General features: G+C 38.3%; 4 gene segments (V, D, J or C); all 4 read left to right on the forward strand.

Annotated features, from left to right (window-relative positions):
* The first annotated feature begins 6,727 nt into the window (after nucleotides 1-6,727).
* LOC128099591 (immunoglobulin kappa variable 2-112-like) lies at nucleotides 6,728-7,557 on the forward strand. The segment is given in 2 exon segments: nucleotides 6,728-6,776; nucleotides 7,142-7,557. Coding segments are annotated over 2 exon segments (465 nt in total).
* Nucleotides 7,558-11,311: 3,754 nt separating this feature from the next.
* On the forward strand, nucleotides 11,312-73,028 carry LOC128099592 (immunoglobulin kappa variable 1D-33-like). The segment is given in 2 exon segments: nucleotides 11,312-11,366; nucleotides 72,706-73,028. Coding segments are annotated over 2 exon segments (378 nt in total).
* Nucleotides 73,029-90,230: 17,202 nt separating this feature from the next.
* On the forward strand, nucleotides 90,231-90,983 carry LOC128099593 (immunoglobulin kappa variable 2-112-like). The segment is given in 2 exon segments: nucleotides 90,231-90,279; nucleotides 90,631-90,983. Coding segments are annotated over 2 exon segments (402 nt in total).
* Nucleotides 90,984-122,567: 31,584 nt separating this feature from the next.
* LOC128099594 (immunoglobulin kappa variable 1-39-like) lies at nucleotides 122,568-123,062 on the forward strand. The segment is given in 2 exon segments: nucleotides 122,568-122,622; nucleotides 122,743-123,062. Coding segments are annotated over 2 exon segments (375 nt in total).
* Nucleotides 123,063-144,179: the final 21,117 nt, after the last annotated feature.

Consider the following 144,179-nt stretch of genomic DNA (forward strand, 5'->3'; position numbering starts at 1 on the left):
ATTCTGCTGTCCACAGGCATCAAAGGGGGAGAATTCTGTCCATCTTGGTTTGAACATTTCAGGATAAGTCATTAAACTTTCTCAAAAGCAAAAGCCTAGTGTCTAAATGTTTAGGGCAGTATCAGTCACAGCATGCTGAAATAAAATGGCTGTTATATGAATTTCAACATTGGAGTTGAAAAAAGACAAGATAAGGAAGTAAACTGGAGACAGAACAGAAACAAGTGACCTATTCAGTAGAACTGGAATGAATAAAAGGTAACACAAAACTGGATAGATCTCAAGGAAAATAAAGAGTTTGAAGACTTTGGTTGAAGGTAGTAAAGAGAACATAGAATGCACATGTGGGAGTCAGTTGTTCACACACTGAGTCTAAGACACACATTGGATTGCTGAAGCAGGTGAGTCAGTGATGAGTGATGAATCAGGAAAAAGCTGAGGTGTATTTCCAGTGGAGAATCCCAGAACTGCAAGTTATTTACTCCTGCAACTATTAGTTCAGGGACAGGTGACACATCACACATGAACTTGCCTCTAAAGTGACTATGGTTTCAAAAACCTTCACCTTCAGCCTCTAGCCACTCACTGATTTCCTCAGAAGAACTTTTATAATGTCCATGTGCAAAATGTATATTCTATAGGTGTACTATATTTTACCTTTAATATTGTAATACCACTGTATCAAGTAACTGTTTAGACATGCTTAAATCTATAGTTATCAACATTATGTTATTACCAAGTCCCAATAGCCTGTATTTTGGCCATATGACCAAAACCTGGATGGGTAGTGGGCTTCATATTCTAGGGTTATAGAAGTTTCCTCTGTGATTTACACAACTACAGTAAAATTACATGTAACAAACAGTTATCAAGCAAAAATTACAGTTACACTATCTAGTCCATTAATATTTGGCAAAATTAAAAAACAATATTCTATCATTTGAGAGAGACAATTAGTTACTTTAGAAAGGAGACTCTGCTTTTGTTTCCACAGAAAGCCAGAGGCTATGGATTTGTTCCAGATTAAGATACATCAGGTTTGACCAGCCAAGACCACCTGAAAGGTCTCCGATGACACCATGGCCCAGATGATCCAACATCCAGAACCGTTTCAAGGCAACTGGCTCAGACGATACAGCCTCACGGACTACTCCATAACCCTAAAATGTTCTTTGTGTCCCCATAAGATACAGCGCCCCCCTCCAACAGGAAGTAGTAAGAAAAGCTACGCCCAAATTCCCAAATATACCAAGCTGACTTTGAAGATGTGTAAAGGTTAAAACCTTCCTTTTTAAGAAAAGAAAAGTGCTGTGGGATGGTCTGTATGTTAAATGTGTTGCTGATTGGTCAATAAATAAATCACTGATTGGTCAGTGGCCAGGCAGGAAGTATAGGCGGGACAAGGAGGAAAATAGAGCTGGGAAGTGGAAGGCTGAGGCAGAGAGACACTGCCAGCCGCCATCAGGACAAGGAAGATGTAAAGTACCGGTAAGCCACAAGCCACGTGGCAAGGTATAGATTAATAAAAATGGATTAATTTAAGCTGTAAGAACAGTTAGCAAGAAGCCTGCCACGGCCATACAGTTTGTAACCAATATAAGTCTCTGTGTTTACTTGATCGGGTTTGAGCGGCTTGGGACTGGCAGGTGAGAGAGATTTGTCCTGACTGTGGGCCAGGCAGGAAAACTCTAGCAACACATCTATCCTGCTTTTGTGAGTCTAAAGTTTCATAACTAATTTATCTTTTATCATAACTAAGTAAAATTATAACTATCTAGTCTTCAAGTCCATCAAAGACCCAACAAGGATATAATATTACCTAAGTAAAGAGGATGTTCATTGCAAACAACTTCCACAATTCTAGAAATGACAGAGACATTTGGCTGCATGGACAGTCACCCAAAGTTCCTCTACAACATTGGGACATCCATCTTAAGCCTATAGGCCTAGAGTTTCTCAGTCGCTTCTCCCTGTGTTCTGTGAAATATCTGGCAGTCTCCTCTGTGAAGCAGCAAACTGAAGGACCATCTAGCCTTGTTTTGGCAAAATTCAGTGGTCATTTTCCTATGAGTCCTGTATGTCCAGTTTATACAACATCCTGTCAAGCAGTCCAGACAAGAGCAGTTTCTTGCCCAAATGGCTAACTTTTGCCATAAAGAAAGCAAACTCCATATGGAGTTTCTTCAATGTCCATCATCTTCTCTGAAGTAGATTGGTGCAGCCAGGAGCAAACTTGTCTCAATGTACAGAAAAGTCAAAGTTCTTAAAACATTTTAAATGCCATATTCTGTAGGTCTTTGAAGTGTTTGAAAATTACCTACCTAATTGAAATATATCTATGTATACCTAGATAACTAACATGACTATAAGTTTGATTATCATAGATGACTAATTATTGATTTGTATTTCTTAATTATACATTACAATTTTAAATGAGTTTCATAAACAGAATATCTTAAAGAAGAGTTTATATATACACACACAGTACAACAAAATTAACTTTAAATTTGTATCAATAAACCAAAATCCATACTAATATATAAAATATGTAAGATTAATAGTTGCTTTTTAGATTAAAGTAGATTCAATAATCTACCCTTTTATCCTATCATTTCTATATCATACCCTCCTTTCTTCTTTTAGAAGGAGATTGACTATGAACAACAAAAATTTGTAACCAACCCCTAAATAAAGACAAGCACACATAATCCACTTTTTTGGGGGCAAAGTGGGTGCAGTCCTTTAGGCTACTTCCTACTGACTGGGTACACTGTAAATCTAATGAGGATCCCGAGAAAATTCAAGAAAATGGTCAAGTCCTAGGAAGACCGTCTATAACTTTTGCTGATAGATACCATCTGTCAAGGTTTGGAGGTCTCACCTGATCAAATCTGATCCATCTTAACCTGGAACAAATCCACAGCTTCTTGTTTCCTATGGAAACAAAATCAGAGCCCCCTTTCCAAAACAACATATACTTAGACCCAAATTTTGAAGTCAAGATTATATATATATATATATATATATATATATATATATATATATATATATATATATGTATAGGTTTAACTCAGCAACCTTTACATGCAAATGTCTCACTCCAGTTAAAAATCCCAAAGACAACATAATCCAGACTCTCTGTGTAATTTTCATCTTTACGTGGCTTATTATATTTTTATATATTATTTTATTTTTAAGATTTTATTTTATTTTTATGACTATATCCTTTCTCTCTTCTCACTCAAGCCTATGTGTCTTTTTACACACAATGTAAGCCATTTAGAGTTTTGTTCCATCTGAATTTGTCTTATGTGAATATAATCCTTCTCTGACAAGGAGAAATTTTAAATTGTTAAGCTGCATGGTGACTTTGGCTGTTGATTCCACCCCCCTCAGCTTCCCAACATGGCGGAAGTACTTTTACCATTTACTGCTATGAGATCCATGCTCATCACTGAGTCTGGGAAGCAGTGGGTCTATGCCTTCATCCAAAAGCATGTAGCCCAGAAACCTTTTTGTGTGTGTGCTTGTACTAGCAAAAGCTAAATTCACCATGCAGTGTGCTGTGTACTGTGGCAAGAATCCACCCTGCTTTAGGTTAAGGCTACACATCTCGAATCCATCAAACTGTGGCTCAAGCCCCAATGACGAGTCATCTCTGTATCATGGCTTGCCTGAGAGACACAACTAGGAAGCTGATCCATTTTAGAACTCTTTATCAAACCTTTCTCAGGTTTTGGGAGGAAATTCTTGCTACCATGTTGAACACCAAAATGTAAATAGAAGTTTTCCTTTTCCTGTTTCCTGTCTATCCCTGAGGTTCCACAGTCACTTATAAAATAATCATTCAGAGGCTTATATTAATTACCAACTATATCACCTGTGGCAGGCTTCTTGCTAGCTAGCTGTTTTATCTTAAATTAACCCATTTTTATTAATCTATGTGTTTGCCATGTAGCCATGGCATTACTGGTATGGTGGCATCTTGTTGCTCCTTGGGTGGCTTGCTTGCATCTCCTCTACTCTCCTTTCTTCTCCTCTCTCCCTAGTTCAATTGTACTGCCTAACCTCATTCTGCCTCACTATTGACCAAACAGTTTTATCAACCAGTCAGAGCAACACATATTCACAGCATACAGAAAGATATCCCACAACATGAAAATTCCATGTTATTTTAATTTTTGAATGTGCACACAGGGCCATGAGCTAAGCAATATGGGATAGTCTGGATGACCCCTGACAGGTTACCTGGAACTGAAAACCAAGTCATTGTTTCATAACTTAGTTTCAACTTTAACCAATTTGATTTTTCAAAGTAAGTGGATATATTTTGAAAATAAATATATTTCTTCCTTCTACAGTTTTATACATTGTGTCTTTTCCAAAGCCATCATTTAGAAGTTTTCAAAAAGGCCTTTGTGGTAGTGTATTTCATATGGAAATGATATAGTTGCAATAGACCCATACAACATTATTTTGTGGTCAACAGTGTCGTTCTTACCTGCGCAAGTTCAATGAATGCAGAGTCCTCTGTTGAAAGTCTAGGGAGTAGTATAGGAATTTAGGACTAAGGATACCTAAATCAAGAAACTTCTATTGGCAAATGAGAGACTCTTGTCCAAAAATTGAGAAAGAAGATCACTAATCAGTGACTATGGATTTGAGAGAGGAAAGAACCTCTCATTTTATATGATGATTTACAAATGAAATGTGGTAGAACAACCTGCCCCTAAAACTGAGCATCTTCCATTGATCAACTATCAGGGCCCAGTTTTGAGATCCAGCCCCAACCTATCAAAGGTCCCTAAAGTGGGAAATGAGGAATTGAGAAATAATAGGAAGAAATACAGACATAGACAGAGAGAAAGAGATATGGAATAGCTCCAGGAGGGTCCTGGTTCAATATTCATCAGTCTCAAGTTTATTTCTAATGGGCTTTTTATGCACTAGCAAGGAGAGAGGCAAAAGACCTCCATATTTCAAGATGAAAGCACAAGGTACAACGAAGTGTAGACCATTCAAAACAACAGGTACCCATGATCTGTGGCAAAGCAGCTTGTTATTAGGTCTTGAAATATAAGACACCTGCTAACCATGCCTTTGCACCCTATTTTGCAACTTTGAGGAATAACATAAACTCTGATTCTCAAACCTGGAAACAAACCACAAGCTGGAATCTTTGTGGGCTCCCACAATCATCAAGTCATTAGAATGGGTTCTTCCTCATTTCACTGAGATGTAAAACTGTATTTTGTGATCTTCCCTTTTAACTCAATTCCAATATGTCAGGATCATTATACTTTTAAGGATTTTAAGAGAACAAAAAAGGGTTCTCCTTCATGTTCTTGAGTATGTATTTATGCAATGATAATTCCTAAGCTTCATCTGGGCATTGGGTTTGGATATTTATATAAGAGTTGATGCCATCTACTTACAGATGTTACCATATTTGTACATGAAAAGTTACAAGCAGCTCTCAACTGCATTTGTTCTTTTGTTTTATTTCAATACATTTTTTGTACCAAGGTGAATAAACATGTTTATGAAATGACACTGTCTTAATTGCCACAGGAAAAACTCCCAGTGAATTTTTTTCATAGAATAGTTTCAAGTGTGAGAAAATCACTTAGAAAAAATTCCAGTTCATTGTCTTGTTTGTTCATTCATATTGAGGAAGGATGGAGCAAAATGACAGTTGTATCCTCTTCAGTATATTCATATCTATCTTGAAGTGCTTTGAAATACATTTTTTACTTTTCCCCAATGCCCCCATGCCTGGTTCAAAGACTAAGTAAAAATTAATTGTAATTAGTGGTCCTGATATCTGATGGCAGCTCAAATTTAATCCTCTCATTGCCTCCTAAGGACTAACTCCCCCATTGCCTCCATGAATCTCCACCACTTTGGAGATTTTCCTTCCTCCTTTGTTATATGAAAAACCTTCACTATTGAACATTCTACACAGGAAAATCTTTATCTTATTCAAAGCTTCTTTTACATTTTCCAGTTATAATAATGATATGGCATGAGTTAAATGAAGTGCAGTATTTTCTGTATTAAGATATGCAGAGATAGAGACTAAATTGGAGGTATCCATTGAAGAAATTAAGATTACTGGTCTCTTTAGCTTTCTTTATCAGGTTCTGACAAAACTAAAACAAACAAACAAAATCAGATAGGCTTAGACAGCAAGATGCTATGCTGAAAACATTAGTAAAAACAAAGAATGTTGAAAAGATTGCTTTGGTTCTTTGGTGCTGTCTTGGCATGTTCTGGGCATTTAGACCATGTATGTCTCCATTCACTCAGATCCAAGCTTTCACAGTGGAGTCTATCTCTCCCCTGCTATAGGCATCAGAGACTGTATCCATTTTTCTGCAAACATAGGAGATATCTTTGGTCTCTCTCTCTCTTTTTTTTTTTAGACAGGCTTTCTCTGTGTAGCTTTGGCACCTTTCCTGGAACTCACTCTGTAGCCCAGGCTGGCCTCAAACTTACAGAGATCTGCCTGCCTCTGCCTCCTGGGTGCTGGGATTAAAGATGTGTGCCTTTACTCTTCACTCTTAAAACTAGTCTTTTCTGTCCCTTGGTTCTTTTCACACAGCTGTAGTAATCTCATGATTTGCATATTGCTCCTTAGGGAGGACCTCTCCTTTCAGGCTTAGGACAAAAGCTAGTCCCTCTTTCTGCCTTGGTTATTCAGGACTCTTCAAACCAAGTTATCAGAATGATGTGTGCTTCTCAGTTCCTAGGGCTGCTTGTGTTCTGGATCCCTGGTAAGGAGAAAGAAAGATGAAGAAGGAGATTGTGAGGGGAATGGGGATTTCATGGACTCCACTGATACATATACATGTCTGTCCATGTGTGAGATTGTCAGTATTATTCTCCAGGAATGTGCTTGTGAAGTTTAGTGGGTGAAAGGAGGAGGATCTGTGCTCTTGTGGCAATTCTGCCAAGTACCAATGAAGATGGTTCGGGTGATTTCTAAGGAGTCTCTATGCTCTCTCTACATAGGTATTTCATGTTAAAAAATTTAGAATATAAATAAAAGTAAAACACAGTAAGTAGAAAATACAGGAAGGAAAAATAATTTTATAGTATTAATTTGTTTGTACATAACCTTTCATTTCTGTTATTTCAGGAGCCAGTGGGGATATGGTGATGACCCAGCCTGCACTCTCCAATCCTGTCACTCTTGGAGAATCAACTTCCATCACCTGCAGGTCTAGTAAGAGTCTCCTACATAGCAATGGCAAAACTTACTTGAATTGGTACCTGCAGAGACCAGGCCAGTCTCCTCAGCTCCTGATCTATTGGATGTCTACTCTTGTCTCAGGAGTCCCAAGCAGGTTCAGTAGTAGTGGGTCAGGAACAGATTTCACTCTGAAAATCAGTAGAGTAGAGGCTGAGGATGTGGGTGTTTATTACTGTCAGCAACATCTAGAAGCTCCTCCCACAGTGGCAGAACCCTATACAAAAACCTCCCTGCTTGAAGTGATGAAGCTGTCTCATAAGTTCCTTGTTTTGGGTACAACATGGTTCAGTCAACATAGATGAAGATATACTTAAGAGACAATTGTTTTACTCTGATTTTCAGCTATTGCAACAATTAATCCCCCGGAGAGGGGGGTTACAGGAGAATGCATGCTGGGAGAAGGAGTGGAAGCAGCTTGGATTCTAAAAGTGCAGTCAGTTAGGGACAGTAGTAGACAGGACCACATCTTGAGCAGAACCACTTAGTATGCATATTTTTTTTGCAAATTTATAATCTTTAATCTCATTTCAGGACTTCACAAGGCTCATAGTTCGATGGGTATAATTGTCCCACTTTACAAAGTGGCCACATTGAATAAAATTTTCGTTTTATGATTTTTACTTTAAATTTTGCTTATTGAAGACAGGCTGATCAGTCAGTCTTGGGGCACAGTATATGATCCCACATTATGTAGCAACAGGAGATTCTCTGAGACTTTGTAAGAGGAAGTTGCTCAAAGATTCAAACTAAGGAGTAGCTGAGTCCTCAGAAAAGTGGTACTTACATATTTAACAAAGAATTATTATCTAAAATAAAGAACTAAAAGTACAACCAACCAATTAATCAACAAGAAATCTAATAACCCCATCCACAAATGGGCTAATGAAATAAACAGGCAATTCTCAAAAAATAAAATATAAATAAAATATAATAAACACCCTTTGTTCTTATGATCTTTCTGCCTCCTCTTCTGTAATGTTCCCTGAACCTTGCAAATGAGATACAATACAGTGCTATGGGATGGTCTGTATGTCAAGTGTGTTGCTGATTGGTCAATAAATAAATCACTGATTGGCCAGTGGCCAGGCAGGAAGTATAGGCGGGACAAGGAGGAGAATAAAGCTGGGAAGTGGAAGGCTGAGTCAGAGACACTGCCAGCCGCCACCATGACAAACAGCATGTGATGATGTCGGTAAGCCACAAGCCACATGGCAAGATTTATAGAAATGGATTAGTTTAAGATATAAGAACAGTTAGCAAGAAGCCTGGCACGACCATACAGTTTATAAGCAATATAAGTCTCTGTGTTTACTTGGTTGGGTCTGAGCAGCTGTGGGACTGGCAGGTGAGAGAGATTTGTCCTGACTGTGAGCCAGGCAGGAAAACTCTAGCTACAATACAGATTCCCTATCTGTGGTTGAGCATAGCACTATCACTTTTTCTCAGCACTTTCACCATTTGTGAGTCTCTGTCTCAGCCGCCATCCACTGTAAAAGGAATCATTTCTAATGAAGTCTGAAGGATGCACTAATATATGTCATTATTGCAATACACAGGTTTCATAGCTTTTAAGAATGTCCATTTTTCTTCACTCCTTTGCAGCTCATTCATCATTCTGTACAGGGAACTATATATCAGGGTCTCTCTTCTCTCTTGTAAATACTGATTTGATTGCTCTACATCCTTTTACAAATGTAGGTAGTGTCTATAGAATTTGCATCTCACCATAAGAATCTGGTTGGAAACTGTCTTAGTTTGTATACAATGTTTGTGATAAGCATCATGACCACAAGCAATTTACAGAACAGGTTTATTTTGACTTATAGGTCAAGGTTAGAATCCATGGTGGAGGAGAGAAGGCATGGTGGTTGGAGTAGCAGGTGAGAGCTCAATTCTTGAACTGCTTGTAGGAAGTAAAGAAAAAAATCAAATGATGTACAGCTTTGAGATTTCAAAGCTTACCCACAGTAACATACTTTTTTTTTCAGCAAGCCTACACCTCCAATATGTACAGTGAGAGCAACTGGGGCCAAGTATTCAAGCACTTGAATTACTGGGGTACATTCTCATTTAAACCACTACAGCAACCAAGAACAACGAAAATCACCATCACTGTTTTGAGGATCTTCAGTATACCTCTGATCAATATCTTGAAGAGAAGTGTCTCAAACCTGGCTCAGGGATTTTTTATTTGGCAACGTACAGCTTCTGGAATGAGCATAATGCCAGGTGTAGGCTAATTCTATTTAAACTCTTTTATTTTAGTAAGAATACGTATGAAAATTATCAAATAATTTCTTTTCCTCTTTCATGTCACTTGTGCACTATCTCCCCGACTTAGCATCTTCCTTTCCCTTCCCCACCGCAATGGTTTCTCAGATTCATCAGTGCTTCAAATTAAGCACACAGCTCTACAGTTTGCCTTACACAATACAATCTTTTCCAGCTATATATGTTTTCCTAGAAATTTTATGATTACTCTTTTCTTTGTATCCAAATAATGAAGTAGATTTTTTAACAATAAAGAAAAGGAGGTTATTGTGATTGCAGGAATGCAACTGAAGATAATCATATTAATTGAATTAAGTAGATATCAGAGCAGCAACTATCACATGATTAATCTCATTTGTTTCGTCATTATATATATATATATATATATATATATACATGTATACACACACATATATAATCACATGCATGCATTTGACACAAATTAGAGTATTTCTATATGAAATGAACTTTCGGGTTTTGGGTGTGGCAATATGGATTTGGAGTAGACTAAGATGAATAACTGAGGTTTAAGGCATTTATTATAACAATTATTCATGCTGTGGACAGACAAACCAAGGGAAATAGCATGGTGGAGTGTTGCAGGGAGAATTTAATTCCGAGCACCAGAGACAAGTATCATGGCAGGGCCTCTTTAGGGAATCAGAGTCCACATGAGAGAAGCGGGACCTATTTTTTAAAGACTGGGGAGGTTTACAGAAAGAGCACACAGCCAACCTCTGATTCCCAGGTAAAGAAGAGAGTGAGGACCAGCATGTGCCTGCTGCTAATACCTTAAGACCAGCATCATTTTATTTTATCTAATTTCCCTGGTGAGAGCTCCCACCTTCAACATCCCTGTAGAGCACCTGTCAGTATCCATGAGTGTTTAGAGAGCTCCTATAAAGCTGCCACTAGATTCAAACATCAACTTTCTGTAGAAATAAGACTCATGGGAATGGAGAGATAAGGGACTTCAGAGGAGATATAGTATGAAATTACCTCAAAGATAATAAGTGCATGCAAGAAAATTTAGCAAATTATCTTTAAATGCTATTTTATTCCTGTTGTCAAATTTTATACTACCTTCTATTTTTAGGCCTGTGTGTTCTTACAGTTATACACACACACACACACACAGTGGTGCACCAACCTTGCCGCGGGCACGCGTGTCCACACACACACACACACACACACACACACACACACACACACACATATATATATATATTTGGTTTTTGAGACAGGATTTCTCTGTGTAGTTTTGGTGCCTGTCCTTGATCTTGCTCTGTAGATCAGGCTGACATCGAACTCACAGAGATCTGCCTGGCGCTGCCTCCTGAGTGCTGGGATTAAAGGCATGTACCACCACTGCCAGGCTTGACACAGTATTTTTTTAATCCATAGGAATTATATAAATGAGTTAAAAATTTAATAGTCCCTCCTCTGTTATATATTCATTGATAGTCAGATATTTGTCTATATTACTGCTAATATATATTTGAAATATATTATTAAAAAAGAGCTTACGTACAGTAAAAAATTTCAAAAACCTCCAAAATTTAAAACTTAAAAAAAGAAATGCATTCTCCGAAGGTATATGTGTGGTCTGACCTCGGGCATCTGGGGACACAGGACTTGTGCTCAGTTACTGAGAAGAGCAAGTCTTGCAGCTGTGCCCACCCTAACTGGTTCCCAGTGATTTGCATGCACTCACTCCACAGCCTTGAGGACTTCTTCATATACCAGTCACACCCTGTACAGTTGTCACTGCAGTCAGGACTCGGCATGGACATGAGGGCCCCTGCTCAGCTCCTCGGGATCCTGCTGCTCTGGTTACCAGGTAAAAAATGACTATAGTGAGAATTTCACTGTTACACTGTGATTATTGTTGACTGAAATTTGGGGGAGGTCCTCTCTTATCATGCTTAACTATTTGGATGTTTATTATGTCTCCGTTCCTAGGTGCCAGATGTGACATCCAGATGACTCAGTCTCCATCTTCTCTGTCTGCATCTCTGGGAGACAGAGTCACCATCACTTGTCGAGCCAGTCAGGACATTTACAGTAATTTAAACTGGTACCAGCAGAAACCAGGGAAAGCTCCTAAACTCCTGATCTATTATACTAATAGATTGGCAGATGGGGTTCCGTCCAGGTTCAGTGGCAGTGGGTCTGGGACAGATTATTCTCTCTCCATCAGCAGCCTGGAGGCTGAAGACATTGCAACTTATTACTGTCTACAGAGTAGTAATCTTCCTCCCACAGTGATACAAGTCATAACATAAACCTCTATGGAAGCAGAAGTGAGAGGCTGCCACAGCTGATCCTCCTCATGAAACTGCTTCTCAGATGTCATGAGATTTTTAAAAAGAATCACAGAGAGACTTTTTTTTTTGCAGAAGAGGCTAAACAGTCCTCTCTGTACCCTAAACTATCTTCTTTCCTCTTCATTTTCAGACATCCAGAGTACCAATATCTTTTCTACGTTAATAGAGGACACAGTGGCTCCATGTGAGGAGTCTGCATTTTATCACCATCTGGAACTCTATAGAAGAGTAGAAGCTTCTGTGGACATTCCAAGCACACATTATTTATATGCAATGAATTTGATTCTAAGCACCAGCATTTAAATGGCAGGGAAATACTACTGAAAGAAGCTGACAGCAGACAGGATTCCTGGTTTTCTTTCAAAAGCTAGAGTACATTTGTCAGAGAAAGGAGAAGTTGCCTAACTGTGATCTTCTGTTATGCCTTGAAATTGCAGCTGTGGGTGTTGAAAACCTCAGCTGTCTGTAGCAGTTCACATAGGATTCTTCTGGCTCCTATGTACACTGTTCCACTTATAAGTACCAAACAAAATTAAACCACCCTCATGTGACTTTCAATCCCACTGTGTGAATTGCAATATAGATTTGTTTACATGAAATTATAGGGAATAAAGTTCTATTTTGAACATGCCTCCGAAAGTGGTATTATTGAAGAGTTGATATTCCATAGCACAATTAAATATCCAAGGAAAATGGAATTGGGAAAATAGCCAATAAGGGAAATCATTAATTAAAAATATTAGAAAACCACAAATTGTGGCAAATACCTAAATTGCTAGCATGGGAGGCAGATGCAGAGAGATCATTAATTTGATGACAGCTCATGTCTCATTGTCTCAAGAAAAACAAAACAAAACAAACAGACGAATCATTTGGGACAAGAAATGTCATACATTTATTTTCTAAAACTTTAAATATTTTAAACATTTTATTTGAGTCCCAATCACAAAATAGACGATTTATACAATAAATCAAGTTATTAAGCATGCATATTTAAAACATTATCTTTTTATTTTTCACATTTAAAATTGTATAGGCTAGCTCACTTTTGCTTTAATTAATTTGTACTTTTGTATTAAATTGTCCAGTACTTACCAGAGTTAAATACTACTCTTTGTATAATCTGGTATCATTGTTTCAATCCAGTAACTGTACTTCTAAGCCATGTGAAGTTAACGATATTGTCAAGTTTTATTCAATTAAAGTGACCAGCATGGGTTTGAGTATCAAGGAATTAACACATTATCCTCATTTGGTGAGGATACACCAGATGACTAACTCTGCTGAGTAGCTCTGACCCTCCATCACAGTCCTAGTGACCACTGTCAAATGAAGACCCAGGGGACAGGGAGTCACATTCACAGATAACTGTGAGGTATTAAAAGGGTGGATCTAGTTTTATTCCCCTAGATGGAGTTCTCTGCGAACTTAGACTCCTTTGATGTGGCTACATTAAACAGTGGCTTATAAAGGGGAGAGATTCTCATTCAAAGTTAACAAGAATCTAACAGAATTTTGTTTTCCTTATGTAGAAAAACGGTTAATAGGGAGTTTTCCTAAAAATCAAAAAGGAGAAAATATGAAACTGCTCCTGTTCATTCTTTCCTAGTTTTCTAAGAGACCCTTTCTCCTAAGAAGCTTATCCTACTAGTTGGATAAAGGAGCCATGTGATAACTCTGCTAGGGCTGCCTAGATGGTTTTCTATTGTGATCAACACTGTGACCAAAAGCATCTTGGGAAGGAAAGGAGGTCCATTTACAGTTGACATCACAGTCCATCATGAATGGAACTAAGGTCAGGAACTCATACAGATCATGAGCCAGGAGGCAGGAACTGAAGCAGAGGATGTGGAGGAGTGATGGTTACTGGGTTAATCGCCATGGTTTGCTCAGCTTGATTTACTACATCACTCAGGATCACCATTCCAGGGGTGACACTGTTGATATTGGGCTGAACATTTTCATATCCATGATTAATCAAGACAATACCCCACAGATTTGTCTACAGGTTAATCAGATAGAAGTATTTTCTCAATTGAAGTTCCCTCTTCCAGATGTCTCTAGATTGTATCAAGTTGATAAAAACAACTAGGACAAGGGTTTTCATCAGACTGTAATAACAGGCTATCCTGAATTCCATATTCCATTAATGAGGCATAAAACGTTACCTTTTCTCTTGCGTTTGCACAGAACTATCTCTATCTGTGAGAAAGACATTTTTCTTTAAAAAATATGTGTATTTGTTGGTGTGTTTTAACACTTGGAAACAATTTTCTCCTTTCAAAATATAGTACTAAAATCATTTCACTGATAGAAATGGTGAGATGTCTCAACAAATAAATGTTCTTGCCATCAAGGAAAACAACTTGAGTTTTCCCTTGTTCAACATGGTAGGTGAGGACTGACTACTTCAAGCTGTCCTCTTTCCTGCACCTGTGTGCCATGGAATGAACATGGCTGGCAGGGAACTTTTTGCTCTGATTTCTTGCTAATTTTGGCTATATTACCCAATAATCTCCTACCTGTTATATTCTTATTAAGAAATTTCAGTCTAGTAGGATTCCCTTCATTGTAAGTTAGCACTTTCTCTGTCTTTATCTATCTTTCTTTTCATGTCTTATTTTTTCCCCTGAGATTTGATCTTTTGGACAGGTGTTTTGCATTGAATTTATCTGAGTGCCTTTGAGCTTCCAGGACCTGGGTGTTCAGAAAGAACTTCATTAACTATGATTTCTGTATGTTCATCTTTCTCTCCTCTTTTCATAAAGCTCACAATAAAAATTTGTATTCATTTAATGGTGTCCTATAACTGCCTATGTTGTTCATTTTTATTTTGTTTTATTTTAATTTATTATATACTTGGGAATTTCAAAACATAATGAGTTTTTTATACTTTTATTTTTACTCCAAATATTCATCTTCCCACTAACACTAAAATTCTTATTCTCAACAAAACCTCTCCAACTGTTATTTTATTTTTAAAATTAGTGAGTTATTTTTCTTTGATTGCCTGAACATAAGGTGGGTCTTTTGTACTGGAACATAGCAGCTTGTCAAATGGCTACTGGCTGTAATAGCTATAATACTGAAGAGAATATGGTACCACCTTTCCTACAAGCCATTAACTGCTAATACCCTCTTAGTTGAAGAGTGGGAACTCATCAGGCTCTCCTCCATTCTTGATAAAATGTTGATGGATCCAATCTTGTGCAGGGAACCACAGCAGTGAGCTCATGAATACAATGATCATGTACAGAGTTCACTGTTTCACATAGTTCCTTGTGATCCTTTGGTTCTTACATTCTTCCTACATCCTGTTTGAGATGCTCCTTGAGCCTGAAGGTGTAAAATACATATCCCACTGAGGATAAGCATGAACACACCATAGTTATTCCAAGCACTTTCAGGAGCTGTGAGCCTCTTACATTAAGTACCACACACTACATAAAGGAGTTTTTCTGATGAAGACTGACAGCATCATCAATCTATAGGTACAAACATAACAACTGAGATAACAATTTGACTCTGTGCTATTTAGAAAAATACCAGTTGCAAGTTACCTCATAGGGCATGTAACTTCCTCAGCCATGGATTCTTGACCGGATTTGCAATATCAGACACTAGTTCTCTGACAGTGAGTGGGTCACAGCTCTAACCAGAAAGTTCCAGGTTAGCCCCATGATTGTGATTATTGTACCAGTTATCATCCTGCTAAACAGATACCCATTATTGTAGATTATGAAGTCCACAGTTTAGAATGACTTTTGATAACTTTTTCCCCATCAGAGCTTTGCAGAGCAACTTTCAGAACTGAACTAGATTCCAGAACTGAAGCTACCCAACCTGGATGAAACTTTCAGCTCAATTCCACCATCATTTTTCTCAATGTTCTATAACAAAAATGTTTGGTGTCTTTAGCAATAGTATTTATGATCTAGTTCTGGTGTGAAAGCAAGAAAATTGAGGATACCCTGTATTGTTTTGTGGTTTTAGGGCCTTTCACATAGTAAGAGTTCCTATACATGCTTTGTTTTATAATCTGTGATTTCTATAGGTGCATAGTTGTGGAATATTAGTTTTATGTTGTGGAGTATTGCTTTAATTGTGTAAATGCTTGTCACATTTGTTTATGCTGAATTTGTTAATGACATAAAGATGTGTTACATTTGTTTTTGCTGTATTTGTTACTAACCAAGATTTCTTACATTTGTTTTTGTTGCATTTGTTTAATTATGACAAAATGTGTTGCTGTTTCACCTTGCCTGTCTAAGGCACCTGATTGATAAAATAAAAAGCTAATGGCCAATAGCTAGTAATGAGAAAGATAGGCAGGGCTTGTGTGCGGAGAAAATAAATAGGAGGAAAAATCTAGGCTCAGGAGAAAGAATGAGTGAAGAGAACTAGGAAAAAGAGAAGGTCATGCCTGGAGTCAGAAGCACAGAGAGAGCAGGAAAGTAAGCTCTACAGAAAGAAGAAAAGGTAAAAATTCCCAAGACAAAAGGTAGATAAAGAGAAATATTAAAATAACAGTCATTATAATGCTGAGCATTCAAAACTAATAAGATGTTCCATTTCATGATTTGGCAGCTGGTTGGTGGTCCCAAAGAAAGAGCCTGTTACAACTACCATCAGAACTTTGTAGTTTTATTTTACTGAATTATAAATTCCATATTTTCAAATTAGTTCATAAATTGTGAGTGATAACTTAAAATAATAGCAAGAAAAAAATTAAAATTATGTGTGCTATATAGAATTTTAGAACATATGAAGCACTTTCACTTAAATGGTCACTCTCAAGTTGACTTGTGAATGTGTGTGTGTGTGTGTGTGTGTGTGTGTGTGTGTGTGTGTTGTGTGATACTGGGCTAAACCCAGAATTGTATGCATGGGAGACAAACACTCTACCACTAAGCTAAGGTTTTGGCCTTTGGAGTTTTAAATTTATAAATACAATTTACAATAGCTTAAATTGGTTAAGGAATAAATGAACTCTTGGTACCCTAAGACTGACAACCTCATACACTATGTGAAATAAGTGGATGTACATGGTAAAGAGTCTAAGAATGAGTCCTCCATGTGTCCATGGAGGGCATTGATTTCTTTTTTTTCCCTTTTATCTTTTTATTAAGAAATTTTTTCATTCATTTTACACACCATTCAAAGATCCCCCCCTTCTCTCTTCCAGCCCCCCTCAGGCCCCCCCTCTCAACCACCCTTCATACCCCCCACAAGAAGGCAAGGCCTCCCATGGGGAGGCATATCCAGTACAGGCAAATCCAAGTCCTTCCCCCTGCATCAAGGCTGCACAAGGTGTTCCATCATAGGTCGTGTGCTCCAAAAAGCCTGCTCATGCACCATGGATGGATTCTGATCCTATCCACAGGGGACCCCCAAGCAGATTCAGCTACACACCTGTCTTTCCATGCAGAGTACCTAGTCCAGTCCCATGTAGGCTCCATAGCCGCTGATTCAACTTTCATTAGTTTCCACTAGTTTGGTTTGGTTGTCTCTGCTGGTTTCCTCATCATGATCTTCATGCACTTGATCATAGAATCCCTCTTCTCTCTCTTTGACTGGACTCCTGCAGCTCTGCCAGTATTTGGCTGAGGATCTCTGCATTTGCTTCCCTTAGTCACTGGAGAAAGGCTCTGTGATGACAATTAGGGTATTCACCAATCTGATCACTGGTGTAAGTCAGTTGAGTTCAGTTACCCTCTCCACCATTTCTAGTAGTCCATGCTGGGGTCATCCTTGGGGATGCCTGGGAACTTCCCTAGCACCCAGTTTCTCTCTATCCTCATGATGTCTCCCTCTATCATGGTATCTCTTTCATTGCTTTCCCACTCCATCCCTGTTCTAGCTCGACCATCCCGATCCCTTATGTTCTCATCCCCTACCCCCTACCCTCCATTGCCCATTCTTCATCTCCAGTTTTGCGCATGGAGATCTCATCTATTTCCTGTTTCCAGGGTGACCCATGGTTCCCTGTTTGGTTCTTCTTTGTTAGCTAACTTCTTTGGAGTTGTGAGTTACAGTATGGTTATCCTTTGCTTTACATCTAGTATCCACTTAGGAGTGGGTACATACCATGTTTGTCTTTCTGAGTTTAGGTTACCTCACTCAGGATGATATTTTCTAGTTCCATCCATTTGCCTGAAATTTCATGATGTCATTGTTTTTCTCTGCTGAGTAGTACTCCATTGTGTATATGTGCCATATTTTCCTAATCCATTCTTCAGTTGAGGGGCATCTAGGTTGTTTCCAGGTTCTGGCTATTATGAATAATGCTGCTAAGAACATAGCTGAGCATGTGTCCCAGTGGTATGATTGAGCATTCCTTGGGTATATGCCCAAGAGTGGTATAGCTGGGACATTTGGAAGATTGATACCCAATTTTCTGAGAAACTGCCACACTGATTTTCAAAGTGGCTATATAAATTTGCACTCCCACCAACAGTGGAGGAGTGTTCCCCTTGCTCCACATCCTCTTCAACATAAGCTGTCTGCAGTGTTTTTTATCTTAGCCCTTCTGACACCTGTAAGATAGTATCTCAGAGTCATTTTGATTTGCATCTCCCTGATGACTAAAGATGCTGAGCAATTCCTTAAATGTCTTTTGGTCATTCGAAATTCTTCCTTTGAGAATTCTCTGTTTAGCTCTATAGCCCATTTTTTGAAATTGGATTGCTCATTATTTTGATGTCTAGTTTCTTGAGTTCTTCATATATTTTGGAGATCAGCCCTCTGTCAGATGTGGGGTTGGTAAAGATCTTTTCCCATTCTGTAGGCTGTCATTTTGTCTTATTTACTGTGTCCTTTGCCTTACAGAAGCTTCTCAGTTTCAGGAGGTCCCATTTCTTAATTGTTGCTCTTAGTGTCTGTGCTACTGGTGCTATATTTAGCAAATGGAAAGACCTCCCATGCTCATGGATACGTGGGATTAACATAGTAAAAATGGAAATCTTTCCCAAAGCAGTCTATAGATTCAATGGGATCCCCATAAAAATCCCAACAAAATTCTTCACAGACCTAGAAAGAACAATACTCAACTTCATTTGGAAAAACAGAAAACCCAGGATAGCTAAAAGAATCCTGTACAAGCAACCCACCTCTGGAGGCATCACCATCCCTGACCTCAAGCTCTAATATAGAGCTATAGTAATAAAACAGCTTGGCATTGGCATAAAAACCAACATGTGGGCCAGTGGAATCAAACTGAAGACACTGGCATTAACCCACATACCTATGAGCATCTGATTTTTGACAAAGAAGCCAAAACTGTACAATGGAATAAGAAAGCATCTTCAATAAATGGTGCTGGCATAACTGGACATCAACATGTAGAAGATTGCAAATAGATCCAAATCTATCGCCATGCACAAAACTCAGGTCCAAGTGGTTCAAAGACCTCAATATAAAACCAGTTACACTGAACCTGATAGAAGAGTAAGTAGGAAGTAGTCTTGAATGCACTGGCACTGGAGACCACTTCCTAAAAACAATACCAGTCATTGATTTCTTTTCTTGCATTTTATCTATAATTTTTTTTTGTGGCTGATGTTTACTTTTGAGATTGTAATTTATTTGCAACATTTCTCCCTTCCCTTTCTTCCCTCCAAACCTTTATGGTTGTGCTCTGTCAATTGCAAAGAGTGTTATTGAATTTGAGATCCCTGGGAGTAGTAAAACATAGACTCAATCCAATTATAATTAAAGGATGTGCTGATTGCTGTGAGCAGAACAATAATCTCTGAGCCAAATTGTAGATTTCCATGTGAAGAGGCTGAAGGAAAATTTTTTAAAGGAGAAAACCACAAGAAGACCTGGAGGATCTACGCAAGAAAGCCAAGAGCTGTTCCTCTCTGCCAAGATTATGTAGTCATGGTGACCTTAAAATAGTCTTCAGATGTCTACATAAGCAGGTTACAGAAGCCAAAAAGCAGTTAATCATATCATAGTAAGTAGATGTTCATGGATGCACAGTTTTGGGCAGGTGCACTGAGTCAGAGTTCCTGGGAACATATCTTCCAGGTACTGGAGGCAGAGATAGATGGATAGAGGGTGCCAAGATGGATGCCTAGCATAAAGTGGAGTTTCTTTAGCCATCACAAGAGAAGTTATCTTTAATTGGAAAAGACTCTGCAACAACTAATTTACTAAACTATCATAATGTTTATGCATTTTTACATATGCCCAGAGAGAAGTTTAGTCTTCACTTCAAGTAGACTTTAAATCACAAACACAATGCATGAAGAAACTGGCAATTTTATCTTCTTGAACTTTTTGTAGTGTATTTTCACAAGTTCTAAGTCAATTTTATAGTATTTTGTATTAAGTAGTTTATTTTGTCATAAAAATATAGTTATGTGGAGAAACAGTAAAACTGGTTTTTATATGGAGGCATTTATAGGACTTAAAAAGGCATATACTTAGTCATTCCATAGTTTGGTTACAAATAGTTACTTTCAAATGGTTAAATTTAACAAATTTAACAAAGACATAAATGAATACTTAGATGAAACTTTTTTTTGTTTTTCTGTGACAGGGTTTCTCTGTGTAACTTTAGAGCCTGTTCTGGAACTCACTCTGTAGACCAGGCTGGCCTTAAACTCACAGAGATCCGCCTGACTCTGCCTCTCAAGTGCTGGGATTAAAGGCATGCATCACCACTGCCCAGCAGATGAAACATTTTTAAGTCAGTTTTATTATCATGAACAAATCACTATAACCTGAGGAATTTATAAATTCTATTCCAAATTTATATCATCATTAACTCCCATCCTACATAAATGTGTATAACTTTTATTTTGGTCTTTTGAGACTTGGCACTTATGGTTTATGTCCTCATCTGTAATTTATTTTGAAGACAGAATATCATTTTATCATATAAAAAACTTCTCATGCAAATTTTCCCAGAATACCATCTTATATTTAATATATGTTTAACATTTAACAATCTTATATTTAATATATATATTTATTGTTTCTCTTTATTTTATTTCTCTTAACAAGAGTTAAGTCCAACCTGTATACTTGCTATACCAAATATCACCTCTTCATGTACTTTGGACTATTGACTTTTGTTGTAAGTTTAACAAACATTTATTGTTTAAAATTTTACAGCTTTTTAACCCTAACCTGTGATTTTTATAGATCTTGAGAAAGTTCACATTTTAGCAAGAGCCTCAGAGATAGTGATGACCTTGAGTGTGAACATACTTTGTAAGCAAGCACAAAAAGGGCTGGGGGAGTATTTAGAGAATGAAACTTCTGTAATTATATCTAGCCATATTGATAAATATATAAAATTTTTATTGATAAAAATTTTAATATCATAACAGACAAAAACATTTACATATTAATCTAATAGGGCAGGAGTGGTTTGAATTGGCTGAACATTAAGGTGAAAGATTCCAAAGAGACAAGACTTTTACAAGTTACACATCCCCATATAGATGTGACTTACAAAGGCTTCCAATACCTGCTGGCACTCCTTAGCTCTCAGGGAGCGCTGGGGAGGGAGTTAATAATATTTCTTGACATATTTGTATGAATTCTTACAAACTTGTTCAGATGTGCACACTCCAGACCTATGGAAAACAGCACCAAGACAACAGAGAGGGAGAACAAGGAATAGGAGACCATGGTAAATAAAGACCACATGAGAATAGGAAGAAGCAAAGTGCTAGAGAGGCCCACAGAAATCCACAAAGATACCCACACAACAGACTGCTGGCAATGGTTGAGAGACAGCCCGAACTGACCTACTCTGGTGATGGGATGGCCAAACACCCTAATTGTTGTGCTAGAAACCTCATCCAACTACTGAGGGATCTGGATGCAGAGATCCATGACTAGGCCCCGGGTGGATCTCTGGGAGTCCAATTAGCGAGAATGAAGAGGGTTTATATGAGCGAGAATTGTTGAGACCAAGGTTGGATAAAGCACAGGGACAAATAGCCAAATGAATGGAAACACATGAACTATGAACCAATGGCTGAGGGGTCCCCACTGGATCAGGACCTCTGAATGGATGAGACAGTTGATTGGCCTGATCTGTTTGGGAGGCATCCAGGCAGTGGGACCAGATCTTGTGCTCATTGCATGAGTTGGCTGTTTGAAACCTGGGGCCTATGCAGGATTGTTTGGCTCGGCCTGGGAGGAGGGGACTAGACCTACCTGGACTGAGTCTACCAGGTTGACCTCAGTCTGTGGGGAAGGCTTTGCCCTGGGGGAGATGGGAATGGGGGGGGGTTGGGAGGAAGGTGAGGGGGACGGGAGGGGGGAGAACAAGGGAATCCGTGGCTGATATGTAGAACTGAATTGTATTGCAAAATAAATTAATTAAAAAAAAAAAAAGAAAAAAAATCAAAAAAAAAAAAAAACTAAAAAAAAAAAAAACAACTACTGAGGAAAATGTAATAATCTTCCTGCCTGGTTTCATTTCATCCCTTAGTTGAATTCCTGGCATCCTTGAGAGTACCCTATGCACAATTTTCCATCTTACTTATATCTTGATGTTCTCCAGGGGTACTTCACCATATTGGGCATCATCTGTGAGAGTTTGGCCACATATCATTTCTGATTAATGCCTGGAAAACTGAAAGCAGGAAACCAGGGGACACAAGGAAACCTAACACAAAACACCAAATTGCACGAGAAGGCTTATTGTTAGTATTACAGCTCCTTTGATAACAGAGATATGAGATTACACTTCAGCGAGGAGCCTTGCTTCATAGGCCAGCATGTTCTGGTTATATGACAGTGGATCTCGCACAGATCTAAATCAGATCCTACTTATCTGTGTGGAAACTTAGTCTTCCACACACATGGTGGGTCTTGTCATTTTTCCTTCAGTGGATGGAGTTCTCATGCACCCACCATGTCAAGGATATTCACAAGATTATAGCAAGTCATACATGTAATTTTGTAGGCAAAAGAATTTATTTGTAGGCATAAAAAATTCTCCATTTTTCTCTTGCTTTGCAAAGCATATGCTAATTTCCTGTAAGGAACTTTTTTCTTCCTCTCAGGTTTTTAAAATTTATTTATTATTATTATTTTTAATACTACTACATATTATTACATAAATCATAATGGTCTTTTTTCAGATTACTATATTAAATGGCAGAGAACCACAATTTCTAACACTTGTTGTTAGTAATTCTAAACATAAAATTTGGTTAAAAGTGTTATGTGGCACATTTTACTGACCTGAAACCCATGCTGTTACTGAATAAAACATTGTATCTTCCGTACTTGTGTGAGTGTGTGATGTGCCTTTGTATAATTAGCTGCAATGGGCCCAAGGATGAAAGTCATGCCCCTCATGGATATTGACTATGTTTATATACCTCAGTATGTGGTGTCCCAGGTATTTTTGAGGGGTGGCAGGAACCTCTGATAATGTGTTCTCTGCACAGAACAAAATCTTCCAGTTAGAGTTTTTGCCTACCTAGTACTTCAGGAACATGGGCTGTACCAAGGTTCCTACAAGAACCAATGAAATTTTTAGTCATTTTGTTCTTCTTGGCCCTTCCCTACATTAGCCTGCAAATTTGTGTACTGTTTCCGCTGGAGGCTCATCTCCACAAGTCTGAGATGAAAGTTCATTTCTAATCTCCCCTCGACTGACTAGGACTCATTAGCTCAACTTCATAGTATTGGTTTCCATATCTTTTTCCTGAGTATTTCCTTAATACTTTGGATCCCCTATAAAAGTGGTTCTCTTATATTTTTGGTAGTGAGCCTAGCCTTTAACAGCTGAGCCATCTCTACAGCTCGACACATGGATAGCCCAGCAAAGGAGAAATAGAGGAGATCTACATGAGCAAACTGGAGGTGAGGTGGGGTAACAGAGGGCAAGGGATGGGAGATGAGAACATAGGAAAACCAGAGGTTCAAGCTTGAACAGGGACAGTGGGAGAGCAAGGAAAGAGATACCATGATAAATGAAGACATCATGGGAACAGGGAGAAACACAGTGCTAGGGAAGTTACCAGGAATCCACGAGGATGACCTCATCTTAGACTGCTGGCAATAGTCCAGAGGGTGCCTGAACTGGCCTACTGTGGTGATCAGATGGCTGAATACCCTAACTGTCATCATAGAACCCTCATCCAGTAACTGATGGAAGCAGATGCAGAGATCCATGGCTAGGTGCCAGACCGAGCTCCAGGAGTCCAATCTATGAGAGAGGGGAGGGATTCTATGAGCAAGGGACATCGGGGTCATGATGGGAGTCCCCATGGTACTTACTGGACTAGGCCTTTTAGATAGGCGAGACAGTTGTTTAGCTTGAACTGTTTAGGGGGCCACCAGGCATTGGGATCAGGACTGGCCCCTGGTGCATGAGCTGGCTTTTTGGAGCCTATGCCTCTGGTGGGACACTTTGCACAGCCTTGGTGCAGGGAGGAGGGGCATGGACCTGCCTCAACTGAATGTACCAAGCTCTGCTGAGTCCCCATGGGAGACATTGCCTTGGAGGAGGTAGGAATGGGGAGTGGGTTTTGGGGGGAAGCATAGGGGGCAGGAGGAGGGAGGAGAGGGGAATTTGTGGTTAGTATGTAAAATGAATAGAAAATCTCTTAATAATAACGAAGAAAGGGATTCTCAAATGTCCTAATGCTGTGACCCTTTAACACAGTTCCTTATGTTGTGGTGACCCTAAACCATAAAATCATTTAGTTGCTACTTTATCACTGTAATTTTGCTACTCTTATGAATCATAATGTAAATATATGATATGCAGGATATCTGATATGTGTCCCCCGCGGGTCTCATGAACCACAGGTTGAGAACCACTGTCCTATATAGAAGGAGGAAGATGAAGGTGACTGTGGAGAGTGAGTGGACTCTGAGACTCCATCACTGCTCATTTGTCATCTGTCAATATGTGAGATGGCTGCTGTTGTGCTACACATGGCCCTGTGGGCTTAGATAAGTGACTGAGAGAGACGTTAGAATGAACAAGGATTCATTATGATTTGTAAATATCTTTTTTTGTTGTTAATGAACTACATTTTAGAATATGTACTAAAGCTGTGAATACAATTAGCATGTGTCTTATTTAGGGCTTTTATTGCTGTGAAGAGCCACCATTACCAGGGCAACTCTTATAAAGAAAATATTTAATCAGGGTGGCTTGCTTAAAGTTTCAGAGGTTTAGTCCATTATCGTCATGGTGGGGAGCATGGCAGCATGCAGGCAGCTGTGGTGCTGACCACATCTTGATATGCTGGCCACAGGGAGCTGACTGACATACTCAGTAGTATCCTGAGCATAGGAAATCTCAAAGCCTGCCCTCACAGTGGCGTACTTCCTCCAACAAGGCTATATCCACTCCAACAAAGCTACATCTACTAATAGTTCTATGTCCTATGAGATCATGGGGGCCAATTACATTCAAACTACCACATTCCACTCCCTGGTCCCCATAAGCTTGAAACAATATCATAAGGCAAAATGCATTTAGTCCAACTTTAAAAGTCCCCATAGTCTATCACAGTCTCAACAATGTTTAAAAGTCCAAAGTGCAAAATCTCTTCTGAGATTCATGCAATCTCTTAACTGTAATTCCCTGTAAAATCAAAATGAAAAAACAGATCAAATACTTCCAACATATATCCAGCACAGGATATTCATTACCATTCTGAAACATAGGGAAGGAAGCTTAGTGAGGAAATACTAGACCAAAGCAAGACTGAATACTTGTGGAGCAAACTCCAAACTCTCAGCTTCATGTCTGATGCCAAAATACTCTTCAGATCTCCGACTCTGTTCAGCTTTGTTGACTGCAACATGCTTCTTTCTCTTGGGCTGATTCCCTGTTAGAAGCTCTTCTTGGCTGGTATCCCACAACTCTGGCATCTCTAACATTGTGGATTCTCTAAGGAAATCCAGGTGTCAACTTCAAATTTTCATGCAATGGCCCCTCTACCAGGCCTCCTTTTAGGGACACCTCTGATACATGCCTGGCTTCAGCATCTTTCTTTAGGTGTGGGGGTAAATTCCATAACCCCTTTCTTCCATGCTTGACTCTAAAGCCAGAAACACACGGCCAAAGCTGCCAAGTTCTGTTGCTTAATGGGGCTAGGACATGGTTCCCTTGTTCAGCTACATTCGCCAGCTTTCTGTCCTTCACTGCCTAAGCTTGGCTGTCCTGAAACTTGCTCTGTAGACCATGCTACCCTCAAACATGGAGATCCACCTTCCCAGTGGATCTTCTGCCTTCCCAGTGTTGGGATTTAAGGTGTGTCCACTACACCTGGCTCTAAGATATTCTTTGGAAACTTAACTGGCTGGGATCTTGCCCTGAGGTCAATACTTCTTTTAATCCTTTTCTTAATATGCTTATTTCCTTAAACACAGAACTTAGTTCCATTCTACTTTTTGGTGTTCCTTTTCTCCTTAAACTTTACATTTTGTAATTTACCCTGCTTAGCTTGCTCCTTTCATTATAACTCTTCATTAGAGTTACCTCTAGTAATCACACAGAGCCTCTACTAGACTGTCTTGAGAGTTCTTCTGCCAAGGAAATTAATCCAAAACACCAAAACTCTTCACTTTAGCCTCAGGCAGACTCCTCATATGAGGGAAAAAAGCAGTGACTTTCTTCACCAAAATACCATAAGACCAAGTCTCTAGGCCATGTACTAAAGTTCTTCTCTGAAACCTCTTGTTCCCCACAGTTCATCAAATCACATTCAGCACCACTGTCTTCCATGCTCCTACTAGTATGACCCATTAAGCAGTGCTTAGACCCACCCTCCTAGACTGCAACTGTTCCCTGAGACAGAGCCTGCCAGCACCCGATTGGACTAAGAGGTAAAAGTAAGTATTTATCCTAACACCTGAACACCCCAGGCCCTAGGCTTTGGGCCCAGGGGCACAACCCTGTGCCCCCATACCACCACCCATTGCAGTCCCAGTTATAGGCCAGTGGGCAGGAAGACCTTCTGCAGGCAGGTCATACTACCACCATCCCCCATCAGACCCTGTAACCCACAAGCCCCCTTTCTATGGCTTTCCAAATGCAAAGTGCCAGTGTCCAAATTTCTCAAAACACAAACATAGTCAGGGCTGTCACAGCAATAACCGAATACCTGGTACCAACTTCTGGCTTAGTTAGAGTTTTTATGGCTGTGAAGAGACACTATTTCTATGGAAACTGTTATAAAGAAAACATGTAACTCGGGTGGCTCGCTTACAGTTTCAGAGGTTCAGTTGATTATCATCATGGCGGGGAGCACAGCAGCGAGCATAGCAGCATGCAGACAGCCTAGGTGCTGGCTATATCTGATATGCAGGCCACAGGAAGTAGACTTATATACTTGGTCACATCCTGAGCATAGGAGACTTCAAAGCCCCCCTCCCCACAGTGACACACTTCTTCCAACAAGGCTATACTCACTTCAAGAAAACCACACCTCCTCATAGTTCCACTCCCTATGTGATTGGGGGGGGGGAGGGAATTACATTGAAATTACCACAGCATGAAATATATAATAATACGAAGTAATTTTAAAATATTTTTCTGTCTTTATATTAAATATCATTTTTCTCTTATTATACTTTTAGTATCCGTGTAAATACTGTGACAACACAGATGCTCACTCTGCTAGCTGATGCTAGAGAGGTTGTTTTCATATCCTCAAGTCAAGTCAGGCCTTCACACAGAGTAATGGAAACACACTATTTATTTAGCTACCTGCAGAAGCTGACACATCCCAACCACATTCAGTGGCAGTGAGTCAATAACGAATTTTACACTGCAAATCAGCTGAGTGGAGCTTGAATATTTTGAAGTGTATATTTGCATTCATACTCTATCTCTTTTTACTGAGGTGACACAACCTCCAAAAAATTCTTGCTACAGATGGCCCAGCTGCCTCATGTGCTCTTTGTCTTCGGGAACAGTACAGCAGGTTTCCCAAGTATGTGTAGGAGGATCATACAGAAACACTGAGAGGAGTAGATTAAACATGAGACTAGGAGACAAAAACAGCATTGACTTTACCTTAGGAAGCATCTGTCAACACCTACATTATTTCTTTATAGAAGAAGCAGCAACATGAAGAGTTTCTAAAGAATTAAATCTTCAACTGTTCATCATATATTCAAAGTTAGAAGAAAAGGATGACTTTATCCATGAAATGAGCAAAAGGACACTCTACTCAAAGGACTCTAGATTAATTATATCCAGTAGTCCCCGGGGGAAACACTTTCTCAGTAGCAAGTCTGCGTCTCCCAGGTCTGGTGGAGGGTCCCTGTAGACTATGAGACTTCCTGTTTTACTGAGCTGAGCAAACCCTGCAGCTGTCCCTAGGCCTGACATACTTTGCTGATTTGCATGTGCCCAGAGCATATCCCCCTAAACTGACAGATTCTTAGCTGGCTTGTCACACACCCTGCAGTAGTCAGTCCCACTCAGGACACAGCATGGCCATGAAGGTTGATGTTTAGGTGCTGGCAATTTGGCTACACTGGCTCTTAGGTATGTTTAAAAAATAGAGAATTTATTCAACTAACAGTAGTAAACAATTCCCTTCTAATAAAGGATGTTCTATTATAGCATTGTTAATTATGATTTTTTATTAAGAGATTATCTATTCATTTTATATATCAATCACGGATTCCCCTGTCCTCCCTCCTCCCACTCCCCAGCCTTCCCCCAACAACCCACCCCCCATTCCCACCTCCTCCAAGGATGGTCTCCCCTGGGGAGTCAGCAGAGCCTGGTACACTCAGATGAGGCAGGTCCAATCCCCTCCTCCCTGCTCCAAGTCTGTGCAAAGAGTATCACCATAGGCACTAGGTTCCAAAAAGCCAGCTCATGCACTAAGGACAGGTCCCAGCCTCACTGCCTGAGGGCCTCCTAAACAGTTAAAGCTAAACAACTGTCTCACTTATCTGGAGGGCCTAGTCCAGTACCATGGGGGTTGCTCAGCTTTTGGTTCACAGTTCATGTGTTTCCACTAGTTTGGCTAGTTGTCTCTGTGCTTCTTTCAATCATGGTCTTGGTATCTCTTGCTTATATGATCCCTCTTGTCTCTCATCCATTGGATTCCTGGAGCTCTGTCTGGTGCTTGGCCATGGATCTGCATCTGCTTCCATCAGTCACTGGATGAGGATTTTATAATGACAGTTAGGAGGTTCGGCCATCCGATCACCAGAGTAGGTCAGCTCAGGCACCCTCTTGACCATTGCCAGTACTCTTTAGTGGAGTCAACTTTGTGGATTCCTGGGGACCTTTCTAGCACTCTGCTTCTTCCTATTTCCATAGTGTCTTCACTTATCGTGGTATCTCTTTCCTTGTTCTCCCACTCTGTTCCTGATCCAGCTAGGACCTTCTGCTCCCCTAAGTTCTCTTTCCCCCAACTCTTGCCCTCCATTACCCCACCCCCACCCCCAGTTTGCTCATGTAGATCTCACCCATTTCTCCATCGATGGGAGATCCCTGTGTCTTTCTTAGGGTCTTCTTTACTAGCTAGCCTCCCTAGAACTGTGAGTAGCAGTCTGGTTATTCTCTGTTTTACATCTAGTATTCACTTATGCGTGAGTACATACCATGTTTGTCTTTCTGAGTCTGGGTTACCACACTCAGGATATTTTCTAGTTCCATCCATTTGCCTGCAAACCTCATGATGACATTGCTTTTCTCTGCTGAGTAGTACTCCATTGTATATATGTACCACTTTTCTTTATCCATTAAGAGAAAGTAGGAAGTAGTCTTGAACCCATTGGCACTGGAGATCACTTCCTAAATATAACACCAGTAGCACAGACACTGAGAGCAACAATTAAGAAATGGAACCTCTTGAAACTTAGAAGCTTTTGCAGGGCAAAGGACACCATCAATAAGACAAAACAACAGCCAACAGAATGGGAAAAGATCTTCATCAAGCCCACATCTTACAGAGGACTGATATCGAGAATACATAAAAAACTCAAGAAATTAGACATCAAAATACCTAACAGTCCAATTAAAAAAATGGGCTATGGAAATAAACAGAGAATTCTCAACAGAAGAAGCTCAAATGGCTGAAAGACATTTAAGGAATTGCTCAACATCCTTTGTCATCAGAGAAATACAAATCAAAACGACTCTGAGATACCATCTTACACCTGTCAGAATGGCTAAGATAAAAAACACTGAAGACAGCTTATGTTGGAGAGGATGTAGAGGAAGGGGAACACTTCTCCAATGTTGGTGGGAATTCAAACTGGTACAGTCACTTTGGAAATCAGTATGGCACTTTCTCAGAAAATTGGGAATCATTCTCCCTCAAGAGCAAGCTATACCACACTTTGGCATATACCCAAGGAATGCTCAATCATACCACAAGGACACATGCTCTACTATGTTCATAGCAGCATTATTTCTAATAGCCAGAACCTGAAAACAAACTAGATGCCCTTCACCTGAAGAATATGATATTTGTTTTATTTTTCTACTGTCAGGTACCAGATGTGACATTCAAGTGATTCAATATTCATTCTCCTTATTTGCATCTACAGGAGACAGAGTGACTATCACTTGCCTGGCAAGTGAGAGCTTTGGCAATGAGCTAAATTGTCACCAGCGGAAATCAGGTCAAGCTCTTACAACTTCCATCAATTTTTCAACTAGTTTGCCATCTGGTGTCACATAAAGATTTGGTGGCCAATATTCTTGTAGAAGTTTTACTCTAACCATCAGCAAAATGGAGCCTGAAGATGTTGGGACTTATTTTTGTCTACAGCACTATAGTAGCCATCATACAATGATATAAGCCATGACATAAACCACCCAGGGAAGTGGAAGTTGGAGGCTGTGCTGCCCCAGCTGTTCCCCCCTTGTTTGTCTATGTGCTCAGAATGGTTGTGTGTCAAGAAGTGGTTTTACTAGAATGCACCCAGATATCTGAATATTAACATTTTTCTCTGGTTCTCTGCCAACATTCACTGTGCATCTACCATAACAGATGGAATAAAGTGCCTAATCATGTGGTCCTTGGACAGGTTTGGAAGTCCAAGGGAGTTTGATGCTAAAGCTTCAAACTTCGTGAAGCACATCACAGGAGAAGCTCAATTCTCACCTCATATGTTTTACCACTGATGCTGATGAATGTTGAAAATCCTCTCCTTGACATAAAGTTTTGGGAAGGATCTTATTGAGTAACTGTACAGGAAACCAGAGAAAGATGAAATTTAACAAAAAATTCCCTTCCATAATTATTCTGAGGGCATTTCCACCGATGGCTCGATCTTGAGAGATCTATCCTAATTAATGGAGCAATCCTTTAAATATTTTATCATATTAAGGAATCATGGAGAGTTGGTAAAATGTAGAAGTCTTGTCCTGGTGGGAACATCTTTTTCTTACTTTGGGGGTGTATTCTTGGGAGCTGTATCTTGGTCTGACTAATTCCTGAGCTCAGTGCCTTTCATGTGTCCTGGATTTAATAGCACGAGTCACATGCTTATACCATCATGATGTTCTGCCTCATTGTGGAGGTTTGAAAGAAAATGACCCAAAAGGCAGTGGCACTATTAGGTGGTGTGGCCTTGTTAGAGTAGATGTGGTCTTGCTGGAGCAAATGTGTCACTGTGGAGGCAGATTTGAGGTATCATAATCTAAAACCATATGCAGTGAATTAGACTACTTCCTGTCGCCTGTGAATCAAGATGTAAGAACTCTCAGCTCCAGCACCATGTCTGCCTGCATGCTACTTTGCATTTCACCATGATGATAATAACTGAAACTCTGAACTGAATGTGAGTCACCATAATTAAATGTTTTGCTTTGTAAGAGTTGTCATGGCCATGGTGTCTCTTCACAGCAATAGGAAACCTAAACAAGATACCAATTAAGGTCCAGAATCAATAAAACCAACACATATTAAAATCTCTAAGATAGTGATATAAGCCATATTATTGAACACTTGTGGGTATGTTAATGTATAGTCCACCTGTTCCCCCTTAAATCCATTTCTCTCTGGAAAATGAACACTAACATTAGACTGTTAAAATAGTCTAATATCATATGAAATCAAAATACAGTTTGAGTATCTAAAATAATTTTGAGCATTAAAAAACAAATAAGCAAAACAACTACAGCAACAAAAGAGGAGACCCAGTCTACCTTACTTTTAAACATTGCAAGGCTGCATAACAGAAAGACATAGAGTAATGAATATACTAGATAGGCTAGAAGTAGGCTGTCTATTTTTTTTAATGATGAAGTTAAAAACAAAATTTGAGAAATGATCATCATTTTATTAATTTTAAATCTTCATTATATTTTAATGTATGGCTTCATGTGTGTGTGTGTGTGTGTGTGTGTGTGTGTGTGTGTGTGTGTACACTCATACCCCATGTATGCAAGAACCCACGAATTCCAGAAGAGGACACTGGATTCCCTGCAGCAGAGTAACAGGTAGTCATGAGCCACCAATGTGGGTTCTAGAAATCCAAAAACACGGGTCTTCTAGAAAAGTAACGTATACTTTTAACCACTAAGACATTTCTCCATCCCCATGTATTCACTTAAAATAAATTCATATTTACATTATTTTTTGTTGTGGACATCAGGGGACTTCTTGTTGGAGTCAGGTCTCTCCCTTAACTATGTTCCAGAGACCAAACTCAGATCCTCATGCTTGGCAAAAGTGTTGATACTGGCATCTTTATCCATGTAGAAATCCCTGGCTTGGGAAATATATATATATCTCCCACATTTAATATATATATATATATATATATATCAGAAAACCTGAGCATTTATAAGCAATTTACTAAAATAAATAAATAAATAAAAAATAAATCTCTCTCTCTTTCACACACACACACACACACACACACAAACACACACATTCCTTCCATCTTTCCTTTCCTTTTTCATGCAAGTCTTTTCTGTACTGCCTCTGAAAGCATCTCAGACATCTTTTTCCATCTCCAGTTCAAATGGAAAATATTCAGAGGAAGGAATTTGCTATTCTGACTCATCTCTTAATGATGAGCATTGAACATCTCTTTCTCTTTCAGCTGTACTACAATCAGTCAGAGAGTTCCCTAGAATGATTGTTTATTTGAAATGTCCAAACATCACCTGCCACAGAAGAATAACAGTTAGTTCCAGCAAAGCTTCTGTGCCTCAAAGATGCAGCCATTCTGTATGACCTTCCACGTTCATTTTTTTAACTGAAAATGGTAAATTTTTGGAAGTGTGATCAAAACTAGCATAAATTTTCAATCAGGGACATATTTAAGGGAAATAAATGGTCCAAGAAAATGGTGCCTGGCTATTCAGGGTTCCAAACTTAACTGAGACCCTTTCATGCACATACCACAGAAAAACTGGGGTAAATGAGTCAGGTGGTGGCAGCAGCTGAAAGGGACAGGTCAGCTGGAGGAGGATTACAAAACCCAGACCATTAACTTGAAGTAGAAAGTGTTCATTCAGCTTACAGTTTATCATTGAGTTGAGTCAGGGCAGGGACTCAATGTAGAAACCAGGATGCAGGAACTGAAGCAGAGACAATGGACTTCAATGTATGACTACTTATCCAGGAGTGGACACTGCCCACAATTGACTGAGCCCTCTCACATCAATTATTAATGAAGAACAAACTTGCTCACAACCCAATCTGATGGAGGTAATTCCTTAATCAAAGTACCCTCTTCTCAGATGTCTATGTTTGTGTCAAGATGACAAAATTCATCCAGTACACTTGGACACTTAAGTATGCTTATAAGGGTCTGCATATGAATGGATGAAATAACAAATATGTTCTTCCAGATTTTAGCCTCTTATTCTCAGGTTTCTAGAGACCATTTTACACATAATGCCGGAAAAATTATAAAAAGACAAAAAGAGGAGAGATGATGTATTGTTAGTAGATATAAGAAGTCCCAGGAAAAGGGTTGTGAACACTGGTGAAAATAAAAGAACAATTAACTAGCTGTAAGGACACAGATTTCAGAAAAGTTTGGTTATTCAGCTGATACTGCCATCATTTTGACCATATCTCCAGCAGGGGTCACCATGAACACATGTCTTTCCACTGAAGCATTTCACAGCTGAAGAGCCTGCCACAGGACTGTCTTTGAAGTTCAAGCTGGATCAGGACACATTTGCCCCAAAGTTGTGGACCTGTCAGCCTCCCTGTCCTAGTGAAAGCTGACCAATTCTAGACTAGGGGAGAAAGACCCCTCAAACGTTCTTAAAATTTACAACCCTTAAGGAGACACCAGGATTTCTAAGTCTGCCCTTTGCTCTACAGAGGGTCTTTTCTCTGTGGTCTTTGCTGTGTGTGAGATTCACTCCCAATGAAAACTTTTCATCACTGACTAATTGTATATTCTGTGTCTGAGATTTTCCCTTCTCCTACTTGTTTCACTTGAAATTTTTTCCTGCCTTTTAATTATTTAACTGTCAGAGAAATGAACTCTATCAAGAGTCCTAGACAAAAATCCATGCACAGTGCAGTGGTCATGATTTGGGGTTTGAAACAGAGAGTGGGCTGCATTCCCAAACTTTGGAAAGATCATCACAAAGAAAGAATGAAAAATTTAAAATGATTATTCTGTTACTTACCCAAAGTTGGGGAGTATGAAAATACAAAGTGCAAATACTAATAATGGAATAACTATCTCACTCTTCGCTAGTGGCCTGTATGTATTTGCCACCCAAGATCTAAAGTCTCTAGTTATGTGACTTGTAGACTTGGCTAAGAAGACCAAATGTGACTGAGCTGATAGCTCAGCTGCCAGGAACAACTCAATGGAAATTATCAATCTTCATCACAGTCCCTCCCTTCCATGTTGACGGAATAGCATTGGGTTTTCTTCTTCTAAATCTTACAGAGTCCTCTCATTGAACATCTTGTTAGGAGAACATAGAGTGCAAAAGGCAAGTGAATCATGTGCTTCAACCCATGAGGTCCTTTGATTTGTTATAAACTGTAGAAGTGTGTATAGAGTTTCTTGTCTTCCATCACTGAGGACTTATAGGATAAAAAGACAGATTTATCACTTTAGTCCCTATGGTTTAAGACCACACATTTGTTTGGAAATGTTATAACCACAATTGATATGCTTGGGGGCGGGTTTCATGAAACCACAAAGGACTGTGCTGTCCTTTTAGGATGTATTTACTTGCCCAGGTTGGTAGCTTGTCATCTTTCTGTGTGTTTTCTAGCCACTTGGCTTCTCTATGATTGACATGGAAAAAAGCACATGTGTGTCTGCCTCACTCAAATCATAATTGAAAACATCTTTTTAAAGCTGCTACAATTCTAAATTGGGAAAGGAAGAAGAAAAGGGTGGGTTAAAATGAAGGAAACTGTGATAATGTGTCAGCTGCTCCTGCCTGTCGATGTTTGTAATATAGAACTTTTTGTTACTAAGAGTATATTGTATTGGTTTCATTTTCATTTCGCTGCTCCCTGACTTTTTACACTAAGGTGTTTCATTTTTATCAGCTCACTGATTTTGCTTCATAACTGTCTGTGTACTTGTGATTTAAATAAAGCTCTAGTTTTGTGTCCAAAAAATAATTCTTAGGATGGAAATTAACACTTGATAGTACATTGTAATCACCATGCACATAGATTATGCTTCTGGTGGCTGTTCTTCATTGTTAATCTGACTATTATCTGGAATTAATGAAACTCCAAACTGCTGGGTATACCAATGAGTACTTTTTTTTTGATTGGATAATTTGAGGTGGGAAGACCCATGTTAAATCTGAGACACCCCTTCTTGTGGCAGCCTATATAAGAACACTGAGGAAGGAAGCTCCTGCTCTTTACCTGGTCTCCCTCACTCTTGCTGTTAAGTCCATTCCTTCACTAGTATTAAAGCCTACATCTTAGGGATTCTGGCATACACTGAAGACCAGCTGAGACATCCAGCCTCATGAACAGAACAAACAAGTATTGGATTCTCAGACTTTCTGTCAAAAGACAGCTATTGTTGGAGTTGGAGTAGCTGGACAAAAACCATAAGCCACTCTAAAAATATCATTTATATTCAAAGATATATATATATATATATATATATATATATATATATAGTGTAGTTGTAATATTTATATGTATTCCTTCTATCAATTCTGTTTCTCTAGAGAACTCTGATTAATACAGATTTTTGCACAAGAAGTGGTTCTAGAGCAACAGAAGTTTAAAGATTTTTATTTAGAAAATTTCCTTGATATATGGGAATTAATGAGGAATTAGTAAATTGCTATAAACACATATAGCAGCCACTTGGCCACAAATTTGACAACCTTTAATGAGGGGTGTGACCTTTATTTTAATTAATACAAATGTTTTTACTACCCAAAAGTTTCATTAAGGCAACAATACACAGTTTCTATATATGTATGTTTGTGTAATCAAGTCAGTTTAAAAAAATAGAATAATGCCATTAAATCAGTGGTTCTCAACTTTTCTAATAGTATGACCTTTTAATACAGTTCCTCAGGTTATGGTGACCTCCATACATGAAATTATTTTCATTGCTACCTCCTAACTGTTATTTTGCTTCTGTTATGAATTGTAATGGAAATCTGGTATGCAGGATGGTCGTAGGTGACCCTTATGAAAATATCATTTGATCTACAAAAGGGTCAAAATCCACAGGTTGAAGAAGACGGAATTAAATCTTGATCACTTTACAGATGTTAAGGCAGAGACCAACCTTACACCAAATGATTGGAAATGTCTACCTCAGCAAGGGAACAAGAACTTAGAGGAGGTTTAAGGAGCTGTATTTTAGGGGTTGTTTACTTTACCTAAGGAAATTCTTTAAGAAAACACATGTTGAAAATACATTTCACTTTATTTCCTAAAAGTACACAATTAAATACTCTAATAATTGAGATTCAGAATTATGATAATTTCTCAAGGTTATGGCTTCATGCTTTTGATATTTTGGTTACTTTCCCTGCTGCTGTGATAAAATTACATAAACAGCTAATGAGAGAGAAGCTTATTTGAGTTCATACTTGGAGCTTGCAGTCCTTCATGTCAGGAAAAAAATAGGAGCAGCAGCTGGAGGCAGCAGCAAGTTATGAAGGCTGGTGTTTAACTCACTTTCTCCTTTTCATTCAGTGCAGAACCCAAGCCACAGGATGAATCCTACCACATTTAAGTTGAGTTTTCACTCACAGGCAAGCCCTGCATGAGCAGTCCACATAATTCTTCACATATGTGTCCAGAGTTGTCTCCTGGGTGCTTCTAGATTCTGTCAAGTTAACTGTTTTTGGGTATATTTTACTCTCTGCTCTTTTTGCTCTTTACTCTTTGAGGGGCCCACGACCCAGCTCCACCCAAAAATACACAGAGATTTATTCTTGCTTATGAATGCCAGGCCTTAACTTCATTTGTTTCTAGGCAGCTTTCCTTAACTTAAATTATCCCATCTATCTTTTGTCTCTTGGCTTTTACCTTTCTCTAATCTATATACATTTCTTTCCTTCTTACTCCATGGCTGGCTGTGTAGCTGGGCCGCTGACCCCTGGTGTCCTTTCTCCTTCAGCACTCCTCGATCTTCTCTTCCCAGATTTCTCTTCCTATTTATTCTCTCTGCCTGCTAATCCTGCCTATCCTTTCTCCTTCCTAGCTATTGGCTGTTCCCTCTTTATAGGACCAATCATGTTTTAGACAAGCAAAGAAACACAGCTTTACAGAGTTAAACAAATGCAACATAAAAGAAGGCAACACATCTATATATCATTAAAAAAATGTTCCACAGCATAAACAAGTGTAACACATCTTCAATTAATATTCGACAACAGTCAGCAGTCAATATTAACTATCACAGATTGTCTTTTTTTTTTGTAATGTGAGGAATTATCTAGGCAAAATTTGATTTAAAAAAAAACAAATTTTGTGTCTTAATGTAGAAGATTTCTATTTGTTCATGTAGTTTGGACTCAGGGTTTTCTCATTACCCCAAGTTTTCATTGTTACTGTGGTTTCTGTCTCAAATCAAACTAATCAAAGATTGGAGATTAGCATGGTTGCCTTCAGTAGAACCAATCAGCTGAGCTCTGACAGCATGATACATTTTAAGCATGCATATATTTAATATGCATATTAGTTATGTTCTCTTGTCACGATGACAAAAGACACTGGTGAATGCAACTTAAAGAAGGAAAGGCTTAACTTAACTCAGCATGTAAGAAGGAAGACATACTGTCTATCATATTTTAGATTTTAGGGAGGAAGAGAAGGGCTTTGAGGGAGAAGGATGCAGAAATGGGTCATCCTTTAAGGCAAAGGTTTTATTAAGATTTTTTAACATTATAGACAGCACAGACACACACACACACACACACACACACACACAGAGAGAGAGAGAGAGAGAGAGAGAGAGAGAGAGAGGTGGGGGAGTTGGGAGAGATCGCTTCAGTTCTTTCAGGCAAAGCAGGGTACATACTCTTAAATGTAGGGAGAGGGATGTCCTACACCTCAGGACAGCAGTTCTGGTTAGTATGGCATCTATACTACATGTCTGCAATCAGGTGTCTCCCATTCCCAGAAGACAGAGGCAGAGGTGTTGACTATTTGTCAGAGCAGTTTATAGCTTGTCAATTCATTCCAGCAGCAGCACCCAAGAGGGTAGAGAGATTGCAGAAGAGTGTGGCATGATCTGTGAGGCAGAGGTAGCAAGAGGATCTAGTGCCTAACATTTCCAGCATTATAGTTTGTATTAAAAACAACTTTGCAAGAATGTATGGAAAATAGATAAGGAAAGGTCTTATGAGATTGGTAAGAATTGAAATTCATCTGGTTCCTTCTGACTTAATTGTGGTACAATTTGCTAGAGAGGATATAGTCCCATATCATCCTGTGATAGGTAGTCAGGCATTGGTTCTGATCAGAATTCTCATGATTGTGCAGTGGAATAATGTGACAGATCAAACACTAGATCATTTTGGGTCCTGTTAATTCCTTACACAGCCATTTATTGTCCAACTCTGTATGTGACCAAACATCCCTGTGACTATTAATTAATTGATTTTCAAAAATGTGAACTAATCCCTATCTTCCTGTAACCCAAAGCTAAGAATGTTATCATACAATATTTGGGGCCTGAATAGAAATTTTCTGCTTTGCTCTAACCTCACTACTTGATATTTCTCCCAGTAAATTTGACAAACACTCACCAAAAATATTTGGACTTACTATTTCCTTTGCTAAAATACTATATAGCCTTCATGAACTGTGGATTTTTGGATGTGCTAGTCCACATAGAGAGTAGATGGGAGACTGAATTTCTTCCATTCAGCAAGAAATTAAGTAAACCACATGATTCTACATGAAGACCACTAAGAAACACTACTCAGAAACAAAATCAGTAAAAAATTTTCTTTCTTATTCTAAATCATTGTCTAGAAGGAATGCTTAAGAAGTACTTTGATGTATTCATTACATATAAACACAATGAAGAAGTATGACAGAGTGTTACATTGTTCAAGTTTTTACATGGAATCTATATTCAGATTCTGTGTGATGAAATAATGTCTGCTGTGCCTCTTGCCTTGAAAAGGGCTGTGAGCTCTTCATCTGTAAACCTTTCTTGTTCTTTGTCCTTGAGTTCTCCTGGATTGTTATAGTTATAAGTCCAAAGAATAGACAGTTTTTTTTAACAAGTATTGAACTTCTAGAGTAATTATTCAGGTAACAAAATATTATACCATACTTCAATGAGCCTAGTCTATTCTGCTGTACAATATAACATATGAATGTAAACATCTGTGTTTGTGTGGGAGTGCTTTATTACTGTCTAGAATAGCTGAGAACCACACAGAGTGGCCATTATCCTCTCAGGGACTGTTGTGAGCATCCAAGCCTGTATTGCTGAGTCTGATGCTGTCTCAGGATGGAAGGGATAAATGCATCACATCCTTCCACAGAACAACATTCTTAACCTGAAGTCCTTCTCATTGTTGTAACAGTATAGACTGCACTGCTCTCCTCCAATCACGGGAGACATTTGACCATTTCCTAAAGAAAGTTTGCCTTAATTCACTTTGACTTTGTGTACTGCTGAATCCTGCAATGAATTGTCATGTTGGTTCTTAGTGAGTACATTTCTATCACATTCTCAGATAAAAGTTCTGTTCTCTTTGTAACCTCAGCTGCTACATGACATGCAGTGTCAAGACAGCTCCTGGGACTGCTGATGCTTTGGATCCCTGCTAAGTGAAATGAGAATCAATGGGTGTGTCATATTTCTTGACCCTGTGCTTTCAGTGAGTGTTCTGTTTACATTTGAAATATGTGGGGTTTACCTTTGGAATGAGTATGATCAGAATAGTTCTATTAAAGTGAAGGAGATTTCAGAAGAATGCAGGACACATGTTCTCAGGTATACTCTGGCAATCATAAATGGTGATAACTACCATAAAAGAAATCTAGAGTCCCTATTCCTTTGTAAACATATTTTTATATTGCATATTTTTAGAAGAGTAACTAAAAAGGCACAAAGGAATAAAATAATGAAAGGGAAATTATAAAAATATCCTGCTGTGTTTATATTTAACCCCATGTATTTTCTGCCTTTATAATTTTAGGATCCAGTAGTGGATGTTGTGCTAACCAAGTATCCATTGTTGCTGGCTATCGTCCTTGGAGAGCTAGCCTCCATCTCCTGCAGCATTGGTCATAGCCTGTTATTTAGTAGTGCAAACACCTGTCTGAGTTGGTACCTGAAGAGACTAAGCAGGTCTCCACAGCTCTTGATCTATAAGTTTTCCACCCAATTTTCTGAGGTCCTAAAAAGATATGGTGGAAGTAAGGCAGGGACAGATTTTATCCTCAAAATCAACAGGGCAGAGCCTGAGGATTTGCTGAATTATTACTGCTTTCAAGGTACACATCTTCCTCTAACGGTGGTATACTTTGAATGAAAATGTTTGTGCTTGGAAGAGTCAGCTGCCCTTACGTGTTTCTCTGGAGAGCAGCACATCAGATCCTCCAGGATCCTATAAGAGGTAAATATTGAGTCACTCTGGAGGACAAGTCACAGTCTCTGCATTTTCCAGGTTACCTTGCAGTTACCTTGTTTCTCTGTCAACAGATACACTGTTTACATGCCACAAGCAGCAGCACAGTACAGTGGTGCCAAGGGCAATTCAGAACAGCCAGACATGAAGGAAGGGTAGTAGACTGGTTAGTTTTCCTTTCTGTCCTAAACTTGTGCACATGCAACGATTAAAATCATCCATGAATACAGCCAAGTAAATAAGGATGTGGATGACTCATGGCACCTAAAACACATCATACAGCACACACACACACACACACACACACACACACACACACACACACACACACACTCACGCAGTTATGTATGCATGTGCACTCATATGTGTGAGGTAACATACACATGGAAGTCAGAGAACAAATGGATAGTAGTTCTTTCCTTCTATCTTATGGATACCAGAGTTCAAACTCAGGTTATCAAACTTGGAGATATTTACTCATTAAGCTTTTTTTTTTGCCACATATCAAACTCCTATATCACCTTCATAAGTTATTTTTTAATATAGTAACATTATTTTATTCTTGGAGATAGAGTATTTTGATCAGTAATTATGTACTGATGCAGCAGGAAAACTTTGTTGATAAAACTTCCCTCTTGAGGCAGAAAGATTAAAAGGGCCAGGGGTGGTAGGTGACTCTAAAGAAATAGCTTCATCCATTCACTACAGGGCTGATACACATATGAACTCACAAGGATTGTGATAGCACACACAACCTGCACAACTTTAAACCAGACAAAATCCTAGAAAGAATAAGGGGAAATGAACACAAAGTCCCATCCTTAACCAAGAAGCTATTAGCAATTGATAACTGGTGGCAAAGGGAAAGACAGTTTTCTCTAATATAGTGTCACAGTCTCCAATGTGATGTCACAATTGTATATTGTAAAAAAAAATCATTCATTTTATAAATCATATTAATTACTTCCAAGACTTCCCTATGTTCCCTTCATAAAGTTTTCTCAAAAAAAAAAACACTTTCCAGTCCACCATTTCCAACATGCATATTCTCTTAACTTCTTCTGTTCTTTAGTTTAAAAGTCACACAACACTGGATTCTCCTGTCCTCAAGCCATTAAAAGAGGAATCTTCTGTCCATCTTGTTTTTCACATTACCAGATAAACTTTTGTAAAATTGATCAAAGCAAAATGCTAGCATCAAAAGGTTTAGGACAACATCATTCACAACATGCTGAAATAAAATGTCTATTATGTGAATTCCAATGTTGAAATTGAGTGTCAGATTTGGACAGCATAGAAATGTGTGTCTTATTCAACATAATTTGAGTAAATAAAAGATAATAAAAAATTGGATCAATATCAAGGAAACAAAAGAGTATGAAGACTTTAGTTGAAGGTAGTAAAGAGAACATGAAGTGCCCACTTAGGAGTCAGTTGTTCACACACTCAGCCTGTGACTCATATTTGTTGCTGGAATGCTTCAGTGATGCATGGTGAACCAGATGTAAGCTGAGGTGTGTTTGCAGTGGAGAATCCCAGAGTTGCAGGTTATTTCCTGTTTTAACTGTAAGCTGGAGGACAAAAACAGAAAAGAAAACAACAAAAAAAACCCATGTGCACTCTATAGGTGTATTATATTTTATCTTTTTTAATAACGCAGTTTTACTATATCTATTAATTGTTTCGACATTCTTAAGTCTATAATTACCTATTATTGTGTTATTACTGAGTCCAATAGCGAATATGTTCATCTTCTCTGTGAGTGCCTTGCTTAGGAATAATGGCATACAACAAAAGCCTTAGTAGGTAGAACGATTCATAATCTAGGCTTATATACATTTTCTTTGTGATATTTACACAATTACGAAATTATCTCATGATACACTACACAGAATTCATTAATCAAGGTCTGACTGTATTCTGATATAGCTATAATTCATTGTGTGGTTTCCAAAATTTCTTTATACTCTCTTTGCCTATTCTGAATAATGCTGATGTGGACAGGGGAGTGCAACTTTCACACTATTTTCAGGCTCCAGTTCTCCTGAACTTGGAGTACCTTGGAGTGAAAATGGTCAGCCAAGTGGCAGGCATATCCTTGGGAACTTCATCAGGTCCCATGTTGTCTAGGTGCTGAACCTCATTTCCATGCCCAGTAACAATACAACAATTTATGATTTCTCCACAGATAATGTGTTTGTCATTTATTCTGTTATTAAATTAATAATTACTGTGAAGCAATATTTCATTATGTTATTGACTTTAATTCCTCATATATTGAATATAAATCTGTTAATACATTAGAATGACAATGAAGTTTATTTTTAATAGATTGACAGTAGTGGGCTCCACCACAATCATGTTCTGCTCTTGTTTCACATTTGGTTTCAGTCTGCAGTAATACAATTGTGTAGACCCAGTCTCTCCTCTCTGTCTATGGCTCCTGGAGATAGTGCTGCCATCATCTTCAGGCCAGTTAAGGCACAAGCTGAATCTGAATCAGGCTCCAAAATCCACACACAGATTTCTGTACAGTCTTTGTCTGAAATCCTCTCATGGTCAGTGGTAAAGAAACCACATCAGATTTCATATTCACCATAAGCACCTACATTCTAAAGACAGTGCACTTCATTACTATTATGGAATCCCCAGTATTTCTCACAACATATAATAACACTGAAATGCTAGCTCTAACCATTACAAAGACAAACAGGAAAATATCATGTTATTTTAATTCTTACATATGTATAGGTGTTCATTACCCAAGCTATATGGGTGAGTCTGGATCATCCATGACACACACAGGTAGAACTGAAACACAAGACACTGTTTCATACCTTTGTTGCAATTTTACACATAGTGATTTTTCAAAGAAAATAGATATATTTTGGAGATGGAGCTATTTCTTCCTTCTCTGGCTTTATATGTTGTGCCCTTTCAGAACCCATTAGCTAGAAGGATTCTAAGTGGTCTTTGTGGTAGAATATCTCATAGAGAAATCATGTGGTTATCATTGACACATGATACATTTTTTGTTTTGTGTTTTGGTTTTGTAGTGAATCCCGGCATTTTGGTCTTAGCAAGTTATAAGAGTGAGAAAACAGAATCATCTCTAGAAAGTCTCCAGAGTAGGACAGGACTTTAGGACTGAGGAGGCTGAGAATAAGAATCTTCAGCTGGACAGTGGTAGTACATGCCTTTAATTCTAGGACTGGGACGGTCTGGGAGGTGAAACACTGTGTTTGATGCCAGCCTTATCTACAGAGTAAGTTGCAGGATGGCCAGGGCTACACTAAGAAATCATGCCCTGAAAAAAAAAAAAAGAATCTTCACTTGCCCAATAAGAGATTCTTGGTCAGAAATTGAGAAATCACATCATTAAAAAATGACCATGGATTTGAGATCATCTTTTATTGCTACCAAGGTCTTAGAATGTGTCCTCCCCCATATCTTTGAGATGTAAAACTGAATTTTGAAATCTTCCCTTGTACCTCAGAATTTCCACATATTGGATCACTATCCTTTTAAAAGTTTTAAGAGAATGGCTTTCCTTCATGTTTTTGAGTACTTATACAATGATAATTCTCATGCTGTTTCTGAATGTTGGGCATACAGATTTATATCAGAATTAATGATATCTCTTACTGATGTCACCATATCTGTTCATGAAAAGTTAAATCAGTACTCAATTATTTTTGTTCTTTTTTCTTTACAGTGCATTTCGTACATAAGTAAATAAATGTGTTTATGAAATGACACTGTATATTAATTGCCACAGAGAGAAACTCTCACAGATTTTTTTTCCAACAGAAGATAGTTTCAAGTGGAAAAAATAACCTTGCAAACATCGGAGTTGAGTATCTTGACTGTTCACTCAGATGGTGAGGAAGGATGGGGCATGATGAGAGTTACAACCTCTTCAGTATGTTCTTGATCTGTCTTCATTTGCTTTGAAACATATTCTTTACATTCTTTCAATATTTCTTTTTTTCATTTGTAAGATTAAGTAAACAACTGTAATTAGTTGTCCTGCTATCTGGTGTATCTGGTGACTGTCCAAGGTCAATCCTCTCATTGCCTCTTAAAGACTGACTACTCCCTCCACAGTCTACGTGAACCTCACCACTGGATTTTCCTTCCTCCTTTGTTGCATGAGAAACATTTACTGTTCAATATTTTGCATAGGAAAATCTTTACCTTATTCAAAACTATTCTATTTCTTTTATAAAATTATTTCATATTTTCTAGTTATAAAAGTAAATATGACATGAGTTGAATGAAATGCAGTAATTTTGTCATTAATATGTGCAGTTAGTGTCTAAATTGGAGGTGTCCACCAGGTCTCTCCCTTCAGAGATTGGGGACCCTGTGGAAGAGGGGAAAGAAAGACGGTAGGAGTCAGAGGGGATGGAGGACAGTAAGAGAATATGGCCCACTGAATAAACTTGGCAGGACTAACATTGGTTCACAGAGACTGAAGCAGCAAGCATTGGAACTTCAGTGGGTTTGCACCAGGCCCTCTGCATTTGTGTTATGACTGTTAGCTTGGTGTTTTTGTGGAACTGTTAACAGTGGGAGTGAGTGTATCTCTGACCCTTTTGCCTGCTCTTGAGACTCTTTTCCTCCTACTGTATTGCCTTGTCCAGCCTCACTATGAGGGCTTTTGCCTTATCTTATTGTATTTTAGATGTCATGTCTTGGCTGTCTGCTCTTTTCTGGAAATGAAACAGAGAAGGTGTGGATCCTGGAGAGATCAGAAGTTGGAGGAGGCTAGATGGAGTTGAGGTAGGGGAAACTGTGGTTGGGATGCATTGTATGAGAGAAGAATCTATTTTCAATTAAAAAAGTATATGTTTCCTAGCCTTGGTAATGTGTATGTGCATGGAGGAGTGGTGGTGATAAAGATGTGACATTTAGATCCTGGCACTCAGTCTCTTATTGAACAATTATGTATCACTGCATTGACTGCTGGCCGTTGCAAAAGAAGCTTCTCTGACCAAGGTTGCAGGCAATCCCAGTCAGTGGATATAAGTGTAAGTATTCCAGAAGCAGTTTATTAGCACAACTATTTAGCAATATAACAACAGCTTGAAGTCACAGCTGCTGTTCTTAACATTCACTTTGATCAAGGAAACCAAATTTTAAGCATTGATTTATGAAGTGCTCTTCAGCTCCCATCCCTTCTAGAGAAGCTATTGGCAGTTGATAGCTGCTAGCGGAGGAAGAATTACTACTTTTTAGGATGTGGTCACTGGTAGTTTTCTCATGATGCAGTGTATGGGCCTATACCCATGACCATATGAATTTTCATAATTGAACATAATGGGTTATCAAGAAACAACACAAAACAAAGATAAGACATAATTTTAGGTGGGTGAGGTATTGGAACAGCACAGGGAGGTAAAAAATGGAGGATGGATATGATCATGTTTAATTGTACACATATATGAAATTATCAAAGGAGAAAAATCCTCCCAGGGCTGACTGAAAATATCAAGTCAAACCTCACTAACTCATTTGTGATGTGTTCTCTCTCCATGCTCCAAATTTTCCAATGTGATGAAACATGTTTTCTATAGCAACCTAGAGACACACGCTTTTACTTACTTATACAATAAGCACAAAGTTACAATTATATAGATTTCTAGAAGGATATGCTATATCGATTTGAACACATATTCTTCAGCTAAGGCTTAAGTACTTGAGTCACAGAAACCCATTGCTTGAGTTTTAGTATAGAAGAAGTAGTATTTATTTCTTCCCACTCTGAATTGGAGTGTTGCATCTGTTTATTTGAGTCCTATAATTAAATGATAGAAATCTATTCATCTAACCAAGTATTTGTCCAAGTAATAACAGTCTATTGGGAATTATATGCATGTTTTCACAACTTCATTTCTCCTTTTCCATCTTTAATGTATCAACACTTTTGTAGTAAGCTGTCATTAGGGAGTCATTTATCATGTAAAAATGAGGATTACTTTTTCTCCCTAGTTTTCTTTATTGGGTTGCCAATATGACAAAACTAAAACAAACAGAGTCAGGTTCACTTAACCAGAAAGATGCTATGCTGAAAAAACATTAGCAAATACAAAGTATGTTAAAAAGACTACCTTGGTTCTTGGTTCTGCTGTCTTGGGATGCGTGGTGCTTATAGATCCTATATGTCTCCATTTATGCAAGCTTACACAGTGGCATCCAACTGTCCCCTGCTATAAGCAGCAGGGAATGAATCTATTTTTCTACAATCATAGGAGACACTTTATGTCACTTTTGCTCTTAAGGGTGGGCTTTTCATATCCTTGGTACTTTTCACACAGCTGTATCAACCAGGGGATTTGCATATTGCTCCCTAGGGTAAACTTCTCCTTTCAAGTACAGGACAAAAGCTAGGCCCTCTTTCTGCCTTGTCTACTCAGGACTCTTCATATCAAGTTCTCAGAATGAAGTGTCTTGCTCAGCTCCTGGGGCTACTTATGTTTTGGCTCCCTGGTAAGGTAGAAACAAAGATGAAGAAGGATATTGTGGAGGGGTTAGGGATTTCTGGGGCCCTGCTAATGCAAATACATGTTCTGTCCAATGTGAGATTGCCAATGTTGTTCTCCATGAATGGGCTTTTGAAGTTTAGAGGGTGAAGTGCGGAGAACCTGTGCTCTTGTGGCGACTCTGCCAAGTATCAAAGCAGATGGTCCAGGTGATTTCTAGAGAGTCTCTATTCTCTCTCTACATAGATATTTTATGTTGAATATTTATAGACTATGAATGAGTCATGGACATAAGTAAGAAGTAAATAAAGGAATGAAATATTATTTATTGTGTCATTTTGTTTAAATATAACCTTTCATTTCTGTTATTTCAGGAGCCAGTGGTGATATTGTGATGACCCAGCCTGGAGTTTCCAATCCTGTTAGTCTTGGAGAATCAGCTTCCATCTCCTGCAGGTCTAGTAAGAGTCTCCTACATAGCAATGGCAACACTTACTTGAATTGGTACCTGCAGAGACCAGGCCAGTCTCCTCAGCTCCTGATCTTTCGGATGTCCAACCTTGCCTCAGGAGTCTCAAACAGGTTCAGTGGCAGTGGGTCAGGAACGGATTTCACACTGAAAATCAGTAGAGTGGAGGCTGAGGATATTGGCATTTATTACTGTCAGCAGTGGCTAGAAAATCCTCCCACAGTGATACATCCCTGAACAAAAACCTCCCTGACTGAGGTACAAAGCTGCCTTATAACTTCCTTGTTTTGTGTGTAAAGTAGTGTAACCAGCGTGGCATAAATACATACACTTCCTCAGCACAACGGTTTTCCAGATTCAACAGCTACTCCAAATTAAGTACTCAATTCTAAACCTTACACAGTACAAATTTTTCCAGTTATATCCTTTTACCTGGAAACTTTATGATTTCCTTTTTCTTTGTATTCAAATAAAGAAATGAATTTTTTTAAACAATAAAGAAAATGAAGTAAGAGTGATCTCAGGAAACTGAAAGCAAGTGAAGATCATCATATTACTTGGGTTAAGTAGATATCAGAATGACAACTATTACATTGTTACTCTCATTTGTGTTAATTAGACTATATATAGATACATATAATCACATGTGTGTATATGATACAATTTAGAAGTGAAACTTTCTAGAGGATAAAACTTTGGTTTTGTATGTGGTGTCATGGTTTTAGAAGACACTGAGATGGATAACTGAGGACCAAGGTATGTATGCATTATAACAGTTATTAATGCTCTGGACAGACAAACCAAGGGAAATAACATGGTTGGGAGATACAGGGAGAATTTAGTTCCTCACACCAGAGACAGCCATCATGGAGGGAAAAATCTCTGCAGGGAATCAGGGCTCACTTGAGAGAAGTGGGACCTATTTCTAAAGACTGGGGGAGGTTTACAGAAAGATTCTACAGCCATGCTCTCTGATTCCCATGCAGAGAAGTGAATGTGGACCAGGATGTTCCTGGTGCCCATACCTTAACAACAACAGCACCCTTTTGTTATCTCCTTTCCTAGGTGAGAGTTCCCATCTTCTCAGAGAAGACCACAAAGAATCCCTCAATGGAAATCAAGCCTGGTTCTCAGGACTTACTGTAGGGAAAAGGGACTGGCTAAAGAGTTTCGCCCTAACCCTGGAGCCCAGAACCAGGAAAAGAAACACACCTTGTATCTGGAATGTAAGCCAGAGATAGAAACATATTACCCCCAAACCCAGAACCTAAGAAACATGCTCTGACTCTGAAATCAGTACCAAAGAAAGATACTTTTTCCCTAGATTCAGAGGCTGTGAAAGAAATATGCCCTGGCCATAGAATTAGAGCCACAAAGCTAAGAAAGGCCAGTGAAAGAAACACAATTTGGCTCTGAAATTAAGGCCCTCTCTTCCCCTAACCCATAAAACTAACCAATCCCTGAGCAGAAAAAACTAGCCAATGCCTGGACAGAAATTCTCTCTGGAGAAACTGTGCCCCCAAGAGGTGCTATATAAACCAGCCAGCCTGTTCAATTTTTGGGTGTTCTTTCTTACCCTGGTAGAAGCAGCCACTCTCCTGGACTCCTCCTTCCCAAAGAAATCTCTTTCTCAAAAGAGTTTTGGGTGTGAAGATCATTTGCCAGTACAGCGAAGAAGAACCTTGCTAAGACATCACTTAATGAACTGTACAGAAAAACCCTTGCAGAGACATTCCCTTAGGGCAACTGAGCAAGGAGGATCTGAAGACAATATCCTTGCTGAGATGACCCTTAACCGGCTAAGCCAGGTGGAGCAGAAAAAGTAACCTCTTTTCACAGGAGCCATAGGAGATTGCTACATTTCTGCAGTTGTTTTCCCTTTAGCAGAGTGAAGCAAAAGAAGCAACATCTTGGGCTGGAGAAGAAGCAGAGCTCTGCTGGGAAGCCCCCATAAGTCGGGGCTGAGCAAAGCTCAGCTGTAGCCATTGTCCAGCAGAGCAGCAGATTCTGGAAGTCAAAAAAATCTAATGCATAGTAGAAATAAGTAGTTCAGGTTTTGTCCATTAAGTACAGTACAGAAAACAAGAGAAGATATTAAACAATAGTATTCAACTCACCCTTGAACTTACCACTTTTCACTCTTCTTAAATTTACTAAATGCAATTTTAATAATAATACAGCATACTAATTTAAATGAATAATTATTTTCAGAAATGAATCCATAAAAAGGGAGTTCAGATGAATATGAGAGTTTATCTTCAATGTACAACTGTGGCTTTCAAGTGTAATGAATATATACAGTGAAATTTCAACTATCAAATTAAATGAATAGGTAGCATGGAAAGTACTCAATGGTGTATGTACTGCCATCATGAAGATCTACAACATACTTATAACTTTGAAAAATTCTTTCTGATCATTTTCCATTGACAGGAATATCAGAAGAAGCTCTATGAGTATGGTTTAAAGTGGATCTTATCCCCCTGCTATTTGTCCTTAGTGCATATGAGTGACTGTGTGTGTGTTTGGAGTGATTTCATATAAATAAATTTCTTTTTAAGAGCCTGGAATAGATGAGTGTCCTATGATATACAAGATTGTTTTTGTTTACTACCATGTACCAAATGAATCTAGTGGTTTCTTTCTTTCTTTTCTTTTCTTTTCTTTTTTTTTTTTTTTTTTTTTTGGTTTTTCGAGAGATACAGGGTTTCTCTGTGTAGCTTTGCGTCTTTCCTGGATTTCGCTCTGTAGACCAGGCTGGCCTTGAACACACAAATATCCGCCTGCCTCTGCCTCCCTAGTGCTGGGATTAAAGGCGTGCGACACCACCGCCTCGCTATTTTCTAAACCACTGGTAACAAATAGTTCTGTTCTATCAACTTTAGGAAGCAATATATCAGATATTCCCCATTTCATCTACATACTACTGTAGTTTTCAGTATCAGAGTTTTCTAAATAGTACTTAATTGTGCTAAAATGCATATTATTGCTTTTTGACTGAAGAGATAGAATAGTTCTTCCAAAATATCTCTCATTCATGTGACTAAATGTTTGTACACCATCTTTTATCTAGACAACATATCCTAAACGATATAGACAATCCTTGCCATGGCAAAACAGAATCATACTGTCTCCCATTACAGGTTTGCCTTTATCCTTCTTGTAAAAATCATTAGAATTCTGTATTAACCAGGTGATAATTAACATGCAATACAGTCAGTAACAGAACATTATTATTTGGGGGTCAGTAGTATAGTTTCCACAAAGTCTCTGCTTGATGAGTTAATGTTTCAATATCTCCCCAACTTATCAGCTTTCTTGCACTCTTGGGGTGTTTCATTTTTATGGATTTCTCATCTGCTGTCATATGTTTCATTTTTCCGGTGGTCTCCAGGGTACTTTTAAGATCAGGAGTTCCAGATCAGGAGCAATCTGAGACTGTTTATTTGCTGAAAAGACATAATCATAATCCTGTCTCTGTGTTAGAAGAGCATTGTGCCCTTTCCATTGATTAGTTTTTAGATCCTTTCATTCAACATATACTTTAGGCTGTGTCTCCTTTAGGGAAAAATGTTTTTAGGCAGGAGAAAAAAAGCATTATCTATTAATGTAAAAAATTAAACTTAGCACAGCTAGATGTAGTATAGTGTGTGGCAATTTAGGTAGGTGTATGTAACGCCTGCTTTTTTTTTTTAACCAATTATGTACTTGGTGGAAATATTTTATAATAGTTTGTGGATAGTGAAAATTTATTAAATAACTTGTTAGTATAAGAAAGACCATTATCATTTCTTAGTTGTTATGGGTCCTTAAAAGGTCATGTATAAAGATATGTTTGATAAAATCAAGTTCCCCTGGAACACAATGTTTTTTTTTTCTGGTGCTCCCAGGGCCTCATATCACACCTGGGACTGTGCTCTGTAGATTATTAGTTAGGGAAAGGCACTATACATGCCTTTAGGGAATTTTGGCACAGATCTCTACCTATTTGACAGCAGAGAATGTCCCAGATACAGACAGCCATAGTTTCAGATGTCAAATTGATCTTCATTTATTATTAATTATGCACTAGAAGTCTGAAATACTATTAAAATAATGTCATTATACTGTATAAAATAATGCCTTTAATAAACGATAAGTTTTCACCAGGTGCTGGTGGTGCATGCATTCAATCCCAGCATTTGAGAAGCAGAGGCACGTGAATCTCTGAGAGTGTGAGGTCAGTCTAGTCTACAGAGATAGTTCTAGGACAGCTAGGGCTACACAAAGATACCCTGTCTCAAAACAAAAAAACAAAAAACAAAAAACAAAACCAAATAAATAATAGGCTTTCATGAGCCTCCTTAACTATCGCCCTTGCCTGAGTCTGATCATATATAAGATCAAGGGCAAGTCTACAAAACTAAAAAACAAACAAAAATATATTTAATTATCAATGTTCATTAACTTTTAAAGATGTGAACTTAAGGACATAATATTTGGGAACTTTAAAATTCAAGACGATTCTACTTTTGAGCTTAAAAGATTCTCCTATTAGATATCAAGTTATTCTACTCTCACCTCCCCTCTTTATGTTCTCTTATCAGTTCCTCTCTCATCAGATCTTTCTAACTCCAACCTAACAGACTCCAGATTGAACATTCAAGTCTAACATTTCAAAATTAGGATCCACTTATGAGAGTGAACACATCACATTAGTTTTTGTCATTCAGTATACATTTTCCATTATCAGACATTTTCATGCAGATTTCATGATTTCAGTTTTCTTTGTAGGTAAATAAAATTGCACTGTGTATGTGTACCACATTTTCATTAGCCACATATCAATTGATTAATGATTGCATTTCCTAATTATTGTGAATATAAGTTTGTATGTACATACATTGGTATTCATTTGGTATATCTATCTATCTCTATATATATATATATATATATATATATATATATATACATATAGTACATAAAAAGTACAATGAAGAGCTTTATAGGTGTTCTCTATAATGCCTACATTGGGAATCTGAAACAGGAAGAGTGAAATTCAATGTCAGCCTGGGATTCCTAAGAAGTTTTAGAGGAGTCTGAGCTAGCAACATCAAAATTATGTCTCAATAAAACACAAACTGGCAAACAAAGAAATCAGCATTTGTTTCCTGATTTTGTTTGTCCCCTGTGTTTGCTATGTACAAGCAATTCTTTCACTGGACAGAAAAGAAACCAGTGAGATGCTGAGCCTACAGGTCAGTGCTAACCAACAAAATATTTAACAGGAAGCAAGGACTCTGTCACCACTTCTATTTCCTTCTTGTATTCACTTCTGAAAGCAAAGGTTGTATTTCATTATCAGATTCCTGATCTCATGTGGAATCAAAGTGTCTCAGTGACTTTTCTTTTGCTATGATGAAACCCTGTGAGCAAGGCAACTTATGTAACAAAGACTTTAACTGACTTTATGATTTCAGAGTTAATGATGGCCAGCAAAAGCCTGGCAACGCTAAAAGCTCAGACAGAGTTCACATCAGGAACTACAAGAAGGATCCAAAGAGAACACAGACAATGGCAGCATGTGTTGAATCTCCATAGCTCATCCCCATGATAATCCTCTCCCTCAAAGGCCATAGCTCCTAATCCTTTTCAAACAATTACACAAAGGGGGATAAATTGTTCAAACATATGAGTCCATGGGGCCATGTCATTCAAACTATCACCCTTGGATACCAAACAACACCAAGAAAATGAGAAAGGAAGATGTAAATGATAAAGAATAGGCCCGAGGTTTGACCTTAAGTTCACATGAGAAAATTCAAAATTTTATCATTGAAGACTGCATCCTTTACAACTCCCCAGTGCATAAAAGTATAATAGTGGAAAAGTATGATTTTAAGGTGCTTTAATTCATGAGATGAGTTGAATCTGGGTGCCAGTAAAGCTAATAATATATGTAATCTATTTCTTTGAGACAACAGTGGCATAATCTATAGTCCCTAACACTCATGTTGATAGTCTCCTTATGATGATGATGATGTATGATGATGATGATAATTATTATTATTTTTACATATGTATATAATGCAACAACATGAAAACTGTAATATGTAAATAATGTGTGAGACATAATGAGGATATAAAGTGCATATCCTCTTTTATGAGGTGCAGTTTGAGGACACAGAATTATCTTCTAAAATGGTGTAATTATGTTATAATTTTAAAAATAAATATATTACATAAAAATGAATAAAATAATTGTTTGGATTCATAGTTGAACTGGAGTTCCTTTAAGAAAGAGATTCTTGTAAACATCCTTGTCTCTTGCCAGTGTTTTCCACAGATAAATATATGGCATGTTATTAAAGTCTGTCTTTTACATTTTCTTTCATAGATCATCAGTTTGGTGTTGTTTAAGTCTTCTGAAAACCACAGGCTCACTATAATTACCCTTCATTATACTTTAAGATGTTCTAGTTTCATGGTTACATTCAACTCTGTGATAATTTTCAGTTATTTTCTTTTTTCTTTTTTTTTGGTTTTTCGAGACAGGGTTTCTCTGTGTAGCTTTGTTCCTTTCCTGGATCTCGCTCTGTAGACCAGTCTGGCCTCGAACTCACAGAGATCCGCCAATTTTCAGTTATTTTCTATGAGGGCTGAATTACCTGTGCACATATGCAGTGGTTTTTTTTTTTTTAATATGCGCTCGTTCTGTCTTTTGTTCAGAGGACTGCAATTTGCTTATTGTCCTTTGTTTACCTAATTGAGGTGGGATTTGTGGCTTCCCTGTGCTGTCATTTTTGTTCCTACATAATGAAAATCAGATAATTATGAAAATAATTTTTGTTGGGCGGTGGTGGCTCACACCTTTAATCCCAGCACATGGGATACAGAGGCAAGCGGATCTCTGTGAGTTGGAGGCCAGCCTGGTCTTCAGAGTGAGTTCCAGGAAAGGCGCAAAGCTACACAGAGAAACCCTGTCTCGAGAAAAAAAAAAAGAAAATAATTGCTAACATAGGAAATGTGACTTTGTCAGTTGCCTTATGTAACCAACACCTTTCTACAGCAAAATACATTTTATATCTTGTCATTTACTTAATAACAGTGGCCACATTTTGTCAAAATATCTGGAAGGCAAGAGCATCAACTGATGTTCATGCTTAGCAGTCAATAACCAAGAAGAATACAATCAAAAAGAACAATGAAAAATACAGGCAGAGCTGTGTGCGAAGGACAAGGAATACATTTACATTTATACTTTGGAGCATAATATCTCCCTTGTAACAGGAAACAAAACATTAAAATAAGAATGTAATCAAGCCGGGCGGTGGTGGCGCACGCCTTTAATCCCAGCACTTGGGAGGCAGAGCCAGGCGGATCTCTGTGAGTTCGAGGCCAGCCTGGACTACCAAGTGAGTTCCAGGAAAAGGCGCAAAGCTACACAGAGAAACCCTGTCTCTAAAAACCAAAAAAAAAAAAAAAAAAAAAAAAAAAAAAAAAAAAAAAATGAAATCATCAAGTATCTCTTGCAAATAAAAGTTAATATCACAGTAACAGGGAGAAGGATGCACATTACAAAACGTTGACAAGGCTATGCAAAGAAGTCTATAGCTAATGAACTATATTTGGCTTCAATTTTATATCTGACATGGAGGGTGCCAAATACACTCTTATGTATCTGTTCAAGATAAACTGATGTATTTCTTCATTTATGATCTGATACAAAGACATTCATAGTATGTTTATTAATAACTTCTCAAGATAAAAATATATATGAAAGTATAAATGTTTTCATTACTAGAAGATCCAGCAATAGATACACATTATTTATTTCTCATAGAACATGAGGGAATCTTTAAAGGAACAGTTGTACTATGAAGATGAAGTTAAGTCACCGAAGGATATATGCTATATGATTTCATTCTAATGAGATTAGAGAATGAAAATAATTCATAATCTGCAGTGACAGCAAAAAGTTCAGTCTGTCTGACATGTAAGCTTAAGAGAGTTTTATCTAAAAACTATTGCAATGCTGTGAAAATGATGTGTGTGTGTTTATATGGTATGAATGGTAATGCTTATATGTGTGCATTTCTTTGTGAAAGAAGAGTGTGTTTGACTATGTATGGTAGTGCTTATTGCATGCACTTCTTTGTGAAACACTTTGATCACTTAACTTAGTTTCCTTGATTATAATTAAAGATCTAGAATGTTGAATAATTTGCTTCCATCTTGTAAACTTGCAGTGCACTAGAGAGTATGAACACAAAGTTCTGGGAGTTCATTTCATCCCTGAGGATAGTTAGCTGTGCATATTAACTATATTCTCCTAGTTATCTGCAATTTCGCTGTGGCTTTTTAGATAAAATCTAAGTAAATTTCAAATTAGACTAGACTTCTTTTATAAACCATATTGATAACTTATTTGAACAACATTGTCAGTTTTCAGCATTCTGCTAGTTTGTCATCGGTCACCACATTTTGTTTAATTACTTTCACTACTGATATAGAAGAAGACCTTTTTGAGTCATTCTTCAAATAAAAGAAGCCCAGATAACAGTCTCCTCTATGTACACTGCTATGCAGACCAGGGTATTTGCATACTGCTCCCTAGGGAGGTCCTTGGCTTGCTGGCCTGAGATAAAAGCTCAGTTGTGCTCTTTCTTTCACTAATAACTTTTCTTAATTCATCTCCTCAAAATGATGTGCCCTGTTCAGTCCCTGTTTCTGCTAATGTTCTGGATTCTGGGTAAGGATAAAGGGAGATGCAAGTGGAGAATGGGGATGGAGATGACCTCTGGCTGCCTATGTGGGCTCATGTGTGATGAGTCAGATCCTGTACTCCAGGATGGGCATGTGAGGTTTAGTTATGCAATAATGAGAAATGAGAGACTGGAGCTGTGTGATGATGAAAATTCTGACTAAGATGGGATGGGGGTTGTGTAGACTATGACCTTAAGGACCTCCAACTCACTTTTTTTTTTAAAAAAAGAAAGAAACATTGATACATATTTTAAAAAACCATAAAAGATACCAGGATCTCACTTGAAATGAATAACAAAGGATTTCACAAAGTTTGCTCAGGTTATTTGCAAATGACTTTGTACTACTCTATTCTAATTACAGGAACCAGTGGTGATGCTGTGCTGACCCAGACTCCACTCTCTTTGCCAGTTACCATTGGACAGTCAGCTTCCATCTCTTGCCGGTCAAGTCAGAGCCTCTTACATAGTGATGGAAAAACATATTTGAATTGGTTGCTACAGAAACCAGGCCAGTCTCTACAGCGCCTAATTTATCAAGTGTCCAATCTTGACCCTGGAGTCCCTGATAGGTTCAGTGGCAGTGGGTCTGGGACAGATTTCACACTCAAAATCAGCAGAGTGGAAGCTGAGGATTTGGGAGTTTATTACTGCTACCAAGGTACACATTATCCTCCCACAGTGATGCAGACCCTAACAAAAACCTCCTAGCTTGGGAAGGCCCAGCTGCAGTGAATTGCTTGACTGGAGGGGAGCAGTTCACTCTACATCACTGTGAGAGGCAGGCACAAGGGATCTTGGGCAATTGTTTGCAGCTGAGAGCTCTGGCTACGCTCATCTGGCTGGATGAGTGGTTTGACTAGACTTCAAGTGACACAAATTTCTGGTCCTTCAAACTGGAATAGCTATAGCATTGCCTCTGCATCAGAAGAATTTCATCTCATTAATTAATTATTCTTGAGAATGTTAACCATTTAAAATTTTTCATTAATTTCTTGAGTTTCACTTTAATGCTTACTTTTAGTGATGTATTCTTGTTTGTTAAATTATCATTCAGCTTTTTAAGTGCCGAGATTTGATCCATATGCTCTTTTATCCTTCTAAGTAGATGAGAGCATTATTTTGTTTATCTTTTGTAAGCATTGTATATATTTTATTTTCTAAAGGATATGCAACAAAAAGTTGCTCTATTTATTTAAATATTTAATTTGACTGCCTTTCAAATGCCTCTTAAGTCTTTATATTGTTATTTTTAATCTACCACAATTGTTGGCTCTAGAAATTTTATTTATCATTTTTGTAGTTGATGAGTTTCTCTTGAAAATATGCCTAAGACTTAACCAGGCCACTATAGGCTGTGCTTAGTTCATAGTGTGCATAGTGCTGCAATCTGTATAATTCTCCTTTAAATGTAATCAACATAATCTAAGCCTACAAGTCTGCTAACTATCTAAGCTTTAAATCTAGGTTCTTGTCTACCTACTGGGATGTGGTTCTTCTTAGTCTTGTGTGTTACCTATTTCCTGTGAAAAGCAGTTGGGGGCAGGACATCAGAGTTCCCATAGCCTTATCAGGTTTCTTCACTGTTTCTCAGTATGTGGAAGTTCCATATTCCTCTGTCTCTTGGCATGGGCATGGTATTACACATGGAAATGACACTTTGATGAATGAGAATACAATATGGATTAGATGACTTCTAAGAAGAAGTAAAGAGTGAGAACTTCGCAGCAGCCACCATATAGTGCCCATGAGAGAAGATTTACCAGCAAAAAGACTTCTGAAGCAGATGTAGGGACTGACAGAGGCCTCACTTATGCATTTTTATAACTATAGAAGATGCCTTTGCTCTCAAGTTGATCTTATGTGGTGACACAGGTTAGTAGACAATGGGTACTTCATATTCTTAAAAGGTCATTTGATTTAAGTACATTAATATCTTTGTAATGTCTCATTTCATTCCAGTGCTTTTCTTTTGGGGTGGAGGCGTTTTGTGATGTGGTTTCTCTGTGTAGTTTTGGTGCCTGTCCAAGATCTCACTCTGTAGACCAGGCTGGCCTATCTCTGCCTCCAGAGTGCTAGGATTAAATGCATGTGCTACCACTGCCTGGCTTCCAGTGGTTTTCTAATATCCTCTAGTTGCACAATGTTTATTCTTTGCCCTGTTCTTGTAGTGTAAGCAGGAGTAGAGAAGGCATCAACCATTGTAATGTAGATCTCCAGGAGACTTTGTAGATGGTCTCTCTGCTACATCGAATCAATAAATTTCTGTCTGTCTATCTATCTATCTATCTATCTATCTATCTATCTATCTATCTATCTATCTATCTATCTATTTATCTATCTATCTATCATCTATTTCCATACCTATTTATCATCTATCATCTCTGTCTCTCTGTCTCTGTCTTTCTTTCAGCAATTACACACAGGAATGCCAGTTTATAATTTCCATCTTAGTCTCTTCCCTTCTCCTTCAAAGCTTGTCTCCCTCCTACTTTCATGTCTTCTCCTTTTATGCAGTTATTGTTTGGAGAGTTGCAGATACTTATGATCACAAACTTAATGCAAAGCTGGTCATTCTCCTCCTGAAGGTCATTTCTTTAAAAAAGCTGCTTTCCTTCTCTCCCCATCTCTATCCCTCTGTCCCTCCTCTTTATCATTAATTTTCAACAGTAGTTCTCTTCCTTCTTAAATATTTCTGCTGATTAATGTTGAAATGTGGGTATCTGTGCATTAATGACAATTTATAAGAGTCCAATATGTAGGTTTTCAATCAATGCTTTCTTTAATTAGTGAGCAATAGACCCCTAAAGCATAATGAACATAAAATACAAAAACCCTGAAAAAGATTGGAACATAAATCATGAATTTTTCTGATTAGTGAGAATTATAACCAACAACAGATCATATGCCTAACATAAAGATCACTGAAAGTGCATGGAGACAGGGTGTAAAAGGAAGCATTTAGATTTTACTGCAGACTAGTGAGCAAACAGAACTGAAAGTTTTTGTTTATTGTATTGCAGCAAAGCAGTCAATATAAGAAGTTTATAGTGCACTCCTAAACTATTTATATGTGTATGTACACACTTTTACCAATGGTAAAATACACAATAAAGAAAGTATTTCAGGATCTACAGTCAGACAAAGGTTGCCATACAGTAAAAGAGGGTACTATAGTACTTCACTTTCATCAGTGGTCATCAAGAAACAAAATCAGAGTGAGAGAACACTACTGGCCAAAAAATTCTAACAAGTATTTGTGCAGTATTTTCACAATTTAGTTTCAGAAAACAACTTATTATTTTTAGCAAAAAAAAACCCAAACACATGTTCTAAAATATAAAGTATAGATAAATTTTAAAAAATTAAAAATATAATTCTATTTTGTGTCATTTGTAACCACAAACAATTAATTAGACATTATTAAAGCAATATGTTAATTAATAAAATGTGTAAATAATGGACATACTCCTGAATAACAATGAGTAGGAGATAATTTTAAAAGGTTCATTTAAATAGACAAGATCAGTCTTTGGAAAACTTTGTAAACAGTGTCATATGCTTATTATTTAAAGCTATGTGTCAATTGTGTAGGCTTGATTTTATTTATTTATTTTTTGCCAGACTCACTTTAATTGCTTAAATAAAATATCTTCTAAAATGAAAAAGTCACTATATTAATGTATTACGACATGAGAAAATCACATGTATTCTATATAAAAACTCATGAGCCCGACACTACCACTATACTCACTGCTGTGACTCCATGCCTCAGCTCCAATGGTTTCATTCAATACTATCAACTGATTCATTCTGCTGTTCTCTCAATAGTCACTTTGCACAGGCAGAGAAAATCTCATTTATTTTGAAATAACATCTATTTCAGATGGTGAAGATACACTTGTGGATTTATTCTACTCTGAATCTCATGGTGTTAGACAGTTGGGGTGAAGGAATTCTACAAAAAAAATAAAACAATGAACACAAAAGTTTTACCCAAATGGGACCGGGGCTGGAGAGATGGTTCAGTTTTAAGAACATTTATTTTTCTTGCTCGGGAACCTGGGTTACGTTCTTAGCATCTGTGTGGCAGCTCACAACCATATGTAACTCCAATTCCAGGGAATCTAATGCCCTCTTCCGACCTCCAAAGGTAACATTGTGCACATATGTGTATGCAGACCAATCATTCGCACACATAATGTTTTTAAAAGGGACAAACATGGAAGTGAGAATTAGCCCTGTTATGGTCTACGCCTAAGCTGTCATTGTAAGTTTCAGATTTGTAGTGCTGATTGTGTTTTAATACGGCTCTGACATTTCTCTTTTTCTTCCTACACAGTGTTTGTTTTAATAAATAAGAAAGTTTTATCTACATTGTCTCCAGAGATAAAATTCCTCTATTAACCTTTGATCCCTCTGATACATACTGTTGGCCATCACCTACACACAGGAACCTCTTCACCAGGAACTTTCATTTCCCATATCCAGGTACTCAGAAGTCAGTTTCTGTGTAGATCCTTTACACCAGGAGCTGCCACAGAGACACCTATCTATTCATCTGAAGTTTCTGTGTCTTACTGCTACACAGTGGCTGTGCGATTTTTTAAAGTGGTCTAAATATCTGAAATTCCTAATTCACTTTATGAAAGTTTATTCCAACATAGAAGCCCCAAGAAACGTCACTGTTACTCCTCCTTTCACATGAGACTGATGGTTGTATGTCCATTTTGAATATCCACCAATTTAGCATATTTTTTCTCTCCATAGACTACCATGAGGGTAGCTGTGGTGTAGAATTATCAGCTTTTGCTAGCACCAAAACATGATATATAGCTAGATGGCATCTTTATCTCCATCTTTGAACACAAATTTGCTGGAAAACTCCATTTCCTTAGTATTCGGAGTTCATATAATTCATTTATGATAGGACATAAAGATGTAGAAGTTTCTAATATGACCCCCAGGCAACTTTATTTATTAACATATAAATAAAATCACATTTCAGTACAAATAAAATATCACCATAAATGACCACTATTGAGTTCAATCAGACTATAAATTTTGACAAATTTAGCAACCCTAGTTTGTGCAATCAGAATATGTACTTAAGTAAGGTTCTTCATGTCGAGCAAGACCTCATGGTCCAAGATCAAAGGGCAGTTTGTATTTTATGATGATTACATAGTGTTGAAGTAGAATCTTAATGGTTGATATTGTAAGTCTTTAATAAGGAATTTCATAAAGCTCAGACCTTGTCTGTTTAGTTCAATGGGTGGCAGTGTGATGATCTAATAGTGCCATGCACTATGAGTTTATGGGGGCCAATTATATTCAAGTTACAGCACTTGCAATGTATACATGCAGGCATATGTGCTCCCACACAGTAGAACACAAAGTACACCTTTTTTAAAAAAAATTTGTTTACCAATTTTTAATCATAAGATCCTAGACTCTTGAATCAAGAATGCTATTGCTTTTTGTAGAAAATTGTTACCACATTTATTTAAAATATTTTTAAATCTTTGAGAATTTTATACATTATATTTTGATCCTATTTACCCATCACTACCAACACCTCCCAGATCCACCCCTATCCCACACGTACCCTCCATGTATGACATAAAACTATTCCTCCTTATATACATGCCTAGTATCTTTTACTCTCTCATGATCCACTGAACTTTGTGCATCCCATCCTTCCTCATCACCTCTTATAACTCTACTTGGTCAAGTATGTACATGCAAGTATTCAGATGTGATTGCTGTACTGTTATATTATTCATATTAATTTTCCAAAGTTCTCTATGATATCCCTAACATATGTATAAAAAACAATTAAACTCTTCAGCTTAGATATGTTGAACACCTTGCTCATTTTCAAATAAGCAAATGCCACTTATGCAAAGAAACAAAAAATCTGGTTGTATCTGGTAAAATATTTGTCTTGGTTTGGGTTTCTATTGCTGTGAAAAGACACCATGACCATAGAATTTTCACAAAGAAAACATTTAATTGAGTTGGTAACTTACAATTTCAGAGGTTCAGTCCATTATCATTATGATGAGGAGCATGGCTGTGTGGAGGCAGACATGGTGCTGGCTACATCTTGACCAGAGTGCAGCAGGAATTTGACTGACTGATTGTCACACTGAGTGGAGCTTGAGAAAAAGACCTCAAAGCACCCCTCCACAGTGACAGATTTTCTCCAACATGACCATACCTACTGTGAAAACCACACCTCCTAATAGTGCCACTCCCTTTGTGGGATATTTTCTTTTAAACCACCGCAACAGTATTAGCTTACAGAGGCATAAGTAGGAGCAACAACTGGGAACTTTGCCCTCTCATATTAGCTTCCACAAGGTGTTTATATTGTCAGACACACACACACACACACACACACACACACACACACACACACACACACACATATATATGTGAAAGGAATATTTGTGGTGTCTCTGTCCCACCAGCTAGCTCCCAAATCACAACATGTAGACTTAATATTTATTATGAAAGCTTAACTGATAGTTTAAGCTTGTTATTAGCTATCTATTATAACTTAAATTAACCCATTTCTATTCATCTCTGTGCTGCCCCAAAGCTGGTTTACCTTGTCCACATACTGTCCATCTTGATTTTCTGCTTCTTCTCTGCCTACTTTCATCTCTGCCTCTCTTCTTCCCAGAACCAACTCTGGCTGGAAATCCTGCCTAGCTATTGGACGCTCAGCTACTTATTGAACCAACCAGAGTGACACATTTTCACAGTGTACAAAGAGATGATTCCACAACAAATATTATTTTTATTAAAATCATTTTTCTTTTTTATAGTTCTTTTTTTTATTTTGCAATACAATTCAGTTCTACATATCAGCCACGGATTCCCTTGTTCTCCCCCATCCAGCCCCCCTCACCTTCCCCCCCACACCCCCTATTCCTACTTCCTCCAGGGCAAAGCCTCCCCTGAGGACTGAGATCAACCTGGTAGACTCAGTCCAGGCAGGTCCAGTCCCCTCCTCCCAGGCCGAGCCAAGAGACCCTGCATAAGCCCCAGGTTTCAAACAGCCAACTCATGCAATGAGCACAGGACCCAGTCCCACTGCCTGTATGCCTCCCAAACAGATCAAGCCAATCAACTGTCTCACCCATTCAGAGGGCCTGATCCAGTTGGGGACCCCTCAGCCATTGGTTCATAGGTTGGATAAAGCACAGGGACAAATAGCCAAACGAATAAAATAATTTTTCTACACAATACACTCTGACTGTGGTTTCCCCTCCTCTATCTTCTTCCTTATCATCCTCATCTCCAAATCAACAGTTTCCATTTTTTGTGATTTAGCATACAAATAGACAAATAAGAAAGTAATCAAACCAGAATAAAACAAAACAGAGGGCGAAATATGAAAAACACGTATACATACTGAGACATACACATATGCATATATTCAAAACTCATAACAAATAATCAGAAAGCATAGTATATGAACAGAAGACCAGTAAGGTTAAAAATGCCCAAACAAAGCATTATGAATAAAACATCTCCAAAATTACCTTTGAGTTCATTTTGCATTAGCCATCTACTGCTGGGCATGAGACCTATCCTCACATTGTAGTTTTTATACCCAGAAAGATTGAATTTTTCTTTGTGAGGAGTTGTCATTTGGAGACAGCTTCTAAGTTATGGATGGGGGCACATGTTTAGTTCCTCTATGTGTGAGGGATGTTCTGATGCAATATCCTCAGACTCCTGGCTGTTGATCTAGGGAGTAAATTCTGTTTCAGGTGTAGTGCCACTGACTCTGGCTATGAAACCAGGTTACCAATTTTATTACTTATAGATTAGAAGCTTAGAATCTCTCCTTAGATGTTGTTGCTTCCAGGATAGTCCTAGAAAGTGATGTTGATTCTGTCTCCCAGAGCTCCAGACAGGGGAGATGGAGACTAGGTCACCTGGATTCCACATCTTAACTTGCTAAACTCTCCTACCTGATAATCAGAGCAGGAAGAATCCTGTTGCTGAGCGAGGTCACTGTTGTCTCTGTTGTGTTCTGGCTAGAAATGAGACCTGCACATAGTGTGATCAAGCTGCTAAGAAGTCTTCAGGGCAATGTGTGGTGCCATGGGTATGTGCAAATCAGTAGGAGCTTCTGTGGGCAGAGCTCTGACACTGTCTATTCTCATCTCTGTGATTCAGCCCAGTCCAGGAGTCCTACAGACCCCAAGAAAAGCAACAGCAACACATATCATTGAACATGTTCTTGTCTGTGGCCCAAAGAATGTCAATGTGCAATTTTTCAAGTAGAGTAGTGTAGAATATTCAACACTCTTGTTCCTGTGCATGCTGACTGTCCTTCAAATATAATCACAAAAATTTGATAAAACTGTATTTACTTCTTTCATTGATAGGCATGGGTTTATTAATTACGGAATTCCATACTCTTAGATCACAATCAGGGCTATATTTGGGATGTATATCAAAATTGGTTTAAATAATGAGGAATTATCAATAATGAGAAAGGGACAGATCTGTTATCCAGTTCACCCTGATTCTGCAATTATCAAAGCTCTTCCCAATTAGTTCTGTCAAAGATTTCTGAGGTCAGGAACTTTTTCCACTTCCCATAAAAATGGTATGAGCTTGCAATTACGCATACCTAACCCAGGTGTTCCTTAAATGCCTCAGGTTATTGCTCCTGCTCTCTTTTCCCTCTTGACATAGGCTTACTCTTCAGAAACAGGTGCTCATTTTAGTATCGAATATGCTCCTTGTCATATTCTACCATCACCCAATCTGTTCAAGGGAATACAGTTTTCAATGATATGGACACTTTGAGTATATCATCATCCTGGAAGAGTACTCTCAAAATTATGTTCATTTTCATACTCGAGGAGAGAGGCAGCCTATCAAATGAAAGCCCATACAACCACATCACCCATGGAGCAAAACCCAAGATGGGTGACTCCTTTTTAATATTCTCTAAGATGATATACATGGAGTATGCTCAGATAAAACTCTGTCCATTACAGTGGCTTTCTTTGGCCTAGTAGTAATTCATCCTTCCATGAGATCTAAATCAGAAACCTTAGTTTCATCCAACCATAATTTTAAATCTCAATATTGAAGTTTTCCTACCAGTTGGTTCACAGAATATCCTCCTTTGTAATTGTTTTGTCCTCCTGACTGAATTCTGTATTACATTTCCAGGTGCTCTAGGAGAGCAGGCACTGCAGCGTCTGCCTGAGAGTAGACACTGTCTAAAGAAGCACCAGGTATTTGTGCATGGCTGTGACAAACACCTGATGAAAGATGAAAAATGACATATTTACTTTGTATCAAGTTTTCAGGATTCCAGTTGATAATATGAAAAGGCATTTTGTGGCTACTCAGTGACATAGACAGTACAATGAAAGCAGAAAACAGGAGCAGAAGAGGCTGTAGACAATACACTTCCAAGAATCCATCTGCGGTGAACTGCTCCATTTACCTAGTACACATGCACAAGTTTCCCAAACCTCCAAAAATACTGTGAACAGTTGGGGAGCAATTATTCAACAGGAGATCCATAAGGGACATTTCAGTTTCAAACCAGGCATTTTACAAAACAGGGACTCCAATTCTGATTATAATGCTGTATAAGAAAACAGCTATTATGAATCTCTATAGAGTTTTTATTGCTATATGACTCCCAAGTAATGTCACATTTGAAATGACTTAAATGTTAAAAAAATATCAAGGGAATTTTATTCAAATCTGTGCTGTTGGGACTAAAAAAGAAAGTGACTTAGGGTCAGAGAAGCCTATATGAGCTGCTGTACCCTAACTGTACCCTAACAGTGATTTCACAGCCTTGCTGCATTTGAGAAAAAAAAATAGCAGGTGGAAGCAACAAGAGTGACATCTGGAGACTGCTTCACGATTCAGCAGTTTGTCATTGTATCCCTATGGGAGTGGTGCTCCAGTACTGTTGACACTAGTAAGTAGCAACATCTTCATGCTTTAGGCTGCTAATAGTGAGAGTGAAATCTGTAACAGATCCATTGCCACTGAACCTTGAACAAACACATTTCAAACCGAATGCAAAGTATATTAGGAGTGTAGGAACTTTCCATGCTTTCTTCTGATACTAGGCTAGCAAATAACCAATGCTCTCAGTCACTCTGCATGTAATGGTGACTGTTTTCAAGAGATGCAGACAAGAGTATGGAGATTTGATCATCTGGAAGTCACATATCATGACTGTGATTGGAAACATCCAACCAATATACATGGCTAATCATGGTAGAAAAGAATTCTCTGAAGTTCCAGGTAACACTGATTATAAAAGGCCAAATGAATACCCATAGTCATCCTTCCTTACTTGATCCAGAATGGCAGAACCACCAGAAGCTGAGAGGGAGACTTCATATTTCTGCTGTGACCTGACAATAGCTGACTCCTGGACAGGGTGTGACCAGATCAGTAAGAAGTTCTGAGTTAACACACTGGACACATGCGCATAAGCAGAGGCTGGGCAGAGCTGAGCAAAGCTGCAAGCCTGCTTTATTGTAGGAACTCAGCTGGGTGGTGTTCAGATGTCTCAACCCAGTACAGAATATTGCACATTTTGCTGTAGACTATCTCTGTAGGTAGAGGATTTTATTACAAAAGATTTTTTTTTACAATTTTCAAGATTTCATTGGGTATAAGATCAGGCAAAAAGTCCATTTCTGCATTGTATTAGGTTCAGCTAAACTGCCATTGTTCCAACAAGCCGCAGCAAACGTTAGAGTGTGGCTTCAATTCTTGTTACACTCAAAAATTTCTTTACTTAAAACATTTCTATAAGGAGTTGTTTCATTTAAATAATTATTAGAAAACGCTCATCACAAATACAAATAGATGTAAAATCAGTTTATGATGACCTATCAGCACTGGTAGTTTGTATATTTACTAAATATTTTGGTGTCAATATACCTAAATAACACGGCCCTTTTCAAAAAAGTATTTTATTACATGAGCCTAGAGACATGGCCCAGCAGTTAAGAGAACTTGCTAATCTTGCATGGGATCACGGTAGGATTTCCAGCACACACATGGTAAAATAATCATCTGTAATTCTAGCTCAGGTAGATCTATCCCCTTCTTCTGGCCTCTATAGACACCAGGCCACATTTGTGGTATGCATAAATATGTTCAGAAAAAACATCCATATACAGAATAAAAATATGAATCTTTTAAAAGCATTTTATTATAAGTGTGTGTGTGTGTGTGTGTGTGTGTGTGTGTGTGTGTGTGAAATCCAGCACAGTTGTGCAGTTCAGAGGACAACATTAGGAAGTCAGTTTTTCACTCTACTATAAAGTCACAGGTATTGAACTTAGCTTCTGAAGGCAGGTAGCAAGTGCCTTTACCAACTGGGTCATTTTAATCTCCCTGAAGTGCTTTTAAGGGCATGTCTCCTGTAGTTCCATCATGGCAGAACCTATAATATTTATTTTTATTCAACCACTTAAATGCTTCACTGCATTTAAGGTTTGGAGGTTTTTTTGTTTGTTTGTTTGTTTTTTTAACTCAAGCCATCATATCATCTCTTAATATTGATATTTAGTAATATTTCCTTCTGTTGTTCATTGTGTCGGGTGAGCAATGATCCTTGTGACTTCAATAAAAATCTTTTCTTCAAGGCTGGAGAGATGGTCATCAGTTAGAGTGCTGGCCATTCTTCCAGAGGTCATGAGTTCAGTCACCAACAACCACATGACCACTCACAATGATTTTTAACTCCAGTGCAAGGAGATCCAGCACCCTTTTCTGCCTTCCCAGGGCACTGAATGAATGTGATACATAGACATACATATGAGCAAAACAACAATAGTCATAAAATGAAATAATACAAAAATATTATTCTCCCTCCAACTTTAGAACATGGAATAATTAACTATAAACCTGTGATTAACACTAGGACTCCCATGACCAATTATTTCCAACTAAAAGAGGAATATGATCTCATTGTGCTTTACCTCAGTTTTCCTTTATGCTGTATCCATTTCTATAGGTTCATGTGTAATTTATCTTGACCTTGGCTTAGTGGAGAGCAGAGAAGTAGGGAGGCCATATACATTATACAGTTAAGCAAACCCTCGCTTCTTGACTGGGAAGGCTTCTACTTAATGTATGATCTTGCTGTGCATTCATCATTATATGTTTACTACTAAGAAGATGCATCATGTTCGTCAGTCTCCAGACTGGCTTTCTTCTTCTTCTTCTTCTTCTTCTTCTTCTTCTTCTTCTTCTTCTTCTTCTTCTTCTTCTTCTTCTTCTTCTTCTTCTTCTTCTGCTTCTTCTTATTATTATTATCATTATGAAGAGATTTTCTATTCATTTTACATACCAACCAGGCTGAGTTCCAGGAGTCCAATTGATGATAGCGAGAATGGATTCTATGAGCAAGGGACATAGAGATCATGATGGGAAAATGTACAGAGACAACCAGGCAAACTAGTGGAACGACATGAACTGTGGACCAATAGCCGAGGAGCCACAATGGTTACTGGACTAGACCCTCTGGATAGGCGAGAGAGTTGTTTAGCTTGAACTGTTTAGGGGCCCCCAGCAGTGGGATCAGGACCCATCTCTGGTGCACCAGCCAGCTTTTTGGAGGCTAGTGCCTATTTTGGGACACTTTGTCCAACCTCTCTTTCTTTACTCCTATAGAAATTTTTAATTTAAATTGTCAAGTTAATACCCATATAGATGAAAAAACAGCATGGGTGCTTATTAAAATCAATTGTGTTAGTCAGGGTTCTCCAGTGTATTAGAATAGCCAGTGTGAATATATATGAACAGGAGATTTAGTGCTGTTGGGATGCTTTAGTAGACAAGTGCTTAGTACAAACTAATATCTGGATATACTGAGTTTTGTATCCAGGGCATAGTGAGAGAAAAAAAAAGTCTCTCAAATTTTGATCGTGTGTGTACTGTGAAACAAGTAGACACAATTCACACTCATCACAGACATGAAGAAGGAGAATGAAGAGGAAGAGAAGAAGAAGAGGAGGAGGAGGAGGAGGAGGACGAGGGGGGAAGGAAGAGGAGGAGGTAGGTAGGAGGAAGGAGGAGGAGGAGGAAGAAGAACAAGAAGTGGAGGAGGGGGAAGAAGAGGAGGAAAAAGAGAAATTGGAGGAGGAGAAGGTAGTAGTAGCAGCATCACTAGTAGTAAAAGAGGAAGAAAAATATTAACAAACTAACAGTTTTATTATATTGGGTAAAACAGTGTGGGTCCATAGAATGTCTGTCTTCACAGTGCAGAAGCAGAAAATACAGTAGTTGCTCTGTCCTTGAAGCTGGGTCTTAGTAGTCCCCTTCTGATACTGAAGGCTTTAATGTTTCCTAGAGAAGAAGTAGATTTTAACTCACTTTGGAGATCCAAAGATTCAGGATTCTGATGTCAGTAACATATGGCTATAGCAGTGGCCTGGGCAGAGGGAGCAATCAGGTATATGTACTCAGCATTAAGACAAGATCAATGTAGATAAAGAACTCCACAGCCAGATTCAAAAGCAAGCAGGATAGCAGGCAAAAGATTTTTTGACAGGATTCATTATCTACTGAAAACCACGAGAATGTGCCTCTATGATGTTGGGTGAGTTTTTCCACTTCAGCAAGCCTAAAAAAGATAATCCCTTACAATCCTAACTACATATCCATGCTATCTGTAAATATCTCACAGGTGTACAGATCTTTGTCTAATTGTCTACTGCAGGTCCTATCAAGTTACCAATCACTAGTAACCATCAATTCTGGTAAAAATCCAGCACAGAGATCCAACCTGAAGAACTTAGTGTCTTTGTGACAGCAGAATCAGGGATCCATTGCTAAGGCTAATACAACCTGGGCCTACTCCCTGCCATCTGGTCTGTTTGACTACTTCAGAGGCAGTTGAGTATAGGACAGATTTCACTCTCTTCTTTAGGAGGCAGGAGAGTTACTAAAAATCACTGTCAGCAGTGTACAGAGCCACTCCCATGGTGCTCCCCCTTGGGGGAAAAAGCTCTTACCCAGGTAATGAATCAGGGAGTCTTTGCCTCAACAGCTTCTTCTTCTGCTCAACCATGGTTCTTCCTTCCTGTGTCAAGTTCATGGTGCTGAGTGATTTTGTGACTGGCTGACTAAATATTAAGCTAGTACTAAGAAACTGAGCCTGTCTAAGATTTCTGCACTATTTATTAAGAAACACAGTAGGAAGGTACACAAATCTCAAGACTACTGATTATTATGCAGTAGGTATTTTAGAGTATCTTAAGAAGTAGTTGGATTTTATTATAAGGTAACTATGCTCACTAATGTACCATGGACACATATTTTCTCAGGAAGGTATAATCCAGAAACAAAATTATTTATTACTTAATCCACTCTAGGGGCCATTGCTAAAGGGAAGTTGAATGTTTGTGGATTTCCCTTCATATTTGCATCTAATATTATGGAGGTGTGGTAGGAATTCAGTTTCTAAATGCTCTGCAAAATAATGATTTGTGTGTTTTGGGTTGAGGGGAATTGTCAACCTCCTTTTACTATCTACTGAAATTGTCCTGAATAAAGCTTCCCCTAGATACTGGGGCTATTATGTGAGAATGCAGAACTGTCTTCCAAGTGTCAGTGACTAAACAGAAGCACAGATGCAGCTGATAGATATCAGCAGAAAGAGAGGGAAATGAAGAGGCAGAAAAACCAGCATTCTTATTAATCCAGCCAAAAGTGGAAATGTGATACCTCTGATGGGGAATGTGTCCTGAATCTTGAAGAAGCTGCTTTATAACTAGGCATTTGTTCACACCCATCACTCAAGTCCAGATTCCTGGAAAGTCAGCAAGGTTAGGCCTAGGCTGCCACACTGTCTGGCCTTTCACAGTTATGTTTCTAAGAAACCCCAATGTTCCAAACCTCAGGACAGGAGAACTGAATACTGAACTGATTCTATTTCTCCTGCTGATAATTAAGAATGAATGGCCAAAACAAAGTTTGATTGTGAGATGCATGATACACAAATGTTGTATGATACACAAAGATTTCTGCATCTAGGTTGCTTGTAGACTGAGACACACAAGTAGACAGTGAGGCTGATGCCTGAATCAGGATGTCTCTAGTTTCTGTTCAAGAGAGGAAGGTAAAAATATCATTTGTAATACATAGCAGAGCCATGTATTGAGTAGCAGTGTTTTCGGTTACAGTGTTCAAGTCTGTCATTACTAGTAAATCCTTCATGCTGAGTAATTGTGGGACATAGTAAGAAAAGGCAGTAAACTGACCATATATGGAGGATCCCAAACAAAGAAAAAGCTGCAGCTCATGCAGTGTGTGTGTATAACAGTACCTCGATCTTCAGATAGAGTCAGAAATCCAAGTGACACATGTAGTTAGGATGAAGGTGTTAGGTGTATCAATGTGTATTCCTTATTTTGTACTTTAGTAAACATAGTTAAGGCTCTTAAGTCTTTTTTTAATTCTTAAAAAATGATCCAGATAACAAACTATCTTTTAATTTAATGTAATGACTATAGCAAATGAACACAATCTCTTGACGAAAGATACATACTATTTTTTAAACAATAGGAACTATTTCAGTGAGTTAAAGATTTAATAGTCCCTCCTCTGTTGTATCCTGACAGAAGGATATTCTTCTATACTACCCACAATATATCTTTGAAATATATAATTCAAAATAGATCTTATGTATAGTAGAGATTTTCAAATAACCTCCAAAATATTATTTATAATTTTTAAAAAGAAATGCATTCTCTGAAGGTATATGTGTGGTCTTACTTCAGGTATCTGGGGACACAGGACTTGTGCTCAGTTACTGAGATGAGCAAGTCTTGCAGCTGTGCCCACCCTAACTGGTTCCCAGTGATTTGCATGCACTCACTGCACAGCCTTGAGGACTTCTTCATATACCAGTCACACCCTGTACAGTTGTCATTGCAGTCAGGACTCAGTATGGACATGAGGGCCCCTGCTCAGCTCCTCTGGATCCTGCTGCTCTGGCTTCCAGGTAAAAAAGGACTGAAATAGAAATTTTACTGTTACACTGTGATTAGTGTTGATTGGCATTTTGGGGCAGTCTTTTCCTATCGTGCTTAACTATGTTCAAATTTATTATATCTCCACTCCTAGGTGCCAGATGTGACATCCAAATGACCCAGTCTCCAACCTCCCTGTCTGCCTCTCTGGGAGACAGAGTCACTATCACTTGCCGGGCTAGTCAGGATATAGGCTATGCTTTAAACTGGTTCCAGCAGAAACCAGGAAAAGCTCCTAAGCTTCTGATTTATAATGCACATAGCTTGGAAGATGGGGTCCCATCGAGGTTCAGTGGCAGTGGGTCTGGGACAGATTATTCTCTCACCATCAGCAGCTTGGAGTCTGAAGATATTGCAACTTATTACTGTCTACAATATAATCAGCTTCCTCCCACAGTGATACAAGTCATAACATAAACCTCATGGAAGCAGAAGTGAGAGGCTGGCTGCCCCAGATCCTCCTCATGAGTCACCCTCTGAAACTTTATCAGATTGTCACAGAATTTTATAAGCCAATAGAGAGTCATTTGATTTTTGTGAACTAATGTTTTGTAATTTTATTGAACTAAAGAGAGGCTAAATGGTCCTCTCTGTACCATCCCTGTCTTTCTTCCTCTTCATCTCCAGCACTTAAGAGTATCTATTCGTGAGTACATACCATGTTTGTCTTGAGGGATCTGGATGCAGAGATCCATGGCTAGGTCCCGGGTGGATCTCTGGGAGTCCAATTAGCGAGAATGAGGAGGGTTTATATGAGCAAGAATTGCTGAGACCAAGGTTGGATAAAGCACAGGGACAAATAGCCAAATGAATGGAAACACATGAACTATGAACCAATGGCTGAGGGGTCACCAACTGGATTAGGCCCTCTGAATGGGTGAGACAGTTGATTGGCTTGATCTGTTTGGGAGGCATCCAGGCAGTGGGACCGGGTCCTGTGCTCATTGCATGAGTTGGCTGTTTGAAACCTGGGGCCTATGCAGGATTGCTTGGCTCAGCCTCGGAGGAGGGTTCTGGACCTACCTGGACTGAGTCTACCAGGTTGATCTCAGTCTGCGGGGAAGGATTTGCCCTGTAGGAGATGGGAATGTGGGGTGTGCTGGTGGGAAGGTGAGGGGGCCCAGAGTGGGGAGAACAAGGGAATCCGTGGCTGATATGTAGAACTGAATTGTGTTGCAAAATAAAAATAAAAATTAAAAAAAAAAGAGTATCTATGCATTTTCTGTCTTAAGAGAGGACACAGTTATTCCCTGTGAGGGGTCTGAGTTGTATCACAAGATAGGACTCATACATAACAGTGGAAACTACTTTGACCATTCCAACACAGGTTCTTTAAAAACAGAAAATAAGCTTCTAATCTATAGTATTAAAAGGGGAAGAGAAGTTGACAGTAGAGAGGATTCCAGGCTTTCTCACAAAAGAGAGAGCACATGTGTCAGAGAAAGTGAAGACTGTCTAACCCTGATCCTCTCTTGTGTCTCAAAATCCTAGTAGTGGGGTATTGATGGTCTCAGCCTTCTGCAGCACTCCAGTAGATTTCTAATAGTTCCCATGCCCACTGGTCTGCTTACAACTATCAAACAATAGTGAATAACACTCATGACTTTTAATGCCACTGTATGAAGTAGAATATAGATTTGTTTATTTGAAATCATATGGAGTAAATGGTTGTCTTAAACATGCTATTGAATGTGGTATTAATGAACAATTGATATTCTATAGCACAGTTTTAGAAACAGAAGAAAACATCAAAATAAAAGAAATCTATATTCCATTTTGTTGTTTGCTTAAAAATTGTGTGTGTGTGTTGGGGCGTGAGAGTTAGCTCAGTGGATAAGAGCACTGCCTTTCTTCCAGAGGTGATGAGTTCAATTACTAGCAAACACATGGTGGCGCACAACCATCTATAGTGGGATCTGATGCCATCTTCTGGCATAAAGTATCTACAGATAAAGCACTTATTCATAAAATAAATAAATCTTTAAAAAAGATTTTTTTGTGTGAGTAAATTCTATTTCCTGTCTCTTTATAATGCCCCATTCATGTATCTGTCTACCTGTACCTCTATAGTACACACAGACTCAATTCCTGAAGGTTAATACAAGTGAGAACACGTAATACCACTTTACTAGGCTAATAATTTTTTGTTTGTTTGTTTTTTAAGACAGGGTTTCTCTTTGTTGGTCTAGCTGTCCTGAAATTTATTCTGTAGACTAGGTTGCCCTCGAAATCACACAGATCTGCCTGCCGACTTTCTCTCTTGTGCTGTGATTAATGTGATTAAAGGTGTGTGCTACCACTTAGTTGGATTCTGATTTTCTTAGTTACTAAGTTGCATAACTTTCTATATAAATTCTTGACAAGTTAATCAAGTTTAGAGTCTCTTTCAGGAACATTAGCTTCATTACTTTGACATCATGTAAAAATTGGGGAAATGTACATTTGAAAGTAGTTAATAGAGTTGGAGAGAATGCCTAGTTTTAAGGAGCACCTGATGTTCTTGAAAAAAAAAAAACCTAAATTTGATACTCAGCATTCAAATGGTGACCCACAACTATGTTCACCTTCAATTCCCGGGTATCATGCACGCTCTTTTGGCCTCTGAGGGCACCAGACATGTGCACATTGTGCTTACAAACAAACATGCAGCAATAGAACACTCATTCATATAAACATATTTTTTTTAAAAAAGTGGTCGACATTCTGAACACAGATATATTCATTTTTCAATTGTATGACCATAACAGCAATAGAATCACTGTATGAGTCTTTACTTCTTCCCATGTTTCCATCTAAGTGAATATTTGCTATCTCAATTTCTTTGCCATTTTCACAGCTAGAGAGATGTGATAAACATCATGTTAGCACAGAAAAAATTATAAACCTCAAAACAACACAGCTCTTTTTAAAGCTAGTAACCTTCAGACTCTGGGACTTCCAGTACCTATACATGACTAGATAGACAGCCAGCCAGATAGATAGATAGATAGATAGATAGATAGATAGATAGATAGATAGATAGATAGATAGATAATCTCTATCTGTGGTGGTTTGAAAATAAATGGCCCCTGAAGGAAGTGGCACTATTAGGAAATACGTTTTTTTAAGTGGGTGCTGACTTGTTGGAGGAAGTGTGTCACTGTAGAGGCAGGCTTTGAGGTCCCTTTTGCTCAAGTGTCCCTCAGTGTGCCACTAAGACCAGTTCTTGTTGCCTATGAGATAAGATGTAGGACACTTGACTACTTCTCCAGCACCATGTCTGCCCTCATGTCACCATGTCACATCATGATGATTATAGACTAGACCTCTGAAAATGAAAGTCACCTCAAGTAAATGTTTTTCTTTATAAGATTTTCAGTGGTCATGGTGTCTCTTCACAGCAAAAGAACCCTAACTAAGACACTATCTGTCTGTTTATCCAACTATGCATCTGTAAAGCACAGCAAACCATTAATCCATGGAAAAGAGCTAAAGATTTCCTATTCTGTTTTGCTATATGTTGTTACATTATTGAATTTTAAATCACATAAGTATCCTGTTATGAATCCTTAAATTCATTAAGGAGATTAACAAGACTTTTGAGGGAAGGTAAATGTGTAGAGGTTTCTCACTTATGAGATAATTAAAAGTGAAGGCCAGTTAAATTTACCATATCAATGGTTTAGGAAAAGCTTTATTTTATGAAACATTGTGCTAGAGAATTGCATTTACTCTGATATATGACAAAATGATAAGGTGATTGTTTGAGGAAATCATTCTCTGTATTCACCAGATGGAGTGTAATCACTTTTCCATAACATAAGCCATGGAGGAAACAATATGGAAATGGGTAGAATGAAAAACTTAGTGAATTGTGTGTAAGACAGGGGAACAATGTTATATCTCCCCCTTTGAAGGCAAAACTTGACAGAACATAAAGAAGAAAATACTTGAAAAAGCTCAAGATTGAAAGGTCTGGGGGATTTATTAATTAAAACAAAATACTTAGAATAATGAGAAAGACTTTTACATGGCAGAACAATCCCCACAACACAAAATATACCTCTTTCAGTTTTAGCAAATATTTCATGTAGGAATATATGGTACACATTCCATGTCTAGTTTAGATAGTTTAATACATTTTATTTCTTCTCTTATAGATTAAACACTCTGTACCATAAAACCAATTTATAAAAAGTGAATAAGTAAATTATCAATCAGTGTGGGAGCCCGATCTGGGGTTCCTCGTGGCTTTACCCAGCAGGTCCTCATAGAGGATGATTAGGACCACAGGCCTAATCAGGTGTCTGAGATGGTCTGCACTTGGCTGTGCTGGGGGAGGAGGTCTTTTGCTCCACCCCTTGGCAACTCTATAAAAACCCTGGGGCAGAGACAGTCGGGGACCTTTGGAATAGGTTCCAGGCCCTCTCGAGGCTATCCTTTATTTTCTATCTGTTTGTCTCCGCAAGATTCTCCGCAATAAATCCTTCTAATATTTCCTGCTGCTTGCACTCAAGAAAACTCTGGGGAACTGTGGGGGTGGTTGGGTAAACGCCCCACAGAATGGCGCCTGAACAGGGACTAAAGAAAAAAAATAAAAGGGACTAAAGAAAAAAAGGGGGGATTAAAAAAAGGGAGGAATAAGACAAATGAGCAGAGACTAAAGACAAAGTAATAGGGACTAAAGATAAAGGAAAATAATAGTTTTATTACAGAGTTTTTGGCGAAAGTGCTGAGTCAGCCCTGCCCGTGGATAAGGCATGCAGGTGTTATGGAAAATATATATATTTTATATATATTATTGAGAGGCAGGGGTTTTATCCTTGAGAGAAAAGGAAAGCGGACTGGAAGGATGTCCGATGCTGCAGCGAAATTCTCTTCTGTCAAAATTTTCTGTCTTCTATCCCTTTCTCAATTTCTATCTGTGAAAAAGTATAAGGCATAGGGTAGTAATATAGTGTAGAAAAACTTAGAAGTGTAAGATTGTGTAGGAAAACATAAGTAAGGCAACTAGACAGAAAAACTCTACAATTTTCTAACTTTGGGGGCTATGAATGCAAACTGGGAAAAAAATCTTTCTTTGGGCTTTATGGGTAGTAAAAAAGCTCTTCTCTGAGCTTATGGGGAAGAAAAAGTTTCCTATGGAAGCTTTTGACCTGGGAACAGCTGAAATGCTAAGTCCAAGTGGCAGGAGAAAGTGATTTCTCCCTGAGGCAAAACTGGGGGTATAAAAAGTCAAAAAGTTTAAAGTTCAGAAGTTCTGGGAAAAGTTGGTCTTTCTCTCTTGGGGAAAAAAATCTTTCTCTTAAACTATAAAGCTTTCCTTGGAAAACTTGGGGGGAAAAAATCTCTCTAAAAAGCCTTAATCTTTCTCAGACTAAAAGCTCTCAAACTTAAAAACTAAAGCCTTTAACTTTCTCAGAAGGACAAAAATTAGAATCACCTGAAGATATTAGTGTGGGGACCACCTGTGATTAGCTCTAAGGGAAAACAACAAACCTCTTAAGACAGCAAAACCTAAGTTCTTTCAAGCTTTAAAAATTCTTCCTGCAATGCAGGAGGTAGGGACAAGTTCCTAAAAACCTCTTCTAAGCCCTGTCTCTTCAAGCTAGTAAAAGACAGTAGGTCAGAGTACCTTGAGGGGAAACACTGGGGAGAGTGTGGGTAAAGAGCTACAGAGAGCCCAAAAGGGCAGAAAACTTTACCTGAGAAAAGAAAAAAAACCAAGCTTATTAATTACAGCCGAGCTGAGGCATCAAGGGTTTTGTTTGAGTGAGTGTTTCAGAATGAAAAGGTGCTCCTAATCATCCTAATGCAAAGATCCCCTGAAGCATTGTATCCTCTCTTCTGACCAAAAACCCAGAGGTAACAGGCCAGCCTCTCTGAGTTGGGGTGCATTTCGGGAATACTAGGGTTCCTGCAGTTGCAAACTTCCTGGAGTGCAGAGCTGAGGCAGGAAGGTGCAGGACCCAGGGGAAGATTGCTAATGAACAAATGAAACTAAAGCTGGTGGGAACAGCACAGTTGCCGCTTTCCTACAAGTCCCGGGTTTATATGTAGCTAGAGTTTTCCTGCCTGGCCCTCAGTCAGGATAAATCTCTGCCACCCACCAGTCCCACAGCTACTCAGACCCAACCAAATAAACACAGAGACTTATATTGGTTACAAACTGTATGGCCGTGGCAGGCTTCTTGCTAACTGTTCTTACAGCTTAAATTAATCCATTTCTATAAATCTATACCTTGCCACGTGGCTTGTGGCTTACTGGTACTTTACATCTTCCTTGTCCTGACGGCGGCTGGCAGTGTCTCTCCGACTCAGCCTTCCACTTCCCAGTTTTTTCTCCTCCTTGTCCCGCCTATACTTCCTGCCTGGCCACTGACCAATCAGTGATTTATTTATTTATTTGAGAGAGATATTTTAGCATTTTTAAAACATTGATCATTTTCTCCTGGATGTGTAACAGTCTAGGCTTTACCTATTAACCTATCACTCCAATGATCAATAACTTAGCTAACACAATGGCATGGGATTTTGTAGGTAGTATGGTGGTATTTAGAGTCTTGTTAATAGTTTTCAATTTACAATTTTTAAGTGAAAATATATTTGGTGCATGAACAAAAATAAAAACCTAAATATAAATATAAAATATAAAGATCTCACTCAAAAGGAAATTACATATTTCTCATAATTGATACTTGACTGCACTTATCTCAATTTCAACTTCCAGTGGTGACAATGTGATGACACAGACTCCAATTTTCCTGATGTCACCTTCTGAGAGCCAGCCTTCATCTCCATTCAGAGCCACCTAAACAGTAATAGAGACACCTATCTGACATGGCACTTGCAGAGCCCAGGACAATCTCCACAGCTCCTCATATAAGAGATTTCCAAGTGTGCCTCTCGGGGTCCCAGATTCCTGTAGTGGCAGTATATCAGAACTTTATTTTACATAGAAATTCAGCAGGATGGTGCCTGAGTATATTGGAGTTTATTTTTGTTTTCAAGGTACACTTGATCCTTCCACAGAGACACAGACAATAATGTAGCTAGAGTTTTCCTGCCTGACCCACAGTCAGGACAAATCTCTGTCACCTGCCAGTCCCACAGCCGCTCAGACCCAACCAAGTAGACACAGAGACTTATATTGCTTACAAACTGTATGGCCGTGCCAGGCTTCTTGCTAACTGTTCTTATATCTTAAATTAATCCATTTCTATAAGTCTATACCTTGCCACGTGGCTTGTGGCTTACCGGCATCTTCACATGCTGCTTGTCATGGCAGAGGCTGGCAGTGACTCCTTCCCCCTTCCTGTTCTTTCTTTTTTCCTCTCTGTTAGTCCTGCCTATACTTCCTGTCTAGCCACTGGCCAAACAGTGTTTTATTTATTGACCAATCAGAGTAATTTGACATACAGACTATCCCACAGCACAATAACAAAAATATTTTTGCTTGAAATGGCCCAACAGACAAATGTGGACTTTGTTGGATGGGGAGCATGACACATTCTTCATCTGTGTGAGATGCTGCAGAATTTAGGATAAAGCATTTGCAGGTGAAAGCTCAGCCAAGTGAATTGCCACAGCCCTTGTAGAAGCATTACTTCTACAACAGGATGATGACATGTCAGGAAGCCTTTCAGCAAATATGACCAGCTCAGGTAAACGTGAATCAAAGTGAGTTCCAATTCAATATGTTTCCCTTGTTCAAAGCTGCTCAGGATCACAGACAAGTAAGGCTAAATTCCTTCCTTTACTGTTAATATTAGTCTTTTTGTCTCCTTCTAGGTTTTTAAATCCCATTATGACAAATATACAAGTATATATCTACCTCACATTTTTTTCTATTTATATAAAATATATTCCTCTTACCCAAACTTTCATATCATATGTACTTTTTATTTACTCCATGTCTATAACCCTAAGCTGCAGGATGAAAATTCTGAGTGGTCTCTATATATACATATTACATTTCTATAATTAGTGAAGCTAAGATTGTCACTTGGAAATTTAATATTTTAATTCTTTATTTATGTGTATAACCTGATTTGTTTGAACTGCATTTGTGGTGGTATTGTGTTCCCCAAAATATTGTGCACCCTAATAAACTTATCTGGGGTCAGAGACAGAACAGCCACAATATTAAATATAGAGGATAGGCAGTGGTAGTACAAGCCTTTAATCCTAGAATTCCAGAGGCAGAAATCCATCTGTTCAAGGATACAGCCAAGCATGGTGACTCATGCCTTTAATCCCAGAAAGTGAGCCTTTAATCCCAGGGAGTGGTGGTAGAAAGCAGAAAGGTATATAAGGTGTGAGGACCAGAAACTAGAAGCATTTGGCTGGTTAAGCTTTTAGGCTTTGGAGTAGCACAGTTCAGCTGAGAGCCATTGGGATGAGGACACAGAAGCTTCCAGTCTGAGGAAATAAGACCAGCTGAGAAGTTGGCCAGGTGAGGTTAGGTGTGGCTTGTTCTGTCTCTCTGATCTTCCAGTGTTCACCCCAATACCTGGCTCAGGTTTATTTTATTAATAAGAACTTGTAAGATTCTTGCTACACTGCATTAGACAAAGATTTCCTCCAGCTCTCTTCTCTTCATCCAAGCTAATGTAGAAGCACAATTATATTTGAAAGAATACAGTTATTTAAACCTATTTAGGCAACAATGTCCCATTCCTTTAGTTTAAAAACACAAGCTCTGCCCCACTGTTGATTAAAGGACAGGGAATCTCTCCCAAAACAGGTGTATTAACAGTTTATGTATCTCAGTGTTCAAATCATCAGAAAGAAAAATTAAAAGTTTTATTGATTCCTGGACACAGATTCCTTTATTGTACTTGAACACCAAACCATTTCAAATTGCCCAATTCTCATATTGAAATTATTCAGTGTAAGACTATATGGAATCTGTCCAGGTTTGGAGCTTTTTAAGGAGAGGGGAAATGTATCATACCATTCAGAACCAGGTATTCAGTCAGGTCCATGCATTTGCTAACAGGTTGGTAGCTGCATTTTTTCTGTCTGCTATATTCCTGTAGCTCATTCAGGAAAGGATCACAGGCAGGCAAGTGAAGTCCATTGGTGGTATGCTGATCTTTGTGCTAGCATGTTCAGAAGCCACTGCATCCATGAAACAAACACATCCTCAAGAGACTGAAATTGGTGTGTGTGTGTGTGTGTGTGTGTGTGTGTGTGTGTGTGTGTGTGTGTGTAACATGATGGAGAGCTGCTGGCCTAGAGGGCACGTTTCTGGTACTAGAAGTTCAATTCTTTCTTTTATAGAACCCAAGTGCTAGAAACAGCTCTCTTCTCTGTAGGAAGCAGCCACTGAGCCACATGATGCAAGATTCCTTACATGAACAGTGCCACTTCTGGATTGGTTTGTTGGAAGATTGCTTTGAATTTTTAAGGTGTTTCAAAACTATAGCAACAATGCAATGTCCCTGACAATGCTTATGGTTAGTACACTGACATTTGTAGCCATCTCACTCTTCATTGTAACTTCTTGTTAATTGTCATTTAATATCATTCCAACTTTGTATCAACAGTATTAAAATCCCATTGACAGACATTTATACTGACACAATTTCTACTCCAAATGTTTTATTTATTTTGTAATTGACCTGTTTATTGAAGATGTTAGGAGTATGTGGACATGTGTTCATTTTTACTCATTTCTCTCTGGAAGGAGAGTTTAAGAAGATTTTGTTAGTGCTCAGTTGTGTCATTCAGGGTCTTTTTATTGATGAGTAAATACCTGATCAAATGTTACAAACTAAAGCTTCTGCCCTTCCTTTATTCAGGTAATTTTGGCTCACTCAATTAAGGTCCAGAATCAACAAAATCAATATGTATTACAATCTCTAAAATAGTGATATAAGTCTCATTATTGGACACTTGGGGGAATGTTAATAAATAGTCCACCTGTTCTCCCTTCATTCCATTTCTTTCTGGAAAAGAAACATTAACATTAACTTTAGATTTTTAAAACAGTCTAGTATCATATGTAATCAATCAATTTGAGTATCTAAAGTAATTTTGAGTATTAAAAAATAAACAAGGAAAACAACAACAACAACAAAAGAGGAGACCTGTTCTACCTTACTTTTAAACATACTGCAAGGCTGCATAACAGAAAGACATAGAGTATTGAATATACTAGATAGGCTAGAAGTAGGCTTTCTATATTTTTTAATGAAGAGGTTAAAAACACACAAATTGATAAATGATCATTTTAAATTTAATTTTTTTTTTGGTTTTTTCGAGACAGGATTTCTCTGTGTAGCTTTGCTTAAATCTTCATTATCGTTTAATTTATATCTTCGTGTGTGTGTGTGTGTGTGTGTGTGTGTGTGTGTGTGTGTGTGTGTACTCACACACCATGTGTGCAAGAACCAACAAGTTCCAGCAGAGGGCACTGGATTCCCTGCAGCTGGAGTAAAAGAGAGTCATGAGCCACCAAACATGGGTTCTAGAATTCCAAAAATATGGACTTCTGGAAAAGCAGCATATATTTTAACCACTAAGCCATCTCTCCATCACTATGCATTCACTTAAAAATAAATTAATATTGACATTATTTTTTGTTGTTGTTGTTGTGAACATCAGAGGACTTCTTCTTGGAGTTTGGTCTCTCCCTTCACTCTGGTCAAGAGACCAAACTCAGATCCTCATGCTTGGCAAAAGTATTTTTACCTGCACTTTTATCCATGTAGAAATAGAAATCCCTGGCATATATATATATATATATATATATATTTCATATATATATATATTTATATATATATATATTTCATATATATATATATATATATATGTGTGTGTGTGTGTATGCTTTTACAAGCAAATTACTAAAAAATATAAATAACAGTAGGACTTATACCTAAGAGATATAACTAGGATAATACTAGCAAAACAAAAAAACAAAACAAACAAACAAAAACAAAGTTGAAACGCTTCACTAAGCTTTGTTTTCCTGCACAAGACTCCAAAAGCACTTTCTCTCTCTGTCTCTCTGTCTCTCTGTCTCTCTGTCTCTCTGTGTCTCTCTCTGTCTATCTGTCTCTCTGTCTCTGTCACACACACACACACACACACACACACACACACACACACACACACACACAATTTCAGGTTTCCTTCCATCTTTCCTTTTCTTTTTCATGCAAGTCTTTTCTGTACTGCCTCTGCAAGCATCTCAGACATCTTTTTCCATCTCCAGTTCAACTGGAAAATATTCAGAGGAAGGAATTTGCTATTCTGACTCATCTCTTCATGGTGAGCATTGGACATCTCTTCCTCTTTCAGCTGTGCTAAAATCAGTCAGAGAGTTCCCTAGAATGATTGGTTATTTGAAATGTCCAAACATCACCTGCCACAGATGAATCAGTTAGTTCCAGCAAAGCTCCTGTACCTCAAAGATGCAGCCATTCTGTGTGATCTTCCACATTCATTTTTTTTTAAACTAAAAATAGGAACTTTTTTGGAAGTGTGATCAAAACTATCATAAATTTGTCAATCAGGGACATGCTTAAGAAAAATAAATGGACCAAGAAATGGGCCCTGGATAAAATTTAGGGTTCCAAACTTACCTGAGCCCCCTTCCTCCACATATCACAAAAGTCAGATCATTAACTTGAAGTGGAAAGTGTTCATTCAGCTTACAGTTCATAGTGAATCATTGAGGTAAGTCAGGGCAGGGACTCAATGCAGAAACCTTGATGTTGGAACTGAAGCAGAGACAATGGACTTCAACCTAAGACTACCTGTCCAGGAGTGGACACTGCCCACAGTTGGCTGAGCCCTCACACATCAATTATTAATGAAGAACAACTTGCTCCAAAGCCAATCTGATAGAGGTAATTCCTTAATCAAAGTACACTCTTCTCAGATATCTATGCTTGTGTCAAGCTGACAAAATCCATCCAGTATGCTTCGACACTTGAGTATGCTTATAAGGGTCTGCACATGAATTGAAAGCTGGCCAATTCTAAACTAGGGGAGGAAGACCCCTCAATTGTTCTTAAAATTTACAACCCTCAAGGAGTCACCAGAATTTCTAAGTCTGCCCTCTGCTCTGCGGAGGGTCTTTTCTCTGTGGGCTTTGCTGTGTATGAGACTCACTCCCAATGAAAACCTTTCATCACTGACTAATTGTATATTCTGTGTCTGAGATTTTCCCTTCTCCTACTTGTTTCACCTGAGATTTTTTACCTGCGTTTTAATTCTTTAACTGTCAGAGAAATGAACTCTATGAAGAACCCTGGACAATAATCCATGCACAGTGCAGTGGTCATGATTTGGGGTTTAAAACAGAGAGTGGGCTGCATTCCCAAACTTTGGAAAGATCATCATAAAGAAAAAGTGAAATTTTTAAATGATTATTCTGTTACCTACCCAAAGTTGGGGAGTACGAAAATACAAAGTGCAAATACTAATAGTGGAGTAATTATCTCATTCTTCACTAGTGGCCAGCATGTATTTGCCACCCAAGATCTAAAGTCTCTAGTCATGTAGCTTGTAGACTTGGCTAAGAAGGCCAAATGTGACTGAGCTGATGGCTCAGCTGCCTGGAGCAACTCTCTGGAAATTATCGATCTTCATCATAGGCCCTCCCTTCCATGTTGATGGAGTAGCATTGGCCTTTATTCTTCTAAATCTTACAGAGGCCTCTCATTGAACATCTTGTTAGGAGAACATAGAGTGCAAAAGGGAACTGAATCATGTGCTTCTAGAATAATTCTCATGATGGAAATTAACACTTGATAGTACATTGTAATCACCATGTCCCAACATGAATTTTGCCAGTCACATGATGAACATAGATTATGCTTAGGACGGCTATTCTTCATTGTTAATCTGACTATTATCTGGAATTAATGAAACTCCAAACTGCTGGGTACACCTTCGTGAGTACTTTTTCTTGATTGGATAATTTGAGGTGGGAAGACCCACTTTAAATCTGACACATCCTTTCTTGCAGCAGCCTATATAAGAAAACTGAAGAAGGAAGCTTATCTGGTCTCCATCACTCTTGCTGTTAAGTCCAGTCCTTCCTTCACTGATATTAGTGTGTATTTCTTTGGGATTCTGGCATGCAGTGAAGACCAGTTGAGATATCCAGCCTCATGAACAGAACAAAAAAGTATAGGATTCTCAGACTTTCTGTCAAAAGACAGCTGTTGTTGGAGTAGCTGGATAAAAACCATAAGCCACTCTAATAAATATCATTTATACACAAATACATATAAGTATATATATAATGTATATGTGTAATAATTACATGTATTCCTTCTATCAATTCTATTTCTCTAGAGAACTTTGATGAATGCAGATTTTTGTACAAGAAGTGGTTCTAGAGCAACAGAAGTTTAAAGATTTTTATTCAGAAAATTTTCTTGATAATAAATTAATGAGGAATTAATAAATTGCTATAAACACATATAGCAGTCACTTGGCCAAAAATTTGAAAACCTTCAGTGAGAGGTGTGACCTTTATTTTAATGTTTTTACTACCCAAAAGTTTCATGAAGACAACAATACACAGTTTCTATTTATGTATGTTTGTGTAATAAAGTCAGTTTAAAAAAGTAGAATAATGTCATTAAATCAGTGGTTGTCAACCTTTCTAATGGTATGACCCTTTAATACAGTTGCTCAGGTTGTGGTGACGCCCATACATGAAATTATTTTCTTTGCTACCTCCTAACTGTTATTTTGCTTCTGTTATGAATTGTAATGGAAATCTGGTATGCAGGATGGTCTTAGGTGACCCTTATGAAAATATCATTTGATCTACAAAACGGTCAAAATCCACAGGTTGAAGAAGACTGAATTAAATGTTGATCACTTTACAGATGTAAGGCAGAGACCAACCTTACACCAAGTGATTGGAAATGTCTACCTCAGCAAGGGAACGGGAACTTAGAGGAGGTTTAAGGAGCTGTATTTTAGGGATTGTTTACTTTACCTAAGGAAATTCTTTAAGAAAACACATGTTGAAAATACATTTCACTTTATTTCCTAAAAGTACACAATTAAATACTCTAATAATTGAGATTCAGAATTATGATAATTTCTCAAGGTTATGGCTTCATGCTTTTGATATTTTGGTTACTTTCCATGCTGCTGTGATAAAATTACATAAACAGCTAATGAGAGAGAAGCTTATTTGAGTTCATACTTGGAGCTTGCAGTCCTTCATGTCAGGAAAAAAATAGGAGCAGCAGCTGGAGGCAGCAGCAAGTTATGAAGGCCGGTGTTTAACTCACTTTCTCCTTTTCATTCAGTGCAGAACCCAAGCCACAGGATGAGGCCTGCCACATTTAAGGTGGGTTTTCACTCACAAGCATGCCCTGAATGAGCAGTCAACATAATCCTTCACATATGTGTCCAGTGGTATCTCCTGGGTGCTTTTAGATTCTGTTAACTGTTGTTGGGTGTATTTTACTCTCTGCTCTTTACTCGTTGGGGGGCCTGCCACCCAGCTCCCCTCAAATATACAAAGAGATTTATTCTTGCTTGTGAATGCTAGGCCTTAACTTCATTTGTTTCTAGCCAGTTTTTCTTAACTTAAATTATCCCACCTATTTTTTGTCTCTTGGCTTTTATCTTACTCAATTCTATATACATTTCTTTCTTTCTTACTCCATGGCTGGCTGTGTAGCTGGGTGGCTGGCTCCTGGTATCCTCTCTCATTCTTCTTCAGCACTTACCTCAGATTTTCCACATATTGGGATCGCTATCCTTTTAAGTTTTAAGAAAATGGCTTTCCATCATGTTTTTGAGTACTTATACAATGCTAATTGTCATGCTGTATCTGATTGTTGGGCATACAGATTTATATCAGAATTAATGACTTCTCCTACTTATGTCACCATATCTGTTCATGAAAAGTTAAAATCATTACTGAATTATTTTGCTCTTTTATTCTTTACAATGCGTTTTGTACAAAAGTAAATAAATGTGCTTAGGAAATGACCCTGCATATTAATGGCCACAGGAAGAAACTCTCAATGATGTTTTGTCCAACATAAGATTGTTTCAAGTGGAAAAAAATAGCTTTGAAGACATTGAAGTTGAGTATCATCATTGTTCACTCAAATGGTGAGGAGGGATGGGGCAGAATGACAGTTACAACCTCTTCAGTATGTTCATGATCTGTCTTCATTTGCTTTGAAACATATTCTTTACAATCTTTCAATCTCTTTTTTATTGATAAGATTAAGTAAACAGTTATAATTAGTTGTCCTGATAACTAGTGGTTGCCAAAGTTCAATCCTCTCATTGTATCTTAAAGACTGACTACTCCATCCACAGTCTACATGAACCTCACTACTGGGATTTTCCTTCCTCCTTTATTGCATGAGAAACATTTACTATTTAATATTTTGCACAGGAAAATCTTTACCTTATTCAAAACTCTTCTATTTCTTTTATAAAATTATTTCATATTTTCTAGTTATAAAAGTAGATATGACATGAGTTGGATGAAATGCAATAATTTTGGCATTAAGATGTGCAGCTAGAGTCTAAATTGGAGGTGTCCCCCAGGTCTCTCCCTTCAGAGATTGGGGACCCTGTGGAAGAGGGGAAAGAAAGACAGTAGGAGTCAGAGGGCATGGAGGACAGTAAGAGAATATGGCCCACTGAATTAACTAGGCAGGACTAACATTGGTTCACAGAGGCTGAAGTAGCAAGCATTGGAACTTTAGTGGGTTTGCACCAGGTCCTCTGCATTTGTGTTATGGCTGTTAGCTTGGTGTTTTTGTGGGACTGTTAACAGTGGGAGTGAGTGTATCTCTGACCCTTTTGCCTGCTCTTGAGACTCTTTTCCTCCTACTGTATTGCCTTGTCCAGCCCCAATATGAGGGCTTTTGCCTTGTCTTATTGTATTTTAGATGTAACGTGTTGGAGGTCTGCTCTTTTTTGAAAAGGAAACAGAGAAGGAATGGATCCTGGAGAGATCAGAAGTTGGGGGAGGCTAGATGGGGTTGAGGTAGGGGAAACTGTTGTTGGGATGCATTGTCTGAGAGAAGAATCTATTTTCAATAAAAATGTATATATTTCCTAGCCTTGTTTATGTGTATGTGCATGGAGGAGTGGTGGTGATAAAGATGTGACATTTAGATCCTGCCACTCAGTCTCTTATTGAACAATTATGTATCTCTGCATTGACCGCTGCCTGTTGCAAAAGAAATTTCTCTGACCAAGGTTGCAGGCAATCCCAGTCAGTGGATATGTGTTAAGTATTCCACAAGCAGTTTATTAGCACAACTATTTAGCAATATAACAACAGCGTGAAGTCACAGCTGCTGTTCTTACATTCACTTTGATCAAGGAAACCAAATTTTAGGCATTGATTTATGAAGTGCTCCTCAGCTGCCATCCCTTCCAGAGAAGCTATTGGCAGTTGATAGCTGCTGAGGGAGGAAGAATTACTACTTTTTAGGATGTGGTCACTGGTAGTTTTCTCATGATCCAGTGTATGGGCCTATACCCATGACTGTATGAATTTTAATAATTGAACATAATGGGTCATCAAGAAACAACACAAAACAAAAAGAGAAGACATAATTTTAGGTGGGTGAGGTATTGGAACAGCACATGGAGGTGGAAATGGAGGGTGGATATGATCATGTTTCATTGTACACATATATGAAATTATCAAAGGAGAAAAATTCTCCCAGGCCTGACTGAAAATATCAAGTCAAACCTCACTAACTCATTTGTGATGTGTTCTCTCTCCATGCTCCAAATTTTCCAATGTGATGAAACATGTTTTCAACAGCAACCTAGAGACATACTATTACTTATTTATACAATAAACACAAAGTTAAAATTATACAGATTTCTAGAAGTATATGCTATATCGATTTGAACACGTATTTCTTCAGCTAATGCTTAAGTACTTGAGTCTCAGAAAATAATTGCTTGAGTTCTAGTATAGAAGAAATAGTATTTAAACATTCCCACTCTGAATTGGAGTGTTGCATCTGTTTATTTGAGTCCTATAATTAAATGGTAGAAATTCTATTCATCTAATCAAGTGTTTGTCCAAGGAATAACTGTCTATTGGGAATTATATGCATGTTTTCACAACTTCATTTCTCCTTTTCTATCTTTAATGTATCAACACTCTTGTAGTAAGTGGCCATTAGAGAGTCATTTATCATGTAAAAATGAAGATTACTTGTCTCTTTAGTTTTCTTTATTCAGTTGCCAATATGACAAAACTAAAACAAACAGAGTCAGATTCACTTAGCCAGGAAGATGCTATGCTGAAAAAACATTAGCAATCACAAAGTGTGTTGAAAAGACTGCCTTGGTTCTGTGGTGTTATCTTGGGGTGCATGGTGCTTATAAACTTATTTATGCAAACTTACACAGTGGCATCCAACTGTCCCCTGCTATATGCAGTAGGGTATGAATCCATTTTTCTACAATCATAGGAGACACTTTATGTCATTTGCTCTTAAGGGTGGGCTTTTCACTCTCTTGATTCTTTTCACACAGCTGCATCAACCAGGGGATTTGCATATTGCTCCCTAGGGTAATCTTCTCCTTTCAAGTACAGGACAAAAGCTAGGCCCTCTTTCTGCCTTGGCTACTCTGGACTCTTCATATCAAGTTCACAAAATGAAGTGTCTTGCTCAGTTCCTGGGGCTGCTTGTGTTTTGGATCCCTGGTAAGGAAGAAACAAAGATGAAGAAAAAGATTGTGGGGAGATTGGGGATTCCTGGGACATTGCTGATGGAAATACATGCTCTGTTCATGTGTGAGATTTCCAGTCTTGTTCTCCAGGAATAGGCTTGTGAAGTTTAGAGGGTGAAGGGAGGAAACTCTGCCAAGTATCAAAGCAGATGGTCCAGGTGATTTCTAGAGATTCTCTATGTTCTCTCTACATGGGTATTTTATGTTGAATATTTATAGAATATGAATGAGTCATGGACATAATAAGTAGGAAATAAATAAAGGAAGGAAATATTATTTTTTGTCATTTTTGCTTGAACATAACCTTTCATTTCTGTTATTTCAGGAGCCAGTGGGGATATTGTGATGACCCAACCTGCACTCTCCAGTCCTGTCACTCTTGGAGAGTCAGCTTCCATCTCCTGCAGGTCCAGTAAGAGTCTAGTAAGGTCTAGGAAGGTTCTCCACCTCAGCAAAAGTGACACTTACTTGAATTGGTACCTGCAGAGACCAGGCCAGTCTCCTCAGCTCCTGATCTATCTGATGTCCAACCTTGCCTCAGGAGTCCCAAACAGGTTCAGTGGCAGTGGGTCAGGAACGGATTTCACACTGAAAATCAGTAGAGTGGAGGCTGAGGATATTGGCGTTTATTACTGTCAGCAGTGGCTAGAAAATCCTCCCACAGTGATACATCCCTGAACAAAAACCTCCCTGAGTGAGGTGACAAAGCTGCCTCATAAGTTCCTTGTTTTGGGTGCAAAGTGGTGTAACCAGCATGGCATAAGTACATACCCTTCACCAGCACAACGATTTACCAGATTCAACAACTACTCCAAATTAAGTACTCAGTTCTAAACCTTACATTGTATAATAATTTCCAGCTATATTCATATACTTGGGAACTTTATAATTTCCCTTTCCTTTGTATCCAAATTAAGAAATTTATTTTTTAACAGTAAAGAAAATGAAGAAATGGTGATCTCAGGATAGTGAAAGCAAGTGAACATCATCATATTACTTGGATTAATTAGATATCATATCAACAATGATCATGTGGTTACTCTCATTTTTGTCAATTAGACTATATATGGATACATATAACGACATGTGTGTATATGATACAAATTAGAAGTGAACATTCTATAGGAAAAAACTTTTTGGTTTTGTATGTGGTGTCATGATTTTAGAAGACACTGAGATGGATAACTGAGGACCAAGGTATGTATGTATTATAACAGTTATTAATGCTCTGGACAGACAAACCAAAGGAAATGGCATGGTGTGGAGCTACAGGGAGAGTTTAGTTTCTCATACCAGAGAGAGCTAGCATGGAGGGGAAAATCTCTGCATGGAATCAGAGCTCACTTGAGAGAAGTTGGATCTATTTATAAAGACTGGGGGAGGTTTACAGAAAGATTCTACAGCCCAGCTCTCTGATTCCCATGCACAGAAGAGAATGAGGACCAGGATGTTCCTGGTGCCCATACCTTAACAACAGCACCCTTTTGTATCTCCTTTCCCAGGTGACAGCTCCCATCTTCAATGTTCCTGTAGGGAACCGACAAGAGTGGGAGAGCCACTGTATATTAGCTAGGTGATTCAAACCTGACATGTTTGTAGAAAAGAGACTAACAGGAAGGGGAGGAAGTGAAGTATGGGAAACATATAGGACAAAATAACCTCAAGGATAATATGTACGTGCATGAAAATTTAGCAAAATATCTTTGAATACTGTTTGATCTCTCTTATTGTCAGTTTTTATTCTTTAGACATGAATGTTCTTACAGACTTAGATTTTATATGTCTCATAGAATGGCTCTTTCTAAGATTTGTTATTCATATCCTTGAGGGTTATCTTGGGAGCAACAAATATCAGAAAAGTTTTTAAGCTTCGTGCTTCTACTGAATAAAAACTGTCAGTTATCAATATAAGATGGTGTGTGTTTTGCACTTCAGTAGATTAAGGAGTAGTCCAAGCAGATTTACATAGCCTTTCTAAAGATTGTCCAGTGCATGGGTCTCTGACATTGTCTTAGAAATTCATGGCCTCACTTAGAAATTCAGTGCTCCTCACTAATCCAGAATTTCATCCCTATGCCTTTTTTGTCCAGTGGTGAAAACAAGAAAATATTTTACAACATTTTCCTCACAAAAGGGGTCCTTTCCTATGATCGGCTTTTCTCAAACAGCTGCACAGATCTGTAAAATGCATATTTTTCTCTAGGTAGTTCCATCCATGCAGGTCTAATATCAAAGTTGAACTGACTACCAATGGCACTTCAGTTTAAATATTAAGATTGAGGTACCCAGCCTTGTTCTGGGACTGCTGATATTCTGGGTGGCTGATGAGAACAGCAGTGATGAACAAGGAGAACACACAGGGATGGACACACGACTATTGGACAACGTATTTTTGTCCTTTTCAGACTGTCATAAGTTTTGTTTACTGTATTGTTTGATATTCCAGTTATAATAAGCTTTCTTTCAAGTCTGCTTTTAAATTAACTCATTAACACAACTTTGAATCCAGAGAAGAGACCAAAAATTTCTCGTTCATTCTGCCCTCTACACACTACAATCGCTTCTTCTACCTTCTCATAGCGTGCATGCTTCTCCAGTATGGGGGTCTCCTGTCACTAGATACAACTGTACAATGAAATCATTGAGTTTCCAAAATACTAGTTGTTCTTTGAAATTTGAGTTTTAAAAAGCTGCAAAAAGCTTTTATCAAAAAACTTTGAATATTATCTACCACAACATGTTATATATAACAGGTCGCATTTTCTCAAATTTCCAAGAAGGATTTTAAAAATGAAAAATCAAGTCTGTAGTTTAGTGTGGTAATCAGACTTACATATCAAAATGTTAGTGTAAAAGAGAAAAAAAACCCATGAATTTCTTTTAAAGAGAAATAATGACTCAGAAGATTGAATAGGTTTTAGAAAGTGAGACTATGGTAGTCACATAGTCAGGCATTGTTTATTAATGAGCCTATGGCTTACATATTTTGATGGGGATGTTGATGGAGTTCGGATTGCACTATGAAGCACTATGGAGACTGGCATTTATTTCTTGGAAAGAATCATTAAGTTGATTATTTGTTTTGAATATTATGACCTAATATAAACGAAGAATCAGAGAAAATAGGCACATTAAATAAGATTCCAGATCTATAGTGTGACCCAATAGTTAGGAAAAAAATGCAGTCATAGTGCAATGTGGGTCAAATCAGACAACCTTATTTACACAGGATAGCTTCAGGTTGAGAATTTGAAAACTTGGGGTTGATTATGTCCCCAAATCGTATTTGGGATGACTTAGGAGATAATTTTCATTCAAAAGAGGGCATGTACTTAAGAAAATTTGAACTTCTAAAGATTCAGTGTAAGCACAAGAACCTTGGATGAGAGGTATATAGAAAGGACTCTAAGGAAAACACTCTGAAAATGTCATGGCTACATCTTAAGAATCTTGGAGACTTTACTGTACATCTGTAACCTAGAAAGACAATAATGTTTTCTCAGAGAAGGCCACAAAGAATCCCTCAATGGAAATCAAACCTGGTTCTCAGGACTTACTGTAGGGAAAAGGGACTGGCTAAAGAGAATCACCCTGATCCCAGAACCCAGAACCAGGGAAAGAAACACACCTTGGATCTGGGACATAAGCCAGAGAAAGAAACATATTATCCCCAAACCTAGAACCTAAGAAACATGCTCTGACTCTGAAATCAGTACCAAAGAAAGATACTTTTTCCCTAGAATCAGAGCCTGTGAATGAAATATGCCCTGGTCATAGAATTAGAGCCACAAAGCTAAGAAAGGCCAGTGAAAAAAACACAGTTTGGCTCTGAAATCAAGGCCCTCTCTTCCCCTAACCCATAAAACTAACCAATCCCTGAGCAGAAAAAAACTAACCAATGCCTGGACAGAAATTCTCTCTGGAGAAACTCTGCCCCCAAGAGGTGCTATATAAACCAGCCAGCCTGTTCAGTTTTTGGCTGTTCTTTCTTATCCTGGTAGAAGCAGTCACTCTCCTGGACTCCTCCTTCCCAAAGAAATCTCTTTCTCAAAAGAGTTTTGGGTGTGAAGATTTTCATTTGCCAGTATAGTGAAGAAGAACCTTGCTAAGACATCACTTAATGAACTACACAGAAAAACCCTTGCAGAGACATTCCTTTAGGGCAACTGAGCAAGAAGGATCTGAAAAGAATATCCTTGCTGAGAGTTCTCTTAGGGGAGTCAGCAAGGTGGAGGAGAAAAAGTAACAACTTTTCATGGGAGCCATAGGAGATTGCTACATTTCTGAATGGTTTCCCCTTTAGCAGAGTGAAGCCAAAGAAGCAACATGTTGGTCTGGAGAAGAAGCAGAGCTCTGCTGGGAAGCCCCCTTAAGTCGGGGCTGAGCAAAGCTCAGTTGTAGCTGCTGTCCAGGAGAGCAGCAGGGTTGCTATATCCTGCAGGGAGACCATCCCCCACTGCACCAGGTATAGTCTGACTCCTGAACAGTCAGGATACCTTTCTCTGCAGAGCTGGCCTAACAGCTCCAAACCTGTCTCTTTCTCTCCAGAGCTGAGCTGTCCTAGCAGCTCCAGGTCTTGTCTGACTCTCCTTAGCCATCAGAATACCTTGCCCTCCAGAGCTGAGCTGTCCCAGCAGCTCCAGGCCTGACTCTCCCAAGCAGCCAGGATACCTTCCCTTCTAGGGCTGAGCTGTCACATTGCAGCTCCAGCTGTCAGAGCTGTCCTAAAAGCTCAAGGTGTCACCTGACTCCTGAACAGTCAGGATACCTTTTCCCCCAGAGTTGCAACACACTCAATCACACTTACCATGTGTCTATTCAGGGATGGAAGCTCATAATTTTGTGAAACCCCAGCCATAAGTGGAAAGAATTAGGGTACAGAGAATGGGAAGCAGTGCTGTGAAATTCTGTCTCCTAAACATAACATGGCCATCACAATCATGGTCATCACAGAAGCTGAATAGTTACACAAACCTACACAAGATCTTGACAGCTAATCCCTGTTGTAGAAATGTTAGAAGATCTCTAGGCTCTACCTGGTACCAAGTAGCTTTTGGCAGTGGATACCTGCTGTAGGCAACAGGATAATTCTTCTTTTAAAATGTGGCCAATGCATGGTTCATTATGTTCTATGGAATGGCTCCATACCCATGGGAAGCTTTAAGTAGTCTTTGTGAGTTATCAAAAAATGATAATAAAAGAATGACATGGAATTAAGACAGAGCATTGTGAGGTTCAGATGCAGGGATTTGTAAGGCAAGAAATTGTGAAAAAGATATGATCATATTTCATTGTGTCTGTATATGAGTCTCTTGAAAATAAAGAAAACATTTCTGAAAAGATTTCTGCATTTATTTTTCCCTTTTTACCAGTATTGAATTTTATGTACATTCTTTCTAGTGTACAATAATGTTGTCATGCCTTACTCCCTCCCCTCATTCATGTACACATTTCTTCTTTCCTTACTATTTTCTTTCTTTCATTTGATCTTGCTGATTTTTTGTCCTCTGCCCCATGTCTCCACTCACTTTATTTCACTATTTTTTAAGACATGGTTTCTCTATGTAACATTCCTGGCTGTCTTGGAACTTTCTTTTTAGACCAGGGTGGCCTCAAACTCACTGATTTCCACCTGCCTCTAGGTCCCCAGTACTGGGATTAAAGGCATGCACCACTAACTTGGATTGGGTTCAAGGTGGGCAAATTGTGGTAGTCTATATTATCCTTTTTTAAGAATAATGAACATCAGCAATATCTGTGACTTAGAACTAATGATTATTATAGAGCATTTCATACCTCAGCTTTATAATACACAATATTATCATCAGTAGATGGTAATTTTAAATATAAACCAAATATTATCCAACATAAATTAATGTATTATAGATCTACAGAACATTCCAGCAAACACTGAAGTATATGCCTTCTAAGCAGCCCATACACCTTTCTTCCAAATTAAACACAACAGGACACAAAGCAAATCTCAACAATATAGGAAAATTAAAGTAACATCTTACATACTGTTTGATCTCTGAGCAGCCACAATAATTATCTGTCTTATAAAATAAGCCTTTTGGTACCGTACAGTATGAAAATCATGGGTATAAACAAATACTACTTTCTGGTTGGATTTAAGGCCCATTCCATTAAATAAAATGCATAACTTTCACAAGAATAGGGGGCAAGAACCTGTGGTTAGCAAAGTCATAGGCCCTAGGAAACAATCTACACTATTATATTTTGTATGTGTTATTTTTGTTACTTGAACTGATTTAGCAAATTTAGTTTTTTGTACCTGAAAGAGAAGACAATAAATAACTTAAATTAAAAAAGAAGCCAGTGACACAAACTGTAATTGAAGCATGTTGAAAAAGTTAGTCAATGAAGTGGAAAAAGAACACCACAATAAACAACCCTTGTGTCCTTATTAAGGAATATATAGTGGAGAGAAGCTAACTAATAAGAAAACACATTTTTTAAACTTGGTCAAAGACTGAAAGAATAGATGTATTTCTTTTTCAACCATAGTCAAAATGTAAAACAATGTCATAGAAAGTATCATATTCACACTGATGATCACACTCTTATGATTGATGTTTGTTCAATAGAATGAATAGCATAACTAATTTATATTTTCCTACTCTTTGATCCATCACTAATTTATTGCCCCCAGTCTAGATATTGGAAATAGAGACCCCTGTCCCTATCATATGGCATCACTAATGAGGAATTTTCCATATTTTCACAAAAGTGTTCCAAAAATATAGTCATCCAGAGAATTCATGTCATATGAAATTCTAGAAGTAAAAAAAAAATGTAATCCATAGTAAAAACAAATATTTCAGGTTTTGTCCCTTAAGTACAGTACAGAAAACAAGAGAAGATATTAAACAAGAGAATTCAACTCACCCTTGAACTTACCACTTTTCATTCTTCTTAAATTTACTAAGTGCAATTTTAATAATAATATGGCCTACTAATTTAAATGTCCAAATTATTTTCAGAAATGAATCCATAAAAAGGGAGTTCAGCCGGGCGGTGGTGGCGTACGCCTTTAATCCCAGCACTCGGGAGGCAGAGCCAGGCGGATCTCTGTGAGTTCCAGGCCAGCCTGGGCTACCAAGTGAGTTCCAGGACAGGCGCAAAGCTACATAGAGAAACCCTGTCTCGAAAAACCAAAAAAAAAAAAAAAAAAAAAAAAAAAAAAAGGAGTTCAGATGAATATGAGAGTTTATCTTCAATTTACAACTGTGGCTTTCAAGTGTAATGAGTATATAGAGTGAAATTTCAACTATCAAATTAAATGAATAGGTAGCATGGAAAGTACTCAGTGGTGTATGTACTGCCATCATGAAGATTTACAACATATTTATAACTTTGAAAAGTTCTTTCTGATCATTTTCCATTGACAGGAATATCAGAAGAAGCTCTATGAGTATGGTTTAAGGTGGATCGTTTCCCCCGGTTATTTATCCTTAATGCATATGAGTGACTATGAGTGTGTGTGTGTGTGTGTGTGTGTGTGTGTGTGTGTGTGTGTGTGTGTGTATGTGTGTGTTTTGAGTGATTTCTTATATATAAATTTCTTTTTAAGAGCCTGGAGTAGATGAGTGTCCTATGATATACAAGGTTGTTTTTGATTACTGCCATGTACCAAAGGAATCTAGTGGTTATTTTTTAAACCACTGGTAACAAATAGCTCTGTTCTAGGTACAACAATATCAACTTTAGGAAGCAATATGTCAGATATTCCCCTTTTCATCTACATACTACTGTAGTTTTCAGTATCAAAGTTATCTAAATAGTACTTAATTATGCTAAAATGCATATTATTGCTTTTTGACTGATGAGATAGAATATTTAGTTCTTCCAAAATATCTCTCATTCATGTGACAAAATATTTGTACACCATTTTTTTTTTAAATCTAGACAACAGGTCCTAAAGGATATAGACAATCCTTATCATGGCAAAACAGCATCATACTGTCTCCCATTACAGGTTTGTCTTTTATCCTCCTTGTAAAAATCATTAGAATTCTGTATTAACAAGGTGATAGTTAACATGCAATACAGTCAGTAACATAGCATTATTATTTGGGGGTCAGTAGTATAGTTTCCACAAAGTCTCTGCTTGATGAGTTAATGTTTCGATATCTCCCCAACTCATCAGCTTACTCACACTCTTGGGGTGTCTCTTTTTTATGGATTTCTCATCTGTCTTCAGATGTTTCATTTCTCTGGTGGTCTCCAGGGTAATTTTAAGATCAGGAGTTCCAGATCAGGAGCAATCTGAGACTGTTTATTTGCTGAAAAGACATAATTATAATCCTGTCTCTGTGTTAGAAGAGCATTGTGCCTTTTCCATTGATTAGTTTTTAGATCCTTTCATTCAACATATACTTCAGGCTGTGTCTCCTTTAGGGAAAAATGTTTGGGGGCAGGAGAAAAAAGCATTATCTATTAATGTAAAAAATTAAAGTTAGTACAGCTAGATGTAGTATAGTGTGTGGCAATTTAGGTGGGTGAATGCACCCCTTGTTTTTTCCAATTATGTACTTGATGGCAATATTTTATAATAGTTTGTGGATAGGGAGGGAGTTCAGTAACATGTATGATATTAAAATTTGTTTAATAATTTGTTAGTAGAAGAGAGACCATTATCATTTCTTAGTTGCAATGGGTCCTTAAAAGGACATGTATAAAGATCTGTTTGATAAAATCAAGTTTCCTCTGTGACACAGTGTTTTTTTCTGGAGCTCCTAGGTTCTCATGTCACACTTAGAACTGTGCTCTGTAGCTTACTAGTTAGTGAAAGGCACTCTACATGTCTTTAGGGAATTTCGGCACAGATCTCTACCTACTTAACAGCAGAGAAGGTCCCAGATACAGACAGCCATAGTTTCAGATGTCAAACTGATGTTCATTTATTATTAATTATGCACTAGAAGTCTGAAATACTATTTAAAATAATTTCATTATACTGTATAAAATAATGCCTTTAATAAAGGATAACTTTTCACCAGGTGTTGGTGGTGCATGCCTTTAATCCCAGCATTTGAGAAGCAGAGGCAGGTGACTCTGAGAGTTTGAGGTCAGGCTAGTCTACAGAGATAGTTCTGGGACAGCCAGGGCTACACAGAGATACCCAGTCTCAAAAAAAATAACAAACTTATAAATGATAGGCTTTCATGAGCCTCCTTAACTATCATCCTTACCTGGGTCTGATCATATATAAGACCAAGGGCAAGTCACAACACTAAAAAAACAAACAAAATATATTTAATTATCAATTTTCACTAACTTTTAAAGATATGAACTTAAGGACATACTATTTGGGATCTTTAAAATTCAAGACAATTCTATGTTTGAGCTTAAAAAGATTCTCCATTAGGTATCAGGTTATTCTACTCTCACCTTCCCTCTGTATGATCACTTATCAGTTCCTCTCTCATCAGATCTTTCTATCTCCAATCTAACAGACTCCAGATTTACCATTCAACTCTAACATTTCAAAATGAGGATTCACTTATGAGAGTGAACACATCACATTAGGTTTTGTCATTCAGTGTACATTTTCCATTACGAGACATTGCCTTGCAAATTTCATGATTTCAGATTTCTTTGTAAGTGAATAAAATTACACTGTATATATGTACCACATTTTCATTAGCCACATGTCAACTGATGAATGATTGTATTTCCTAATTATTGTGAAAATGTTTGTATATATATACATAGGCATTCATTTGGTATATATATGTTATGTATGTACATCAAAAGTACAATGAAGAGCTTTATAGGGGTTCTCTATAATACCTACATTGGAAATCTGAAGCAGGAAGATTGTAACTTCAAGGTCAGCCTGGGACCTAAGAAGTCTTAGAGATGTCTGAGCTAGCTACATCAAAACTATGTCTCAATAAAACCCAAACTGGGAATATAAACAAATCAGCATTTGTTTCCATATTTGGTTTGTCCCCTGTGTTTGCCATGTATGAGAAATTCTTTCACTGAGAGAGAAAAGAAACCAGGGAGATGCTGATTCTACAGGTCAGTGCTAACTGACAAAATATTTAACAGGGAGCAAGGACTCTGTCACCACTTATATTTTCTTCTTGTATTCACTTCTGAAAGCAAAGGTTGTATTTCATTATCAGATTCCTGATCTCATGTGGAATCAAAATGTCTCAGTGACTTTTCTTTTGCTGTGATGAAACACTTTGAGCAAGGCAACTTATGCAACAAAGACTTTAACTGACTTTATGATTTCAGAGTTAATGATGGCCAGCAAAAGCCTGACAGCGCTAACAGCTCAGAGCTCACATCAGGAACCACAAGAAGGAGCCAAAGAGAACACAGACAATGGTAGCATGTGTTGAATCTCCATAGCTCATCCCCATGATAATCCTCTCCCGAAAGGGCATACCTCCTAATACTTTTCAAACAGTTTCACAAAGTGGGATAAATTACTCAAACATATGAGTCCATGGGGCCATCTCATTCACACTATCAATTCTGGATACCACACCAAACCAAGGAAATGAGAAAGGAAGATGTAAATGATAAAGGATAGGCCCACGGTTTGACCTAAAGTTCACATGAGAAAACTCAAATTTCATCATTGAAGACTGCATCCTTTACAACTCCCCAGTGCATAAAAGTATAATAGTGGAAAAGTGTGACTTTAAGGTGCTTTAATTCAGGAGATGGTTTGATGCCAGTGATGCCAGTGAAGCTAATGATATATGTAATCTTTTTCTTTGAGACAACAGTGACATAATCTGAGGTATAATAGGGAGTTAGTTTCTGTTGGGTGGACTCATTTGAATAATTGTGGGTTTTGTCATCACTATCTAAGGTCCCCAGTAACCTCAGACTGTCAGACAATGAATAAACATTAGTGTTAGAAATAAGTATGAGAAATGTGATGCTTGATACTTGTCAACTGGCCTGGATAGGTCTTTCTTCAATGGAAGAGTTAAGAAAGCAGATAATTCAGTAAGGAGCTCATAACCACTATGGCGGATAACTGGTTTTCCTAAGCCCATGTGGTAAACGTTCTATATGAGTGAGGTAGGAGGGTCTCTGGAAGATCTGAGTAATTGAGACTGGCATTGAGGCTGCAAAAGCAGTACCAACAAAGGTCTGCCAGTACCAGGGGTACAGCTCTTGAGCTGGATCAGGAGACAGGATCATGGGTCCACTGCCTTTTTCCCCAGTTCATCAACAAGCAACAGAAGACACTACCATACATTTTTCAAGGGAGATAATATATGTACTGTATCACATTCTCTCATCCTTTACCTGATGTGAATCCTTCCTATAGACCTCAACTCTCACATTGAATATCTCTTTTGTTGTTACATATGTATATAATGCAACAACATGAAAACTGTAATATGTAAATAATGTGTGAGACATAATGAGGATATTACGTGCATATCCTCTTTTATGAGGTGCAGTTTGAGGATACTTCATTATCTTCTGAACTGCTGTAATTATGTTACAATTTTAAAAATAAATATATTATGCCAAAATGAATAAAATGATTGTTTGGATATATAGTTGAACTGGAGTTCCTTTAAGAAGGAGACTCTTGAAGCTATCCTTGCCTCTTGTCAGTGTTTTCCACAGATAAATATATGGCATGATATTAAAGTCTGTCTAAAACATTTTCTCTAGTAGATCATCAGTTTGGTGTTAAGTCATCTGAAAACCACAGGCTCACTAGAATGTCCCTTCATTATACTTTAAGATGTTCTAGTATCATGTTTATATTCAACTCTGTAATAATTTTCAGTTATTTTCTATGAGGACTGGATTACCTGTACACACATGTAGTGGTATTTTTTCTGGATATGTGCTATTCTGTCATTTGTTGGGAGGCTGTGATTTGCTTATTGTCTTTCATTTACCTAATAGAGGTGGAATTTGTGGCTTCTCTGTGCTGTTATTTTGGTTTCTACATATTTGAAAAAAGATAATTATGAAAATAATTGCTAACATAGGAAATGTGACTTTGTCAGTTGCCATAAGTAACCAACACCTTTCTACAGGAAAGGACATTTTATATCTTGTCATTTACTTAATAACGCTGACCAAATTTTGTTAAAAGATCTGGAAGGCAAGAACATCCCACTGATGTTCATGCTTAGCAGTCAATAACCAAGAAGGAAAAACATAAAAATAAAAGTGAAAAATACAGGGAGAACTGTGTACCAAGGACAAGAAATATATTTACATTTATACTTTGGAGCATAATATCTCCCTTGTACCAGGAAACAAAACAAAACATTAAAATAAGAATGAAATGATTAAGTGCCTCTTGTGAATATAAGTTAATGTCACAGTAACAGGGAGAAGATGCACATTACAAAACATTGACAACGCTATGCAAAAAAATGTATAGCTAATGAACTATATTTGGTTTCATTTTTATATCTGACATACAGGGTGCCAAATACACTCTGATGTATCATTTCAAGATAAATAAGTATATGTTCATTTATAATCTGATACAAAGACATTCATAGTATGTTAATTAATAATTTCTCAAGGTAAAAATGTATATGAGGGCAGTAGTGGTGCCTGCCTTTAATCTCAGCACTCGAGAGGCAGAGGCAGGTGGATCTCTGTGAGTTTGAGGCTAGTCTGGTCTACAAAGCGAGTTCCAGGAAAGGCACAAAGCTACACAGAGAAACCCTGTCTTGAAAAAAAAAACACAAACAAACAAAAAAAGTATATGAAAGAATAAATGTTTTCATTACTAGAAGATCCAGCAATAGATACACATTATTTATTTATCATAGAACATGAGGGAATCTTTAAAGAAACAGTTGTACTATGAAAAAGAAGTTTAGTCACTGAGGGATATATGGTGAATGATTTAATTCAAATGAGATTAGAGAATGAAAATAATTCATAATCTGCAGTGACAGCAGAAAGTTCAGTCTGTCTGACATGTAAGCTTAAGATAATTTTATCTAAAAACCACTTCAATGCTATGAAAATGATGTATTTATATATGGTATGAATGGTAATGCTTATATGTGTGCATTTCTTTGTGAAAGAAGTGTGTGTTTGAGTGTGTATGGTAGTTCTTATTGTATGCACTTCTTTTGGAAGCACATTGATCACTTAACTTAGTCACCTTGATTATAATTAAAGATCTAGAATGTTGAATAATCTAATTCCATCTTGTAATCTTGCAGTGTACTAGAGACTATGAACACAAAGTTCTGGGAGTTCATTTCATCCCTGAGGATAATTAGCTGTGGGTCTTAACTACATTCTCCTAGTTCTCTGCAATTTGGTTGTGTGTTTTTAGATAAAGTCTAAGTAAATTTCAAATTAGACTAGACTACTTTGTTAATCCATATTGACAACTTATTTGAACTACATCATCAGTTTTTCAGCATTCTGCTAGTCCACCATATTTTGTTTCATTACTTTCACTCCTGATATAGAAGAAGACCTTTTTGAATCATTCTTCAAATGTAAGAAGCCCAGATAACTCTCCTCTATGTACACTGCTGTGCAGACCAGGGTATTTGCATATTGCTCCCTAGGGAGCTCCTTTGCTTCCTGGCCTGAGATAAAAGCTCAAATGTGCTCTTGCCTTCACTGACTCCTTAATTCATCTCCTCAAAATGATGTGTCCTGTCCAGTCCCTGTAGCTAGAGTTTTCCTGCCTGGCCCACAGTCAGGACAAATCTCTATCACCTGCCAGTTCCACAGCCGTCAGAGCCAGCCAAGTAAACACAGAGACTTATATTGCTTAGAAACTGTATGGCCGTGGCAGGCTTCTTGCTAACTGTTCTTACAGCTTAAATTAATCCATTTCTATAAATCTATACCTTGCCACGTGGCTCGTGGCTTACCGGCATCTTCACATGCTGTTTCTCATCATGGCGGCTGGCAGTGTCTCTCTGACTCAGCCTTCCACTTCCCAGCTTTATTCTCTTCCTTGTCCCACCTATACTTCCTGCCTAGCCAATGGCCAATCAGTGTTTTATTTATTGACTAATCAACATCACATTTGCCATACAGAACATCCAACAGCACTTCCCTTTTTTTTTTTTTTTTCCAAAAGGAAGGTTTTAACCTTAACAAAGTAAAATTACATATAATTTGGGAATTTGGGCATAGCTTCTCTTACTACTTCCTGCTGGAGGGGGGCGCTGTATCTTATGGGGACACAAAGACAATTTTAGGATCATGGAGTAGTACGTGAGGCTGTATCGTCTGAGCCAGTTGCCTTGAAACCGTTCTAGATGTTGGATCATCTGGGCCATGGTGTCATCGGAGACCTTTCAGGGGGTCTTGGCTGGTCAAACTTGATGTATCTTAATTTAGAACAAATCCATAGACTCTGGCATTCTGTGGAAACAAAAGCAGAGTCTCCTTTCCAAAGCAACATATCCTTATATCCAAATTTTGAAGTCATGGTATCTTTAAAATATACATATTGGTTTAACTCAACATCTTTTATGATCAAATGTTTTTCTGCAGTTAAAAATCCCAAAGACAACACAATCCAGATTGTCTGTGTAATATCCATTTTTACGTGGCTTATTTTTTATACTACCTTTACTGTCTCTTTAAAGACTTTATTTTTTAAAACTATGTATTTGTTTCTATAACTCTATATATCACCTTTTTTATCTCTTTCAAGCCTACGTATCTTTTACACACATTGTAAACTATTACATCTAAATCTGTCTTATTGTGAATCTATTGCCTTAAACTGCAGCAGCTGTGGCTGCTGGCTCCGCCTACCTCAGCTTCCCAACATGGCGGTGGTTTACAGCCAGCTCTGGGAGCTATCGTGGGTCTATGCTTTTATCCAAGCAGCAAGTAGCCCAGAAACCCTTTTTTGTTTTGTACTAGCAAAGGCTAAATCCACCATGTAGCTTAATGTGCCACTTGCATAGAGGCCTCATTCCCGCCATACTGCAGGTCCAGCATGCACGCTAGGAACCCACCAGTAGCTCAAACCAGCAGCTGCCGCTCATTTGAGAGAGACAAATAAGAAGCTGTTTTTAGCTCCATTTTAGAATCTTTTTTTCTCAGTTTTTAGGTGGAAACTCTTGCCACCACGTTGGACGCCATTTGTAGCTAGAGTTTTCCTGCCTGGCCCACAGTCAGGACAAATCTCTATTACCTGCCAGTTCCACAGCCGTCAGACCCAACCAAGTAAACACAGAGACTTATATTGCTTACAAACTGTATGGCCGTGGCAGGCTTCTTGCTAACTGTTCTTACAGCCTAAATTAATCCATTTCTATAAATCTATACCTTGCCACGTGGCTCGTGGCTTACCGGCATCTTCACATGCTGTTTCTCATCATGGCGGCTAGCAGTGTCTCTCTGACTCAGCCATCCACTTCCCAGCTTTATTCTCCTCCTTGTCCCGCCTATACTTCCTGCCTAGCCAATGGCCAATCAGTGTTTTATTTATTGACTAATCAGCATCACATTTGCCATACAGAACATCCCACAGCAAGTCCCTGTTTCTGCTAGTGTTCCGGATTCTGGGTAAGGATAGAGGGAGATGCAAGAGGAGAATGGGGATGGAGATGAGCTCTGGCTGCCTATGTGTGCTCTCTATGTGTGATGAGGCAGATCCTGTATTCCAGGATGGGCATGTGAGGTTTAGTTATGTGATAATGAGAATTTAAAGAGACAACATCTGTGCTAAGAGGAAGATTCTGACTTGGATGGAATGGAGTGGTGTAGAATATGAGCTTAAGGACCTCCAACTCACTATTTTTGTGTGTTTGAAAAAAGCATTTGACATGTTTTAAAAAGCAGAGAAAATACCAGCATCTCACTTGAAATGAATAACATAAAAAAATTTCAGGAAATTTGCAAATAACTTTGTATTACTCTATTCTAATTTCAGGAACCAGTGGTGATGCTGTGCTGACCCAGACTCCACTCTTTGTCAGTTTCCACTGGACAGTCAGCTTCCATCTCGTGCCAGTCAAGTCAGAGCCTCTTAGATAATGATGGAAAAACTTATTTGAATTGGTGACTACAGAGACCAGGACTATCTCCCTAGTGTCTAATTTCTCAGGTGTCCACACTTGACACTCGAGTCCCTGATAGGTTCAGTGGCAGTAGGTCTGGGACAGATTTCACTCTCAAAATCAGCAGAGTGGAGGCTGAGGATGTGGGAGTTTATTACTGCCTCCAAGGTACACATGTTCTTCACACAATGATACAGACCCTAACAAAAACCTCCTTGCTTGGAGAGACCCAGATGCAATGGGCTGCCTGATTGGACAGGACAGTTCACTTTGCATCACTGTGAGAGGCAGGCACAAGGGAATTTGGGCAATTGTTTGCAGCTGAGAACTCGGCTGGATGAATGGTTTGACTTGACCTCAATTATACCAATTTCTGGGCCTTCAAGCTGTAACAGCAATGGTATTGTCTCTGCATCAGAAGAATTTCAACTCGTTAATTTATTTTATTGTTGAAAATTTTAAACATTTAAAATTTTTCTTTAATTTCTTGAGCTTCATTTTTAATACTTCCTTTTAATGATGTGTGTTTGTTAAATTCTTATTCAGCTTCTTAAATGCTGAGATGTCTATCCATATTCCTTTTTACTTTTCTAAGTAGAATTGAGATTTTAAATATTTTTAAAGCATTATGTATATTTTATTATCTAAGGGAAATGAAACAAGAAAGTTGGTTTATTCATTTACTATATTCATCTAGAGATTAAGTTTTACTGCCTTTCAAAGTCTTGCTTAAGCCTTTACACTGACATGTCTGAATCTGGCATAATTGTTGGCTCTAGAAATTTTATATATGGTTTCTGTAACAAAAGAGTTTCTCTTGGAAATATGGCTATGACCTAACCCAGTCACTACAGGCTATGCTTAGTACACAGTGTGCATACTGTTACGACTTATATAATTCTTCTTTAATTGTAATCAACATCTTCAAAGCATGCATTTATCCCAGTGGTCTGCCTACTGGGATGTCGTTCTTCCCAGTCTGATGTGTTACCTGCTTTCCTGTGAAAAGCAATTTTGGGGCAGACATCTGAGTTCCCACAGTCCTATCAGGTTTGTTCACTGTTTCTCAATCTGTCGAGGAGCCTTCTTCCTCGGTTGGCATGGTATTACACGTGGAGATGACACTTTGGTGAATGAGAGCACAGTACGGACTAGGTGCCTTCTAAGAAGAAGTAAAGAGTGAGAACTTTGCAGCAGCCCCCCTACAGTGCCCATGAGAGAAGATGCACGAGCAACAGACTTCAGGAGCAGATGTATGGACTGATGTAGGCCTCACTTATACATTCTTATAGCTAGAGAAGTAGTATTTGCTTTCAAGTTGATCTCATATGGTGACAAGGTTAGTAGACGCAAGGTACTTCATATTCTTACAAGGCCATTTGATTTGTTTAAGTACCTTAGTATATTCATGGTATCTCATTTCATGACAGTGTTTTATCTCATACAATCTAGTTGGACAGCTATTATTCTTTGCCCTGGTTCTTGCTGTGTAAGCAAGAGCAGAAAAGGCATCAGCCATTGTCCTGGAGGTCTCCAGGAGCCTTTTTTCAGATGGTCTCTCTGCTCCCTTGAATCAATACCTATATATCATTGGATGAGATTTCTAGCACAACAGTTAGGATGTTTGGCCATCCTATTACCAGAGTAGGTCAGTTTAGGCTTTCTTTTGACCATTGCCAGTAGTCTATTGTGGAGGTATCTTTGTGGATTTCTGGGGACCTCTCTAACTCTTTACTTCCTCCTATTCCTATGTGGTCTTCATTTATCATGGTCTCTTATTTCTTTTTCTTCCTTTCTGTTCTTGATCCAGCTGGGATCTCATGCTCTCCTAAGCTCTCTTTCCCTTGAAACTTGCCCTTCATTACCCCGACTCACGTCCAGGTTATTCATGTAGATCTCATCCATTTCTCTGTCATTGGGTGATCCCTGTGTCTTTATTAGGGTCCTGTTTTCTAGGTAGCCTCCCTGGAGTTGTGAATAGCAGTCTAGTCATCTTTGTTTTACATCTAGTATCCTCCTATGAGTGTGTATATGCCATGAATGCAAAGATCCATGGCCAGGCTCCAGGTGGAGCTCCAGGAGTCCAATTGGCGAGAAAGAGGAGGGATTGTATGAGTGAGAATTGTTGAAACCAAGATTGGAAAAAGCACAGGGACAAATAGCCAAATGAATGGAAACACATGAACTATGAACCAATAGAGGAGGAGCCCCCAACTGGATCAAGCCCTCTGGATAAGTGAGACAGTTGATTAGCTTGAACTGTTTGGGAGGCACCCAGGCAGTGTGACCGGGATTTGTCCTTAGTACATGAGCTGGCTGTTTGGAACCTGGGGCTTATGCAGGGACACTTCACTCAGCCTGGGAGAAGGGGACTGGACCTGCCTGGACTGAATCTACCAGGTTGAACTGAATCCCCAGGGGAGTCTTTTCCCTGGAGGAGATGGGAATGGGTTGTGGGCTGGGGAGAAGGTGGGGGAGGTAGGGGGTGTGTGGGGGGGAGGGGGGGGGGAGGACAGGGGAATCCATGGCTGATATGTAAAATTAAATTAAATTATAAAATAAAATAAAAAATTATCTATCTATCTATCTATTTTCATCTTCATCATCATCATCATCTATCATCTCTGTCTCTGTCCCTGTGGTTCTTCTCTCAACAATTACACATATATATACCAGTTTACCATTAACATCTTAATATGTTCCCAATAATGCTGACCCCTTTCTTCTTCTCAATTAGTCTCCTTTCTAGTTTCATATTTTCTCTTTTTATGCAGTTATTGTGCAGAGAGCCACAGACACCTACCATCATGACTTCAATGAAAGGTTGCTCATTCTCCTTCAGGAAGCCATTTCTTAAAAAAAAAAAATAAGGCCACTTCCTGAGACTTAGAGGCCGGCCCCCAGCTCCCATCTTGCTCCAGACTTCCCTTTTAGAACACTGGTGAGTGCCCTTCCTTGCCCCGGACCCCATCCCTGGGCACCAGCCACTCCAGGGAAGACCTGCCCAACTTGGCCCCAGGTTCTGGCCACTGGGCAGGTTCCCTGCTAGTCCCACTGGGAAGGATCCCCTTCTCCAAGACCCCTGGCAGACCCTGCAGTCTCCACGCCCTGTCCCCACGCCCATCTGCCTGAGCCCCAAGCCTCTTACTGAGACTTAGAGGCCCGCCCCCAGCTCCCATCTTGCTCCGGACTTCCCTTTTGGAACACTGGTCTGTCTGAACCAAGTGTGCGGATAAGGTCAAGAACGAACCACAAGGAGATGGGCAGACGTCAAGGCAGAAACATATACAACAAAATGAATAGCAATACAGCATCACCAGGCCCTAGCCCTCCTCCAACACCTAGACCTGAACATCAGAAATTGGAAGAAGCAGAAGAAAACAGCCTTATGAATGACATCATGAAGAAGCTAGAGGCTTGTGTAGAGGAAAAGACAAAAAAATGTGAAGAATGCTGTAAACAACTAGAGGAAAGGGCAAACAAATTAGAAGAAATCAATAAAGTCCTGGAAGAAAACAATAAAGTACTGAGAGAAAATCAAGAAAAATCAATGAAACAAATGAAGGAAACAGTCCAAGACCTGAAAAAGGAAATAGAAAAAATGAAGAAGACACAAACAGAGGGAATGCTGGAAATAGAAAATCTGAGAAAACGATTGGGAACTTCAGAATGCAAGAGATGGAAGAGAGGATCTCTAGCGTTGAAGATACAGTAGAAGAAATACATTCATCAGTCAAAGAAAACACTAAAGCCAACAAAGTCATGAACCAAAATGTCCAAGAAATTTGGGACACCATGAAAAGACCAAACCTAAGAATAATAGGGGTCAAAGAAGGAAAAGAATACCAACTCAAGGGCACAGAAAATATATTCAACAAGATCATAGAAGAAAACTTTCCCAACTTAAAGAAGGAAATGCCTATGAAGATACAAGAAGCTTATAGAACACCAAACAGACTAGACCCCCCAAAAAAGTCCCCTCGCCACATAATAGTTAAACAACTAAACATATAGAATAAAGAAAGAATATTAAGAGCAGCAAAGGAAAAAGGCCAAGTGACATATAAAGGCAAACCCATCAGAATAACACCCAATTTCTCAATGGAGACTTTGAAAGCCAGAAGAACCTGGACAGATGTAATGCAGACACTAAGAGACCATGGATGTCAGCCTAGACTAATATACCCAGCAAAACTTTCAATCACCATAGATGGTGTGAACAAGACATTCCATGACAAAGCCAAATTTAAACAATACTTATCCACAAACCCAGCCCTACAGAAAGCACTAGAAGGAAAATTCCAACCTAAGGAAGTCAGATACACCCTCGAAAACACAGGCAACAGATAAAGCCACAGCAGTAAATCCCAACGTATAGAAGTACACACACATCACCACCAAAAAATAACAGGAATGAACAATCACTGGTCATTAATTTCCCTCAATATCAATGGACTTAATTCACCTATAAAAAGACATAGGCTTACAGAATGGATACAAAAGCAGGACCCATCTTTCTGCTGCATACAAGAAACACATCTCAAATTCAAAGATAGACACTACCTAAAAATAAAAGGCTGGGAAAAGACTTTCCAATCAAACGGTCTTAAGAAACAAGCGGGTGTAGCCATCCTGATATCCAGCAAAATAGACTTCAAACTAAAATCAATCAAAAGAGATCAAGAAGGGCATTACATACTCATCACAGGAAAGATCCACCAAGATGAAGTCTCAATTCTGAATATTTATGCCCCAAACACAAGGGCACCCACATATGTAAAAGAAACATTACTAAAGCTTAAATCACATATAAAACCCCACACATTAATAGTGGGAGACCTCAACACCCCACTTTCACCACTGGACAGATCTCCCAAATTGAAACTTAACAGAGAAATAAAGGACTTAACTGATGTCATGACTCAAATGGACTTAATCGATATCTACAGAACATTCCATCCTAACAAAAAAGAATATACCTTCTTCTCAGCACCCCATGGAACCTTCTCTAAAATCGACCACATACTTGGCCACAAAACAAATATAAACAGATACAAAACAATTGGAATAACCTCCTGTGTTCTATCAGACCACCATGGTCTAAAGTTGGATTTCAACAACAACAAAAACTACAGAAAACCTACAATCTCATGGAAACTGAATAATACCCAACTGAATCACCAATGGGTTAAGGAAGAAATAAAGAAAGAAATTAAAGACTTCCTAGAGATCAATGAAAATGAAGACACCACATATCCAAATTTATGGGACACTATGAAAGCAGTACTAAGAGGGAAACTCATAGCACTAAATGCCCACATAAATAAGTTGGAGAAATCTCACACTAGAGACTTAACAGCATACCTGAAAGCTCTAGAACAAGAAGAAGCACAGTCTCCCAGGAAAAATAGACGCCAGGAAATTATCAAAGTGAGAGCTGAAATCAATAAAATAGAAACAAAGAGAACAATACAAAAAATTAATGAAACAAAGAGTTGGTTCTTTGAGAAAATCAACAAGATAGACAAACCCTTATCCAAACTAACCAAAAGACAGAGAGAGAGCATCCAAATCAACAAAATCAGAAATGAAAAGGGGGACATAACAACAGACATTGAGGAAATCCAGAGAATCATCAGGTCATACTTCAAAAACCTCTGTTCGACAAAACTGGAAAACCTAAAAGAAATGGATAACTTTCTGGATAGGTACCACATACCTAAGTTAAATCAAGACCAGATAAACTATTTAAATAGTCCAATAACCACTAACGAAATAGAAACAGTCATTAAAAGTCTCCCAACCAAAAAAAGCCCAGGACCAGATGGTTTCAGCACAGAATTCTACCAGATCTTCAAAGAAGAGTTAATACCAATACTCTCTAAATTGTTCCACACAATAGAAACAGAAGGAACATTACCAAACTCCTTCTACGAGGCTACAATTACCCTAATTCCTAAACCAAACAAGGATACAACAAAGAAAGAGAACTACAGACCGATCTCCCTCATGAACATTGATGCAAAAATACTCAATAAAATACTGGCAAACAGACTCCAAGAACACATCAAAACAATTATCCACCATGATCAAGTAGGATTCATTCCAGGGATGCAAGGGTGGTTCAACATACGCAAGTCCGTCAATGTAATACACCATATAAACAAACTCAGAGAAAAAAACCATATGATCATCTCACTGGATGCAGAAAAGGCATTTGACAAAATCCAACACCCCTTCATGATAAAGGTCTTGGAGCGATCAGGAATACAGGGAACATACCTAAACATAATAAAGGCAATTTACAGCAAGCCAACAGCCAACATCAAAATAAATGGAGAGAAACTCAAAGCAATTCCACTAAAATCAGGAACGAGGCAAGGCTGTCCGCTCTCCCCATACTTATTCAATATAGTACTTGAAGTTCTAGCCAGAGCAATAAGACAACATAAGGAGATTAAGGGGATACAAATTGGAAAGGAAGAAGTCAAGCTTTCCCTATTTGCAGATGACATGATAGTATACTTGAGTGACCCCAAAGATTCCACCAAGGAACTGATACAGCTTATAAACACCTTCAGCATCATAGCAGGATACAAGATCAACTCAAAAAAATCAGTAGCCCTCCTATATACAATGGACAAAGAAGCGGAGAAGGAAATCAGAGATACATCACCCTTTACTATAGCCACAAATGACATAAAATACCTTGGGGTAACACTAACCAAGCAAGTGAAGGACCTATATGACAAGAACTTTAAGTCCCTGAAAAAAGAAATTGAAGAAGATGTCAGAAAATGGAAAGATCTCCCATGCTCATGGATAGGCAGGACTAACATAGTAAAAATGGCAATCTTACCAAAAGCAATCTACAGATTCAATGCAATCCCCATCAAAATACCAACACAATTCTTCACAGACCTGGAAAGAATAATACTCAACTTCATATGGAAAAAAAAAAAAACCCAGGATAGCCAAAGGAATCCTGTACAATAACACAACTTCTGGAGGCATCATGATCCCTGATTTCAAGCTGTACTATAGAGCTACAGTAATAAAAACAGCTTGGTACTGGCATAAAAACCGACATGTGGACCAATGGAATTGAATTGAAGACCCTGACATTAATCCGCACACCTATGAACATATAATTTTTGACAAAGAAGCCAAAAGTGCACAATGGAAAAAAGAAAGCATCTTCAACAAATGGTGCTGGCAAAACTGGATATCAACATGTAGAAGGCTGCAAATAGATCCATATCTATCACCGTGCACAAAACTTAAGTCCAAGTGGATCAAGGACCTCAACATAAATCCAGCTACTCTGAACCTGCTAGAAGAGAAAGTAGGAAGTAATCTTGAACACATTGGCATAGGAGACCACTTCCTAAATAGAACACCAGTAGCACAGACTCTGAGAGAAACAATCAATCATTTGGGACCTCTTGAAACTGAGAAGCTTTTGTAGAGCAAAGGATACGGTCAACAAGGCAAAGCGACAGCCTACAGAATGGGAAAAGATCTTCACCAACCCCACATCTGACAGAGGACTGATATCCAGAATATATAAGGAACTCAAGAAATTAGACATCAAAATGCCCAACAGTCCAATTAAGAAATGGGCTATAGAACTAAACAGAGAATTCTCAACAGAGGAAACTCAAATGGCCGAAAGACATTTAAGGAACTGCTCAACATCCCTAATCATCAGGGAAATGCAAATCAAAACAACTCTGAGATACCACCTTACGCCTGTCAGAATGGCTAAGATCAAAAACACTGAAGACACCTTATGCTGGAGAAGATGCGGAGCTAGGGCAACTCTCCTCCACTGCTGCTGGGAATGCAAGCTTGTACAGCCACTTTGGAAATCACTATGGCGCTTTCTTAGAAAATTGGGAATCCATCTCCCCCAAGATCCAGCTATACCACTCTTGGGCATATACCCAAGGAATGCTCAACCACACCATAAGAGTACTTGTTCAGCTATGTTCATATCAGCATTGTTTGTAATAACCAGAACATGGAAACAACCTAGATGCCCTTCAACTGAAGAATGGATAAACAAAATGTGGTACATATACACAATGGAATACTACTCAGCAGAGAAAAACAATGACATCATGAGGTTTACAGACAAATGGATGGATCTAGAAAAAATCATCCTGAGTGAGGTAACCCAGACTCAGAAAGACAAACATGGTATGTACTCACTCATAGCAGGATACTAGACATGAAACAAGGATGACTTGTCTGCTACTCACATCACCAGGGAGGCTACCTGGAAAACAGGACCCCAAGAAAGACACAGGGATCGCCCAATGACAGAGAAATGGAATAAGATCTACATGAACAGCCTGGACATGAGTGGGGGTAATGAAAGGCGAGGATTGAGGGAAAGAGAGCTTGGGGGAGCGGAAGATCCCAGCTGGATCAACAACAGAGAGGGAGAACAAGGAATAGGAGACCATGGTAAATGAAGACCACATGAGAATAGGAAGAAGCAAAGTGCTAGAGAGGCCCACAGAAATCCACAAAGATACCCACACAACAGACTGCTGGCAATGGTAGAGAAACAGCCCGAACTGACCCTACTCTGGTGATGGGATGGCCAAACACCCTAATTGTTGTGCTAGAAACCTCATCCAACTACCGAGAGATCTGGATGCAGAGATCCATGACTAGGCCCTGGGTGGATCTCTGGGAGTCCAATTAGCGAGAATGAGGAGGGTTTATATGAGCGAGAATTGTTGAGACCAAGGTTGGATAAAGCACAGGGACAAATAGCCAAATGAATGGAAACACATGAACTATGAACCAATGGCTGAGGGGTCCCCACTGGATCAGGCCCTCCGAATGGGTGAGACAGTTGATTGGCTTGATCTGTTTGGGAGGCATCCAGGCAGTGGGACCAGATCTTGTGCTCATTGCATGAGTTGGCTGTTTGAAACCTGGGGCCTATGCAGGATTGTTTGGCTCGGCCTGGGAGGAGGGGACTAGACCTACCTGGACTGAGTCTACCAGGTTGACCTCCGTCTGTGGGGAAGGCTTTGCCCTGGAGGAGATGGGAATGGGGGCTTGGGGGGAAGGTGAGGGGGACGGGAGTGGGGAGAACAAGGGAATCCGTGGCTGATATGTAGAACTGAATTGTATTGCAAAATAAATTAAAATTAAAAAAAAAATAAGAGCTGCCACTGTCATTTATTTAAATGATTTTCTCTCCCTCTCTCCCCATATCTATCTATCTCTTCCTCCTCTCTATTGTTAATTTTAAATAGGAATTCTCTTCCCCTTAAATATTTCTGTTGATTGATATTGAAATGTGGGTTTCTGTTCATTAATGATAGTAAATAAGTATCAAACATGCAAGTGTCCAATCAATGCTTTCTTATATGAGTAATATGTTCCTTCAAAAATAATGAACATAGAAGACAAGCACTGAAAAAGACTGGACTATAACTCATGAATTTTTCTGTATATTAATAATTATAACCAAGAATGGGTCACCTGCATTACATAAAGAACACATGAAGACACGATTTGAAAGGAAACACTTGAATTTTTCTGCAGACTACTGGGAAAGGAGAACTGGTACATTTTGCTTAGTTGTTACAGCAGAGCAGTTAATATAGCAAGTTTACAGGGCACTCCTAAACTATTTTTGTGCATAGGTACACACTTTTATTAACAGTAAAATAGACAATAAGGAAAATATTTCAGGATCTACTGTGAGGCAAAGGTTCCTATACAATAAAAGAAGATCCTATATCACTTCACTTTCAGTAACTGGTCATTAAGAAACAAAATTAGAATAAGTAAACACTACTGACCCAAAATACCAACAGCAGTATTTTCACATGTTAGTTTCAGAAAATACCTTATTCATTTTGCAAAAGGATCATAGTCCAAAATATAAAATATGGTACACCACAAGATATATCTTAAAAATTAAAAATACAACTATATTTTTTATCTTTTGTAACTACAAAACAATCAAAATAGACATTAATTAAAGCAATGCAAAAATTCATGAAATAGGTAAATAAGTACGCTAATACAGTGATTTCACAGCCTTGTTGCATTTGAGAAAAAAACAGCGGGTAGAGGCAACAAGAGTGACATCTGGAGACTCTGCTTCCTGATTCAGCAGTTTGTCATTGCATCACTATGGGAGTGGTACTCCAGTGCTGTTGACACTAGTAAGTGAAAACATTTTCACGCTGCAGGCTGCTAATAGTGAGAGTGAAATCTGTAACATATCCACTGCCACTGAACCTTGACAAACCCCACATTTCAACCTGGATGCAAAGTATATTAGGAGGGTAGGAACTTTCCATGCTTTCTGCTGATACTAGGCTAGCAAACTACCAATGCTCTCAGTCACCCTGAATGTAATGGTGACAGTTTTCAAGAGATGCAGACAAGAGGATGGAGATTTGGTCATCTGGATTTCACATATCATGCCTGTGATTGGAAACATCCAAGCAATATACATGGTTAATTATGATAGAAAAGATTTCTCTGAAGTTCCAGGTAGCACTGATTATAAAAGGCCAAATTAATTCCCCTAGTCATCCTTCCTTACTTGGATCCAGAATGGCAGAACCACCAGAGGCTGAGAGGGAGACTTCAAGTCTCTGCTGTGACCTGACAATAACTGAGTCCTGGACAGGGTGTGACCAGACTATTAAGAAGTTCTGAGTTAATGCACTGGACACATGCACATAAGCAGAGCTTGGCCAGGGCTGAAAACAGCTGCAAGCCTGGTTTATCTTAGGAACTCAGCTGGGTGGTGTTCAGATATCCCAATCCAGAAAAGAATATTGCACATTTTGCTTCAGACTACCTCTATCGGTGGATGATTTTATTACAAAAGACATATTTATACAATTTTCAAAATTTTAGATGGTATAAGAGCAGGTAGAAAGTCCTTTCTGCATTGTATTAGGTTTTAGTAAGGTGCCATTGTTCAAACAAGACACAGCAAATTTGAGAGTGTGGCTTCAATTCTTGTTACACTCAAATGTTTCTTTACTTACAACATTTCTATAAGGAGTTGTTTCATTTAAATAATTATTAAAAACCACTCATCAGAAATACAAATAAATGTAAAATCAGTTTATGATGACCTATCAGCACTGTTAGTTTATGTATTTACTAAATGTTTTGGTGTCAATATACACAAATAACACTGCTTTTTTCAAAAAGTATTTTATTACATGAGGCTGAAGACATGGCCCAGCAGTTAAGAGAACTTGCTAATATTGAATGGGATCAAAGTAGGATTTCTAGCACCGACATGGTGTAATAATCATTGGAAATTCAAGCTCAGGTGGACAGATCACCTTCTTCTGGCCTCCATAGACACTAGACCACATTTGTGGTATGCATAAATACGTTTAGGAAAAACATCCATTCACAGAATAAAATATGAATCTTTTTATTTTATTTTTTTTTGGTTTTTCGAGACAGGGTTTCTCTGTGTATCTTTGCGCGTTTTCCTAGAACTCACAGAGATCCGCCTGGCTCTGCCTCCCGAGTGCTGGGATTAAAGGCGTGCGCCACCACCGCCCGGCTAAAATATGAATCTTTTAAAAGCATTTTTATTACAAGTGTGTATGTGTGTGTGTGAAATACAGCATGCTTGTGAAGATCAGAGGACAGCTTTAGGGAGTCAGTTTTTGCACTCTACTATAAATTCACTGGTATTGAACCTCACTTCTGAAGTCTGCTAGCAAGTGTCTTTACCAACTGTATCATTTAAATCTCCCTGAAGTGCCTTTATGGGTATGTCTCTTGTAGTTCCTTCATGACGAAAATCTATAACTTCTATTTTTATCCAACCACTTAAATGCTTCACTGCATTTAAGGTTTCGAGGTTTTGTTTTCACTCAAGCCCTCATCTCATCTCTTAATTCTGATATGTAGTAATATTTCCCTAGTTGTTCAGTATGTAGGGTGAGTAATGATCCTTGTGACTTCAATAAAAATCTTTTCTTCAAGGCTGGAGAGATGGTCATCAGTTAGAGTGCTGGCCATTCTTCCAGAGGTCATTAGTTCAGGAACCAACACCCACATGACAACTCACAATGATTTTTAACTCCAGTGCTAGGAGATCCAGCACCCTTTTCTGGCCTCCCAGGGCACTGAATGAATGTGCTATATAGACATACATGTGAGCAAAACAATAGTCATAAAATAAAATAATATAAAACTATGATTCTCCCTCCAACTCTAGAACATGAAATAATTAACTATAAACCTGTGATTAAAACTAGGACTCCAATGACCAATTATTTCCAACTAAAGAGAGGAATAAGATCTTCTCATTGTGTTTTACCTCAGTTTCCCTTTATGCCCTATCAATTTCTATAGGTTCAAGTGTAGTTTATCTTGACCTTGACTTAGTGGAGAGCAGAGAAGTAGGGAGTCCATATGCATTACACAGTTAAGCAAACCCTCATTTCTTGGCTGGGAAGGCTTCTACTTAATGTATGATCTTGCTGTGCACCATCAACTCTGCATTTATCACTGTATGTTTACTACTAAGAAGATGCATCATGTTTGTCAGTCTCCAGTCTCTCTTCCTTTTTTCATTATTATTATTATTATTATTATTATTATTATTAAGAGATTTTCTATTCATTTTACATACCAACCAGGCTGAGTTCCAGGAGTCCAATTGATGAGAGCAAGAAGGGATTCTATGAGCAAGAAACATCGAGATCATGACGGGAAAATGTACAGAGATGACCAGCCAAACTAGTGGAAATTCATGAACTGTGGACCAGTAGCTGAGGAGCACCCATGGTACTGGACTAGGCCCTCTGAATAGGTGAGACAGTTGTTTAGCTTGAACTGTTCAGAGGGCCCTCAGGCAGTGGGATCAGGATCCTTCCCTGGTGCAGGAGCCAGCTTTTTGGATCCTAGTGCCTGCCTGCGGTGGGACACTTTGTCCAGCCTCTTTCTTTACTCCTATGAATATTTTCGTTAGCTGTCCAGTTAATAGCCATATAGATGAACAAACAGCATGGGTGCCTACTATAATGGGTTGTGTTAGTCAGGGTTCTCCAGTGTGTTAGAATAGCCAGTGAGAATATATGTGAAAAGGAGATTTAGGGCTGTTGAGAGGCTTTAGTAGATAAGTGCTTAGTGAAAATAACACCTGATAACCTGAGTTTGGTATCCAGGTCATTGTGTGAGAAAAAAAAGTCTCTAAATTTTGTCCATGTGTGTACTATCAAGCAAGCAGACACAATTTACACGCATCACAGACATGAGGAAGGAGATGGAAGAGGAAGAGGAAGTAGAAGAAGAAGAAGAAGAAGAAGAAGAAGAAGAAGAAGAAGAAGAAGAAGAAGAAGAAGAAGAAGAAGAACGGGAGGAGGGGGGCCTGAGGAGGAGGAAAAAGAGGAATTGGAGGAGGAGAAGGTAGTAGTGTCAGCAGTAGTAGCAGTGAAAGAGGAAGGAAAATGTTAACAAATTAGTAGTTTTATTATAATGGGTTAAACAGGAGTGTCTGTCTTCACAGAGGGGAAGCAGAGAACACAGTAGCTGCTCTGTCCTTGAAGCTAGATGCCTTAGTAGTCCCCTTCTGATACTGAAGGCTTTAATGTTTCCTAGAGAAGAAGTAGACTTTAACTCACTTTGGAGAGCCAAAGGTTCAGGATTCTGATGCCAGTAACATACTGCTACAGCGGTGGCCAGGGTGGAGACAGCAATTGGGTATATATACTCAGAATTAAGATGAGATCAAAGTAGATAAAGAATTCCACAGCTAGATTCAAGAGCAAGCAGGAGAGCAGGCAAAAGATTTTTTCACAGGCCTCATGGTGTATGAATCACCACGAGAAGGTGCTTCTAAGATGATGGGTGAGTTGTTCCACTTCAGCAAACCTAATAAAGATAATCCCTTACAATCATGACTGCATATTCATGTTATCCTAAATATCTCACAGGTGTACAGATATTTGTCTAATTGCTTACTGCAGGTCCTGTCAAGTTGACAATCACTTGTAACCATAAATTCTGTTAAAATCCAGCACAGAGGTCCAACCAGAAGTACTTAATGGCTTGATGACAGCAGAATCAGGGATCCAATGCTAAGGCTAATACAACCTGGGCCTACTCCCTGCCATCTGGTCTGTTTGACTACTTCAGAGGCAGTGAGTATAGGACAGATTTCACTCTCTTCTTTAGGAGCCAGGAGAGTTACTAAAAATCACTGTCAGCAGTGTACAGAATCACTCCCATGGTGCTCCCCCTTGGGGACAAAGCTCTTACCCAGGTGATGGATCAGGGAGTCTTTGCCTCAACAGCTTCTTCTTCTGCTTAACCATGGTTCTTCCCTCCTGTGTCAAGTTCATGGTGCTGAGTGATTTTGTGACTGGCTGACTAAATATTATGCTAGTACTAAGAAACTGAGCCTGTCTAAGATTTCTGCATTATTTATTAAGCAACACAGTAGGAAGATACACAAATCTCAAGACTACTGATTATTATACAGTAGATACGTTAGAGTTTCTTAAGAAGTTGTTGGAGTTTCTTATAAGGTCACTATGCTCACTACTGTACCATGGACACACATTTTCTCAAGAAGGTATAATCCAGAAACAAAATTATTTATTACTTAATCTCCTCTAGGGGCCATTGGTAAAGGGAAGATGAATGTTTCTGATTTCCATTCATATTTGCATATATTATTAATGGAGGTGTGGTAGGGATTCAGTTTCTAAATGCTCTGCAAAATAATGATTTGTGTGTTTTGGGTTGAGGGGAATTGTCAACCTCCTTTTATTATCTACTGAAATTGTCCTGAATAAAGCTTCCCCTAGATACTGGGGCTATTATGTGAGAATGCAGAATTATCTTCCAAGTGTAAATGACCAAACAGAGGCAGAGATGCAGCTGGTAGATGTCAGTAGAATGTGAGGGAAATGAAGAGGCAGAGAATCCAGCTTTCCTATTAATCCAGCCAAAAGTGATTATGTGATACTTCTGAATGGGAAGGTGCCGTGTATCTTGAAGAAGCTGCTTTATAACTAGGCATTTGTTCACACCCATCACTCAAGTCCAGATCCCTGGAAAGTCAGCAAGGTCAGGCATAGGCTGCCACACTGGCTGGCCTTTCACAGTAATGTTTCTAAGAAATCCCAAAGTTTCTAAGCGTCAGGACAGGAGTACTCAATACTGAACTGATTCTACTTCTCCTGCTGATAATTAAGAATGGATGGCCAAACCAATCACATATGTGTGAAATGCATAATGCACAAATGTTGGTGTATGAAAATGCACAAAGATTTCTGCATCTTAGGTTGCTTATAGACTGAGACCCACATGTAGACAGTAAGGCTGATGCCTGAATCAGGAGGATGTCTCCAGTTTCTGTTCAAGAGCAGAAGGTGTAAATGTCATTCGTAATACACAGCAGAGCCATGTATTGAGTAGCAGTGTTTTCTGTTACAGTGTTCATGTCTGTCATTACTGGTAAATCCTTCATGCTGAAGAACTGTGTGACGTAGTAAGAAAAGACAGAAAACAGGCCAAATATGGAGGACCTTAAACTAAGAAAAAGGTACTGCTCATGCAGTCTGTGGGTACAAAAGTACCTCGATCTTTAGATGGAGTCAGAAATCCAAGTGACACATGTAGTTATGATCAAGGTTTTATGTGTACCCTTGTGTATTCCTTATTTTGTACTTAGTAAACATAGTTAAGGCTCTTAAGTCTTTTTTAATTCCTATAAAAATGATCCAGATAAAAAATTATCTTTTAATTTATGTAATGACTAGAGCAAATGAACATAACATTCTGACGAAAGGGACATACAATTTTTTAACCAATAGGAATTATTTCAGTGAGTTAAAAATTTAATAGTTCCTTCTCTTTTGTATATTTCCTGACAGCAGGATATTATTCTATACTACCCACAATATATCTTTGAAATATATAATTCAAAATAGATCTTATGTGTAGTAGAAATTTTCAAATAACCAAAATATTATTTATAATTTTTTAAGAAGTAAAGCACTCTCTGGTGGCATATGTGTGGTCTGACCTTTGGTATCTGGGCACACAGGACTTGTGCTCAGTTACTGAGATATGCAAGCCTTGCAGCTGTGCCCATCCTAACTGGTTCCCAGTGATTTGCATGCACTCACTGCACAGCCTTGAGGACTTCTTCATATACCAGTCACACCCTGTGCAGTTGTCATTGCAGTCAGGACTCAGCATGGACATGAGGGCCCCTGCTCAGCTGCTTGGGATCCTGCTGCTCTGGTTACCAGGTAAAAAAGGACTGAAATGGGAATTTCACTGTTAAAGTGATTATTGTTCACTGGCATTTGGGGGAGGTCCTCTCTTACCATGCTTAACTATGTGGGAATTTATTATGTCTCCACTCCTAGGTGCCAGATGTGACATCCAGATGACCCAGTCTCCATCCTCCCTGTCTGCCTCTCTGGGAGACAGAGTCACCATCACTTGCCGGGCTAGTCAGGATATTAGCTATGATTTAAACTGGTACCAACAGAAACCAGGGAAAGCTCCAAAGCTTCTGATTTATGGTGCAGATAGCTTGGCAGATGGGGTCCCATCTAGGTTCAGTGGCAGTGGGTCTGGGACAGATTTTTCTCTCACCATCAGCAGCCTAGAGTCTGAAGACTTTGCAACTTATTACTGTCAACAAGGTTATACCCCTCCCACAGTGATACAAGTCATAACATAAACCTCATGGAAGGAGAAGTGAGAGGCTGGGCTGCCCCAGCTGATCCTCCTCGTGGGTCACTCACTGAAACTCTTTCTCAGATTTCACAGGATTTTTCAAAGCCATTGGTGAGTCATTTGTTTTTGTACAACTAAAGTTTTGTAGTTTGTTGAACTAAAGAGAGGCTAAATGGTCCTCTCTGTACCATCCCTGTCTTTCTTCCTCTTCATCTCCAGCAGTTAAGAGTATCTATGCATTTTCTGTCTTAAGAGAGGATACAGTTATTCCCTGTGAGGGGTCTGAGTTGTATCAGCAGGTGGGATTCATACCTAACAGTGGAAACTACTTTGACCATTCCAACACAGGTTCTTTTAAAACAGATAATAAGCTTCTACTCTTCAGTATTAAAGGAGGAGAGAAACATTACTGAGAGAAGTTGACAGTAGAGAGGATTCCAGGCTTTCTCACAGAATTGAGAGCACGTGTCAGAGAAAGTGAAGACTGTCTAACCCTGATCCTCTCTTGTGTCTTGAAATCCTAGTAGTGGGGTGTTGATGGTCTCAGCTGTCTGCAGCACTCCAGTAGATTTCTAGTAGTTCCTGTGCCCACTGCTCTGCTTACAACTATCAGCAATATTGAATAACACTCATGACTTTTAATGCCACTGTATGAAGTAGAATATAGATTTGTTTATTTGAAATCATATGGAGTAAATGGTTGTCTTAAACATGCTACTGAATGTGGTATTAGTGAAGAATTGATATTCTATAGCACAGTTTTAAAACAGGAGAAAACACTAGAACAAAAGAAATCTATACTCCATTTTGTTGTTTGCTTATTTTTTTTTTTTTTTGTGTGTGTGTGTGTGTGTGTGTGTGTGTGTGTGTGTGTAGTTAGCTCAGTGGATAAGAGCACTGCCTTTCTTCCAGAGGTGCTGAGTTCAATTACTAGCAACCACATGGTGGCGCACAACCATCTATAGTGGGGTCTGATGCCATCTTCTGGCATAAAGTACCTACAGATAAAGCACTTATTTATAACATAAATAAATCTTTAAAAAAGATCTTATGTGTGACTAAGTTTTCTTTCCTGTCTCTTTATGATGCCCCATTCATGTATCCGTCTACCTGTGCCTCTATAGTACACACAGACTCAATTCCTGTAGGTTAATGCTACAGAGAAATATCAAGTGAGAACACGTGATACCACTTTTCTAGGCTAATAGTTTTTTTGGTTTGTTTGTTTTTCAAGACAGGGATTCTTTTTGTTGCTCTGGCTGTCCTGAAACTCATTCTGTAGACTAAGTTGGCCTCAAAATCACACAGATCTGCTTGTCTCTCTCTCTCTCTTGTGTTGTGATTAAATTGACTAAAGGTGTGTGCTACCGATCAGTTGACTTCCGATTTTCTTAGTTACTAAGTTGCATTACTTTTTATATAAATTCTTGATGAGTTAATCAAGTTTAGAGTCTCTTTCTGGAACATTAGCTTAATTACTTTGACATCATGTGCAAATTGGGGAAATATACATTTGAAAATAGTTAATAGAGTTGGAGAGAATGCCTAGTTTTAAGAAGCACCTGATGTTCTGGAAAAAACCCTATGTTTGATACTCAGCATTCAAATGGTGACCCACAACTACCTTTAACTTCAATTCCTGGGTATCGTTCACCCTCTTCTGGCTTCTAATTAGTTAAATACTAGCAAAACAAAACAAAACAAACAAACAACAAAAACAAAGTTGAAACACTTCAGAAAGCTTTGTTTTCCTGCACAAGACTCCAAAAGCACTCTCTCTCTCTTTCTCTCTCTCTCTCTCTCTCTCTCTCTCTCTCTCTCTCTCTCTCTCACACACACACACACACACACACACACACACACACACACACACACACACACACATACAACTTCAGGTTTCCTTCCATCTTTCCTTTCCTTTTTCATGCAAGTCTTTTCTGTACTGCCTCTGAAAGCATCTCAGACATCTTTACCATCTCCAGTTCAACTGGAAAATATTCAGAGGAAGGAATTTTCTATTCTATCTCATCTCTTCATGGTGAGCATTGGACATCTCTTCCTCTTTCAGCTGTGCTACAATCAGTCAGAGAGTTCCATGGAATGATTTGTTATTTGAAATGTCCAAACATCACCTGCCATAGATGAATCACAGTTAGTTCCAGCAAAGCTCCTGAAACTCAAGGATGCAGTCATACTGTGTGATCTTCCATGTTCATTTTTTTTAACTAAAAATAGGATATTTTTTGGAAGTGTGATCAAAACTATCGTAAATTTGTCAATCAGGGACGTGCTTATAAGAAATAAATGGTCCAAGAAAAGGGGTCCTTGATACAATTTAGGGTTCCAGACTTAACTGAGCCCCCTTCCTGCATATATCACAAAAAAACTGGGGTAAATGAGTCAGGTGGTGGCAGCTTAAAGGGACAGGTTTGCCTTCAATAGAACCAATCAGCTGAGCCTTGACAGCATGAAATATTTTAAACATGCATATATTTAACATACATATCAGTTATGTTTTCTTGTCACTATGACAAAAGACACTGATGAATGAAACTTAAAGAAGGAAAGACTTAACTCAGCATGTAAGAAAGAAGAAATACTGTCTATCATGTTTTAGACTTTAGGGAGGAAGAGAAGGGATTTCAGGGAGAAGGATGCAGAGATGGAGCATCTTTTAAGGCAAAGACTTTATTAAGAGTTGTTAACACCAATGACTGACCTCCCTACTTGACATTTCTCCCAGTAAATTTGACAAACACTCACCAAAAATATTTGGACTTACTATTTCCTTTGCTAAAATACTATAAAGCCTTCATGAACTGTGGACTCTTGGATGTGATAGTACACATAGAGAAGAGATAGAAGACTGAAATTCTTCCATTGGGCAACAAATCAAGTAAACCACATGATTCTACATGAAGATCACTAAGAAACACTACTCAGAAACACAAATAGTAAAAAATTTTCTTTCTTATTCTAAATCACTGTCTAGAAGGATTTCTTAAGAAGTACTTTGATGTATTCATTACATGTAAGCACAATGAAAAGGTATGAAAGTGTTATACTGTTCAAGTTTTTACAAGAAATCTATATTCAGATTCTGTGTGATGAAATAATGTCTGCTGTTCCTCTTGCCTTGAAAAGGGCTGTAGCTCTCTATGTGGATGTCGTGCTAACCAAGTCTCCATTGTTGCTGGCTATCATCCTTGGAGAGCCAGCCTCCATCTCCTGCAGCATTGGTCAGATCCTGTTACTTAGTAATGCAAACACCTATTTGAGTTGGTACCTGAAGAGACTAGGCAGGTCTCCACAGCTCCTGATCTATAAGTTTTCTACCCAATTTTCTGAGGTCCTAGACAGACATGATGGCAGTAAGGCAGGGACAGATTTCACACTCAAAATCAGCAGGGCAGAGCCTGAGGATTTGATGATTTATTATTGCTTTCAAGGTACACATCTTCCTCTCTTGGTGGTACACTTTGAATGAAAACGTTTTTTTTTTTCTTGGAGGAGTCAGCTACCCTCACATGTTTATCTGGAGAGCACCTCAGCAGCTCCTCCAGGATCTTATAAGAAGTAAATATTGAGTCATGCAGGATGATATTTCACAGCCGCTGCATTTTCCAGGTTGCCTGGCAATTACCCGTCAACAGATACACTGTTGGCATTCCATAAGCAGCAGCAAAGTACAGCGGTGCCAAGGGCAGTTCAGAACAACCAGACATGAAGCAGGGATAGTAGACTGGTTAGTCTTCCTAACTGTCCTGAATTTGTGCACTTGCACAGATTAAAATCATCCATGAATATAGCCAACTAAATGAAGATATGGATGACTCATGGCAACCAAAACACATCATACAACACACACACACACACCACACACACACACACACACACACACACACACACACACACACACACACGTAACATACACATGGAAGTCAGAGAACAATTGCAGAGTAGTTCTTTCCTTCTATCACATGGATACCAGAGTTCAAACTCAGGATATCAGACTTAGAGATAGATGACTTTACTCATTAAGCTTATTTTTTGGCCACATTTCAAACTCATATATCACATTTATAAGTTTATTTTAATTATACTAACATTGTGTACTTGAAGATTGAGTATTCTGTTCAGTAATTTGTACACATGCAGCATGAAAACTTTTTTGATAAAACTTCCCTCCTTCTTGAGGCAGAAAGATTAGCAGGGCCAGGGGTGGTGGGTGAAACCAAAGAAATAGTTTCATCCAGTCACAACAGGGCTGATACACATATGAACTCACAAGGATGGTGATAGTACACACAACCTGTACAACTTTAAACTAGACAAAATCCTAGAAGGAATAAGGGAAAGTGGACACAAAGTTCCAACCTTAACCAAGAAGCTCTTAGCAATTGATTACTGGTGTCAAAGGGAAAGATAGTTTTCTTTAATGTAGTGTCACAGTCTCCAATGTGATGTCACAATTGTATAGTGTAAAAAAAACATTCATTGTATACAACATATTAATTAGTTCTAAGATTACTGGTGTCAAAGGGAAAGATAGTTTTCTTTAATGTAGTGTCACAGTCTCCAATGTGATGTCACAATTGTATATTGTAAAAAAAAAAACATTCATTGTATACAACATATTAATTAGCTCTAAGACTCCCCTATGTTACCTTCATAAAGTTTTCTCAAAAAAAAAAAAACCGCTTTCAAATTCACCCTTCTCACTTGCATATTTCCTTAACTTCCTCTGTTCTTCAGTTCAGAAGAGGCACAACAATGGATTCTCCTGTCCTCAAGCCACCAAAGAGGAAACTTCTGTCCATCTTGTTTTTCATATTACAGGATAAACTTTAGTAAATTTTCTCAAAAGCGAAAGCATAGAGTCAAAAGTTTAGGACTGTATCAGTCACAGCATGATGAAATAGAATGGCTATTATGTGAATTCCAGTGTTGGAGCTGAATGCCACATTTGGACAGCATAGAAATATATGTTTTATTCAACATAATTTGAGTAAATAAAAGATATGTTTTATTCAACATAATTTGAGTAAATAAAAGATAATAAAAAATGGATCAAAATCAAGGAATTAAAAGAGTTTGAAGACTTTGGTTGAAGGTGGTAAAGAGAACATGAAGTGCCCACTTGGAGTCAGTTGTTCACACACTCTGTCTATGACTCACATTTGGAGTCATAGACAGAGTGTGTGAACAACTGTTAGTATAATTAAAATAAACTTATAAATGTGATATATGAGTTTGATATGTGGCCAAAAAATAAGCTTAATGAGTATAGTCATCTATCTCTAAGTCTGATATCCTGAGTTTGAACTCTGGTATCCATGTGATAGAAGGAAAGAACTACTCTGCAATTGTTCTCTGACTTCCATGTGTATGTTACTTGTGTGTGTGTGTGTGTGTGTGTGTGTGTGTGTGTGTGTGTGTGTGTGTGTGTTGTATGACTGGAGCAGGTGAGTCAGTGATGCATGGTGAACCAGATGTAAGATGAGGCTTATTTCCAGTGGAGAATCTCAGAGTTGCAGGTTATTTCCTGTTGCAACTGCAAGCTTGGGGACGGCTGATGCATAACACAGGACTTTTAACTCTGAAGTGACTGTGGCGGCCGTACCCTTCATTTTCAGTCTTCTGTCACTCACCGATTTATCTGAGGAACTTTCAGCCTGCAGTCTCTGCTTACAACATGTACCCTCTCCTCTATAAGTGTATTATATTTTATCTTTTATAATGTAATTTTACTATATCTATTAATTGCTTAGACATGCTTAACTCTATAACTACCTACCATTGTGTTATTACTGAGTCCAATATCCAATATGCTCATTTTCTCTATAGGTGCCTTACTTAGGAACAATGGTATATATCAAAAGCCTTAGTAGGTAGAACGATTTATAATCTAGGCTTATATTCATTTACTTTGTGATATTTACACAATTGTAAAATTATCTTGTGATAAATTACACAGAATTCATTGTTATGATCAATCAAGATATGACTGTATATGGATATTGCTATAATTCATTGTGTGGTTTATTCCAAAATTTCTTTATACTCTCTTTGCCTATTCTGAATAATGCTGATGTGAACAGGGGAGAGTGCAAACTTTCACACTGCTTTCATGGCTTTCATGCTTCAGTTCTACTGAACTTGGAGTACCTTACAGTGAAATTGGTCAGTGAAATGGAAGGCATATCCCTGGGGACTTCATCAGGTTCCATGTTTTCTGTGGCCTGTAACTCATTTCCATGCCTAGTAACAATGCAATAATTTATGATTATTTCACATTTCTCTACAGTTAAAGTGTTTGTCATTTATTCTGTTATCAACTTAATAATTACTATGAAGTGATATTTAATTATGGTATTGATTTTTAATTCCTTATATATTGAATATAAATCAGTTAACATATTAGAATAACAGTGAAGCACTTTTTCTTTCACTTATCGACAGGAGTGGCCTCCACCACAATCATGTTCTGCTTATGTTTCACATTTGGTTTCAGTCTGCAGTAATGCAATTGTGTAGACCCAGTCTCTACTCTGTCTATGACTCCAGGGGACAGTGCTGCCATTGTCTTCAGGCCAGTCAAGGCACAAGCTGACACTGGTACCAGCAGAATCTGGATCAGGCTCCAATGATCCACACACAAATTTCTGAGCAGTCTTTCTCTGAAATCCTCTCATGGTCTGTGGTTAAGAAAGCACATTATATTTCATACTCACCATAAGCATCCTGCATTTGAAAGAGAGTGTACTTTACCACTGTCATGGAATCCTCAGTATTTCTCACAACATGCAATAACACTTTCAAATACTAGCTTTATCCACTACAAAGACAAACCAGAAAATGCCATGTAATTTTAATTCTTGTATATGCCTGAGTGGTCATTACCCAAGTTATATGGGTGAGTCTGGATCACCCCTGACACACACAGGTAGAATGTGACACAAGCCACTGTTTCATACCTTAGTTGTAACTTTACCCATAGTGATTTTTCAAAGAAAATAGATACATTTTAGAGATAGAGGTACTTCTTCCTTCTTCGGCTTTATATATTGTGTCCTTTCAGAACCCCATTAGCTAAAAGGATTATAAATGGTCTTTGTGGTAGAATATGTCATAGAGAAATCATATAGTTATCATAAATGCATGAAGCATTTTGGTTGTTGGTTTTGGTTTTGTAGTGATTCCTGGCATTCTGGTCTTAGCAAGTTCTAAGAGTAAGAAAACAGAATCCTCTGTAGAAAGTCTAGGGAGTGATCCAGTGTATGGGCTCATACGCAAGACCAGATGGAGTTTAATAATTGGGCTTAATGGGATATCAAGAAACAACACAAAACAAAAAGAGAAGACATAATTTTAGGAGGGTGAGGTATTGTAACAGCACATGGAGTGTAAAATGGAGGATGAATATGATCATGTTTTATTGTACACATGTATGAAATTATCAAAGGAGGAAAATCCTTCCAGGCCAAACAGAAAATATCAAGTAAAACTTCACTGACTCATGTGTGATGTGTTCTCTCTCCATGTCCCGAATTTTCCAACATGTGATGAACATGTTTCCTACAGCAATCTAGAGACATATGCTATTACTTATTTATACAATAAACACAAGGTTACAATTATACGGATTTCTAGAAGGATATGCTATATCGATTTGAACACATATTCTTCAGCTAAGGCCGCAGGACTTGAGTCACGGAAACCAATTGCTTAATTTCTAGTATAGAAGAAATAGTACTTAAACCCTCCCAGTCTGAATTAGAGTAGTGTAGCTGTCTATTTGAGTCCTATCACTAAATGGAAGAAATTCTATTCATTTAACCACGTATTTATTCAAGTAATAACTGTCTATTGGGAATTATATGCATTTTTCATAACTTCATTCCTCCTTTTCCATTTTTAATGCATCAACTCTCTTGAAGTAAGTGGCCACTAGAGAGTTATTTATCATGTAAAAATAAGGATTACTTGTTCCTTTTGTTTTCCTTATTGGGTTGCCAATATGACAAAACTAAAACAAACAAATAAAGTCAGGTTCACATAGCCAGGAAGATGCTCTCCTCAAAAAACATTAGCAAATATAAAGTGTGTTGAAAAGACTGCCTTGGTCCTGGGTTGCAATCTTGGCATGCTTGGTGCTTATAGATCCTATATGTCTCCATTTGTGCAAGCTTACACAGGGGTATCCAATTGTCCCCTGCTTAATGCAGTAGGGTATGAATCCATTTTTCTACAATCATAGGAGACACTTTATGTCACTTTGCTCTTATGGGTGAGCTTTTCACTCCCTTGGTTCTTTTCACACAGCTGTATCAACCAGGGGATTTGCATATTGCTCCCTAGGGTGTACTTCTTCTTGCAAGTACAGGACAAAAGCTAGGCCCTGTTTCTGTCTTGGCTATTCTGGACTCTTCATATCAAGTTCACAGAATGAAGTTCCCTGCTCAGCTCCTAGGGCTGCTTGTGATTTGGCTCCCTGGGATGGAGAAAAACAACGATTAAGAAAGAGATTGTGGGGGAATAGGGGATTCCTAGGACATTGCTGATGAAGATGCATGCTCTGTCCATGTGTGAGATTTCCAGGCTTGCACTCCAGGAATGGGATTTTGAAGTTTAGACGGTGACGGGACGAAAACCTGTCCTCTTGTGGCAACTCTGCCAAGTATCAAAGCAGATGGTCCAGGTGATTTCTAGAGAGTCTCTATTCTCTCTCTATATAGGTAATTTATGTAGAACATTTATGGAATATGAATGAAGCATGGACATAATAAGTAGGAAATAAATAAAGGAAGGAATATTATTTATTGTGTCATTTTGTTTGAACATAACCTTTTATTTTTGTTATTTCAGGGGCCAGTGGGGATATTGTGATGATCCAGCCTGCACTCTCCAGTCCTGTCACTCTTGGAGAATTAGCTTCCATCTCCTGCAGGTCTAGTAAGAGTCTCCTACATAGCAATGGCAACACTTAACTTGTATTGGTACCTGCAGAGACCAGGCCAGTCTCCTCAGCTCCTGATCTATCTGATGTCCAACCTTGCCTCAGGAGTTCCAGACAGGTTCAGTGGCAGTGGGTCAGGAATGGATTTCACACTGAAAATCAGTAGAGTGGAGGCTGAGGATATTGGCATTTATTACTGTCAGCAGTGGCTAGAATTTCCTCCCACAGTGTTACATCCCTGAACAAAAACCTCCCTGAGTGAGGTGACAAAGCTGCCTCTTAAGTTCCTTGTTTGGGGTGCAAAGTGGTGTAACCAGCATGGCATAAGTACATACCCTTCCACAGCACAACGGTTTACCAGATTCAACAACTACTCCAAATTAAATACTCAGTTCTAAACCTTACAATGTATAATAAATTCCAGCTATATCCATTTACCTGGGAACTTTATAATTTCCCTTTCCTTTGTATCCAAATTAAGAAATTTATTTTTTAACAGTAAAGAAAATGAAGAAATGGTGATCTCAGGATACTGGCAGCAAGTGAACATCATCATATTACTTGGATTAATTAGATATCATATCAACAACTATCATGTGGTTACTCTCATTTTTGTTAATTAGACTATATATGGATACATATAATGACATGTGTGTATATGATACAAATTAGAAGTGAACTTTCTATAGGAAAAAACTTTTTGGTTTTGTATGTGGTGTCATGGTTTTAGAAGACACTGAGATGAATAACTGAGGACCAAGGTATTTATGCATTATAACAGTTATTAATGCTCTGGACAGACAAACCAAAGGAAATGGCATGGTGGGGAGCTACAGGGAGAGTTTAGTTTCTCATACCAGAGACAGTCAGCATGGAGGGGGAAATCTCTGCAGGGAATCAGAGCTCACATGAGAGAAGTGGGACCTATTTCCAAAGACTGGGGGAGGTTTACAGAAAGATTCTACAGCCCAGCTCTCTGATTCCCATGCACAGAACAGAATGTGGACCAGGAGGTTCCTGGTGCCCATACCTTAACAACAGCACCCTTTTGTATCTCCTTTCCCAGATGACAGCTCCCATCTTCAATGTCCCTGTAGGGAACCGACAAGAGTGGGAGAGCCACTGTATATTAGCTAGGTGATTCAAACATGACATGTTTGTAGAAAAGAGACTAACAGGAAGGGGAGGAAGTGAAGTATGGGAAACATATAGGACAAAATAACCTCAAGGATAATATGTATATGCATGAAAATTTAGCAAAATATCTTTGAATACTGTTTGATGTCTCTTATTGTCAGTTTTTATTCTTTAGACATGAATGTTCTTACAGACTTAGATTTTATATGTCTCATAGAATGGCTCTTTCTAAGATTTGTTAATCATATCCTTGAGGGTTATCTTGGGAGCAACAAATATCAGAAAACTTCTTAAGCTTCATGCTTCTACTGAATAAAAACTGTCAGTTATCAATATGAGATGGTGTGTGTTTTGCACTTCAGTAGATGAAGGAGTAGTCCAAGCAGATTTACATAGCCTTTCCAAAGATTGTCCAGTGCATGGGTCTCTGACATTGTCTTAGAAATTCATGGCCTGTGCATTCAGTGCTCCTCACTAATCCAGAATTTCATACCAATGCCTTTTTTTATCCAGTGGTGAAAACAAGAAAATATTTTACATTATTTTCCTCACAAAAGGGGTCCTTTCCTATGATCGGCTTTTCTCAAACAGCTGCACTGATCTGTAAAATGCATATTTTTCTCTAGGTAGTTCCATCCATGCAGGTCTAAGATCAAAGTTGAACTGACTACCAGTAGCACTTCAGTTTAAATATTAAGATTGAGGTACCCAGCCTTGTTCCTGGGTCTGCTGATATTCTGGGGGGCTGATGAGATCAGCAGTGATGAGCAAGGAGAACACACAGGGATGGACACACGACTATTGGACAACGTATTTTTGTCCTTTTCAGACTGCCATAAGTTTTGATTACTGTATTATTTAACATTCCAGTTATAATAAGCTTTCTTTCAAGTCTGCTTTTAAATTAGCTCATTAACACGGCTTTGAATCCAGAGAAGAGACCAAAAATTTCTGTTTCATTCTGCCCACTACACATACATTCCCTGCTTCTACCTTCTCATAGCATGCATGCTTCTCCAATATGGGGGTTTCCTGTCACTAGATACAACTGTACAATGAAATCATTTAGTTTCCAAAATACTAGTTGTTCTTTGAAATTTGAGTTTTAAAAAGCTGCAAAAAGCTTTCATCAAAAAACTTTGAATATTCTCTCCCACAACATGTTATATATAACAGTTCGCATTTTCTCAAATTTCCAAGAAGGATTTTAAAAATGAAATATCAAGTCTGTAGTTTAGTGTGGTAATCAGACTTACATATCAAAATGTTAGTGTAAAAGATAAAAAAAAAACCATGAATTTCTTTTACATGAAAATAATGACTCAGAAGACTGAATAGGTTTTAGAAAGTGAGACTATGGTAGTCACATAGTCAGGCATTGTTTATTAATAAGCCTATGGCTTACATATTTTGATGGGGATGTTGGTGGAGTTGTGATTGCACTATGAAGCACTATGGAGACTGGCATTTATTTCTTAGAAAGAATAATTAAGTTGATTATTTGGATTTGAATATTATGACCTAATATAAACGAAGAATCAGAGAAAGTAGGCACATTAAACAAGATTCCAGATCTATAGTGTGACCCAATAGTTAGGAAAAAATGCAGTCATAGTGCAATGTGGGTCAAATCAGACATTCTTTATTCACATAGGATTGTTTGAGGTTGAGAATTTGAGAACTTGGGGTTGATTATGTCCCCAAATCATATTTGGGATGACTTAGGAGATAATTTTCATTCAAAAGAGGGAATGTACTTAGTAAAATTTGAACTTCTAAAGATTCAGTGTAAGCACAAGAACCTTGGATGAGAGATATATATAAAGGACTCTAAGGGAAACACTCTGAAAGTGTCATGGCTATATCTTAAGAATCTTGGAGACTTTACTGTACATCTGTAACCTTGAAAGACAATAATGTTTTCTCAGAGAACACCACAAAGAATCCCTCAATGGAAATCAAGCCTGGTTCTCAGGACTTACTGTAGGGAAAAGGGACTGGCTAAAGAGAATCACCCTGATACTAGAACCCAGAACCAGGGAAAGAAACACACCTTGGATCTGGGACATAAACCAGAGAAAGAAACATATTATCCCCAAACCCAGAACCTAAGAAACATGCTCTGACTCTGAAATCAGTACCAAAGAAAGACTTTTTCCGTAGAATCAGAGCCTGTGAAAGAAATATGCCCTGGTATAGAATTAGAGCCACAAAGCTAAGAAAGGCTAGTGAAAGAAACACAGTTTGGCTCTGAAATCAAGGCCCTCTCTTCCTCTAACCCATAAAACTAACCAATCCCTGAGCAGAATAAAAACTAACCAATGCCTGGACAGAAATTCTCTCTGGAGAAACTCTGCCCCCAAGAGGTGCTATATAAACCAGCCACCCTGTTTAGTTTTTGGCTCTTCTTTCTTACCCTGGTAGAAGCAGCCACTCTTCTGGACTCCTCCTTCACAAAGAAATCTCTTTCTCAAAAGAGTTTTGGGTGTGAAGATTTTCATTTGCCAGTATAGTGAAGAAGAACCTTGCTAAGACATCACTTAATGAACTGCACAGAAAAACCCTTGCAGAGACATACCTTTAGGGCAACTGAGCAAGGAGGATCTGAAAAGAATAACCTTGCTGAGAGTTCTCTTAGGGGACTAAGCAAGGTGGAGGAGAAAAAGTAACAACTTTTCACGGGAGCCATAGGAGATTGCTACATTTCTGAATGGTTTCCCTTTAGCAGAGTGAAGCCAAAGAAGCAACATTTTGGGCTGGAGAAGAAGCAGAGCTCTGCTGGGAAGCCCTCTTAAGTGGGGGCTGAGCAAAGCTCAGCTGTAGCTGCTGTCCAGGAGAGCAGCAGGTTTGCTATATCCTGCAGGAGACCATCCCCCACTGCACCAGGTATAGTCTGACTCCTGAACAGTCAGGATACCTTTCTCTGCAGAGCTGGCCTAACAGCTCCAAACCTGTCTCTTTCTCTCCAGAGCTGAGCTGTCCTAGCAGCTCCAGGTCTTGTCTGACTCTCCTTAGCCATCAGAATTCCTTGCCCTCCAGAGCTGAGCTGTCCCAGCAGCTCCAGGCCTGACTCTCCCAAGCACCCAGGATACCTTCCCCTCTAGGGCTGAGCTGTCACATTGCAGCTCCAGCTGTCAGAGCTGTCCTAAAAGCTCAAGGTGTCACCTGACTCCTGAACAGTCAGGATACCTTTCCCCCAGAGTTGCAACACACTCAATCACACTTACCATGTGTCTATTCAGGGATGGAAGCTCATAATTCTGTGAAACCTCAGCCAAAAGTGGAAAGAATTAGGATACAGAGAATGGGAAGCAGTGCTGTGAAATTCTGTCTTCTGAACATAACATGGCCATCACAATCATGGTCATCACAGAGGCTGAATAGTTACACAAACCTACACAAGATCTTGACAGCTAATCCCTGTTGTAGAAATGTTAGAAGATCTCTAGGCTCTACCTGGTACCAAGTAGCTTTTGGCAGTGGATACCTGCTGTAGGCAACAGGATAATTCTTCTTTTAAAATGTGGCCAATGCATGGTTCATTATGTTCTATGGAATGGCTCCATACCCATGGGAAGTATTAAGTAGACTCTAGTGAGTTATCAAAAAAATGATAATAAAAGAATGACATGGAATTAAGACAGAGCATTGTGAGGTTCAGCTGCAGGGATTTGTAAGGCAAGAAATTGTGAAGAAGATATGATCATATTTCATTGTGTCTGTATATGAGTCTCTTGAAAATTAAGAAAACATTTCTGAAAAGATTTCTATATTTATTTTTCCCTTTTTACCAGTATTGAATTTTATGTACATTCTTTCTAGTGTGCAATAATGTTGTCATGCCTTACTCCCTCCCCTCATTCATGTTCACTTTTCTTCTTTCCTTACTATTTTCTTTCTTTCATTTGATCTTGCTGCTTTTTTGTCCTCTGCCCCATGTCTCCAATCACTTTATTTCACTTTTTTTTAAAGACATGGTTTCTCTATGTAACATTCCTGGCTGTCTTGGAACTTTCTTTTTAGACCAGGGTGGCCTCAAACTCACTGAGATCCACCTGCCTCTAGGAACCCAGTACCAGGATTAAAGGCATGAATCACTAACTTGGATTGGGTTCAAGGTGGGCAAATTGTGGTAGTCCATATTATTATTTCTTAAGAATAATGAACATCAGCAATATCTGTGACCTAGTACTAATGATTATTATAGAGCATTTCATACCTCAGCTTTATAATACACAATATTATCATCAGTAGATGGTAATTTTAAATATAAACCAAATATTATCCAACATAAATTAATGTAGTGTAGATCTACAGAACATTCCAGCAAACACTGAAGCATATGCCTTCTAAGCAGCCCACACACCTTTCTCCCAAATTAAACACAACAGGACACAAAGCAAATCTCAACAATATAGGAAAATTAAAGTAACATCTTACATACTGTTTGATCTCTGAGCAGCCACAATAATTACCTGTCTTATGAAATAAACCTGTTGGTACAGTACGGTAATGAAAATCATGGGTATAAACAAATACTACTTTCTGTTTGGATTTAAGGCCCATTCCATTAAATAAAATGCATAACTTTCACAAGAATAGGGGGCAAGAACCTGTGGTTAGCAAAGTCATAGGCCCTAGGAAACAACCTACACTATTATATTTGTATGTGTTATTTTTGTTACTTGAACTGATTTAGCAAATTTAGTTTTTTTTGTAACTGAAAGAGAAGACAATAAATAAATTAAAAAAGAAGCCAGTGACACAAACTGTAATTGAAGCATATTGAAAAAGTTAGTCAATGAAGTGGAGAAAGAACACCACAATAAACAACCATTGTGTCCTTGTTAAGGAATATATAGTGGAGAGAAACTAACTAATAAAAAACACATTTTTTTAAACATGGTCAAGGACTGAAAGAATAGATGCATTTCTTTTTCAACCATAGTCAAAATGTAAAACAATGTCATAGAAAGTATCGTATTCACACTGATGGTCACACTCTTATGATTGATGTTTGTTCAATAGAATGAATAGCATAACTAACTTATATTTCCTAGTCTTAGATCCATCACTAATTTATTGCCCCCAGTCTAGATATTGGAAATATAGACCCCTGTCCCTATCATATGGCATCACAAGTGAGGAATTTTTCTATATTTTCACACAAAAGTGCTCCAAAAATATAGTTATCCAGAGAATTCATGTCATATGAGATTCTAGAAGTAAAAAAAAAAATCTAATCCATAGTAAAAACAATTATTTCAGGTTTTGTCCATTAAGTACAGTACAGAAAACAAGGGAAGATATTGAACAAGAGTATTCAACTCACCCTTGAACTTACCACTTTTCACTCTCCTTAATTTTACTAAATGCAATTTTAATTATAATACAGCATACTAATTTAAATGTCCAAATTATTTTCAGAAATGAATCAATAAAAAGGGCGTTTAGATGAATATGAGTTTATCTTCAACGCACAACATATGGTCTTCAAGTGTAATGAATATATACAGTGAAATTTCAACTATCAAATTAAATGAATAGGTAGCATGGAAAGTACTCAGTGGTGTATGTACTGCCATCATGAATTTTTACAACATGTTTGTAACTTTGAAAAGTTATTTCTGACCATTTTCCATTGACAGGAATATCAGAAGAAGCTCTATGAGTATGGTTTAAGGTAGATCCTTTCCCCTTGTTATTTATCCTTAATGCATATGAGTGACTATGAGTGTGTGTGTGTGTGTGTGTGTGTGTGTGTGTGTGTGTGTGTCTGTGTGTTTGTGTGTTTTGAGTGATTTCATATATATAAATTTCTTTTTAAGAGCCTGGAGTAGATGAGTGTCCTATGATATACAAGGTTGTTTTTGATTACTGCCATGTACCAAATGAATCTAGTGGTTATTTTTTAAACCACTGGTAACAAATAGCTCTGTTCTAGGTACAACAATATCAACTTTAGGAAGCAATATATCAGATATTCCCCTTTTCTTTTTTTTTTATTAATTTATTTTGCAATACAATTCAGTTCTACATATCAGCCACGGATTCCCTTGTTCTCCCCCCTCCCGTCCCCCTCACCTTCCCCCCAAGCCCCCCCCCCATTCCCATCTCCTCCAGGGCAAAGCCTTCCCCACAGACTGAGGTCAACCTGGTAGACTCAGTCCAGGTAGGTCTAGTCCCCTCCTCCCAGGCCGAGCCAAACAATCCTGCATAGGCCCCAGGTTTCAAACAGCCAACTCATGCAATGAGCACAAGATCTGGTCCCACTGCCTGGATGCCTCCCAAACAGATCAAGCCAATCAACTGTCTCATCCATTCAGAGGGCCTGATCCAGTGGGGACCCCTCAGCCATTGGTTCATAGTTCATGTGTTTCCATTCATTTGGCTATTTGTCCCTGTGTTTTATCCAACCTTGGTCTCAACAATTCTCGCTCATATAAACCCTCCTCATTCTCGCTAATTGGACTCCCAGAGATCCACCCGGGGCCTAGTCATGGATCTCTGCATCCAGATCCCTCAGTAGTTGGATGAGGTTTCTAGCACAACAATTAGGGTGTTTGGCCATCCCATCACCAGAGTAGGTCAGTTCGGGCTGTCTCTCGACCACTGCCAGCAGTCTGTTGTGTGGGTATCTTTGTGGATTTCTGTGGGCCTCTCTAGCACTTTGCTTCTTCCTATTCTCATGTGGTCTTTATTTACCATGGTCTCCTATTCCTTGTTCTCCCTCTCTGTTGTTGATCCAGCTGGGATCTCCCGGTCTCCCAAGCTCTCTTTCCCTCAACCCTCGCCTTTCATTACCCCCACTCATGTCCAGGCTGGGAATCAATCTCCCCCAAGATCCAGCTATACCACTCTTGGGCATATACCCAAGAAATGCTCAACCACACCATAAGAGCACTTGTTCAGTTATGTTCATATCAGCATTGTTTGTAATAGTCAGAACATGGAAACAACCCAGATGCCCTTCAACTGAAGAATGGATAAACAAAATGTGGTACATATACACAATGGAATACTACTCAGCAGAGAAAAACAATGGCATCATGAGGTTTGCAGACAAATGGATGGATCTAGAAAAAATCATCCTGAGTGAGGTAACCCAGACTCAGAAAGACAAACATGGTATGTACTCACTCATAGCAGGATACTAGACATGAAACAAGGATGACTTGTCTGCTACTCACATCACCAGGGAGGATACCTGGAAAACAGGACCCCAAGAAAGACACAGGGATCACCCAATGACAGAGAAATGGAATGAGATCCCCTTTTCATCTACATGCTACTGTAGTTTTCAGTATCAGAGATATCGAAATAGTACTTAATTATGCTAAATGCATATTATTGCCTTTTGACTGATGAGATAGAATATTTAGTTCTTCCAAAATATCTCTCATTCATGTTACAAAATATTTGTACACCATTTTTTTTTTTTAATCTAGACAACAGGTCCTAAAGGATATAGACAATTCGTATCATGGCAAAACAGCATCATACTGTCTCCCATTACAGGTTTGTCTTTTATGCTCCTTGTAAAAATCATTAGAATTCTGTATTAACAAGTTGATAATTAACATGCAATACAGTCAGTAACATAGCATTGTTATTTGGGGTCAGTAGTATAGTTTCCACAAAGTCTCTGCTTGATAAGTTAATGTTTCGATATCTCCCCAACTCATCAGCTTACTCACACTCTTGGGGTGTCTGCTTTTTGTGGATTTCTCATCTGCCTTCAGATGTTTCATTTCTCTGGTGGTCTCCAGGGTAATTTTAAGATCAGGAGTTCCAGATCAGGAGCAATCTGAGACTGTTTATATGCTGAAAAGACATAATCATAATCGTGTCTCTGTGTTAGGAGAACATTGTGCCCTTTCCATTAATTAGTTTTTAAATCCTTTCATTCAACATATACTTTAGGCTGTGTCTCCATAAGGGAAAAATGTTTGGGGGCAAGAGAAAAAAACATTATCTATTAATGTAAAAAATTAAAGTTAGTACAGCTAGATGTAGTATAGTGTGTGGCAATTTAGGTGGGTGAATGTACCCCTTGTTTTTTTCCATTTATGTACTTGATGGCAAAATTTTATAATAGTTTGTGGATAGGGAGAGAGTTCAGTAACATGTATGATATTAAAATGTATTAAATAATTTGTTAGTAGAAGAGAGACCATTATCATTTCCTAGTTGCAATGGGTCCTTAAAAGGACATGTATAAAGATCTGTTTGATAAAATCAAGTTCCCTCTGTGACACAGTGTTTTTTTCTGGAGCTCCTAGGGCCTCATGTCACACCTGGGACTGTGCTCTGTAGCTTACTAGCTAGTGAAAGGCATTCTACATGTCTTTAGGGAATTTCGGCACAGATCTCTACCTACTTCACAGCAGAGAAGGTCCCACATACAGACAGCCATAGTTTCAGATGTCAAACTGATGTTCATTTATTATTAATTATGCACTAGAAGTCTGAAATACTATTTAAAATAATTTCATTATACTGTATAAAATAATGCCTTTAATAAAGGATAACTTTTCACCAGGTGTTGGTGGTGCATGCCTTTCATTCCAGCATTTGAGAAGCAGAGGCAGGTGAATCTCTGAGAGTTTGAGGTCAGGCTAGTCTACTGAGATAGTTCTGGGACAGCCAGGGCTACACAGAGATACCCAGTATCAAAAAAAAAATAACAAACAAATAAATGATAGGCTTTCATGAGCCTCCTTAACTATCATCCTTGCCTGAGTCTGATTATATATAAGACCAAGGGCAAGTCCACAACACTAAAAAAACAAGCAAAATATATTTAATTATCAATGTTCACTAACTTTTAAAGATGTGAACTTAAGGACATAATATTTGGGATCTTTAAAATTTAAGACAATTCTACGTTTGAGCTTAAAAAGATTCTCCATTAGGTATCAGGTTATTCAACTCTCACCTTCCCTCTTTATGATCTCTTATCAGTTCCTCTCTCATCAGATCTTTCTAACTCCAACCTAACAGACTCCAGATTTACCATTCAAGTCTAACATTTCAAAATTAGGATTCACTTATGAGAGTGAACACATCACATTAGTTTTTGTCATTCAGTGTACATTTTCCATTACCAGACATTGTCTTGCAAATTTCATGATTTCAGATTTCTTTGTAGGTGAATAAAATTACACTGTATATATGTACCACATTTTCATTAGCCACATGTCAACTGATGAATGATTGTATTTCCTAATTATTGTGAAAATAAGTTTGTATAATATATACATAGGTATTCCTTTGATATATATATATATATATATATATATATATATATATATATATGTTATGTATGTACATCAAAAGTACAATGAAGAACTTTATAGGGGTTCTCTATAATACCTATATTGGAAATCTGAAACAGGAAGATTGTAACTTCAAGGTCAGCCTGGGATCCTAAGAAGTTTTAGAGATGTCTGAGCTAGCAACATCAAAACTATGTCTCAATAAAACCCAAACTGGGAAAATAAACAAATCAGCATTTGTTTCCTTATTTGGTTTGTCCCCTGTGTTTGCTATGTATGAGAAATTCTTTCACTGAGAGAGAAAAGAAACCAGGGAGATGCTGATCCTACAGGTCAGTGCTAACTGACAAAATATTTAACAGGAAGCAAGGACTCTGTCACCACTTATATTTTCTTCTTGTATTCACTTGTGAAAGCAAAGGTTGTATTTCATTATCAGATTCCTGATCTCATGTGGAATCAAAATGTCTCAGTGACTTTTCTTTTGCTGTGATGAAACACTTTGAGCAAGGCAACTTATGCAACAAAGACTTTAACTGACTTTATGATTTCAGAGTTAATGATGGCCAGGAAAAGCCTGGCAGCGCTAATAGCTCAGAGTTCACATCAGAAACCACAAGAAGGAGCCAAAGAGAACACAGACAATGGTAGCATGTGTTGAATCTCTATAGCTCATCCCCATGATAATCCTCTCCCGAAAGGGCATACCTCCTAATCCTTTTCAAACAGTTTCACAAAGGGGGATAAATTAATCAAACATATGAGTCCACGGGGCCATCTCATTCACACTATCACACCTGCATACCACACCAAACCAAGGAAATGAGAAAGGAAGATGTAAATGATAAAGGATAGGCCCAAGGTTTGACCTAAATTTCACCTGAGAAAACTCAAATTTCATCAGTGAAGACTGCATCCTTTACAACTCCCCAGTGCATAAAAGTATAATAGTGGAAATATGTGACTTTAAGGTGCTTTAATTCAGGAGATGGTTTGTTGCCAGTGATGCCAGTGAAGCTAATGATATATGTAATCTATTTCTTTGAGACAGCAATGGCATAATCTGAGGTAAAATAGGTAGTTAGTTTCTGATGGGTGGACTCATTTGAACAATTGTTGGTTTTGTCATTACTATCTAAGGTCCCCAGTAAACTCAGACTGTCAGACAATGAATAAACATTAGTGTTAGAAATAGTATGAGAAATGTGATGAATGATACTTGTCAAATGGCCTGGATAGGTCTTTCTTCAATGGAAGAGTTAAGAAAGCAGATAATTCAGTAAGGAGCTCATAACCACTATGGCGGATAACTGGTTTTCCTAAGCCCATGTGGTAAACGTTCTATATGAGTGAGGTAGGAGGGTCTCTAGAAGATCTGAGTAATTGAGACTGGCATTGAGGCTGCAAAAGCAGTACCAACAAAGGTCTGTCAGTACCAGGGGTCTAGCTCTTGAGGTGGCTCAAGAGGCAGGATCATGGGTCCACTGCCTTTTTCCCCAGTTCATCAACAAGCAACAGAAGACACTACAACAAATTTTTCAAGGGAGGTAATATATGTACTGTATCACATTCTCTCACCCTTTACCTGACGTGAAACCTTCCTGTAGACCTCAACTCTCACATTGATTGTCTCTTTATTATTATTATTGTTACATATGTATATAATGCAACAATATAAAAACTGTAATATGTAAATAATGTGTGAGACATAATGAGGATATTACGTGCATATCCTCTTTAAGAAGTG

This window comes from Peromyscus californicus, unplaced genomic scaffold (assembly GCF_007827085.1).
Source record: "Peromyscus californicus insignis strain IS unplaced genomic scaffold, ASM782708v3 Scaffold_6__1_contigs__length_162567912, whole genome shotgun sequence".
Lineage (NCBI taxonomy): Eukaryota > Metazoa > Chordata > Mammalia > Rodentia > Cricetidae > Peromyscus > Peromyscus californicus.